At 35.2% G+C, this 144,179-nt stretch overlaps 3 protein-coding genes across 6 annotated transcripts in view; 2 read left to right on the forward strand and 1 right to left on the reverse strand.

The window, feature by feature from the left end:
- The first annotated feature begins 2,234 nt into the window (after positions 1-2,234).
- Positions 2,235-94,154, forward strand: Taf2 (TATA-box binding protein associated factor 2). Of its 2 annotated transcripts, none has more exons than XM_089108248.1 (18): positions 2,235-2,299; positions 12,103-12,157; positions 18,713-18,879; positions 24,047-24,263; positions 27,124-27,362; positions 31,532-31,753; positions 45,851-46,064; positions 50,907-51,152; positions 54,820-55,028; positions 65,898-66,146; positions 76,050-76,302; positions 77,762-77,914; positions 79,036-79,166; positions 81,817-81,939; positions 83,272-83,420; positions 87,172-87,433; positions 89,955-90,204; positions 93,741-94,154. In XM_089108248.1, exons 1-18 carry the CDS (start codon positions 2,265-2,267, stop codon positions 93,999-94,001), a joined length of 3,435 nt encoding a protein of 1,144 aa, XP_088964374.1. In that variant the 5' UTR covers positions 2,235-2,264; the 3' UTR covers positions 94,002-94,154. The 2 variants fall into 2 exon arrangements, with proteins under 2 accessions (XP_088964374.1, XP_088964375.1); XM_089108249.1 differs by having other exon boundaries at positions 27,127-27,362.
- Positions 94,155-122,929: 28,775 nt separating this feature from the next.
- On the reverse strand, positions 122,930-128,154 carry LOC148955558 (UPAR/Ly6 domain-containing protein rtv-like). Its single transcript, XM_089108250.1, has 3 exons — positions 128,019-128,154; positions 125,198-125,359; positions 122,930-123,193 (listed from the first exon to the last, which is right to left on the reverse strand). Exons 1-3 carry the CDS (start codon positions 128,086-128,088, stop codon positions 122,994-122,996), a joined length of 432 nt encoding a protein of 143 aa, XP_088964376.1. The 5' UTR covers positions 128,089-128,154; the 3' UTR covers positions 122,930-122,993.
- A 146-nt stretch (positions 128,155-128,300) lies between these two features.
- Positions 128,301-144,179, forward strand: part of Clk (circadian locomoter output cycles kaput protein Clock) — a 103,226-nt gene continuing 87,347 nt past the window's right edge. For all 3 annotated transcript variants that reach the window (XR_016143120.1, XR_016143119.1, XM_089102788.1), the window contains exons 1-2: positions 128,301-128,401; positions 138,885-139,078. Coding sequence is in view for 1 of the 3 variants with exons in the window: in XM_089102788.1 (XP_088958914.1) it covers positions 128,361-128,401; positions 138,885-139,078 (235 nt within the window). In the remaining 2 variants the exon portion in view is untranslated. The remainder of the gene's footprint in view (positions 128,402-138,884; positions 139,079-144,179) is intronic.

The raw sequence follows: 144,179 nt of genomic DNA on the forward strand, positions 1-144,179 counted from the left end.
GCAATTTTCAGGTGAGGAAGGAACGCACCACTTGCTACCTTCTCATTCATTTTTCACCCATCAACAAATATTTGGAAGTGGTTTTTATAAGTAATTGTATTAATTTCAGCAAATTTTTTCTGGACACAAGCAATGGGGGTTAAATCTTTATTCGACTTTGAGAAATCAGTATTTATTATGGGAATTGACCAATTTCATGGAGGGGATTGAGGGTAGGTGCAATAGACTTTGCCGGTACAGGGAACTTCTTCTAAATATTGGCATACTTATCTGCAATGCTTCTATACATGGCTAGATTTCTTTACCAATTATGTAGGGTGTGTGAGCTATTTGATTCAATTTTTGTAAGATGTTGTGTCAAGAGAAAGCTACGTCTCTCCCTTATTGTTGTTAATCCACTCTCCATAAGCAGAAACTTGGTGCTTGTGGGTTTCCTAAGACCAAATATGAGACGTATTATATATTTTTGTATTGTTTCGACTTTTTGTATCTGGGTCTTTGCACATGCACCATAGACGATGAGCCCATAGTCAATATGGGGTCTTATATGTGATTTATAAAACTGGAGTAAGGTTTTCTCCTTACAGCCCCAGGGTGTGGAAAGAAGTCTTTTTAGTATATTTGTTTTTCTATAGCATTTTTTTATTGTGTTTGAAATGTGGAGGTGGAAATTAAGTTTTTGGTTGAGCATGAGACCTAAGTAATTAATATGATTATCTTCTGGAATAGTTGTTCCATTTAGAGTTAGTCTTGCATTCACATGATTTCGCTTTCGGTGAAATTGGATTATTTTTGACTTGGTAGGTGTAATGGGTAAATCTGAATGTTGAGAGAATTTTTCAAATTGGAAAAGTGACTTTTGCAGCTTTGACTCATCTTATAGGTGGATTATAAGTTGTTGACACTACGTTATTGGTTTTCTTACTTTATCTATTATTCAACTTAATGCCCAAAATTTTGACAAGAAGGATTAAGCCCAAAAATCGGCTTCGAGAACGCTTTCAGAACATTTTACTGAAACCTTCTTCAAAAATACTTTTAGCGGTTTGGGACTGCTATTTTGTTAATCTGAGAAAGTCTATAGAAGTATTCTTCATATGTCAAGCTATGAGGCTGTTACTGCCTTGGGTTTATTTTTCCTGCTCTTGCCCTAGAACTTTTTCTCAGTTTTCAGTGAAATCAATTAAACATAACTACCGGACCGGCTAGCGTCGGAAAGCGACGCGATTGGCAAATTTTTAAAATACTTTTCAGATGGTACAAATTGATCTCTTGTGGTACAGCTTTGGTTAAATTTTTACCAAATCATATTATTGACTTACGAATAAAGTGAATATACCACCTAATGCCTTTTGTATGCTCTTTACGAATATAATAATCTTCTCTGTCGGAAATGAATTTTAGCCCCAACCCCCATACATACCGATTCAGGGTATATATATGCACATTACGGGGTTGGGGGGAAAGTTTAATCTTACCTCTCATTTACATAATAAATAAAATTTACTCCCATCCCCTAATGTCCAAATATATACCCTGAATTGGTATAAATACGGGTGGGGGTAAAATTAATTTCCGACAAAAATCATTATTATATCTGGAAAGAGACCGAGTTCGTTGATTTTAAATTGCAATTATCAAGTATTTTGCAGTAGGTTGCATATGGTTGCGTCAAGACATGGCTAATTGTAGACAGAGAAAAGCCAAGACAGATAGTTCAAGTAATTGAGAGGCAAATGTTTAAATGGCTGGGGCTGTAAGGGTAAATGGCGGGAGTATGCATGACTTTTATTGGGCACATACTTGTCAGGTTAGTTTTTGGAAAGGCATGCCTGCCTAGAGTCTCAGGCCGAATATAATAATCATTTTCGTCGGAAATGAATTTTAGCCCCCATCCCCATATATAACAATTCAGGGTATATATTTGCACATTAGGGAGGTGGGGGGAAAGTTTAATCTTACCTCTCATTTTCATCAGAAATAAAATTTACCCCCACCCCCTAATGCGCAAATATATACCCTGAATTGGTATAAATAGGGGTGGGTGTAAAATTCATTTCTGACAAAATCCTTATTGTATTTGGAAAGAGCATAAAAAAAGCCATCAAGTGGTATGTTTACTTTATTTGTAAGTCAATAATATGATTTGGTAAAAATTTACCCAGCTTTGGTCGGAAAGCTGGTACAATTTATCTTAATGCATCGGGAACGCTGCTGGCTATTAGCAGAAAATCCAAATACTTGCCACATGTTCATAATAAAATATGAAAAATGAAAAATCAACCCGACCCTATAAATTGTAAGTTAATCTCCTCTAGAAACAGCCGTTTCTTTTAAAGAAAGGTTGAAATTTTAGACAAGGGGCTTTTGATATTTTCCACAGTAGTTGAGTCAAGACAATGTGACTTAGCAATGGCTCCAGAACCTCATAGCCTAATTAGGGTTCTCCTATTCTTCAGGTGTGTAATTTGTTTTTGGAAAAGAGGTAGCAATTGCCTCCTAAACCCATCAGTTGAAATTTAGGTCTTAAAACAGCATGTCTAAATTAAGATAGGTCTAGTTCAGTAAATATAGCCTATAGGCCTACCAAATCATATTATTGAGTTAGGAATAAAGTGAATACAAAATTAGAGTAAAAGTCAAATAGAAATCCTCACAACAAAACGAGTTGGTTAGTCCAAAAGCATTTAGAATGCCACACATTTTACATTTTATATTTTAGGCAGTATATGGTAGGTCAATTTTTGGTCAATTTATTTTACTAAAAAGTTTTTTAAAAGTTCTAAGATAGAAAAATAGAAATATGCTGTTCAATGTTCTTTCCAAATATAATAATCACTACTGTTAAGATTGCATTCCCAACCCTGCCCCTTAAATAAGGTGAGACATAACCCTAGGTCATATAAACATGTTTGCTGATTTTGTGGGCTTGTATTGTTTTTTGTCAATATTTTTATCAACAGGTGATCCCCAAAGAAATGAAAACTTTTGCATATAACTTAGGGCTATATTCTGACCCCTTGGAAGGGGGCTCTTTTGCAGTTGCAGGAGTAGTAGTTGTTATAGCCTACTTTGGAAAAAAAACTGAAGGGTAATTTTTTTTTTCTATCTGATTTCTGTCTTATATAGTGAACTTACTCACAAAGTTACCTTTGTTGCATGAAAGTCATGATTAATCATTATTCAAGAAAATAATTATTTATTATCAAATTAAAAAAAGATTCATTTCTTTAGTTTCAACTTTTTTTAAAAGTCAATTTTGTAATTTGAAAGCACTGCAGAATGTGGCACATTTTTGGTCAATTTATTTTTCTAAAATATGCAGCTTGTCTCATTTGGGCTTCAACCCATTAACAATTGAAAAAGTTGACAAATAGCAAAATCAAAATAATTATATATTGTGACGTTTATTGTGTTTGATCACTAAAATACATTCATTTGTAATAGATGGCTTGTGATATCAACCAAGCATTTGATTTTTAGTTATATGGTGTGTTTTCATTGCTTTTATTAGCCAAAAAAAGGAACAAGGTGTAGCTTTAAGGGTCTTGTCTGGTTTAGGTTAAAAAGTTGAATTCAGAATGGTATCAATTTAAATATTTGGAAAGAACCTTAAAAAGTATATTGAGGGGTATGTTCATATTTTAGCTAACAAGTTAATCAAAACATTCCCAAGCTCACCAAAATATACCTGAAATTTATAAAAATCCTAATATAGCATAAAATCCTGTGTAAACCACAGTAATTATACTTTCATAATGTGAAGTCAAATAAAAGCAGACTTGAACCAAAATTAAGGAAAAATGTTTTTCTTTGGGTTAAAAGCTAAGACAGGTAAGACTATCTTCTAATTTTAGAAATAGGTAAGGAAAAGAGACTGGAGCTTTCAAGCACATTTGCTTTGTAATTAGTATGTTTGACTGTTGAGTGAACTAGCTCATTTATTGTATGTTTTGCTTTCTTGATCTTTACATGGAGTAGCTGTAGTGTATATATATTTTTTGTTCAGCTTTACTCTCTTTTGATTTTATATTCTTTCCTTTTAAAACTTTTATGGTTTGAACTTCTCCCCTTTGTCAACACTGTGGATGCCTTGTTGCATACTGATGGAATATTTGTTTTATTGTTCTTGTTCCTTTTTTTGCTTTTTACCTGCCATAGACATATTTTCAAGAGTTACTCCTTTGGTTATAGCATAATCTAGGCTCTTGATCCATCTCCAAAAGTCCCATTCATTGCCTCTCAAAACAGCACAAGGTCCCTCATCTATAAATTTAATAAAAGAAAGGGCCATTGAATAGGGCCTTACATAAAGATACATGAATAATACCGAATAATATCATAATAATGTGAATAATAGGGAGGGAAAAGTTACAGCTTACAGCTTTAATGCAACTTTTACTTAAATTTATGAAGGAATAATCCATAAAAATCTTCTAGAAATCTATCAAACAAAGAAAAGAAAGTGACAAAGTTTGTCAAAATTTTATCTTACAAACATGTCTGACAAATAGAAAGTGTATACAAGAAAAACTAAACTAGGGTCCAGAAAATGTTTTAAATATCCAATCTTAGCCCCCTCCATGGCACTGAATTTTCACTAGCTTAGACATATTTTGTGCCAGGTCAATAACATCTTTGCAAATAGACTTGAAGGTTGAATATAGGTGTAGAAAGATATTTTCATCCTCATATCATCACTTTTTTCCCTAAACTGAAGTTTCACCCTGCAGTCACTTTTTAAAACAAAGCAATATACCTGTTACAAGCAGGCTGCTATTTCACCAGTACTACCTTATTGGTATTCTTACTATAAGCTAATTATCAGTTATCAGCAGTTTTTTTGTAGTCATTAGTGGTATTTAGTAGGTGGTTCACTGAAAAGATCTGCCTCGGAATTATTAGAAATTAAGAAATTAATGGACATTACTATAATGATAAGACATTATTAGCATTGCTTGTATAGAACTTGTAAATTTTGGAAATCTCCAGCATGTGTAATTTAAAATAGTTTATCTCTCTTCAACTTTAGTGAACTGTAAGTCAAAACATGCTTTTAATAGTTGCATTGCAAAGAAGTTTCTCTTCTTCTTGGTAATCCTGAAAGAGATGGAGATAGTCAATCTAAAAAAAGATGGAATGCTGTTCCAGACATATTCTAGAATATATTGCATTAAAGTATGGGTTCTAAGTGAGGAGACCAATTAATTGCTTTTCTCCCTAACTTTTATATGGTTAAACACATGCCCAATGGGTTATCTAAAAGATCATTCTAAAGTTTGGGTTTGGGTTCAGCAGACATGAAAGCCATCATCACTGCACAATGTGTTTGACTACCTAGTAAACTGTTAAAACCCATTAATCTAGGTCCCCCTTCATCATTTGGAAAGTTTGTACTCTGAAAACGCATTTTCTTCCATTTTAAACATTTAGTTATGCTATCTTTAAAGGTTAGATCTTGCACTTCAGCTGTATTGTGTGTAAGGTTACATTCTTAAGTATAAAATAGATAAGGATCTATTACTGTGGTTGTTGCGTTTTGACTCTATTTTTGTATTTTTATAGAAATTGTTTTAGCCCCCCCTCACTTCCTGGAAAAATTTAGAAAAAAAAACTAAAGTTGTTTGTGAACTTTATTTTCACTGAATTAATTGTGTTGTGGATGGAACCACATTGCTTTAGTCCTGTTTTTCTTTGCTTATGATGCTGATTTTAGTTAATTGCAAGAAAGTGGTAAGGGTGAAACCTCTGTGGTTTTTATGGAGAGTTTGGACCTCTAGCATGATTGAAAAGTACTATTTAACATTACATTGTGGGAAGCTGCATTGCATTCTTGCCTGGAGCCAGAAAAGATGTTCTTCACTTGTCCTTCAGTCAGACCCTACAGGTTAAGAGCTGAAGTGGAGTTTTATTGTCTTGTCAAAGAGAACAATCTGATGAATAATCCATCAATACTTTTGTTCTTTGAGCCATGATTCTGCTTTTATATTGGAAGCTGTTTTCAAGCTGGCAAGCAAACAGGTACCAAATTCAAATTGGAGTTAGAGTAAAATCTGAAACTGCATAAAATGAGCAATGATTCTTTGACCCCATTGTCCAAATGCTTTCTTAGAGTAGTAAATAGAAAAATTTAGAGATACTAAAAAGAAGCATGTCCTATGTGTCCAAAAGTGATGCCATCTACTTTTACAGGCTATTTCTGTCTTTGATTTCAGCTGAGTTTGTTATTTAATTTTTTCTGTGTAACACAAAAATAGAGGGGGGGGGTATGACATATGCCGTCTAGACTTCAATATCTCTGTTTATTGCTTGAAAGATTGGAGCTTACTCTTTGCTCCTCTCTTAGTGGTGATGTGGCTCTCTGAAGTAAATCAACTTTTGTACCAAGGCTGATACATGTTTTTTTTTTACACTAATCAATAATCCTGTTAAGGCTTCATTACTTTTAAAAAATTTCTTGTGAGATTTGTCATACTAAAAATTTTAAGGGGTTGACAACTTCACAGGAATGAAGTAGAAAGTAAAGGCTATATAAAGCATTAACAACATATTTTGAAATCTCTTTAAGGGGTATGTTGACGTTTTTTAAAAAAAAAACTACTTTTAGGAAGTATTGTTTAAAGAGTGTAGTGTGTTGAATTCATGGCAAAGAAAAAAAACCCTAAGTTTTCCTCCTGCAACACTTGTCTGCAAAATCCACAAGAGGTTGCTGCAGCATGTCATGTTATCGTCTTAGACCTAGTCATCTGACAATTAAAGCATTTTTTAAGTGACAGAATTCCATGCCATTTGGTTGGCTTCAGGTTTAAGGCAGGATAGCAAATACTATCTTAATACTAAACTATTAAATACTAGTATTTTTAAGTCAATACTGACCCTTATAAAGCTCCCTGTTCAGTCACCTAAACAGCCTATGTAGCAAAAAATTAACTTGGGAAATAAAGAGCAGAAAATAAAACAAAAAAGTGATACCTAAATTAGAAGCCAGTTAAACCCAAGGTTTATGATCAAAATGGAATAAAACGGTTAAAGAGAATTTAAACTGCCTTCAATAATCCTTTTATAAATTCCAAATAAATTATTTTTGTTGTATCTAATTTGAAATCATTCCATATCTGAAAAAATAAAATGCGACGAAATGTCAAGGCCTGGGGAAATTCTCCTGATTTTCGGGGAGGGGGGAAAACAGCCCCTAGGGGTCAGGTGATCTCGGTGAAAATCGCGCCGGCGGATTTGGCATATCAGGGAGCCCTACTGCAGGGGTTTTGGGCTCCTGTCTGCAAAATTGTGGAATTTTGTATTTTTGCCAGATGAAAGATCACATATGCATGTTTATTTGTTTGTTTTTTCAGGGGTGATCGTATCGACTCAGTGATCCTAGAATATTGGGAGAGGGCTCATTCAAACGGAAATTGCCCTTTTCAAGTTCTAGTTCTAGTGCCCTTTTCAAGTGATCAAAAAATTGGAGGGTAACTAGGCCCCCCCCCCTTTTTCTCCAAAAATCGTCTGATCAAAATTTTGAGATAGTCATTTTGTTCTTCATAGTTAAAAAGCCCAATAGCAATGCCTTTGGGTATAATATAACCCCCCCCCCCCAGAGCCCTAGGAGATAGGTCTTTAAGTTAGAAAATTTGCCCATTGTTTGTGTATAGTATTTGTTATTGGGATGTAGGCATACATTCTCGGATTGGGGAGGGGGCGAATTTTCTGCTGGGGGGTTTTCCACGGGTGAACTTTCCATGGGGAGGAAAGTTTCCAGGGAGTGAGCTTGCCAGGGGAAATTTGTGTCAACGCCAATTCCTAGAGAATTTGAGAAGTTTCGACAAACTGTCAGAACAAGGTCTTGTTTTTCTTTCTTTCTTTCTTTTTTTTTTAATGATATTTTATATTTCTTTGGCAAATGAGCTTTGCGCTAGTCCCCCAACTCAAAACTATTTATACCCGTTTTTAGAACTGTTCCATAGTATAAAGTTCAATAAAACACCATTTGGAATTGCATAAATGAGATTCGGCATTAAGGTGCCAAGAGAAAACTTTCCACTAGGGCAAGAGGAAGCAAACAGTTTTCAGGAAGGGGGGGGAGGTGTGCAAATTTTTGAAGGTTTTCTGTTTGTGCAAGAATAGCTGCTATATTTTTTTGAAGCCCCTTTACACTTGTCTTTAGCTAAAAATCAATTTCTAGTCATCATCACCAGGGGTAAATCAAGGGGGTGATTTTAAGGGCAATTGTCCCCCAAGTAGGTTGATAATTCGGCTAATTATAAGGTCAGATAAGCAAAATACTGATAAAGAAGCAAAACTTTTATTGGTGCCCCCCCCCCCCCTAGATACTAATTTTGTATTCACTATACATAATATATATGCCAAGACATTGATGTCTAAATAAGCATTCAGGTAAATTAGACTTAAGCTAACAACATTTTCTTTTCGTTGTACTTTTTTGTCTTTTGGGAGGGAGAAGTGAAGTCTTCCTTAACCCTCCCCTGTGGTCAATCACTGCGTCTGCAAAGAAAAAATTATAATTAATGTCTTTGAACATGAAACTATCAATGGAAGAGATTGACTCAGAAGAAGTTTAGGCTTTTTTCCTGCACTCTTGAAGCCTTTCAAAGGCGTCAATTTAACGTGGGAAAGAATTTAAAAGACATAATATTATGTCATAATTTAAAAGATATATATATATATATATATATATATATATATATATATATATATATATATATATATATATATATATATATATATATATATATATATATATATATATATATATATATATATATATATATATATATATATATATATATATATATATATATATATATATATATATATATATATATATATATATATATATATATATATATATATATATATATATATATATATATGGTCTCCTCCAGGCCACTCAGCGTGTCCCCAGGTGGCGATAAAGGAACGCCCTACAGATATGTAGGGTACCTCCATAGGAGACACTAACCAATGGGGGTCCTTGTCCCTGGGGGTCCATAATAGAAACTGGGGCACCCTCACCTGAGGTCAGAAATACAGGCGGAGGAGGAAGAAGGCCCCTCAAATGTACACTCAAAAGGGCCCACTGGTTTGTCCACAAGTCCCATGAGTTACAAACCTTCTCCCCGTAATGGGTTGAATTGCATGGTGATGCAGAACACCATCGCGGGAGGATCCTATATAGGAGGACAACTGCAACAGGGCGTAAGATCCCGGTCTATGGACAATAGTCTCTGCCAAGGGCTGCCTAGACCCTTTGGGGATACCTGCAAGGCTGGGGGCCTTATGGTCAACTCTATTCCCACTTGAGGAGTGGTGCCCCTCGAGGAAATTATAGCCTAGTAAGCGACACAGCATTTGCACAGGATTCTGACTAATGGACAGTTCTTCTGGGCTTGGTATGTTTTGACAGACGTCTTCGGACTGAAAAATCTCTTCCTAGATAATTTATCTATTATGGGTTGCCTCACCGTAGTAGCATAATATTTGTAGGCATGAATATATAATGAGTCGGAAGTAATAGGCTTGAGATTGTCTGTGCAGGATTTCGACTCTTGTTGATAGAAGAGTATCGCCAAGTGCTGAAAACCATGTTGTGACCAAGATGGGCCCAGGATTGCACAAAGCCTCCATTCATGGAGGTCCCAGGGACTTCTTGCTGTCTGGTTCTAAGCCGGCTTAAGCACCTCGGTGTAGACTTGAGAAGATATTTGATCCCTGTCCTGCCCTGGTATCTGGGATCATTGCTTTTCCTGAGGCGAAAATAATTTCAATGATTTAAAGAACATGAAAATTGGAACTTGGAATGTTACGACGTTAAAAAATGACCATCGTATCGACATTTTGACTGACAAATTCAGAAGATTCGCACTGGACTTATAAGACGTTTCAGAAACTTATATCCCAGGGGTAGGAAGCATAAAATTAGGTGATGTAGAATTTGTTTACTTCGGCAGGAAGGATGGGTTACATAGACGGGGAGTAGGGCTCAGGGAGTAGTCTTGTTTAGGCTGGGAAGGTATTAATAATAGAATACTAATTGCTCATTTTATCAAACAGTTCATGGTAACAAACTGTAAGTAAGGAGCGACCCGGCTCAATGGTAACCGAAACTCTAGAAAACGGGTTTTGGATACCAATAGATAAATCAAAAGAATCAGATTTTAATGCTGATTTCGAATATATAAGTTTCATTAACTTTAGTCCTACCCAACAAAAGTTACGCGCCTGAGAAAATTTGAATGATTTTCGAAAAAAGGGGGAAAGACCCCCTAAAAGTTATAGAACCTAAATGAAAATCACACCATCATATTCAGCGTATCAGAGAACCCGACTGTAGAGCTTTCAAGCTCCTATCTACAAAAATGTGGAATTTTGCATTTTTTGCCAGAAGAAAGATCATGGATGCTTGTTTATTTTATTTTTTTTCCCCAGGGGTGATAGTATCGACCCAGTGGTCCTAGAATATCGTGGGAGGGCTCATTGGAACTGAAATTAAAAGTTCTAGGGCCCTTTTTAAGTGACCAAAAAAAACGGAGGGCAACTCGGCCCCCTCCCACGCTCATTTTTTACCTGAAGTCACCCGATCAAAATTGTGAGATAGCCATTTTGTTCAGCATGGTCGAAAATATGATAACTATTTCTTTTAGGCTGACTTAATCCCCCGAAGTCCCTGGGGGGAGGGCTGAAAGTTATGAACTTTACCCAATGTTAACATATAGTATTGGTTATTGGGAAGTATACAAACGTTTTCAGGGGGAATTTTTCTAGTAGTGGTGAGTGGGGGGGTCGGGGGTTATGTGGGAGGTTCTTTCCGTGGAGGAGGTTTTCATAGGGGAAGGGACATTGCTATGAAGGGAGCGCCGGATTTCCCAGCATTATTTAAAAAAGATCAGACATTAAATATAAAAAAAACAAGTTTTTTAACTGAAAGTAAGGAGCAACATCAAAACTTAAAACGAACAGAAAATATTACGTATATGATTGGGTTCGCCCCCTAGTCAATACCTCACTCTTTAAGCCAAAGATTTTTTTGTACTTTCATAAGAGCTATTTATTCTCAATAACTGCCTTTGTGATTAATATTTTTAAAGAGTTGGAACAAAATTCGAAATTTAGCTTAAAGAGCGAGGTATTGACTAGGGGGCGAACCCCCTAATATGTGTATTAAAAATATATGAATATGAAGTTCGTTACGTAAGTTAATTCGTAAGTTACGTATATTTATTACTAATAAAAACGTTCGTAAATAAAATTAAACAAGTTTCGAGAAAGCCATTTAACCAAATAAAAGTAAAATTAATTTGTAAATTTTGTTTTAATTATACATGTACGGTGAGCCAAAATCAAACTCTGCATTAATTCAAAAACGTTCAAAAATCAAATAAAAAAACAAGTTTTTTTTAACTGAAAGCAAGGAACGACGTTAAAACTTAAAACGAACAGAAATTATTCCGTATAGGAAAGGGGCTGTCCCCTCCTCAACGCCTCGCTCTTTACGCTAAAGTTTGACTTTCTCACAACTCTATTTTTTTTTAAACAATAAAAAACACTATTAATTAAAAAACACTGGTTAAAGACACTATTTGATACTAATTGTGGAATTACATTTAGTAGGTACACGAAAATGGGATTTCTAAAAGTTATAGCTTTTTTGCAATTGGCAACTGTGTTAGTATTTATTTATTTGTAACCCACAAATGAACATAGATAATGACACTATGGAGTCATAGAAAAAAAAAATTAACACAACAATATCATAACAAACATATCATACAATATCAAAATCAATCTCATAATCAAACCGTATTAACAATTCATATCAGACCAACAATATCATAATTGACATAACACAAAATAAAATAAAAAGATTGGAGAAATTTATTGGATGTTCTCTTTAGTCCTATACTATATCCATTAATAAATCAGCTAAGACATCCTTGCGTATAGTATTCAGTTCAGATAATCATTGTTTTCATTGTCATGTTCCTAAGTCAGGAGGTACGTATACAAGTAGGCTAGACTAATTGTAGACACCATTTTTTGTATTTGCTCTGTCTTTTGAATTTATATGTTACATTTCATTTTCAGATGTCAGCAGATTCTAAGTCTAACAGGAATAAATTTGCAGCGGCAGACTGTTATTGTAAGTACCTGTAACTGCATTTCTAGTTTGTTTCATGTTAGCTTGGATTCAAAGTGTAGGTATGAGAAAAACAACTAATGGTGTGATGAGGCTGAATTTAGGATATTAGTTCCAGGGGGGGGGGGGTAGGTCACACACACTGAAAACCTAATCGCAGAATTTGGCAAAATATATGATAAACACGGTTTGCTTGTATCAGGGGCAACGCTGTAGGGTTGCATATAGTAAAGGCCATACGGCTCCAATGTTTTATTATTTATTTATTATTTATTTTTTCAGAGGCACTTCATATGGAAGGGGTCGTCGTAGAAACTTCAAAGGGGGCTCATTCGATTAGAAATCGAGAGTTCTAGTGCCATTTTTAATAGTCGAAAATGATTGGAGGGCAACTAGCCCCCCCCCCACCCCCATCATTCCCCCAAACACATCCCATCAAAAGTTTGGGTTAGCCATTTTGTTCAGCGTAGTTGATTTCCAGATAGAAAATATATTTTTGAGGAGGACACTACCCCACAACCCTCAGGGCAAGAGTTTTAAGGTATTGCCTTTGGGCATATAAGGTTTTTATAGAAGGCGTTGTCGTAGAAACTTCAAAACAGGCTCATTCAATTCGAAATTCGAAATAACTAGCCCCCCCCCCCGCCCATCATTTCCCCAAACACATCCAATCAAAATTTTGAGATAGCGATTTTGTTCAGCGTAGTTGATTTCCAGATAGAAAATATGTTTTTGAGGAGGACATTCCCCCACAACCCTCAGGGCAAGGGTGTTAAATTATGCCCAGGGGACATGTAAGGTTTTTATAGAAGGCGTTGTCGTAGAAGCTTCAAAAAGGCTCATTCGATTAGAAATTCAAACGGCTAATGCCATTTTTAATAGTCAAAAGTAATTGGAGGACAACTAGCCCCCCCCCCCCGCCCAAAAATCTTCCACACCCATCCAAGTAAAATTGTGTTATAGCCCATTTGTTCAGTGTAGTTGTTTTCCACATAGCAATTATGTTTTTGAGGTGGACACTCCCCCACATCCCTCAGGGCAAGGGTTTTAAGTTATGCCCTGGGGGTATATTAGATTTTTATAGAAGGGGTTGTCATAGAAACTTCAAAACAGACTCAGTTGATTGAACAATCGAAAGGCTGGTACCCGTTTTGGATTTCGACTGTTGATGGAAGGGAACTAGCCCCCCCCCACGCCGCTGACTCCCCAAAAGACAGCCCATCACAATTTTGGTGTAGCCGTTTTGTTTAACGTAGTTGATTTTTAGACAGAAAAAATATTTTTGAGGAGGACAATCCCCCAAAACCCTCAAGGCAAGGGTTTTAATTCTGTTTATACCTGAAGGCCCAATGAGAGTTAGAATGTTTTGGTATTAACACACACCTATTAGGCATCTCCTCTCCTCCCTAACAAGGAAAGAAACAGAGAGTGTAAGGCAGTGGCGGATCCAGGGGAAGGGAGAGGGGGGCGGGCCCCCCCTAACGTAGTCTAAAGTAATGTAATTTACAACGCAAGATTGCGTTAATTAAACTTGCTCCTAACGCAGGTTTATCGAATAAACCTATTTTGCCCCCCCCCCTAAAAAAATCCTGGATCCGCCCCTGGTGTAAGGGCACTATAACTTTTAATTTGTAATCCAATGAACCCTGTTCCAAAGTTTATGCGACCACCTCTTCTACATAAAGTGCCCCTGGAAAATAAGTATTATTTCATTGAACCCCTATGGCTCTTTACTTAGGTAACGCTATAGCATTGCTTCTGACCTAAAAAGTTGAGTAGAAATTTCAGCTTCCATTTTTATGAATATCTGAAATTATCTGAGGGGAATATGTTTGGGGGAGCATATTCCACGGCTGGGAAGTTTCTGCTGGGGGGACTTTAACGCGGGGGAATTATCAGCAGGAAAAGAAAATATTCTTGGAGGGGGGAGGAATTTCCCAGGGGGTGAGTTTTCCAAATGTGAATTATTCAGGGAGGGGACGAATAAACCCATTCGATAATATTCTAAATTTTACATCTGAAAGTAACGGGAATAAAGAATCAACGGAAATGTCAGAGATAACACTTCAGGTTCCTTTAGACGATTATTTTCGAGTCTTTTGAAAAAAGACATTTTCAAAAGACAGATTATTTTCATTTGTATTACTTTCTCTGTGGCTGCTCAATTATGCATGTGAGTCGAGAACAGAGAAGATAACTGAAGTTCTAGCACGCATTAGTTGAGTTTCCAACGTCACCCTCCCACTCTTCTACTTTCTATGCTAAAGTGTTCTTCTTTTTGCAAACTACGCTGTTCTAGCCCCAGAGGCATTATTAAATTGAAGTTTTGTATGGGAAGAACACATAGTAAATCTATTATAAAATACTTAAAATTACAGCCATACTTAAAATAAGGTTAAAATACATACTTTGCGATAAATGCTAAATTATTGTGGCACAAAAATCTGAAAAATGGTCTATTCAAAACGATCCTGTTCTTTCTGCATCAACAAATGGAATAACCTAGCTACTGTTTTTAGAAGCTTTTATTTCGATCCATTCATTGTTGTGTGAAAAAATCAGGTTTGATTTTTCAGAGGCATGTAATTAAGCTGTCTGTAAGAAATAACATAATGATTGCATGTTTAATTATTATTAATTTAAAAAAACCATAAATAAAAAAAAGTTCCCTAGGAAGACTAACTAAACGTAGTAAACTAGGAACAAGGAGAAATGAGTTTTTATTATAGTTAAAGCTCAAAAATGCTAACAATTGCTGGTCTTTTGTTTAAAGAATAAACAAAACCCTGAATAAACAGCAATTAAAATTAACTATCTTACAAATATATAGATAACCGGTGGAGACATAAATAAATAAATAAATCTTATATAGCTTTAATATTTTTTATTATTTCCCCCTCCCCAGAGCTGCTTTATATGCAAGGGTTAAAAATACCATTTTGTTAAAAATAGTTGAAAGGTTAAGTAACAAAACTCTGGCGTCGACAAAAACCCCCAGGGCCCGGGGGCAGGAAGGGATTCTCGTATAAACTTTAGAGAAGGCTCATTTGATTGGAAATTGGAAATTCTAGTCCAGCTCCTAAGACTCAAAATTGATCGAAGGGCAAATACCCCCCCCACGCCCTTTTTTTCCACCCCTTCCTTTGAAATAATTCTGTTTATACCTGAAGGCCCAATGAGAGTCAGAATGTTTTGGTATTAACACACACCTATTAGGCATCTGCTCTCCTCCCTAACAAGGAAAGAAACAGAGAGTTTAAGGCAGTGGCGGATCCAGGGGAGGGGCGAGGGGGGCGCCCCCCTCCCCTAACGTAGTCTAAAGTAATGTAATTTACTTAATTAACGCAAGATTTCGTTAATTAGAACTGCTATTTTTTAATCCATTCATTGTTGTCAATCTCTGTCCACAAGTTATGCAAGCTGTCTATTGTTCATATAAAAGGTTTTTATCAAAGGGGTAATCGTATAGACTTTGAAATAAGCCTCATTCGATTGCAATTGAAAGTTCTCGATCCGTTTTTTAAAGTCAAGAATAATCGGACAGTAAGCACCCCCCCCCCCACATGCCATAAAAACTTGAAATTTTTTGCCATCAAAAACAAACAAAAAGTAATTAATAAGACTTTCCGAAAAATAAGTTTTTCAAAGAAAAGTAAAGGCCATTTTAAACTTAAGCTCAGTAGATACAAATACCTTTTAAAATTCAAACTCAAAACGACCAGAAATTAATATTAAAGAATAAATGAAACCCAAAAAGAAAATAAATTAAATAAACAATCATATCAAAAAACATACAACAATTAACTAAATAAATTAATAAACATATCTTAAAGTCAGTGATACTTTGACTGAATATGAAAATCAAGCTTAAAACGAAAAAAAAAATAGTTTGCTATTAAAGTATAAATGAAACTTAAAACGAACAGAAATTAAATAAACAATCAATGCGAACATACATACAATATATATTCATGTCAATGAATAAATAAATCCTAAAACAATTGAAACTTAAATTGAATATGCAAATCAAGTTTGAATCGAATAAAAATAACTACAAACAAAAGTTTGGGTATCGCCCCTCTGCAGAAGCCAAAAACCTACTGCGTCATTGGCGCTTTACTGAAAAAGAATTATATTACCAATGTTTTCTTCTGTACTTAATATTGAAGATAAATATTAAAATTACAGTAAAATTTTGAACTGATGAGCTTTCAGCAATTAATATCATTATACATAAAATATTCAGTTTAATTTATTAGTTCTTTCCAAGATTGGTCAAGTCAAATATAGTTTCACTAAAAACAAAATTTGGATACTGCCCCGTTCTTTAACCGTAAGAACCTAAAGCCTTCTGCGTCATTGGCGCTTCACTGAGAACGAATTACTCGTATATTAAAAATTTATTCTTTTCCAGTTCTTACAGCATTCTAAATGAAAATAAAAATTACAGTGAAAAAAAAAATCTTGAACTGATGGATTTGTCAACAATTAATATCATTATATGTCAAATATTCAATTTGATTTTATTTATGCTTTCCATGACTGTTCAAGACACATATAGTCTTCAGTAAAGCACCAATGGACGCAGTAGGTTTAAGACTTTTACAGTGAGAGAAGGAGGCGATACCCAAACTCTTGTTTGTAGTGATTTTTGTTCGTTTCAAGCTTGATTTGCGTGCTCAATTTAAGTTTCACTTGTTTTAAGATTTATTTATTAATTTACCATAGTATCTATTGTATGTTTGTTTGCATTGATTGTTTATTTAATTTCTGTTCGTTTTAAGTTTCTTTTATACTTCAATAGGAAAATATTTTTTTTCGTTTTAAGCTTGATTTTCATATTCAATATAAGCATTACTCGCTTTGAGATATATTTATTCATTTATATTGTTACTTGTTGTATGAATGTGCTATGATTGTTTATTTAATTTCTGTTCGTTTTGGGTTTCATTTATTCTTTAATAGTAATTTCTGGTCGTTTTTAGTTTGAATTTTAAAAGGTATCTTTATCTCCTGAGATTAAGTCTAAAATGGCCTATACTTTTATTTTAAAAAATTATTTTTCGGAAAGTTTTTTTAATTAATTGAAGTAAAAACACAAAAGAGATTTAAATGTCACAAAATCATTGGTTTTTGTTTGTCGTCGATGCTTTGCCATTTTCCCCTCCAATGTAAGAACTCTTGGCTTATATTATCTGGATTACGTCAGAAAATCCTTGTAAAAATAAATAGTCCAACTAGTTTCTGCTTCCAACATATTTAATTCTTTAATATAAGTTTGCAAGTATGAAGCTGCTTAGATTTCGAAAAATTGATTAGTCAGAAACTCTCTTTCAGTTCAGATTTGAATAAGTCAATAAATATAATGGAAAATTTTTGTGCTTCTTTTGGTGAAGGGGTTATTTCAATGGCGAAAAAGTCTTGAAAATTTCAATTCAGTGTCCAAATTCTTTGAAGAGTCTTCAATATTTGCTTACAGCATGGCAAATAAAGAATCAATGTCTTCCTGTGGACCCACCAATAATTGCCATATAGACTCAGTGGGTTTGCATGCCCTTGCTAAGTCACATTTAACGACTTGAAGAACTTTACATAAGAACAACATTAAGCAAACAGTTCTCTTGCTATGACTAAACTTGTTACAGACGGCTGTTCTTCAATTAAGATTGCCAACTGGTTTGGCTTTTTCTTTTAAAAAATTATTTAACCTTTTTCGCATGCTGACCATTGGCCTGCGCTGCAGAGGTACCAATCTCCTGATTCGCTGCCTTCGGCCGAGAGTGCAATGCGTAGTTGGGGGCAAATCATCGGACGCTTGTCGTGTTTTCCCCCCAGATTTTTCCAGGTGTCCATTTAGAGCTGGGTCGACTCTAGCTGAGTTTACAGATTCACACCATTGACCCACGTTCCATACGTGGATGTTGCTTTTTTATTCAAGGCTGTGTACTTCTGACACGCTTGTTCAGCAACGGCTCTAATATATCACTGTCCTTTTTTTGTGCAAGCCTAAATCTTTGTGCAAGCCTCTGCTTGATACATGCCTAATATAGGGGGATCTCTGCACTATGTTTTTAAATCAAAATTTCATCTTCTAGTATCGAATAGCAGATGGTTGTGTTCACCCATTTAATGATATCAACTTGAATCGCAAAAAGATGTCAATAATTATTTAGTTGTGACCCACGAAAAATTGTTGAATGAACAATGACAATAGAAAACCCTTTCATAGTAAAGACAACAATAACACCTTGGCTAAAAGGAGCCTTTGAAACAAGCTAGATACCTCAGACAACTATTATGTTTCTGCGATATATTTTCTAACTGGTGTAATTGTGCTTAAATAGTTTTTTAAACCACATTGCCTTTCTATTTATAAATAAAACAGAATTCAAAATACCATAGCGAGGGTAGTGGTTGGAAGGAGAGACAGAAAACTTTCTGTTATATATAGGCCTATAGGTATTTTTTCTTTTCAAATCTGTAATGCTATTTTAAGCAGTGTGATTTTGTAAGTGTTATTGTTGCTAAAATATCTTCTTTATTCATTTTATTTTACAGGGCTACACAGAGCTTCATTTAGTGCCCACCAGCGACGCTCAGTTTAGGATAATCAGTCTGAATTGCAAGCAATGCAGAGTTTACAAAGTAGTTATCAACGACAATTTTGAAGCCCAATTCCAGTACTTTGACCCTACATTGGAAGTGTGTCAACTTGATTTCAAAAAGTAACCACTTAGTTATCTGTTATCTCGTTGCTCTTAATCAAAGTTCCCGTAAAGTATTTGATAAAATGGATTTTTTCGTGTCTTGTTCAGATAAGAACTTGTGCGCATTTGGATTGTATTCCTTGGAATTATCAAAGGCCTCTGTTTCTTTGCAAATGTAAATAGAGCTGAATAATTTTATTTCAACAAAATATTCATAGGTGAAACCGAGAGCACAAGATGCTTTTGATAATAGCCAAATTAGGGCTACTCATATACATTGTGACTCCAAGACTCGTTGTAGGCGGTTTAGCTATAGCTGATTTCTGACATTAATAGCTAAAGATTACGCTGCCCCCTTTGTCACGCAAGTAAATATAATAAAATACACGTGGTTACTATATTCATGCATAGATTTGACCGTTAGGTTGGTCAGAATCTATTCAAAACAACTTTTTTTTTTCTTTTTTTTCTGGTGTTTATATTCATAGGCTAGAATTTCGAGGATTTTTGTTTTTGTCTTGCTTGATAGATAAATGCAACCATAGCAAAAGAGTGGGAGGTTTCCCCTCAAGAGGTTCGTGAAGTCGTATGAATGTAAACAAAATTAAACAGCACCCAAGCCAAGTGGGTAGGATCACCCCTGGGTCAGTCACTGGCCTTTGAGCTCCCTCCTCAGTAGCAACACGAAGAACGAAGAAGAGACGAGAAGGGCAACTTAAAACACACAATAAAGGAAACATCAAGAGAGATAGCAATATGATAATTTAAATAAAACAAGACGCCATGTATTGTTTTTGAATATTTAAAACTCAAAAGAGTTTTAAAATGTCATGAGTAAAGCAGAACTTAATTTATGTAATTATTTAAAGAATACTGTTATTGTTAAATTTATGAAACTTAACAACTGTATATTAGTATACTTTAATTATTATATTATTTGATTGTATTTTGCTATTGTATACTATCTTTTATTACGTTTACTGCCTTTTTTACGCTAGATTTTCTTAAGGTTTTTTATAAGACTATACTAACGGAGCTTATGACAAAATAATTATTAGCTACCTATGGGATTTCGCTAACTTTTCAGGCAATGTATTTTTTTCTTTGTATGTTTACGGAGTCTATAAATGCCATAGTTCATTTCATAACTGACATGTTTTATGGTTCATTTCTTAATATTCAAAATCTTAATAGTTATTGAGATTTCAAATTGAATATTGGTAATGCCTTGATACTAATTAAGCTCTATTTTGTCCTATCTGAAAGTTTGATCTTTAAATATAAGTAATTTTTTTCTGACAATTTTTAATGAGAATTACTATAAATACTTGAGACCAATTCGGTGATAAAATCAAATTGGAATAATTCTATAAATCCGTAACTGTAAACAAGTTGATGTTTTTTTATTTAAAATAATTGCAGCAGCATGCTTACTTTTTAAAACTGATCTTTCAGTAAATTTGGATTAACTTTTAAGATTTTTGATTGTCAGTAATTCATTACACAAAAAATTAAAATCTTAAAAAATTTAATCAAAGCTTTATGAAAAACAATTTAAAAAGGCGAGGTTGTATTTATTGTAAATAATGAAAATGCCAACTTGTGGAACTTTTCCAAGAAAGTCAGCTAAGTCGTTGTAAAGTCAAAAATTTTATTATAAAATGAAAAAGTTGAAATTCCTGCAGGGTTGGGAGAAACATTATGATATGAACTTTGTGGGAAACTTTGTTAGCCTTATTGGCGTCGTGGGAGCCCCCCATAACTCTAATAAAATTAGCAAATTTAAAACCTAAATTTAAAATAGCGTGTCACTATCCTTGCCTTTTTATCTTCACATGTTTTTATATGTGTTTTTTCAGTCCATATCACTATATTTTTATATCCTACATGTCTCTACTATATCTCTACAATATCCTTCAGAGTTCTGTCGTTGGCTTTCAGTGCACTTATCCCAAGGTGGAATCCATAACTGGAAGCCTTGCTGGAAGATTACTTTGAAAGGATTTTCTGCTGCTTTGTCGTGGCCGTGTTAGCATCAAGTGACCCTCTTAGTATTTATGTCAAAAATATTTCTTTTACCATAATTTTAATTTTTGGGAAGAACCAGAAGAAGCATGATGCTCAATTTGGTGAGTGACTGGATGTAGAGCACTTTTTACAATCGAGATAGGCCTGACACACGACATCCCGTCTGCTCATCCCGCTGGTAACAGATTCTGCACTCACTTACTTCATTTACAAGTCCTGTTCGAAATGCTACCTCCTTTGTTAAGCTTTAAGAAATTACTAACTTGGACATCATCGAATGTTGGCTGTCTCCCATCAACTTGTTTTCGATTTTAAATTAATCATGCCACTTGTAAACAATTTTTATAAATTGCAGCATTATCGTCATGCACCAATTTCAACATTTCATGAGTTTCTAAGACAAGTTTTTCCTTCTTTTTTTGCTAAAAACTGAATTTAGTCTTTACACGTCAAGTTCGATGATCTACGACAGCTTTGGAAAACACAAAGTCATCCTTATGTTAGCCCATTTAAAACTACATATCGGAAAAGAGCCTCGCCCAAAAAACCTTGGATAAGTGTATCACTTTTAAAATCTATCAAGGAAAAAAATCGACTTTATAAGATAAAAATGGAATACCCTTCGGCTCATAATGTACAACGATTCAAAAATTATAAAAAATTGCTGGTTAAAATTCTTAGAACAAGTGAACAAATTTATTATGAAAATTCATTTGAAAAATCTGATTCACCTCGGACTACATGGAATTTAATCAAGGAAAAAATTGGAAATAATACTAAGACACCACACCCTGAAGTGATCATAAATGAAAATGGAGTTGAATTGAAGGGGAAGGATATTGTTCCAGATTATTTTTGTAATTATTTTTCTCATATTAACACTACTGTTGAACCGAATTCCCCGGAATCTCCGTTTTATTCATATAAAGATTATCTCCCGCCATTTGAAAATTCTAGTATGTTCCTGGCCCCTGTTACTTTCGGTGAGTTCCAGAAAGTAATTACGAATTTAAAAAGTGGCAGTTCCCTAGGTCTAGATGGGCTCTCCACAAGTATTCTTAAAGAACTTGTTTGTGTGATACATGTTCCGTAGGATCACATTTTAAATGTATCTATACCATCAGGGATCTTCCCAGAAGTTTGGAAATCTGCACGGGTTATTCCAATTCCTGAGAAATGTGATAAGACAGATATAGGCAACTATCGTCCAATAGTTATTCTTCCTCCAATATTTAAGGTTCTAGAAAAAATTATTCAAAAAAGAATTGTTTCGTATTTTGATAAAAGGAATATTTACTAAAAATCAGTTTGGATTCAGGTCGGGTCATTCTACTGAACTATTGCTGCACTAATTTTAGAGATTAATGATTCACTAAATGATGATAATCATGTGTCTACTCTTTTCTATGATATAAAAAAGGCATTTTATACGCTAAACCACGAAATTATGCTGGAGAAAATTAATAACACAGGTATTAGAGGTAAAGGCCTAGATCAAATAAAATCTTACCTGCATGGTCGAAAAATTCAAGCAGAAATAAATGGGCACATGTCAAGCCATATTGCTATTGATGATATTGGAGTCCCCCAGGGATCAATATTAGGACCATTACTATTTTTTATTTATATAAAGGACCTTCCGAGGTGCTTACCCCAAGATAGTAGCTTAATAGTAATTTTTGCAGATGATACTGCTGTAACAGTAAAAGCTAAAATCCCATCTTTATTGGTTGAGAAAATGGTGATAGCAATTAAATCTTTGAATAAATGGTTTGCTTGTAGCTACCTAGCTCTAAATTTTTCTGAGACAGAATTCATGACTTTTTGGGCGGTTACAGCGGGCAGTAAACAAAATTGCCATAGAAAACTTAATTGTAAATCAAAGCAGAATAAAAAGATTAAAATCATTTCGTTACCTTGGGATTATTCTCGATGAGCTTTTATCCTTCCGTAAACATTCTGATTATCTGAGTTTGAAACTTGCCCATAACTTAGGTTGTCTTCATAGATTGAAACATGTGTTTCCTTTTTTCATCCTTAAAATTTTATACCATTTTCTAATTGAATCATTTCTAAATTATTGCCCTGTAATCTATCTCAACACATTTATGATCCATCAGCAACATCCTCAGATAATTCAAAATAAGGCAATTAGAATTCTGGGTACTTTTGTTCATCGCCCAATGAGGCTTCAAAATCTCTCGGAAACCCAAACTTTATATGTTTTTCTCAATATACTTAATCTTAAACAACTGAAGGACCTGCATACAGCAATGTGGTATTATGATATTCAATCTTCAACAAATTATTTCCATAATTTAGATATAATTGAGACTCCGATTTCTCCTGCCCACCACCTCCGCTCCAAGAAGTATCACCTTCCTCCAAATAAATCAGAAAGAGCTAGATTCTCAATCAGATACCAGATTCCTCATATTGTCAATAAACTTAATTTAGTAGAAATGTTCCCAAGTTTCAAGAGCAGATCTTCTTTGAAAAAACATATTTCAAAAATGGTTCTTTGTCTGGATGTTGGGATTGATGAATAATTGATGATTTGTGTTGTGATGTTCTCGCGCTGGGGTGGCCTCCTCTGTTATCTCCTACCTTGTATGTTTTTTTTTATATCCTGTATTTGTTATTTCGGCATTTTCTTATATTTGTTTATGGCCGACACATCGAGCCCTGCTCTCCGTCGACCAGTTTAGAAATTTATTTGTCATGTGTTTTTGTCAATAAAAGATTACTGATACTGATGTCTTTTGAAGCTCATTGAAGAGTCATCACTTGATCTTAATTAACACTGTCTGTCTCACCAGATGATGCTATCGGACAAAATTACACCAATGTCAACAGTTGCTGCTAATAAAATTCATTCACCTTACTTTTTGATCCTCTCCCCCTCTGCGGAAAAGAATTGGCCTATATTCCCCAAGGAATTTCTTCAAGTCTAGTTCATTGCCAAAACTTTAAAATGGATCAGAATAAATATGGGTTAATAAAAAATCGTTAAAAGCGGAATTATTGGGATTTTCCAAGTTTTGTAATTGCTTGTGAGCGATTTTTAGTGTTTATGTGTGTCTGTGTGTGTGTGTGGGGGGGGGAAAGTCTTTCTTGTGTTGAGAATTTTTTCTAAAGTATATATCGTATTTTACAGGCGAAGTGCGGAAGATTTTAGTGCCTCACATCAAACTGCGCTTAGGCTAGTAGACCCTGATAACAATGCTGGTGAATTAAAGATACGAATACCACCGGAAGCCTCTTACCTCATTATTAAGGATCGACCTTTTCGAGTTGGTATTGAATTTTCTTTAGAGCAGCCAAACGGAGGGATTCATTTTGTTTCACCGAAAGTCGATGGCGCTCCTACTGAGGTAAGTAGTTCAGTAAATTGGTATGGTTAATTCAGAAAAAATTGCTTGGGGATATTTCAATGTAACGAAACTTTCCTATCCTTTTGAAGTTTATTAATTATATTTATTTATTATCTTGAAGATTGGTAAAACGTTGACCATAATCTAAATTTATAAATTTAGCTCTGCAGTTATCTCATTTTTATTACTTACCTCTTTGTTATTGTAATTATTACCTTATCAACGCATTGAAGGAGGGAGGGAGGCGATAGAATGCGAACCCCTGCCAAATGAGGAAATGTTTTTCGTGTTTTCGACAACCCCTCCCCTCTCTCTCAGAAACATCGTAAGATATTTGTAGGGAGGAGTTTTGTTTTCGAGAACATTCTTTCTCCAAGAGTTACATCGTTGTCTACCTACGATTTTTTTCCTTTTCTTTTTGGAAATGTGCTCCAGTATCACTAGAGTCTATTGTTTAACTTATAAATAGAAAGTTAGCCGTTTTTTTTATCGTCTAGACTGTTTAACTCTATCTTGTAAGCTCTAGTATTTAACTGGGAGTGGTTCGAGGACGTATTTACATTGTAGTAACTAATAGTAACACTGGTTTCAAGACCATACAATATAACTTATAGTTTATATCCTGCAAATAGGGATAGATGTTGTCCGAGCTTAGCCCGATTTAGTGTTGGAAAGGAAACTGGTAATGGATTGTTATATTCGTGTAGGCTCAATAACCTAGTTGTAACCAATATGATATTTGAGGATAAAATAACCTAGCCATTAACATGATACTCATAAAATGGCTGGACAACTAACGTTACTGATTGCGCTACTGGGAATTGAAGATTGGTTGAATGAATAGAGGGCAACAAGATATATACCAGGTAGTTTTGATGCTCATAGACTTTTGGATTATAAATTGAAAGTAATGTTCTAAGAGCGGTTGGATATAAGATTGGTCATTTAAAGATTTAACGTTTCATGCTGGTCCGAGTTAAGTTTAGAAACAGCCCCAATAAATAATAAAGGTAATATTAAGGACAAATGGGGCAGAACATTTGGGGAATGTTATACCGAGTCATAGTTTTACGAAATAATATGGAAAACAATGACAAAAGTTCTTTATAATTTAGAAAGGAAGGAAATTTTGTCTATTAAAGAGGGGTAAATGTTGATATTGAAAAGATTGAAAAATAACAAGACTTCGGGTACTGATAGTGTGATACAATGAATTTGTGAAATGTGAGGTTAAGAGTTTTGAGATAGGATATTGAAAATCATGAGAGGGATATTTTAATAGAGGGGAAGTAATTTCTTGCTTTAAGGAAGCTTAAAAAGATATTAAAAAAAGGTAATAAGAGTAAATGTCGTACCTACAAAGGCATTAGCATGATTTTGGTAGCAATTACGCTGCTTAGAATTTGAATCGTTTTATTGATACAAGCTGTCGCAGTCAAGAATAAATTCCAACTAATTGGCGCTCATACTGACAAAAAAACAAAAATTAACAAACACTGGACTAGCACTTATTAAACACTGACGTGTAATGAGGCACAAATTAATTTGAGAAGTGTTTTGTGTGTACGGTAAGCGGTTTTAATTTATCTTTGGCTGTTGATCTTGTATTCACTTTTTTTTGTCATAAGCGATTGTAATATGTTTTTATGTTTGTCACTGCTGAGAAGAAATTGAACAAATCTGCAGTAAGCGTCCCATAGAATAGCTTTGACTGCTCATTTCTATAATGACTCAAGTAGGTCACTCCAGTAACATATATTGTCGACTTGTGGGCCCCAGACAGGACAAGCGTATTCTAAATTTTTGTTTCATGTACGTAAAGTAAGCCATTCTCAGCTATGATACTGAAAAACCAACTTGACGTATTAAGATGAGAGTGCATCTTGCTCAATTTGCCTTTTTAGTATTTCTTTCAATATGAGCATTAAAAGATGAGTAAATGGTAAATATGAGAGCAATAACTGAAATTGCACGTGGGAATGGCGAAGGAAGACACAAAATATCCCTACAGAAGATTAAAGCAAGGAATTTAGGTGTTTTTCCCCTTTGATCTGAAGATTGCAAATTGTGCATTGGTCTTTAAGCTTTTTATACCAGTTAAGTGTGTTAAATAAATTAGGGCTCTATGTACAATAATAACATTACTGTGGTTAAGGTAGGAATTGAGGTATGTAGTTATTTTGGTGTAGAATCAAGATTTAACCAATGTTGTGTCTTATCTCTATTTATGTAGATCGTTTTGATGTACTTTGCCCTAAATAACACAGCAAAGGCTGTTGGTGAACGTAATATCAAAGGGGAACGAAGTAGAACACTTAAAATTCGATTATGTAGATGATTTAAGTGTCTATTTTTAAACATATTTTTTTTCAACTTCCTGCAACAGTCTGTTGTGCCAGACATTAAGAAGAGCTTAAAAAATGAGCGTTCTGTTCGTTCATCAGATCTCAAACTTCTCGGGTTGCATAATTGACAAACTCTATGCTATTTAACTTACAATAAATGTAGAATTGGGAACAACCAATGAACAGGAATTGGAACAAATATCAAATGGCACATTTAAGTGAGTTTGAGAGCAGGGCCTTCGCTATGACAGACATCAGTATGACAGCAGGTAGTGACAAAACTAGAAATGTTTGTAGATTTTATTACAGTTTTGAAAAAGACATATACTGTAATTAACACCGTCTTTACAACTATTCAAATTTGAATGGTAGCCTATCTAAGTTTTTTAGGATGCTCTGTATCAAAATATTTTAGCAGTCTGTAGTACTTTATTATTGTCTTGAGATATAGTACCTTAAATTATGGCACCTGTAATGCCATCTTTTTTTCTGGTAAGTATATTTCACTTTTCTAGAAGCCAAGTCAGATGTTCACCTATGGTTGGCAGAATTCTTCCCGGCTCTGGTTTCCATGCATTGACTCGTTTGCTGAGGTTTGTACTTGGAAACTTGAGTTTACAGTTGACGAGTCTTTAACTGCCGTTTCATGTGGCGATCTTGTTGAAGTTGTGTACACTCCTGATATGAGGCGGAAAACATTCTACTATTCGCAAACAGTCCCAACAGCAGCTCCAAATATTGCATTGGCGGTTGGGTGAGTATATAGAAGTGACTAAGGCCTTACTTGTTTTAATTATGTAAATGAAACGTTGTCAAGGTCTGGTTATAAAAGGCTTACTAAAATAATGAACCTAAACTTAGAGTGAATTGACGTAACTAACACTATTCTTGCTCTCTATTATAGGGCAAGGGTATTGAGGGAAGAGAAAAAGAGAGAGAGGGGGGAATTTATTATAACAAAAGAAATGCATCATTAGTTCAAAGTCCTCCCCGAGAAGTTAAAAACTTGCCTGAGAAGGTGGTAAATTACCTAAACTGCTGCAACGAAACATGGTAACCGAACGGGTCGTATTTCCTGTTCGGCAGTACAAATCTTTTAAATTAAGATCACTTTATTTAAATGATTAATATATTTTAAATATATATATATATATATATATATATATATATATATATATATATATATATATATATATATATATATATATATATATTTACTTTCTTAGTTACTTTCTTAAGCCCAGACAAATCACCAATATTTTTAACTTTGAATAGAACAGTTTTAGCTCCTGGTCCATCTATGAAGGATTGAATACGTTTGCCGTGCTGAAATAATCAGTAGGGTATTAACATCTATAAAGAACCGAGTATAATCGGGAACAGAGGACCTCAAGTACAGAGAGCTATCAGTACATGCAAGGTGCAGGCATTAAAAATGCTCAGGAAATAAGAATAAGAAACAATATTACCGCAAAATCATTCCTAAATGTCAAACAGTTTGTGGTAATGAACTGAAAGCAAGAAGCTACTCGGCACAATAGCAACCGAAACTCTAAAAAAGGAATTTTAATTTGAAAAACGGTCAGAAAAAAAAGCTCAACTTAAGGTAAGGAGCAACATTAAAACTCAAAGCAAACAGAAATTATTCTGTCTGAGGGGGGTTGCCCCTTTCTATACCCTCGCTCTTTACGCTAAAGTTTGACTTTTTATCCCACATTCTTAAGAACGACTCCCAAAACACAAGGGCCGTTGAATTTGAATAAGAAGTATTTTAAAAGAACTTTAATACTTTCGTGTAAAGAGCGAGCAATGAGGAAGGGGTAACCCCCCTCATATACAGAAAAATTTCTATTCCTTTTAATTTTTGCTGTTGCTTCTTACTTTAAGTTGAAATTTTTCTTTTTATTTAATATAGACATAAGAAGAGGTCTGGGGAGTAAGAACCTCCTCTTCAGTATCATGGGAAAAATAATCTATCAACTTTAGCATTTCCTCATAATTTCCTTTTTCACATATTTTATGCTAATTATTAGAAAAAATGTTTCTCAAAAGAAAACAAAGAGCAATTTCAAAACCCAAACAAACAGATATTATCCTCTATATGAGCCCACCCTCGGTGAATCCCTTGCTTTTTACGTGAAAATTTGACCTTTTTTTTCTCTATTGCTTCAAGGACGAAAGAGTAATATGATAGAAATTTCATTTATATTTTCATAATTCTTCGTGTATATGATGAGTTTTTTTTTATTCGTTTTTGCTTTAGACAATAAAATTTTAACTTGGTTTGTTCTGGATTTAAAAAACTTTCAATTACCAACTGTCTGTTTTGTGACCCCTAAAAGGCTTACGGTTAATCACTAATTAAACATTAATATGAAGAGCGGTTGAGTGGGCTGGAATCCACCACATATACTGGATAATTGCTGTTTGTTTTAAGTTTAATGCCACTCTTGAGTTTCGTCTACAAAATTTGTTTTTAATTCAGTTCACTTAAAGAGGCAAAAATTGTGTCTTCATTTAAGGGTGGTGAAGGAAATCAGTATTGTGCCAACACGATAGACCAACATTTCTTTTGCCAAAAATTTTTGCCAGGTTTTCTGTTGCCAGGTTTTGCTGAAAATTTTATGAGCTGAAAGAGTTCGATCGATATACTTTCTAGCTGTCAATCTGATTTGAGATTTTTTTCCTCTAGCGTATTAAGATCCCCTTGGATTAGGGAGGGGGCTTACGGGCATAAGTTTCAAAACGGTTAGACTAAATTGTTTGTTTTTTTTCATTTTTGGGCATGCTTTCAATCTAGAAATCTGTTTCCACATTAGAGTCCCCGTGGCCCAGGAACAAATGGATTTAGTTTCCATGACGTTTTATTTTTCGGTCCGCATTACTTCTGAATTCTGTTGGATCTGTTGGATAATTCAAATAAGCCTTGCCCTGGAGTCAGATTTATCATCTTCAAGGGGATGTCAGCGTTTCAGAAATTATAAAGAAATTAGAAATTCTAAAGTGATACGATAAAAATTACGATAAGTTTTTGATCCTTCTTTGGGCCACATTTTTGGAGGGAATCGTTATTTTTTACCTTTGAGTTCTCCTTTGCTCAATGTTTTATGGATACGATTTTTCAGTGAATAAAAAAAAGTAGTTTTTGACCCATTTCTAGGGGTTCGTTCCCCGATCTCTTTTTGTACCTAAGGGTCCCCTTGGCCAAAAGACTTGTAGTTGGAATCTTCAAGTTTTTTGAAAAATTTTGCCCACTTACGGTCCTTTTTTTCTGGCAAACTAATAATTTTTAAGTTTGTTTTTGCATTTGGCTTCTCTTCAAATTTCAAGTGCAAGCCAGCAAAAAAAAAGTAAAAAAAATAAATAAATACTGGCCCGGTTTTGTGGTCCATTTTGGGGGCCTTTGCCCCTACCTAAATTGTTTCTTTGATTATTAAGTTTCCCGTGGCCTATATACTTACAGATGAAATTTTTAAACCACTCTGGAAAAACAGTTTTATGGCCCTTTTCAGGCCCCATTTTTGTGGGGACCTATATTTTTCCTTTATTTTTTTCCTCTTACATTGAGGTTTACTTGCGCAGGGGCTTAAAGATATAAGTTTCAAGCTCTGTTGAGCCCAATTTTTGGGGGGGACCTTGGACCCCAAACAATTTTTTTGTATATTAGGGTTCCCTTGGTCCATATACTTACTACTGCAAGTCTTAAACTGATCAGAGACGAAAAGTATTTTGGCCTAGTCTTGCACCTTTTAACACCCACCCTCATAACAAAAAGGTGTGGCACTTTTGGCCTAGGGAAAGACTCCCGAAGGTTTCTAGTTAATAGGACAGCCATGATCAAACATGCCCGTGTTTTCCATAGTGTAAAACTATTCGTATGTATGTTTATTGGACCGTTTAACTATTCTGGAAAAATGGTTAGCACGGAAAAGGCTGCTACCCATCCAATAACTTTAGACCCTTTGAAAGGGCACTGGAATTTTCAATTTTTAGTCGAGTGTGCCCCTCCCAAGTTTCTATGACTAGCCCTTTCCATATGAACTGCCTGGAAAAAAATAGTACATTGGAGGCACTTTGCTCTTTACTAAGTCAACGCCAGTACTCTGTGGCAGTGTTATTGACTCTGTTTCTTTGCATGTACGTGGTAGTTAACTCTTGAAAATTCAGTATTTGAAACCTTCCTCTCTGTGGGTAAGATGCAGAGAGATTGAGAAATAATAAGAGATGGAGTTTTGCATGAAACGAAGCATTCTGGATTTAAAACGTATTAGTATACAGTGTAGTGTTATCAGCAGAAACAGAAACATAAAAAACGAGCTTTATATTTTAATATATCAAAATCTTGATTCCAATTAGGGATCTACGTTTTTGTTGATCTGGCCTAAAATTTCCTGAAAGTTGGCAGATTCTTTTAGTTTTATGTGTTCTGAATGGTTATAAAATAGGGCTTGGTATATATGTAGAATAACCAAAATATAGAAAAGGGGGCTCTTTTTCTTATGTCCGATCTAATAAAAAGTACAAGTAAATAAAAAGAGATACAAAAAAATTACTCAACTAATTATCTTATTTTGGCTTTAATAATTCACTTTATGATGTTCTGGGTAATGTTAGATTCCTTTAGTTGTTTTTCTTTTTCTAAGAAACGAACTTGGTTGCCCTCCTTGATCAGCTCCCACCCTCTTTGGGGGAGTTGTGTTTGTGCATCTTCTGAAGAAGGTTGTTCTTTTTTCTTTCTTTTTTTTATAGATAGGAACATAGGAAGAAAAAACGAGATACTTCGTTTGTCTCTAACTAAAAATCTCATTATTCTATGCATGCGTCACTAGTTGTAAATGTTAATAAGAAGTCATTTTCTTTTGATTTCTTGAAACAAACTTACCAAATGGAGTAAACTAAAGGGGAAAAACTTTCCTGTTCCAGGCCATTTGAAGTGTACGTTGACCCTCAAATGCATGAAGTTACTCACTTTTGTCTGCCACCATTGTTACCACTTTTGAAGCATGTTGCCAAATACTTTCGAGAAGCCCTCCAGTTTTATGAAGAAACACTCGGTTCTCGGTTTGTCTATTCCTCATACAAGGTCGTCTTTGTAGATGAAGCCTATCAAGATATTTCTTCCTTTGCATCGTTAACTATCATGAGGTAAGTTCCTCTCATACCTATAGATCATGTGTTCTAACAGTTGCCGATATTGCCTCTCAAGGGATTTAAAATCTTTTCCGGGTTAAATCATTAATTTAAGGGTCTCAAAGAACATCGATAGATATAAAAAGATTAAAGATGGGCTGCCTCCTTTTTTTTCGTATTTCTCCTATTTTGTAGGACCAACGGTAATAAGGGAAAAGGGAATAAATTTTGTTTTTCAAAAGAGGAGATGGGATAAAACGTCCAGGACCGTGTAACAATAATGTAGATAATTTCGGAGACCACATAGTTTTACTACTGATGACGGTCACTGCATATGTGACCGAAATATCTGGTATTTTTTGTGAATTTCTATCACTGTTATCATCATCATTGTCTATAAAAAGGATTTTATCCCTATTTGAAATTGTATTTACTATAACAATAATGAAGACTCAATTAGTCAAAGAGGAATACCCTGACTACAAAATGTATACAAAAGAGAGAAAAAAATGAGTCAATAATAAAAAAATGTATAATTACTTTCAGAGGTAATAATTTAAACATTATCTAAGTTGTTTTGTGCACTATCACCTGTAAAAAGGCAAGTATACCTATATATAGATGTACCCCTTCTCTTCTATATTAACGTTTACGTTTGGATTCGGGCCCATTCATATTTTTCCGCTATGGTGGCGCTATTTGCAACTTTGATCATGTTCTATAGGTTTCACCCGGTACAGTTTATTGGTCAAAAGTAAGATATAGGGCGAACCCATGCCAACCAATGAAATTTATTCTCGTTAAACATCTAGACTTGACATTTCGCCAAAGTACGAAATTTTAGCGGAGATTTGACTACGATATAAGGAGCCGACGAATTTTGGATAAGGTATATTTTGAAGTAAGATTGAAAAAAAGAAAGAAATGAAGGATCAGGAGTTTCTAGTGCCTGGTATTTTTTACTTGTTTAGCTGTAAATATGAAATGCTTATTTTAAAATCAAATTGCCAGTTTTTCCCCCTCGCGGATGCTTGCGCGATATAGTTGACTCGAGTAGGCTAGCCATCTTCGGGGTGATCAAAAAATTTCTTTCTAAAGAAAGAAAATTATTTCAAGAACAAACCTAGAACCGGTTATTCTTGTGTCTGTATTAAAAGACAATTAGCTTATACTCAATGAAAAAAAAGTGGCGGGTGACAGAATACATGAGAGTTATGTAATTTGGGCTTTATTTTTGAAGATTAGGGGGGGGGGGCAAAAGTCTTTTGATAATGTTAAATTAGAAAGAAAATATTATTTAATAATATTCATAGTAATGTCCGGTAATAAATTTTGCATGCAGACCCTCTATATTTTAACCCCACCCCCTAGTGTGTAAACATATAACCAAATGTTTTTATAAAGCATTCTATTTTCATCCCGTTTTTTTTTGTTTTTTTTTTTATGAACTTCCAAGCTTTAATTGTTGTGTCGGGCTGGTATAACAGACAATTACTAACCTGTTTTTTATATCGCGTGTTTTTTAACGAAGAAAACATTTTTATGCAATTAGAAAATCGTTTCCTTTTGTAACATGATATATTTTATTTATACACGCACCAGAACAAAAGTAATTGAAATTTGAAATGCTATTTTTAAGTCAATAACCACTAGGTTGTTTTCCCCGTCAGTTAAGCTAGTACCATATTGTTGCCTAGCTTTTTTGGGGGTGATAGGTTTCTTATTGCAAAAAAAAGTATTTGTTGAAACATTCGTACCAGAACGCCAGAAACAGATCATTGCTTTTTAGAAATATCTAGATTTAGAAGTGCTGACCTCAAACAATGTGTCAAAGAGGGATTGACCGCATGTTGTTTCAGTGGGAGAATTTTTTATTCATCTCAAATCATTTTCGAAAATGCAAAAATCCCCCTTGTATCGTAAAAACTTGTTTACTTCATAAGAAGACAAGCATAGACGATATTGCGACATGTTATGCCTGGGACGCATCAAAGTCACGTTTGTCAACAAAAAGCCAAATTTCATTAATGACCACGGCCGTATCCAAGCGAGGGAATTTACCGCGTTTGAATCTCTGCCCCCCATTAAATTTTTGTCCAACTCGCAAAAAAGTAACAAAAATTTTATATACTCATTTTTTTGTAACTCCTCCCCCCCCCCGAAAAATACTCTCATCCCCCCCCCCCCAAACAACAAACCTGGATGCACCATTGTAAATCTTAAATAGTTTTTCTTTATTTTAGTATCTAACTCATATTTCAGAAGCAGAAACCTAATATCTAGATTTAAAAGTACTGATCCCAAGCAATGTGGTAAAGAGGGATTGACCACACGTATTTCAGTGGCAGAATATTTTTTTTTCAATCTGAAATTATTTTTGAAAAGGCAAAATCCACCTTTGTAACGTAAAAACTTGTTTACTTCCTAAGGAGACAAGCATAGACGATATTGCGACATTTTATGCCAGGGCTGCATCAAAGTCACGTTTGTTGACTAAAAAGCAAAGTTTTATTAATGATCGAGGCCACATCCAAGTGGGGAGATTTACCTGGTTTTTACCCCTCCTTCGGCCAATTTGTTTTGGCTTACTCGCAAAAATGTAACATCAATTTTTACAAAATCAATTTGAAAGTTTTTGTAACTCCCCTCCTCCAAAAAATATTTCAGCCCCCCAAACAACAATCTTGAATGCGCCCTAGTCAATTATATATGGTTTTGGTACTTGTCTAAAATATAAAGCCCACTCGAGAACTTGTGTTGTGATTACCCGGTTTTTCAAGCTGTCTTTACCAGACAATAACCTTCGGCTTGTTGAGAAACCAAATAATAGCTGTTATTTTAGTTTAGTATTTAGTTGGTATTTTGGTTAGGTTAGGTTTTGTTAGGTTTTGTTACTAAAGCATTGTATTTTCATCATATTTTGTTTTATTTCAAGCAGTCACCAAATTTCAATTCTCGAGTGTGTTTTATATAATAGACAAGTACCGTGGTTTTTTGTAATTTTAGCTTCTAACTAATATTTCAGAAGAAAAAACCTAAAATGATTCCTAACGTTGAGAAGTTTCTCAAAAAGATTACCCCCTTTGGAGACACTAAGTGTAGACAGTAATATTATTTTTAGACCCAATATATCTAGCTTCTCTAATGGAGGGAGAGATAAAGAGAGAGGGGGATTACAAAATTACTTTAAAAAACGTATCAAAATTTGATAATATAATGTGTAAAAATTGTGTCGTAAAGCTATGGGAATCACATAAACTCAACATTTTCAGAACTAAAAACAAAACCTAAATAAATTTAAATTTGAAGTCTGACTCGATTCCGATAGCATTATCAAATAACCTGATACTAGATTGAAGCATAGTATGTAGAGAATTTAAATAGGAGTCAAACTTAAAGATTTTTTTCTAAAAAATCACCCCTTTTCTTTCATTAAGTTCACTGGAATCAGATACACACCTGGGGTCTTGGGAGACGCGGCCTTAGTGGTGTGCAAGGCCTTGTGCCGCCGGCACTACGAGGAGCCTGACGTTATGGTCGTAATATAGCGGGAGCAATAATAATGTAGTCTCTAGCGGGACTCATACCAATGTGATTCCTAGGGTTCAGCAGGAAAGTTGTGGCTTAGGGCCAAAAGGGGGTCTAACGAAGGAGGGTTTTGACAGTTTTAAAACTGCTGGCCCCACTTCATAAAAAGGGGGAGCGCACATTTGGGAACTCAAGTCGTACATTCCACGGTTTTTTCTTTGAGTCCCCCCACGAAGTCACAAAATCACTCATGTGATTGTAATTCATAACATATTTGGCCCTGTTAGCGCGAGGCCCAGTGCGGTAGCACCACTTGCCACCCCCAAAGGACGGCACTGGCTATTAAAGGGGTTGGAATCGAAAGTCCATACTAGATACTTAAGACCAATAATAATCTAGTATAAAAATAAAATTTGAGTTATCAGATTGTCCAGCTGTGATACTAGGTAACTTTATGTTGCTCCTTACTTTCAGTTGAAAAACTTTTTTTTTAAATTTAATTTCTGATTGTTTTTTAAACAATGCTGGAAAATCCAGCGCCCCCGTCATAGCACTGTCCCTTCCCCCATGGAAATATCCTCCCACATAACCCCCGATCCCCCCCACTACCAGCAAAAAAATCCCCCCTGAAAACGTCTTTATATATCCCAATAAAAAACATTATATGTAAAAAATGGGTAAAGTCAATAAATTTAAGCCCACCCCTGGGGACTGTTGCGGATTAAGGTATACTAAAAGACATAGGTACTATATTTTCGAACATGCGGAACAAAATGGCTGTCTCAAAATTTTGATTGGGTGACCATGGGAAAAAATGAGCGTCCGACGGGGCCTAGTTGCCCTCCATTTCTTTTGGTCACTTGAAAAGGGCACTAGAACTTTTAATTTCCGCTTCAATGAGCCCTTCCACGATATTCTAGGACCACTGGGTCGATACGATCACCCACGGGAAAAAGAAAAAGCATATAAACACGCATCCGTGATCTTTCTTCTGGTAAAAAATACAAAATTCTACATTTTTGTAGATAGGAGCTTAAAACCTCTAGCCTACAGTAGGGTTCTCTGATACGCTGAAATTGATGGTGTGATTTTCATTAGGGTTCTATGACCTTTAGGGGGTGTTTCGCCTTTTTTCGAAAATCAGGCAAATTTTCTTAGGCCCGTAACTATTGATGGGTAGGACTGAACTTGATGAAATTTATATATTTGAAATCAGCATTAAAATCTTATTTTTTGATGTATCTATTGGTATCAAAATTCCGTTTTTTAGAGTTTCGGTTACTATTGGGCTGGGCCACTTCTTGCTTACAGTTCGTTACCACGAAATGGTTTACAATATTATCTTCAGTTCGGTGGGAAACTATCGCCCCTGGGAAAAAAAAACATCACCCCTGGGAAAAAAAAAAACAAAAAAATAAACGCATCCGTGATCTTTCTTACTGCAAAAAGTACAAAAGTCCACATTTTAGCAGGTAGGAGCTTCAAACCTCTACACTAGGTTTCTTTGAAACGCTAAATCTGATGGTGGGATTTCCATTAAGGTTCTATAGCTTCCACGGGGTGTTTCTCCCTTTTTTCGAAAACAAGGGAAATTTTCTGAGGTACTTAACTTTTGATGTGTTGGGCTAAACTTGATGCAACTTGTATATTTTAAATCAGCATTGAAATTTTATTGTTTTGATGTACCTATTGGTGTCAAAATTCAGTTTTTCTGAGTTTCGGTTACTTTTTATCCGGGTATCTCCTCACTTACAGTATGTTACTACGAACTGTTTGACAATATTAGCTTCAGCTCGGTGGGAAACGCCAGTGTAGCTATATTTTAATTAAATATTTAGTTGGTATTTTTGTTAATTTAGGTCGTATTTTATGTAATGCGGTCTTGGCGGCCCCCTCCCATAATTTATTGTTGTAGTCTCCATAATTTTGTTACTAACCTTATATTTACACCATATTTTGGTACATTTTATTATGACTAACCCAAATTCACTTCTTGAGTGTGGTGGCTATAAGACACAAGTACCATAGTAACAGAGCAAACATTAGTTTGATATGATTTTTATTTAGCTTTTTTCGCTTTTTTTGAGGCGGGTGGGTGGCTTTAAAAATTTTGTTCCCCGACTTACAACTCCACGGCCATTCTTGTTGATGGAGTGGGGGGGGGGGCTACGGGAAATTGTGTTGATAAAAAAACTTGTAAAACAACTAAAAAAAAAAACTTAGTACTACAAACTGTATTTTTCTACAAAAACGGTTAGCTTTTTTTTAGAAATCCCCCCACCAACCTTGGGTTACCGGTATTGCAATTGGATATACAAAAAAAAAAAAATGTACAACAATAGTTATTGCTTAAAATTTTCAGTAATTTTCTATTAATAAGAGTTTCATGATTCCTTCCTTTGTTAACCACATAGGCTATATTGGAATATATTCAAATAATATTTGGTGCTTACATGTTATAGCGACCACACCAAAGAAGTGAAGTTAGGTTAATCATTTTGAAATATACCAAAATGTTAATGAAAATAATATACTTTAGTAAAAAAAAAAAAATTATGGAAAATACAACACAGAATTATGGGAAGCAGGACGGCCAGAACACATTATATTTAATACTTAGATTAGCCACCTCTATATATTAAATATTTAGTTAAAATATACGCCCAAAATTGTTTCTCTCGCTCAGGCTAAGCTGATTATCTCCGAGTGAAGACAGAGAACTGATTTCATTACAGATCAAGAATACAGTGTGGTCGCTATAACACGCAAGTACCTAATATACTAATCTAGTAATTATATTGAAATTTTAGCGGAAATTGTTTCATCAGGTCAAGAATGTGATAATATTTTATTTATTTCACTTTTGTTGCTTTGACATTACGAACAAACTGTTGATGAGAAATAAGTGGAAAAAATATCAAACAAACACTATCTACAAAGTTAGTTTCTCAACTAGGACTGTAGCCAGTCTAGGCATTAGATCCAATTTTAACAGTAGTTATTATTATACTTTAAAAAGCTTGAATGTCAAATGTATAAGTATATTTATTTTTTTTGCAAGCTAACTTTCAAAAGATCGGCCGTGATTCGGTATAATTTTAAAATATATGAATTAAGAAGATTATATCGTTTCCATGCTGCATTTTCATTACTTTTCTTTTGGATTGGTAATATATTCATATAGATAAATTAATGAAACGTATATAAATAAATTATATTCGGATTTGTTAAACAACTTTGAACAAAACGATATCCAAAGACATAATTTCCATTTTACTGTAACCAAATAAAACAAATGGGACATCCAAAATTAGATACTTTTAGAATTGTCTTGAGGTTCGCTTTATTTTCTTATTCCGTTTTTATTTCGCATGATGAAATTGTTTAAATCGCTGAGTACCTTAACTTAAGTAGAAGAATATTAGAAAATAGTCTAGTCAAGAACTTTGCCTTGTCTTTTTGTCAGACCGTAACTGTAAGGCAAAACTGCATTTTGTTAAACCACCCATAACCACCTACTCTAAAGGCATTACATTCACCCTTCATGACGGAACTGCCTTTATTTCTTTGAATGAGAAATAGCGAAGTAGAGTCCATCTAGCGGTAACAATTAATGCTTTTTCAAGCAAGTTTACATTATTTTGTACAGAAAATTCAAAGCAATTTTAAAAATCTGGCACGGCGAATAAATAGATCTGAAGCTAATGAACAATATGGTATAAAAATCTTTTCATTTCGTTTGAAATATTAGCTTCAGCTTATTAGCAAAATTCCATATTTAAAAAAAAAAATTTTCTTAAAAAAAAAACTTAAGCAAATTTAAAAAAAGTAATGCGGTGAATTTATAAAGTTAAATATCAGCTATGGAATAATACCAAAATTTTTAACTTTAGTTGAAACTTTAAGACGGTACGCGATCTATTTAAAATCGGCCAAAAACATGCATGGTAAGCATAAACCTTAAGTATAAATATGTTTCCGAAATATTCCTCAATATTATTCTCCTTCTTGTGAAGTGTCTAGCCTCAGTTGGGTGCAAAGTTCATGTATATATAGGCTTGCATTGAAAGACCCCACTTCCCTTTAAAGCAGTATTAGGAATTAAGTAAATAATCTGAGTACTTGTATTCTACTTAAGTAAAAGATTCCGAGGGTAAAAACTAGAAGTTCTTGGGAGTACTCAAGTAATTTTTGATTAGTGTTCAATTTCAATACCAACTTTATTGGGATTCTACTTTTCTGAAATAGCGCCCAGTAGCTGAAATTTTAGATAAGGAAACCATGGAGTATGTTGAATTACCTTTAGTTTTAATGGACAGTTCTTTTTTAAATTTACAGACAAATATCTACAGATGAGACCATTTCAGCTGCGAAGTACAGATGGCTATGATTCGTGAGTTCAAACTGACCTTCACCGCAGACATATGGCCATCACTGCAGACATTTGGTCTGCTAGTAAAACAAGCTACTTGGGAATGACTGCCCATTTGCTTGACGAAGATCTTAAGTGGAAATAATTTGCTCTTGTAATCTCACGTTTTAAAGGCTCACAAACTTACGACAAAATCGCTTAGCAACTGAATGGTGTCTTTGCAAGATATAGAATTGCGGTTGAAATGCAGGTACACAGAGTATTAACTGACAATACTTCAATGTTCAGTAAAGAATTTAGAGTATTTCTGACAATCTCCAGTGATTAGGGTCAAGTAAGTGGCGATGACAATGGAGGTGAAGCACGTCAAAATTACTTATTCGCGTTTTTAAATATGAGATAGATTCTTAGTAATCGTAGTCAGCAAGAAAGATTTGAGTATTTCGAACATCCTCTTCATTTGAGATGCGTTAGCCAATCACTCAATTTGCTTGCATCCATGAATTTTGATTAAGCATTAAATGGTGCTGCATATAAGTGGCAGAACTATGCCGATTTTGCCTAGTATACTCCTCTCTGTGACGCCGTTAACAAGAGCACAAAAGCTCCCGATGCTGTCAAAAAGGTATAGGGTAGGTAGCTCATCAGACCTGTGATAACTCGATGGAATTCGAAATATGACTCTGTCAAACGTTTCATGGATTGTCACAAAAAGAGAGGCTTTGTGACGGCTCTGATGCTTTACAGAAACCTAGTTTTGGTTCTCGTGACGAATTTTTCTTTTTGAATTAAAATCAAGTTGGTGGACTGTGATGGAAAAGTTGAGAGCCATGGCTAATTGGAGTAAAACCAAGAGAGATATCCTGAGTGAGAGGCAAATCTGGCATAACCCTTTTTCAGAATTGTATAAAAATGATGTCATTTCGCTTGTTGATAGATAGTTTATCATCCATCCATCCTGAGGCATAAGTAGAATTTTGTAGGAATACTTGATACTTATACTTAAGTAAAAATATTCCTGGAGTACTTGGCACGTGTACTTAAGTAAAAAGTGAAAGTACTTGGCAAAACACTGCTTTCAAGATAAGCTTTCAAGATGTTAAGTTAGTGGATGCATTAATGGTTTGTAACGCCCTTTTTAATGAGCTCAAATAAAATCATTAATTCGAAAATAAGATACAAACTTTTATAGGCAAGGCCCAAACATGGTGCCTTTAACTCAAAAATAAATAAATAATATAAAAAGGTCACAACTAGGTTTAGTCAAAACAATAAAAGATACTACAATAATTTAAATTGGTCAACACATGAAGCATTATCAAAAGCTACGAATTGTGAAAAACACGAACAAAACTGGGCACAAAGCTTCGCGAATAGCGCTGTGACCTGGAGTAAACCGGTGTCAATTTTGCAACTTTCACAGTCGCTTCTCTGGGGAGTCTGAATCTAAGAGGGACAAAGGAAGGCAGGAGGAATTTCTTGTAGATGGGATGAAGGAGGGGGGGGGGGTTGAACCAAGTTTTACAGTCTGTCGCGATGGATAAAGAGGGTCAAGTTTAAATGCTTCTAGATAAAAAGAGCAAGACAACGGGAATCCTCCGTAAATGATTTGTAGTGATCTCTTCTGAACCTGTTCAATTTCTTTACTTTCTTGTTTTGTTAAAGTGAAATGTCAAACAGGACATGAATATATAAAGGTATGCAGAAACTAATTTTAGTATATCGTTTGGCACCTGGAATTAGGAAGGTTTGGCTTGGAAGCACCACTTGTGACCTAAGTAACACCACGAAAGGTTGAATAGCATTTGAACCTCTTTAAGAAGCCTTTCAAACACCAGCCTCTCTTAAGATTGCCCCTCTGAACCATAGCCTCTCCAACAACTAAACATGTTGTTTCTAGAATAGGCTTATTCTGGTAAGTTTAGCTCTACTGTCATAGAGTGATGATAGAAGATTTGTAACCTATTTAACTTTGTTTTGCAGATAACTCAGCGCCATCTACTTAATTTAAAGTTTATGACTCATCCATTGGAAACACAAATCAATTTTTTTTTTAGCAATGTTTAACAATGTTATGTCAAAGTTCATCCACAGTAATAGACGATAACGGAAGGAGGGGCAGCCAGGGCATTGTAATGTCAAAGAACTAAAACAAATATTTTGTTGTGTCTTTTTTCTGCACATTGTACACAGAAGTGGGTGGGATCAGCAATGTATGAATCAAACAGTAGCCAAGAAAAATATTGCCCAATGGATATATAAAGTCCTTATTCCGTTTGACAAAAAGTGCTGATTTCTGGATTAGAATATCTAGCTTCATCAAACGATATTGATTTATTGTTAAACTATAGTTTCGATGAATTAAAAGAAGTTGTGCTGCTTTTTTCTGTACAATCTAAACACAAACGAGTTTATCAGGAATGTTAAGAAGAGAAGAAAAGAAAAGTAAATGTATCCGTTGCGTCCTTTTTTATCGATGAGCGATTTTTTTATCTATTAAGGAATTCTTAATCTAGGTTTCGAAAACAAGAAAAACTCAAATATGCGTGTGATTATGTGCTATTTTGCGTAATCACAATCGTAGGTCTGACTTTTATTTCTCTTGTGAGGAATTAACTATGAGATTTTATGGCCGTCGATTGAGTACGGTCCTTAGATGGTAGTAACTTGTTTTGAATGCCATTAAAGTACCAAGGAAAATGAAATTTGATTATTTGAATTGATTTCAAAGTAGAGATGTACACAACCATGTATTTCTTTAAAAAAAAAACTAAAATCCGGAATTCAATTTTTAATGGAAAAGAATTTCATATGCAGTTTTTGGCAGCAGCAGGTCTCAACCCTAATAAAAAAGAAATATGGCTGGGAAATCAACAAAGAATAATCTATAAAGGTATGGCACAAATAAGCTTAGTATAATTCTCCCTCGAAGATGTAATTGTCGTTAAAAAAGCCAGAAAAAAAAACAACAAAAGCTGTAAAGAAAACATGGAACGGAAGCAGTGGATTCTGTCCTGTTTGGATCTATTGTAAGCTAATTCTTTCTCTTTTTAAATCCATCATGGTTTTAATTTAAATCGCTTATATCGTATCAATAGTGAAAATAAGACTAATTGGGGTATGAGAACTAGAAGGGTTCTCATAATTAAGATATTTCATAGGTGACTTACGAAACTATTCTTGAGAACTGCTGTTTAAAACTACTAATTTAGGATGAAATTGCAAATGTAATGATTCTGCTAGAATCGAACTAACTGGGAAAGGAGACTTTGCCATTCAAGGTCATAACAGTTTATATACAAAAAAATGGTTTGGACAGTTGCAGATTAAAGCTATTAAGTTAAGTGGAGAATAATTTTTCCATATTGGCTTTTGAATTGGAATAGGATCAGAAAGGGGGTTTTAGTGGGGCCTCATACTTTACCAGTCGACACAGATCGCTGGTTATCATAATCGTTTATCCAACTTAAAGGCCTGAAAAATGCACTTAATATATGTTGCACAGCCAATCTTAGTGTAGTCCTTGCCCGAGATGAAAGGGAAAATCCGTTTTTTTAAACGAATTTGAAAGTGAAAAAGATTTCTTATCAGATATTTGTCTCTTATTCACATTTTCGGTGGCTACTTTACTTCATAGGAGGAGGGCGAATCCTATCGGATCACTTGCATAAAAAAGAAAAGTAACGTAGCATCTGCTGTTTTGTGAGGATTATTTTGTCCCGTAAGACAAAAATGAAAGTCACATTGCCCCTCCCTTCACCAACAAAACTCTCTCTCTTATAGTTTCAATCGGATCCCCCAGATATAAGACAAAACATGGTTGATTTACCAGGACTATGAATTTGGAACAGTTCTTTTAAGAAGAGAACTGACCCCCCCTACCTTCCACTTTAATCGAATTTCTTATCCCTCTGCACGTGTAAAATAGTCTAATATCTATTTTCAACTGAACAAATGCAACTTTTACTCATAAAGAGGTATATTCTCGCGATCCCGAGAGCTCTAATTCGCGATCCCAAGAATAGATGCCTGATATATGTTCTCTAATGGGCTTCCTATAATGTTTTAGAATTTCCATATGCTAATAAAATGTTTTGGAATTTAGGTTAAGGTATCTGATAGAAAATGAGGAAATACTTAGCCCGGTGCAAGCGGGATTCAGATCGACGTTTAGCACTGTTGACCATATTTTATTTTGGAGGTATTGAGAAGGAAATATACTAGAGGGAGGAACTGTCGGTTATTCGTAACATTTTTAGGCCTGAACTAAGCTTTTGACTCGACAAATAGGAAGTTGTTGATTGAAAGTCTGTTAGAAATATGCCTGCCATCTTGTTTTGTAGCGATAATAGAAAAGATCTATAAAAGGGCGAAGTGTTGTGAAGGTTATGGGAAAATTTTCTAGGCTGGTTACGCCTCGTGCGGGAATGAAACGAGGACGCCTTTATCTCCTAAGTTACTCTCCCTGTTTTTAATGATTTAGATAGTTTTGAAAAAAATAATGGAGCCCCTAGTATATCTTTGGATTGGTTAGGCTGTTGTTTATGTTATTCGGGAACGACATAGCTCCATTGGCGGATAGTAGAGATAATCTTTATAAGCTATAAGGTATAATTAAGGATTATTTAGAAAAGAAAGATTTAGTCTTAAATTTTAAGAAGTCAGTAGTATTTGTATTTAGGAGCAAAGGAGGGGTTGAATCTTTAAAAGAGGAATTTGTTTATTTGGGTGCTAAGTTTAGTATGCTAAAGGGGATGTCTAGGCATGTAGAGGATTGTTATTCAAGGAGTAATAGGCTAATAAATATGCTATTGAGAAGCGTAGCTTCTAGTCTACATTATGGATCAGAGGTTCTGGGTTTAGCTAAGGCAGCTAAGTTGGAGGAAGTTCAGCTAAGATATTTTAAGAAATTTTTTTATACCTCAAGGATTCATTTAGTTCAGTGGCAGTGAAAGGTTATTTGGGGCTTTTTCCATTAAAGGGTGCTGGATCGGTTAGAATGGTGAAATTTTGAGAGAAAAGAATTAGGTTACCTAGAGTTCAGCTTGTTCAGTCGGCTTATTTTTAGAGTTTGAGGAATGGTAGACGTGATTCGTGGCCAAATCAGGCGAAGGAAATACCGGGCCGCTGTAGACTGTCGGAGATGTAGAATGAAGGAAAAGGCTCAATGCATAGGATCGTGTCAGTATGGAAGGAAGTGCAGCAAAACCTAAGCGACCAAGAAATCCGAGAGTGGCAAGCCCAAAAGGACCAACTTATGTCTTTAAGGTTTTACTCCTGACTTAAAGAGTGTTGGGGGGAGAGGGTTTATTTTAAATTTGGGTCGGAAAAAGCGGATTTGAAGAGAATATTGTTGGTGAGGGGATAATTTGGATTTAGAAGAGAGAAGGGAATTTTTGGGAAAATTTAGGTTGGTGGCCGGCCCCTAATTTTGCCCCGATGTGTGGATGTGTGAATAGAAATTATTTCATTTTGTATGTGAGTGTGAAGAGCTGTCTGAGTCGCGGAATGAATGTTTTGGAAGAGTAATTGTTGGTTTATTGAGCGGATGTCTGAGAAGAATGCGTATGCTACTAAACAGTTGTGTAAGTTTAAACGTATAGGGTCTCAACATAAATAATGATGTTTGAGGGGATGCTTTGTTGAGCTGTGTAGGCGTTGAAATTCATTATGGTTGTTGTTGTTGGTTAGAAATGCTCACCTTGTTGTGTGTTTTTTTAGGGGTGGGGGGTTGCAATATTTCAAGTTGTGTCTTGTTTTTTTTTTTTTTTTTTTTTTTTTTTGGTTTGTGTGTTGCTACGGCCCATGGGCTTTTGCAATAGAATATTGTCTTATAAATTCGTTTTCTCTAGAGTTACGGAGATTAACAAATTATTAAGTAATATATGCGCAGAAATAAACATACACGTTTCAAAAAAGGGAAGAAAAAAAATGTCATGGAATTATCTAAAATGCTGGGTCCAAGTACTGTATATTTGATTTTTGGTTAAGATTTATTCTTACGTCCAGCCGATGTAGATTTTTTATTCTACGCTGTCTAAAAAAACAAAACATTGTATACAAAATAAGGGAAATGTAGGCCAAAATGCAGACGAACAAAGCAGTTTTAACACCCTTTCTCTTCCCAAACAGCCAAGTTTTCCCATTATACGAATTCTGCAATTACGTGTAACGTAAAGCATAAAGCGTAAATTTGCTTTTTTCTGTTACAGCGTCAACTTTCTGCATAGTTACGTACAAATAGATCAAACATACATTACCCGACAAGCACTCGCTAATGCCATATCGCAGCAATACTTTTCGTCGTTTATAAGTCGTCAAAACTGGAACGATGCCTGGCTGACCTTTGGCATTGCTGACTATTTGGGAGGATTGTATGTGAAAAAGTTTTTTGGAAATAATGAATATCGGTACCATATAATGAAGGTAGGTTTTTGGTCCCGCTAAAAGTCAGCAGTTAATTTACTCTATTCCAAAGAATCCATATTAATCCCATTTCTATTCATATAATGAAGGTAGGTTTTTTTACATGCTAAAAGTCAGGGGGCTATTTTACCTTGCCCCAGAGAATCCATATTAATCTCATTTCTATTTATATAATCAGGGTTGGATTTAGAGTTTTGACGCTTCTAGGCCCAAGCGTTTTTGCCGCTCCGTTTTTGGGATATTTTTGTGGAAATCCCCGAAAATTTGGGAATAGTGGAAGCACCTAACAGAGCGCAGCTGATGAGCCAAAAGTAATGAAAGAGAGAGGTGATACCGAAATCTCAGCTGCCATTCTTGGGAGACATCTGACAGTTTATAAGTGGCCACGGAATTCCTGCGTTGTTGTAAAATCACCTTTCTGTGAATAGGCAGCGCGGTGGTGAAGTGCTTCTGGTACTTTGACGATAAATCACATCAGTCCAGCTTTTGTTCAGAAAAAATCACTCAGTGATAATTTATTGCGCCCCCTGGCATTGTTTGCCCCTAGGTCCGGGCCTAGTGGGCCTATTGGTAAATCCAGGCCTACATATAATGATGGCAAATTTCGTCATGATGAAAGTCAGGAGCTGTGTTTCTTGTTTGTTTCCCAGGAATGAAAATGTTGTATCCTCGTGCTGTAATGGTATTATATAATTTCCCAATTGTTAAAATGTTATAATTTATTGAAGTTGATTAAACCACAAAAGAAAGAAAAATTGTTTCCGATAAATAATGAACATAATGTATTATTATATTGAATTTAAGACATGTTACTTGGGAAGTCGGAGGGCAATCTGAAAAAATATCAAAGTTTGGGAGGTTTTTAATTTTTATTATTATTTTTATTTTTTGAAGCTAAGAAAAAGAAGATTAAACACAACTAAAAGCGACTCCTTCTCATAAATAGTGAATACAGTGTATTACTATTGAATTTATGACATCTTACTTGGAAAGTTGGAGAGGAATCTGAAAATTTCTTAAAGTTTGGGAGGTTTTTATTTTTATTTTTTTTAAGTTAAGTAAAAGAAGATTAAACAAAAAAAAACTCCTTCTCATAAATATTCAATATGGTGCATTATTATTGAATTTATGACTCTTAGTTGTTGAATCTCTGAAAATTTATTAAAGTTTGGGAAGTTTTTAATTTTTTTTTTAAGTTAAGTAAAAGAAGATTAAACAAAAACTAAAAAAGACTCCTTCTCATAAATAGTGAATATGGTGTATTACTATTGAATTTATGGCGTCTTGCTTGGAAAGTTGGAGAGGAATCTCTGAAAATTTATTAAAGTTTGGGAGGTTTTTATTTATTTTTTTAAAGTTAAGTAAAGGAAGATTAAACAAAAACTAAAAAAGACTCCTTCTAATAAATAATAAATATGGTGTATTACTATTGAATTTATAATTTCTTACTTGGAAAGATGGAGAGGAATCTCTGAAAGTTTATTAAAGTTTGGGAGGTTCTTTTTTTTAAGTTAAAGAAATATTAAACAAAAACTAAAAAAAGACTCCTTCTGGTAAATAATGACTAAATTGTATTACTATTAAGTTTGTGACATCTTACTTGGAAACTCGGAGAGGAATCTCTGAAAAAAGATTCAAGTTTGGAATGTTTTTGAAACTAGAAATTAGCCCTCTTGATCAGCAATCTACACAGGGATTTTTGAATTTAATCATAATAGATCAGTTGGAGATGCCAGAAGACTAGGCAAACGGTGAACTACCACACCATTTTCCAAGCAACAGCTTAGACAGAAAGCACCAAGGAAGTGATCCTTGGGTGACTGTCGTCATTGACAAAGGCTTATTAGAGTATCACATCTCGGATCTTGGAACCAACGTCAAAGGTTCCAAGTTACTGGTACTGCTTTCAGCAAAATAGAGTCATAGCTACAATGAAACTTTTGAGTTCAAAGCTTAGAAATTAAAGACGTTTGAAGACTTGCAACGGAGTCCAAGGTCACTGGGGTGAGAAATTACCTTTCTCTTTTACTTTTCAGCCATTTGGAATAAAAAGTTTGTCAGTAAGCAACAAAATGGAAAGAGCTAAAGAACCATATTTGGGACAAAAATGGCAACACTGACAGCAGTATTGACTTTAAGTGCGAAAAATTTGCTACAAAGAGCCACTGCTTGCTAAAGCTAATAAAGTCAAAATTTAGAAAGGATATTTTTGAAATCCAATTAAGGAAAGGAGGTTTTTAGCCAAAATTTAAATTAAAGACTAGAAACTTTAACTTTCCTCTGATATACACTATTGTTTTCATAAATTTAAGCAGGAGGCTACTTCAGACCCACCTAAAATTTATCTTATATTTACTTGTATCCTCACCTTACATTTAATTATAGTGCTACTTTCTATTTTTATGTCAAATTTTATCCATAGTCACAAGTGTCGTATTCTGTGTACTTGACTGCATATTTAAAACGCTCTCTGTAACTTTGTTGAATGCTTAGTGTCGAAGAATTTTCAATGCAACTTGCTGGGAAAGGGGTGATTTAAATGGCATTTAAAGACTTATTACTTGGAATCGGTTCACTTATAAAGACCTCTAGGTTTTTGACAAGTATCCACAAGATAATTTTATGTTAGCACTATGAGAATTCAGCTATAAGTCTCTGTTTAACGTAATTAAAATAATAATAGTAATAACTTGTTTGTTACCCGCTATGAAATACAAATAAAAGTAAAAAAAAGGAAGAAATGTAAAAACAGTGAAGAAATATCAAAAAGGGAAATCAAAGCAAAAACAGTACAATCGACTAGCTCAAAAACCTGATGAAAATATGACACGGATGAAATTTCAAAATTTCTGCCCCTCTTGTTGAAAAACTGACTTTGCCCAGTATTTGGAGTATAAGAATTATACAGTTTTTCTTTTCTTTTTTCTTTTTACCACGGTGGCAAATACAGGAACAATCTAGCACTAGTTTACCTATATAGTATAAAGTATCCTTTTCCATAAAGGGATAGAGCCTTCTCCACGGCTCTTTTATATAAAAAAAAAAATCTTTATCAAATCAAACGAATACTTGGTACGTTCTTAAACCGCATAAAGCCTTTGAATTTGGGCTGTTTCTATTATAACATAATACATTTTGCACTATTAAAAACACAAATTGATTTGGGTTTGGCAAAAAAATTGATTTTGCGCTTGGCAATCATTTATTTTGCATGATATAAGTATGGAAATTGATTTGCATTTGGCAAGCTTCGTTTGGCAAGCAAATTGATTTGCCTTTGGTAATAATAGTTTATTTTGTGTGAATAAGAACGAAATTTCATTTACGTTTCTCAAGCTTCTAGAGCGTTCGGTATTTTTTTTATTTTTTGTTATTGTAACTTCTTTTGTTAAAAGGCTTCATTCGATGATTAGTAATTTAAGTTTTTTCTTCTTTTTTTTTATCTAAATCTGTTGCAACATTTTGAGTTTTCAATGCACGTTGACTTAGCATTAAAATTATCAATCATTAAGTTTATCTATTTCTATAAAAAAAAAAAAAAATGCAAACTATGAGTGGACAAAAATGATCTTCGGTTTCTTAATACTTAATTATATATATATATATATATATATATATATATATATATATATATATATATATATATATATATATATATATATATATATATATATATATATATATATATATATATATATATATATATATATATATATATATATATATATATATATATATATATATATATATATATATATATATATATATATATATAATTTTGAATTTGTAGATGGTTTTCCAACTTGCTTGAGGATCTTGAAAATTGTAATTGGTTCCAGATACCAATAAAAGAAACATCTGGAACAGTTCATTTGTTCCAGAATTGTCTCTACGAAGCGACCTCTGGGATTCTATCAAAGAAACATTGAAATACTTTTTGTAGTTAACTTTTAATAGCTTGACTAGTATGCATGTATTTCACAGGTTTTACCTGACATATGGATATCATATAGATCTTATGGTAGAGGCTCCACTGTGCCGAGTAAAGAAAGTAAAGCCTCGAAACCCGTTAAGGCAGGTGGTATTTCTTCTGATGAGCCCTAAACGGAATGTTCTACTTAGAAATATTTTGCTGGATTAAGGTGCTTTTGCATGTAAATTTACCACGACTTATATTTATTGATGACGACTTTGCATGGATTTGGACATTTCTATTTGGTTGATGGTTCGGGTTTACTGTTTGATCCTAGGTAGTTGGATAGATGGGTAAGGTTAAAGCCTCATTGAAGTGCACATTTGTCTCAATTGCTGGATTAGGACGACATTTTTTTTTTTTTTTTTTTTTTTTTTTTTTTTTTTTCTTCGCCAAGTAATTACCTCTTAAACATAATATATATATATATATATATATATATATATATATATATATATATATATATATATATATATATATATGTCATATGTACATAAGAGGTAGATATATACAGCCAAAATGTAAGAGAGGAGGAGTGTATCAGTTTTTCGGGTTAGAGTAGTCAGGCCCGAAACTTAAAAGACTTTTTGTCACCATTTTTACGAGGAAAAGAAACCTTTTAGATCATGTCAAGGGAATCTCCTCAATCTACCGTTAGCACAAGTGTAAGATTTGATCTCGAGGTAAAGTATTCTTTCTAGCAAGCCTTTCAAAGATTTTGATATTTATTTTTTATTTTAAACGAAAACATGAACAAAAATTCTGTGGCCATAAAAAATGTGTGTACTTTCGAATTCATCATAAAAGCCTACTAGAATTTAATACTGTATTTATCTAGGCGCAAAAGACCAACTTTCTGTCATTTTTAGGAAATGGAGGCAGTTGTTGAGTATGAGCAGAAGCATGGAGGCATAATACTTGACCCAAGTCAAAGTCCATCCCCCACTGTGTTCCCTGGCTCTGTTCCACCCCCAAAAGCAATAGAGAACCAATTTCATTTCCCTCTAGATTCGGTACATACTGTCTCACCAGAATACGTTGAGGTAATGAGAAAGAAAGCTCATTTAATTATTCGTATGTTGGAATTACGGATTGGCTACCAAATGTTAATGCAGGTTAGTTTTTAAGTTCGTTTCTATAGCCTCTATTCACGGTTCCTGGCAGGTGGGGGGGGGGGAGTTTACCTAATATATTTAAAGCATGGATTTTTTTCTTAATCTTTTTTTTTTTTTATTACAGCTTTTATATATGTATATTTATTAGTTTATCTGTAAATTATTTCTCGGAAGTGAAAATAATGATTTATTCTGGGAATTGGTACCTTCATTTTCTGGCGTGAGGAAACGATCTAGATAGGTCACGACTTAGGGAAGATTCGTTTAGGGCCTTGATTCTGGAATAGACAGTTTTAATATGAACGGCGTCACAAATGCTTGGAACAGTTATAATAAAATTTGCTGAATATGATGTTCTGTGCTTAATAAAAAAAACCCATCTCAGTTTAATTTGAATGCTGATAGTAAAGAAATATTTCGTCGGTATGAATACGCAGAAAGTTTTACCGAATAAAACAAAATTAAAGTTGGTAATGATATTAAAATAAATAAAATTGGAGCTGGGAATTTCTTTTCACTGAGAAAAGTTCGATCCCCTTTTACCAGTGTGGACTTAGTCCACAGTGATCTAATACACTCTTAATTTGTTACGGCCATTGTTACGGTAGTGTTAATTTTTTTTTCCCAGTTAACGGGCCTCTGGGCTCTTTAGGATTTTTTCGTGTTGTAAGTTATGCCCTGGGGGCATACACTCTACAACTCTAAGAGCTGTAGGGGGGGGGGGAGGGGGAGGGGTTTCCTCACATACCTAATTTCCAGGCCCTTCAACTAGGATGAACTAAATTGTTGTCTCCAAATTTTGATTGGAGGTGTTAAACGAAAAGATGAGCTTGGAGAGGAGGGGATGGGGCTGGTTATGCCTTGGGGGCATATGATATTTTTTATAGAAAGCGTTGTCGTATAAACTTGAAGGGGGGCTAATTCAGTTAGAAATTGGGAGGACTAGTGCCCTTTTTAACAGTCAAAAGGTATCAGAGGGCAAAATGCCCCCCCCCCCACGCCCATCATTTTTCCAATATATTGAATTAATATATTGAAGTCAGATGAAAGCATTTGATCTTACTTCATATATGTTCTGTCAAGTTATAAATTCCTTATTGTTAAAGGAATTAACGGTTTTCCTTGGACGCTCCGAAAAGCGGATGAAGGTTTGCTTGATGTTTTCCAGAGAAATTGCTTAAGGATTGTTCTGGGTACCCGGCTGACTGACTGTATTTCAAACAATAGGCTATACGAAACTCTAGGGCTATAATTAAAGAAAGGTTGAGGTGGCTAGGGCACGTTGTTCGGATGACAGATTGCCGAAGATTGTTCTTTTTGGCCAACCGTCTAGGGCTAAACGGAAAGCAGATCGTCCCCGTCTGGGGTGGGAGGACGTCATAAAGAAAGAAAGATTTAAAGGAAATGGGAACTTCGGGGGCTGTGTAAAAAGGGAGGCTTTGAATAGATTGGGGTGGAGGAGGAGCGTGCTTAGCTGTGTTGGCCTCAGGCGGCTTGGTGCTGCGGTGAGTTGTTAGTATTAATAGTAGTAGTAGGTATAGCAACTTGACTTAACACGCGCTGGTTTTGGCATTAGTTTATTAATTTAACACAGAGGTGATTTGGCTTAGCATGGGGAAGGCATGGGACATTCATTCGGAATTGTACAGCAATTGTACGTATGAAACCAAGAGAGGAAAGGATATAATAGATGAAAAATAAAATCAAATAGGTGAGAAAACGAGGATTTTTTGCCATTGACTGACAAAATCCTTATTTTCTTACCTATTTGATTTTATTTTCGTTTATTGTATCCTCTTCTATCTTGCTTTCATACGTCATGTATAGCTATTGTAGTCTTAGAATGTATTTATACAAATTTTATAGGTATACCCCACCAACGCCATCTCATAGTTTCTTTTAATAAAGATTCAGCAGTTATACCCAGCATAGGCTTAAAACTATGCAAGGAATTAGCGACATATCGGGTGCTTTTGATGTATCTGGTGCAGTGAATCCTGCTAAAAGTGATTTTTAAGTTTTTCCTAAAAATTATGTAATTGTGCTAATCTCATCAGTGCTATGATTGGAAAAGTCCCACCCTAAGGGTCCTACCCACTCTGGGCTACCAATCGATCTAGGTTTGTATAACTTTAAGTTTTATTTTTGAAATAAGTGCAAAAACCATCTGAGTCGAAGCGGTTGACTTACTTGTGGGGCACGTTGTATCTTGTTTGAACCGGAATCACGCAAAGATTCCAATCACGCGTCCTTTGAAATTCGACAAGAGTTTACCGCAAGCCTGGAAGCTTATTTATGCTGGCTTGGAAGTTTAGAACTGTATGGCGATACCGGGGGAGCAGAGCAAAATAGAAAATGAGCCATCAGCGTCCTACCAAATACTATTGAGTCTAACCTCTTGCCCGGTAAAATATCAGTGAGTTAAAAGTCAGCTGAATACTACTCTAGACTTGATTAGGTTTATCTTAAAAATTCTCTTGGTTTTTTGTGTGAATTAAAACCTATTGGATTCTGTGGCTGTTCAAAAGTTTAAATTATACTTTAAACTATAATAACCGGTTACTAGCTAAACTGTGTAACGTTTGCAAGTTTTGAAATTTGCTGTTCTTTGCACTGTGGTAAAGCTTTCTAATTTATTTAATTATTAATTGAGTAAAAAATATTTTAAGACGCAAAAACAAAGTTTCAAAATACCACTTTTTATTAAGATAAAGATACAAATCGTGGAATGTGTGGGCTTGGAGGGAACTTGCTCAATAACCAATTTCCTGGCTAAATGCGTCAATGTACCGAAAGGACGTGGATAGTTTTCCATATATATACCCCGATTTTTGGGACTGAGGTTAGACTTTTTGACTTGCTGGGTGAACTTCTGCCCATCTATTATCTCATTAAAGATACCTTGGGATTCTGTCTGGTCATTGTAAGTGTATATATATTATTATATAGCATTGTAGTTTTTGAGACTGGTGGTCTACTTGGGACAGCCAGTCCCAGTATAAAGTGTGTATCTGATTATTATTATATGTTAAATGAATAAAAGTATTGTATTTTAGACAACCTCTCTACAATCTACCTTTATCACTCAACCATACCCAGTTGGTACGCCTCATTAGTTCGGTTACAGCCTAAGGCACGCTACCAAAGTTTAATTACCTTAGGGCCAGAGTTTATCTCCCCTATAAAGGGAGAATAAAGGCATCTACGACTACAACCCCCAAATACCATAGAATAACACGTCACAACAGCACCTGTTTGTTGTATTTTCTCGGCAACGGATATACAATAACTCTGGTGATTTTATATGCAACTCTGGTGACTAGTATGCAAAGTATGTCCTCCGCCTCCTTCCCTGGGTTAGCAATTCATGGGCCACTAGGAGATATAGCATCATAAATTCTAAACTTGCCATTGGCAGATGAATTGAAGCATACAATAACCGAATCAATAGACATCCCTGTTCGTCCACCCTAGGGCAGTAAATGTATGGTGTTTCCTGTATTATTATTATGCTTTTGTTATGTTATGAATTTTTTCTTTGTTTTACTTTTAGTTTTCTACTTTTCTCTTTTCTGTTTTTTCTCTTTTTAGGCTATACTCCGTTGGGCATTTGTATTTACAACGGGTCATAAATAATTCCAATTCAATTTAATATTTAATTATTTAGGTCTTTAACAAGCAGTTGTCATTGGCAACTGCAGCTGCAAAGAAGGACTTTGCACAGGACCAATGGTCGTCAATGTTGATATCCACTGAGGGATTCACAAAAGCTATTCACACTGTTACTGGTAAAGATATGGCGGCTTTTATAGATCAGTGGGTTCATGTTGCTGGCCACGCCAAATTCACTATGAAGTTTGTCTTCAACAGAAAAAGGTAAATTTGACCGTGATTTACTGATATGTAGCTGCAATTTTTTGCGTTTTCGATCTTATATGTGACAAAAACAATATTTCGTAATAACAATACAATAAAATACGTGAAAATAATATAACCGAAATAAATTTGTTCCGTGATGCACCATGCAAACAATGAACACGTTATAGATTAGTACTGTGATTACTAATAGATGCTGTGTACTGCTGCTAATTGTTGATGGGCTTATGTGTAACAAAAACAATAATTCGTAATAACAATACAATAAAATACGTGAAAATAATATAACCGAAATAAATTTGTTCCGTGACGCACCATGAAAACAATGAAAACGTTATAGATTAGTTCTGTGATTACTAATAGGTGCCGTGTACTGCTGCTAATTGTTGATGGGCTTATGTGTAACAAAAACTTCGTAATAACAATACAATAAAATACATGAAAATAATATAACCGAAATAAATTTGTTCCGTGATGCACCATGAAAACAATGAACACGTTATAGATTAGTACTGTGATTGCTAATAGATGCTGTATACTGCTGCTAATTGTTGATGGGCTTATGTGTAACAAAAACAATAATTCGTAATAACAATACAATAAAATACGTGAAAATAATATAACCGAAATAAGTTTGTTCCGTGATGCACCATGAAAACAATAAAAACGTTATAGATTAGTTCTGTGATTGCTAATAGATGCTGTGTACTGCTGATAATTGTTGATGGGCTTATGTGTAACAAAAACAATAATTCTTAATAACGATACAATAAAATACGTGAAAATAATATAACCGAAATAAATTTGTTCCGTGATGCACCATGAAAACAATGAACACGTTATAGATTAGTACTGTGATTGCTAATAGATGCTGTGTACTGCTGCTAATTGTTGATGGGCTTATGTGTAACAAAACCAATAATTCGTAATAGCAATAAAATAAAATACGTGAAAATAATATAACCGAAATAAGTTTGTTCCGTGATGCACCATGCATACAATAAACACGTTATAGATTAGTTCTGTGATTACTAATAGATGCTGTGTACTGCTGCTAATTGTTGATGGGCTTATGTGTAACAAAAACAATAATTCTTAATAACGATACAATAAAATACGTGAAAATAATATAACCGAAATAAATTTGTTCCGTGATGCACCATGAAAACAATGAACACGTTATAGATTAGTACTGTGATTGCTAATAGATGCTGTGTACTGCTGCTAATTGTTGATGGGCTTATGTGTAACAAAACCAATAATTCGTAAAAGCAATAAAATAAAATACGTGAAAATAATATAACCGAAATAAATTTGTTCCGTGATGCACCATGCAAACAATGAACACGTTATAGATTAGTACTGTGATTACTAATAGATGCTGTGTACTGCTGCTAATTGTTGATGGGCTTATGTGTAACAAAAACAATAATTCGTAATAACAATACAATAAAATACGTGAAAATAATATAACCGAAATAAATTTGTTCCGTGATGCACCATGCAAACAATGAACACGTTATAGATTAGTACTGTGATTACTAATAGATGCTGTGTACTGCTGCTAATTGTTGATGGGCTTATGTGTAACAAAAATAACAATTCGTAATAACAATACAATAAAATACGTGAAAATAATATAACCGAAATAAATTTGTTCCGTGATGCACCATGAAGACAATAAAAACGTTATAGATTAGTTCTGTGATTGCTAATAGATGCTGTGTACTGCTGCTAATTGTTGATGGGCTTATGTGTAACAAAAACAATAATTCTTAATAACAATACAATAAAATACGTGAAAATAATATAACCGAAATAAATTTGTTCCGTGATGCACCATGAAAACAATGAACACGTTATAGATTAGTTCTGTGATTACTAATAGGTGCTGTGTACTGCTGCTAATTGTTGATGGGCTTATGTGTAACAAAACAATAATTCGTAATAACAATACAATAAAATACGTGAAAATAATATAACCGAAATAAATTTGTTCCGTGATGCACCATGAAAACAATGAACACGTTATAGATTAGTACTGTGATTACTAATAGGTGCTATGTACTACTGTTAAATGTTAATGTACTGCGTAAGGAGCGGCCCGGCTCAATGGTAACCGAAACTCTAAAAAACGGAATTTTGGTACCAATAGATACATCAAAAGAATCAGATTTTAATTCTGATTTCAAATATATAAGTTTCATCAAGTTTAATCTTACCCATCAAAAGTTACGCTTCTGAGAAAATTTGGCTCAGCCCTCAGGGCAAGGGTTGTAAGTAATGCCCTGGGGGCATATAAGGTTTTTTGTAAAAAGTGTTGTCGTAGAGCCTTCAAAAAGGGCTCATTCGATTGAAAATTCAAATGGCTAGTTCCCTTTTTAATAGTCGAAAGTGATTGGAGGGCAACTAACATAAAATACGTGAAAATAATATAACCGAAATAAGTTTGTTCCGTGATGCACCATGAAGACAATGAAAACGTTATAGATTAGTTCTGTGATTGCTAATAGATGCTGTGTACTGCTGCTAATTGTTGATGGGCTTATGTTTAACAAAAATAATAATTCGTAATAAAAAAACAATAAAATACGTGAAAATAATATAACCGAAATAAATTTGTTCCGTGATGCACCATGCAAACAATGAACACGTTATAGATTAGTACTGTGATTACTAATAGATGCTGTGTACTGCTGCTAATTGTTGATGGGCTTATGTGTAACAAAAACAATAATTCGTAATAACAATACAATAAAATACGTGAAAATAATATAACCGAAATAAGTTTGTTCCGTGACGCACCATGAAAACAATGAAAACGTTATAGATTAGTTCTGTGATTACTAATAGGTGCTGTGTACTGCTGCTAATTGTTGATGGGCTTATGTGTAAAAAAACAATAATTCGTAATAACAATACAATAAAATACGTGAAAATAATATAACCGAAATAAATTTGTTCCGTGATGCACCATGAAAACAATGAACACGTTATAGATTAGTACTGTGATTACTAATAGGTGCTATGTACTACTGTTAAATGTTAATGTACTGCGTAAGGAGCGGCCCGGCTCAATGGTAACCGAAACTCTAAAAAACGGAATTTTGGTACCAATAGATACATCAAAAGAATCAGATTTTAATTCTGATTTCAAATATATAAGTTTCATCAAGTTTAATCTTACCCATCAAAAGTTACGCTTCTGAGAAAATTTGGCTCAGCCCTCAGGGCAAGGGTTGTAAGTAATGCCCTGGGGGCATATAAGGTTTTTTGTAAAAAGTGTTGTCGTAGAGCCTTCAAAAAGGGCTCATTCGATTGAAAATTCAAATGGCTAGTTCCCTTTTTAATAGTCGAAAGTGATTGGAGGGCAACTAACATAAAATACGTGAAAATAATATAACCGAAATAAGTTTGTTCCGTGATGCACCATGAAAACAATGAACACGTTATAGATTAGTACTGTGATTGCTAATAGATGCTGTGTACTGCTGCTAATTGTTGATGGGCTTATGTGTAACAAAAACAATAATTCGTAATAACAATACAATAAAATACGTGAAAATAATATAACCGAAATAAATTTGTTCCGTGATGCACCATGAAAACAATGAACACGTTATAGATTAGTACTGTGATTACTAATAGGTGCTATGTACTGCTGCTAGACTGCGTAAGGAGCGAACCGGCTCAATGGTAACCGAAACTTAAAAAAACGGAATTTTGGTACCAATAGATACATCAAAAGAATCAGATTTTAATTCTGATTTCAAATATTCAAGTTTCATCAAGTTTAATGTCAGTTTCATCAAGTTTCATCAAATTTAAAAAACTTTTAGGGGGAAAGACCCTCTAAAAGTTATAGAACCTTAATGAAATTCACACCATCATATCCAGCGTATCAGAGAACCCTACTGTAGAGGTTTCAAGCTCCTATCTACAAAAATGTGGAATTTTGCATTTTTTGCCAGAAGAAAGATCACGGGTGCGTGTTTATTTGTTTGTTTGTTTTTTTTTTCTTTTCCCCGAGGGTAATCGTATTAACCCAGTGGTTCTAGAATATTTTAGAATGGCTTATTGGAACAGAAATTAAAATTCTTAGTTTTACTTTTAATTTAACAAAAAATGAAAGGCAACTAGGCTCACTCCCAAGCTCATTCTTTTCTCAAAGTCACACAATTAAAATTTTGAGATAGCCATTTTGTTCAGCATAGTCGAAAATCTAATAAATATTTCTTTTACGATGACTTAATCCCCCACAGTTCCCAGGGGAAGGGCTGCACGTTATGAACTTTGCCCATTGCTTACCTATTGTATTGGTTATTGGGAAGTATACAGACATTTTCAGGAAGAATTTTTTTCTGGTGGGGGGGGATGGAGGAGGGGGTTACTCTGAAGAATATTTCTGTGGAGGATTTTTCTTTGGGGTAAGGGAAAGTTCTATGAAGGGGGTACCGGATTTCCAAGCATTATTTAAAAAACAATGAGAAATTGAATTTAAAAAAAAAAAGTGTTTTCAACTGAGAGTAAGAAGCAACATTAGAAATTATAACGAACCGAAAATATTATTTCTATGAGGGGGGTCTCCCCCAAGTCAATACCTCTCTCTTTAAGCTACAGTTTTTTTTATTGCTTTCAAAAGAGCTATCTATTATAATTAAAAGGCCTTTGTGATTCAGGGGTTTGTGAATTAAATTTTTTTTTAACTTTTAACGTAAAGAGCATGGTATTGACTAAGGGCAGAAACCCATCATATACGTAATAACATATACGTAATAAAAAAAAACAATAAAAAAAAAGCGATACGGCTCAATAGTAATCGAAAATTTTAAAAACGGAACTTTGATGTCAATAAATGAATCAAAAGAATGGGCTTATAATGCTGATTCTAAATATATGAATTTTATTAAGTTTAGTATTACTCATCAAAGGCTACGAGCCTGAGAAAATTTACCTGATTTTTTACGGAGGGGGGAAACATCCCCTAAAAGTGAAAGAATTTTAATGAAAATCAAACCGTCAGATTCATCGTATCAGAAAACCCTATAACATAGGTTTCAAGCTCATATCTGCAAAAATCTGCAACTTTGTATTTTTTGCCAGAAGCAAAATATACGAATATAGAAGTTCGTTACGTAAGTTAATTTGTAAATTACGTCAGAACCAAATTTAGAGACAGTCATTTAGCAAAAGAAAAGTAAAATTTTTATGCAAATTTTGTTTACTTATTCAATGACGGTGAGCCAAAATAAAAGCTGCATTAACTAAAAAACGATCAGAAATTAAATAAAAAAAACAAGTTTTTTAAACTGAAAGTAAGGAGCGACATTAAAACTTAAAACGAACAGAAATTATTCTGTATATGAAAGGGGCTGTCCCCTCCTCAACGCCTCGCTCTTTACGATAAAGTTTGACTCTGTCTCACAACTTCATTTTTTAAAATAATAAAAAACTTTAGCGTAAAGAGCGAGGCGCTGAGGAGGGGACAGCCCCTTTCATATACGGAATAATTTCTGTTCGTTTTAAGTTTTAATGTCGCTCCTTACTTTCAGTTTAAAAAACTTGTTTTTTTTATTTAATGTTTTAAAATTAGCAGCAGTACATTTAGCTGCTAATTGTTGATAGGCTTATGTGTAACAAAAGCAATAATTCGTAATAACAATACAATAAAATTACGTGAAAATAACATAACCAAAATAAATTTGTTCCGTGATACACCGTGAAAACAATGAAAACGTTATAGATTAGTACTGTGGTTACTAATAGATTCTTTGTACTGTTGCTAATTGTATATAGGCTTATGTGTAACAAGAACAATAATTCACAGAACACTGAAAAATGAAAAAAAGAAATATATTCCGAAGTTAATAGTGCAAAAATGGGAGATTTGAAGTTTTTACATTAGGATACACATTGGCTGTTTAGTCATGACGAAAGATTAATATTTGTGTTATCTTGAACATAAGGATGCGTATAATCATAGGCAGCGCAATAGCGCTGCCTAAGTAAAGAACGATGTTGGCACAATTTATTATTTATAATTTTCTTTTTTTTTTTTGGGGGGGGGGGTTAGACCAGGGCACTTCTTATCGAAGGAGTTGTCTTAGAAACTTCGAAAAGGGCTCATTCGATTGGAAATTGGAGTGGCTTGTGCCCTTTTTAATATTCGAAAGTGATTGGAAGACAACTAACACCCCATGCCCACCATTTCCCCAAACACGTTCAATCAAAATTTTGAGATAGCCATTTTGTTCAATGTAGTTGAAAGTTCTGGCAAGTAGGTCTTTGAGGATGACAACCCCCCCCCACAGCCCTCCGGGCAAGGGTTGTAAGTAATGCCCTGGGGGCATATAAGGTTTTTTTTTATAGAAAGTGTTGTCGTAGCCTTCAAAAAGGGCTCATTCGATTGAAAATTCAAATGGCTAGTTCCCTTTTTAATAGTCGAGAGTGATTGGAGGGCAGCTAACACCCCTTCCACGCCCACCATTTCCCCAAACAACATCCAGTCAAATTTTTGAGATAGCCATTTTGGTCAACGCAGTTTAAGGGCCCGGAAATTATATCTTTGAGCAGGACACTTCCCCCACAGTCTTCAGGGCAAGGGTTTTTAGATAGATATTTTGTTCAAAGTAGTTGAAAGGTCCGGAAATTGTGTCTTTGAGGACGACACTCCCCCTACAGCCCTCAGGGCAAGGGTTGTAAGTTATTCCCTGGGGGCACATAAGGTTTTTATAGAGAGCGTTGTCATCGAAACTTTGAAATGGGCTTATTCAATTGGAAATTGAAAGGGCTAGTGCCCTTTTTAATAATCAAAAGTGATTGGAGGAAAACTAACACCCCTCCCGCAGCCACCATTACCCCAAACACATCCAATAAAAATTTTGAGATAGCCATTTTGTTAGACGTAGTTGAAAAGTCTGGAAACTATGTCCTTGAGGGTTACACTCCCTCCTCACCCCTTAGCATAAGGGTTGTAAGTTATGCCCTGGGGGCATATAAGGTTTGCATAGAAAGCATTATCGTAGAAATTTCAAAAAGGGCTCAACCGATTGTAAATTGAAAGGGCTAGTGCCCTTTTCAATAGTCGAAAGTGATTGGAGGGCAAATAGCCCCCCTCTCACGCCCACCATTTTCCCAAACATATCCAATCAAAATTTTGAGATAGCCATATATTTATGGCTATCTCAAGAGGTTTAAAAAAACCTCTTTTCCATACCATCCAAGAGATAAAGATCTTGGTACTTTTTTTTTAGAGGTTTCGGCAGTTTCTTTTTTTCGTCAAGATTAGTCAAATATTACTTGTAAATTGTACAAGCAAGGCAGAAACTAGTAGCGAACTTATCAATTGTCTACTGTAGCCATTAATCCTGTCCTTGATTTTTATCAATTATATTTACTCAAGTTCAATATATATATTGAAAAGTACTGAGTATCTTCCGCTAAGTTTTGCAGAGCCCAAGTTTTCCCATATGAAGTAACTGTAAGAAGCATGTTTATTTTTTAATATAATTTAAATAAAAAACACCCTATAGTCAGCATAACTAAATAATACATTCCAGTGTTCGGACCTTTTTAATAGTCGAAAGTGATTGGAGGGCGACTAACGCCCCTCTCACGCTGACTATTTCCCCAAACATATCCAATCAAAATTTTGAGATAGGTATTTTGTTCAACGTAATTGAAAGTTATGGAAATTAGGTCTTTGCCAGTGTCGTCGTAGAAACTTCAAAAAAGACTCATTCAATTGGGAATCGAGAGGGCTAGTGCCCTTGTTAATAGTCAAAGGCGATCGGAGAGCAAATCCCCCCCTGCCCCCACGTCCATCATTTCCCCAAACACTTCCGATCAACATTTTGAATAAATGAAACCCAAAACAAACAGAAATTAAAATAAGTCAAACTCAAAACGAGCAGAAACTAATCTGAGTAGGGTTCTAAACCCTATGCTTTCTAAAAGCCAGAATATAATTTGTACTTTACTGAAAAAAATTCTTTTAAATTTAAATGTTTTCACTTTTATAGCTTTAAGAAATCAAAAATTAATTAAGATTTTAAGGAATAAATATCAGCATATGTATATCAAACTGATAATGCACATTTTTTCAGTAAATTCATTTGAACTTTTTTCAGCAAAGTACAAATTATATTCTGGCTTTTAGAAAGCACAGTGTTTAGAACCCTACTCAGATTAATTTCTGCTCGTTTTGAGTTTGACTTATTTTAATTTCCGTTTGTTTTGGGTGTCATTTATTTATTGATACTGATTTGTGGTAGTTGTATTTCTGTTTGTTTTGGGTTTCATTTATTCATTGATACTGGTTTGTGGTAGTTGTATGCTTGGTAGATTATTTGATTCTATTTTTGTTCGTTTTTGGTTTAATGGAGTTCTTTTTTTATAAACATATGTTGCGCAAAAAGTTTTTTTTGACTAATCGACGAAAAAAGTCAGTAATAGCAGCAGCAGAAATTGAATGTAAAAAAATATATAGGGCATCAAGATGGCTTGAACTTGTGACCTTCAGACTGCTGGCCCAGTGTCTCTCCTGCTTGGCCAGAGTTGGCCAGAAAATTTAACCGCCTTGGTCTCTCATATACTTTCGGTATTTTTGCTTGTTCGGCTTCAAAATTTTAGAAGGCCTAAAATCATTTGACAAAAATAAGAAAAAACTAACAAAATAATTAAGGAAATAAGTTAAGATCCGATAATTGCTAGCTACAATTTAAGGCCTTAATTCATGAGCGGGAAAGTGAAGTCCAAAGAAGATGTTAAGCTTTCTTATCTTCGAGCTGCGAGTCAATTCATATTTTTACCATAACGGAGTCTATGGGTGTGTTGAACCAGAGATAAAGAAGAGGAGATAATAGCGAATCCTCAAGGTAAAGGTATCTTCGAGGGATTTCAGGCTCTTTTTTGAAATCTCTTTTTCGTAATAAACTTTTACTATTAAGATTAATCGAAATAATGTTTACCATTTCTGAATCAGCTCCAAAACGGCAATTTTTCCCAATAGACTTATTTTTTCTAAACGTGTTTTTAACTTTCCGATTACAATGGGCTCTGCTTGGTCTTTACTAGGTTGCTAAAGGGGCTGACAGGGGTAGCGCTAAATAGGAAAGTGTGACTATTAGTTTTCGACCATGTAGATTTGTACGGTACCCATTTCATGCTTCCCAGCATTTCTAATCTGGAAATAACACCAACAACTGCCATTTTTAGTGTTATATGGCACTTTTTGGTGGAATTATCTAAACGACTCTACAAAGAGCACACTAAATATGATCACGAGCTTTAAAATGAGCCATTAAACATCTTTTATGATGCTTCAGTGGGCTGTTACTTCTACTGGTCAGCCAATGATTTATGAAACTTTTTAGGGAAATGGGAGGGAGAGTATACAAGAGGGAGGGTAGTAAAAATCATGTTTAAGGTTTCTGACCATAGAGATTATACGTTATCGCTTTCATTAGAACTAATATTTCCACTCCAATTATGACACTAAACAGTGCTCTTTTTGGTGCCATTTGGCACTTTATGACGGTGTTATTAAGGCGAATTTATAAAAATCATGTAATGGTAAAAACTATCCTTTAAACGATACCTTAAATTTTTCTCTATGATAAAGTACCCTGCTAGCTCTGTTAGTAAGTAGACGATTTATTAAAAACATGGGGGGGGGGGGAAGAATTGGAAACATAGAAGAGGGGATTGTAAGCCACAGGCTAAGGGTTTTCAACCATGGAGGTTATAATAGTCACCTTTTCAATCTTTTCAGCCTTTCCATTCCAGATATTGCACCCAGAGTGCACTTTTTTGGGAGTCATATGGCAGTTTATGATGGCATTATTAAGATGAACTTGTAAAAGCTGTTAGACATAAAGTTCAGCTTTCAAATGAGCCTTTAAAGAGCTTTCTATGATGTTCCCGTCCCTCACCCAGCCTTTCCATTCGAGAAATGGCACCCAAATAACTGTTATAAAAGATCTTTTTCTCGAATTTATTGAAGATGGATTTAAAGCTTTGACGCTTCTAGGCTCAAGGTTTTGCCGCTCCGTTTTTGCGAGATTTTTGGGGAAATTCCCGAAAATTCGGGGATAGCGGAAGCACTGAACAGGACGTAACTGACGTGCCAAAACTAATGAAAGAGGATAAAGAACTCTTATCTGCCGTTCCTGTGAGATATCTGACAGTTTATAAGTGGCCACAGAATTTCTATGTTATTCTAAAATTACTTTTCTGTGAATAGACTGCGCGGCAGCGGAGTGCACATGGCCTTTGGCAATAAATCACATCAGTCCGGTTTTTGTTCAGAAAAAATCACTCTGTGATAATTTATTGCGGACCTAGTGGGCCTGTTGTTAAATTCGAGAGTATAACTTAGAAAGCACCATTCAATGTTGCCCAGCAGAACAAGAAACATTCAAGATAAGCCAAGTTTATTTGATCCAACTGTGACCTAGTTTAAATTTAATATAAAATAGGTAGAGCTAGGTTAGTATGCAGGACAACCTGCATACGTGTGTAGAAATACAGTAATTGTATTCTTTTGACTAGGGGATCATTTCTGGGAAAATGCGAAGTAAAAAAAAGGACGTAAAATTGAGCGCAACAAATATTTTATTTCGGTTTTTATAGAACTATTTTGCTGGGTGCTGGATGGCGTTAGTCGTAATTTTTTTTAGAGGTCAACTTTTTTTACCTTTCTCATCCCTTTCCCATAGCCTACTCGTTGATTTCGGTCAAAGCGAGAGTTGCTTAATAACGCTTACGATTTTCTCTCTGGGGGATTAACTTCAGTTTAATCTTGTAAGTTTCCAGTTTATCTACCTCTATCTATTATATAAACCAGCTAATCTATCTTTTCCTTTTAAGGAACACAGTTGAATTGGAGCTACATCAGGATGTAGGACTAAGCAATTCAGCTCTCGGCACAAAAAGGTATATGGGCCCTTTGGTTGTGGCACTGCAGGAGTTAGATGGTACATTTAGACATACACTTCAGATTGAGAGTAATCCTGCTAAAGCAGACTTAACCTGCCATTCTAAGTCGAGGAAGAACAAGAAGAAGAAAATTCCTTTGTTTACGGGAGAAGAAGTTGATATGGACTTAAGTGCCATGGAGTCAGTATTTGGTTCTATTTTTTCTCTCGGTTTGGATATAATATTACTATTGCTACTACTACTAGCACCTCATTTCAGTACCAAGCCGCTCCTCCTCTGTTCACTCTGTTCAGAGCTTCATTCTCCCCCTCCAAGAAGTTGCAATTTCCTTCAAATCATTCCTTATATCCTCATGCGACCTCATTTGTTGACCACCTGCATTTATTTTGGCTCTAAAGCGATGACCACAATCACAATTTTTGGGAAGCTGTCATTTTTCATCTGAGTCATTTTAACATTTCTTCCATTACAGCCCTCAAAAACAAGATTCAACCATATTTTTTTACAGCTTCTTGTTTGATATACGGTTAGTCAAACGGGTAACTAAGACTAGCCTTAGATAATTACTATGAGAAAAAAATTAACAAATCTTTCTCGGTCTTTAGAAGCGCCCACGCTTCAGCATCACACTTGAAACTCATAGTTGAATTGCCCTAATTGGTCCTTGCCATGGGCGCCCATAAGGGGGGGGGGCAGGAGGGGTTGTCATCCCCCTCCTGGGTGAATGATGCTGCCTTATTTTTTATGTTTTGTTTTGAGATTTCTATTATATAGCATTAAAAGTGCTAAATAGACCAGGCAAGCTCCCCCCCTAAAATTCAGCCTATGGGCGCTCATGGTCCTTGCTCTTAATAGTTATTTCGCTTATTTTAGAAACTTTGCTATTGCAAGCTCTTAACGGTAAAACTTTACTCTGAATAAGGTAAAAGCTCATCCACGCTTTATTTCAAATAGAGTTACCACGAATATGAAATTTGTAACACATTTGGATGTAGATATTAATGCACTTTTGCTAGAAATGGGGGCAGATACGGAAACGGATATTAAAACAAAACATCTGAAAACTTAGAGGAATATAAGATGTAAAGCAGTTTTCTAGTTAAAATAAATGTAAAAACTGCAAACGTTAATTCAGAATTTAGGTTGATGAAGAAAAACAGAAGATAATCTAGCATTTAAAATTTAGTAAATGTGCATTAAATTTTGAAAATAATAGCTTTGCAGCTTCAAAGTGTTCGGCTAATTTATCAGGTGGCTCATATAATCAGACTTGTACTTCAGTTTAAAATATCTTTCGCTGAGTATCTTAACTAGCGGTGATAAGTGATATTGAAGAGTTGCTTGATATACCAAACCAATGGGGTATACTGTTAACCCATCAAATGAGTCATCAGGCTACCAGGCATTTCCAGTAATTTCCAGCGATTTCCAGCGATTTCCAGCAATTTCTCCAGCCCCTTCCTTTGAATATGATTTTCACCGCGTCTTTATTATTTTATTATTCAATTATAGCGCCTCTCGCAGCTTCCTTTTTTTATTTTGAAGATATCTTGCCTGGTGTTCATGCCTAGGCTGTATGTATAATCAGCTAAAAGTAAAATATAGAGTTAATGATAAGAAGAATATAGCTAGACATTCGAATAATGAACGAATCAGTTTTGTTTCCCGCTAAACAAGACGTGATGTCACTACTGGAGTAACAAATATGAAGCAAATGCCAACAAATAAGCAAACACAGAACAAACGAGAGGCGTATTGGTATAAACGTACCAAGACTAAACAAGCAAGATAAAAACAAATTCAATTACGGACAAGGGAGACATATACATATAAACAAACAAAACAACTGCTAGATCACTAATGCAGGAAAGCGTCGGCCGTGTTTGTCACCCTTTGCACTTTTACGGAATTGCGAGTTTCCGAAAAAGATAAGAAACTAACAAGACAAATAAGTTGTTGGGATAAAATTTGTTAAGCACTGATTTTCAAAAGAGCAGAAGCCCTACCTTCATAGAACCCCCCCCCCTTCCCCGCACACACACACACACAGGAATTTAAATATTTATTAGTCGATACCAAAACTGGATTGGAAGGTGTAAGAATTTTCAAAACGAATCATGTAACATTAACTTAAAAAAATTGCAACCGGAATTCGGTGAAAAGTAATAGAAGCACTTGACACCAGGGCTTCATATCCAGAATTTCACTCTGTCACGATGGCAGAAAGAAACTACTGATACTTATTTCAATTTTTGAAGCATGACGGAAACCAGAAAAGCTAACTATTTAGATAAGTGAACTTATTTGTGGTAGATGGGAAGCTTTAGCTCAATTTATGAACTCCCATTATACGCTCAAAATATATTTACCTATCTATCATTGTTTTTATTTTCTTATTATTATTATATTAGGTTATTTTAACATTATTGTTATTATTACTATGATTATTATTATTCCGTTATGGAATAGCCCAAAGCCAATAGCAGCAAAAAAATAGATGCCTAATAATGTTTAATTAATGTCTAATTTATGAACTCCCCCAGAAGCGTCATGAAAATAACAGCAAAGACAATAAGGATTGATGAGGATATAGAGTCTGGTTAAGAAGATTTAAAGGAAGGTATTTGATTTGAAAGATGATTTATTCTGATAATATCTCTAAAAATGGACACTATATATAAAAAAAAAGTATGATTTGTTTAAAACATAATTAATTCTGACACTCCCAAAAAATAGAGATAGTCTAAAGAAACTGGATAGTTTATTTATAAAGAAAAATGTGTACAACTTAACTTTTTTTTTCTGTAAAATAACTGAGCCTATTTAGATCGTGTCTTCGGTCTAGTGGTCCCTCTGGAATCTCAACATGTTCATAACTTTCCTTATTCGCCTAAATTTTTTGTATAGTTCCCTTTTTTTGAATTTTTCTTTAATTCCCGCTTCGAAATTGTGTACCCTCCTCCAGAAAATTCTCTTCTGCAAAAATATCACAATTCAACTCAATTATGAACTTAATTTATGCGTTCAAAATATATTTACTTTATATATGTATTGTCATCGGATCGAGTCAGACTTTTTGGCAAGATTGAAGTATATTTTTGAATGGGGTCTTGCATCGAAGAATCTTTCTAGGTAAGAGTGAGTAATATTTGGGGGTAGAATTTTCACGTAATTACTCTAAATGATATTCATTTTATCAATTGACCTCACATCCCTGGTTTTAAAACCAAAGTCGTTATTATGTATATAACACCTTTAAAAGTATGGTAAACTCCCGATTATCCACTAAACTGGGTAGTCTACCATCCGCGGGTAAGCGAATTCTACGAATCCAAGATAGTACAAAGCAGGCAAAACATTTACGCCATAATATTTCAAAATGACATGTTCCTTGAACACGATTGGAAAATATGCCGAATCTTAAACCTAACTTTATTCTCTATTTTCTGACTCTCAATCAAAGTTGCTAGTTTTATATGCACCATGAATATCAGCTAGTACTTAATTAAATTACCTTCGACCCAAGCTAAAACCTTACGTAATCAACGATGATAATTCTAAATTTGAAGCATGTACAAACCAAGGCTATGTTACATTGCCTAAAATACAGCTCCCATTTATTGTTTCTTGTGTATTCGATGATAAAAACATTTTGATTCAATACTGCCTCAAAAACACTTTACTAATAATTACAAAACTACATCATTGCCTTGCATTATTATTTGTAATGTTTGGGCAACCACTTGCATGAAGACAAACTTTCCTACCCTGAAATGTGCCAGAAACAAATACAAGACAGTTAAATTGGCCCAATTCCTCGTCCCTGAAGATTAACAATCTTTACGATTCTTGCTTCCAAACTACTCTGGGATAAGGCAGAAATACTCACACAGCATATACTTGAATTGATCGGTTGAAATGGTTAAAGCCAAACAGCTACCATTTTTTTCTCTTTCTTTATTTTTACTAAAATCGAGGGACTGACATAATTCAAGCATCCAGACTGCCCTGATGAACAGTATAAATGCCTCACCAGTAAACAAATTTACTGTTTGACGATCCAGTTACGTCTCTGCCTTGAATAGTTTAGCTACAATTTCAGCGAACAGAAAGAAAGATAGAGAGACAATCGATTTTTTATAGACACAAAATAAAAGTAGGCTACTATGTTTTTAGATTGGGAAATAGGCTAGTAAAATCTTAGAGAATTTCGCTTTCAATTAGGCATACCGATTCGATTTCATGTTTACACGTCGCTTGCACGTTTTTGCTTGGAAAAATCTAAAGTCCTTAGTCAGATCTCACAGTGCGTCTGAGCACGCCTTACCCAACATATTGGCATAACACAAACTTCTCTACATGTAATCTATAAAAGATAACCAAAATGCTTGTCAAGCCACTTATTAACTAAAATGCTATGGACAACTAGGCAAATAACAACATTAATTAATTATATTATAGTTAATTTATTTGTTAATTTATTATATAATTTATTTCAAAAAATCACTATCACAAGTCCCAAAGGTCCGAATTTGGACTTATGAGTCAAAATATCATAAAAAAAAAACAAGATTACTGGCAAAAAGAATGTCAAAACGACAACGAAAATGAAAAATCTGAATAAATCATCATTCGTAAGTCAATTATTTAACCATAAAGTGTCAATTAATACTTAAAAAGATAAAAACTGGTCAAATTAAACTAAAAAAAATACATGTTATATATTTTAATTCGTAATTACCCCATAATTTATATCATTAGCATTGTCGTTAATAGAAGGAAATCAGAGGAAGGATTTCCTTCCTCTGATTTCCTTCCCCCCTAATTTTCCAAATTAGGGGGGGGGGGGGGGTTAATGAACACCCAAAAAAAAACACCAAAAAAGCTATTTTTCAGTGAAAATAACTAATTGAATAGGTGAATAGGTATTCAAGCTTGAATAGGTATCAAGCTGTTTGCGTACCTATTTCAAATAGCGTGGGCACAGTTTATATAATATACCAGTAAGTTTACCGCAGATGATTTCTGGCTCTTCATTCTCGGTGCGAACAAAAAGCTCCTCCCACTTATTTCTGCACTTATTGTCCGCTTATTGGTTGAGCCGGCCAAGTGGTTTTGTCAGTACTTGTTCCGTAGATGATTATTCTTTGTCCACCAGTGAAAAGATATAATGCCGCTTATGTTTATATCTGCAAAAACGTTCTCTGGAGCACTCGCACCTCAGTCCGGGTTTTTATAATGGGTGGGATAGGGAAAGATCATACTGGATAATTATATAAACTGTGAGCGTGGGAGTCTGTGCCACATTTGATTCAGCAATCCATCCAAAAGATATTTCGATTTTTGTGGATCAAGGTGTTAACACTTGCTACAGTATTATGGTTTTGGTATTCTATTGCTCTGTTTGTGTTAAACTCTCTGACAGTTTACTTTCATCGGTGGATGTGCTGTATCATGGCCCGTGGCAAGGTTCAGTTCTTAGCCCGATACTGTTCGACTCGTGAGAGTCTAGCGTAGCTCGATATTTATCTGGTGGTTTTTCCTTGGACGGTATGAACTTGAGTCTGTTGTGGTTTTCCAACGATGTGGTCTTGATTAGAACATTTCTCATTAAATTAAAGGCTAATATTGATCATCTACTCAAGGGCTATGCAAATATCGGCGTTATGTATATTTATAAGTAGTAGGTTAAATATGTCACTGAGTTATGGCCTTTGCAAAACAAAAGTGATCCGTTTATCTGGCCTTCCCCAGGCCATTCAGCGTGTCCCCAGGTGGCGATAGGGGAACGCTCTACAGATATGTAGGGTACTTCCATAGGAGGCACGGACCAAGGGGGGACCTTGTCCCTGGGAGTCCATAATGGAATCTGGGGCACCCTTGCCCGAGGTCATAAATACAGGCGGAGGAGGAAGAAGGCCCCTCAAATGTACACTCAAAAGGGCCCACTGGTTTGTCCACAAGTTCCATGAGTTGCAAATCTTCTCCCAGCAATGGGGTAAATTGCATGGTGATGCAGAACACCATCGCGGGAGGATCCTGTATAGGAGGACAACTGTGGCAGGGCGTAAGATCCAGATCTATGGACAACGGCCTCTGCAAAGAGTTGCCTCGACATTTTCGGGGTACCTGCAAGACTGGGGACCTTGCGGTCAACTCTATTCCCACTTGAGGATTGGCGCCCCTCGAGGAAATTATAGCCTAGTAAACGACACAGCATTCGCACGGGATTCTGACTAATGGACAATTCTTCTGGGATTGGTATGTTTTGATGGGCGTCTTTGGGCTGAAAAACCTCTTCCTAGCTAATTTATCTATTATGGGTTGCCTCCCCGTAGTAGCATAATATGTGTAGGCATGAATATATAATGAGTCGGGGATAATAGGCTTTAGATGGTCTTTGCAGGATTTCAATTTTTGTTGACAGAAGAACATTGCCAAGTGCTGAAAACCATGTTGTGACCAAGATAGGCCAAGGATTGCACAAAGCCTCCATTGATGGAGGTCCCAGGGACTTCTTGCTGTCCGATTCTAAGCCTGCTTAAGCGCGTTGGTGTAGACTGGAGAAGATATGTGATCCCCGTCCTGCACTGGTATCCGGGATCATTGCTTTTCCTGAGGCGAAAAAAATTTCAGTGATTTAAAGAACATGAAAATTGGAACTTGGAATTTTACGAAATTAAAAAATGACTATCGTATCGACGTTTTGATTGACGAATTCAGATGATTCGAATTGGATTTTTTAGGAGTTTCAGAAACTCATATCCCAGGGGTAGGAAGTATGAAATTAGGTGATATAGAATTTGTTTACTCAGGCAGGAAGGATGGGGTACATAGACAGGGAGTAGGGCTCATGATGAATAAGGAAGCTGCTAAGTCTTGTTTAGGCTGGGAAGGTATTAATAATAGAATAATAATTGCTTATTTTATGACTAAAAAGTTCAGGGTATCAGTTATAGTAGTATACACCCCTGTAGAACCGACTGATGGAGATACTACTGACTCAGATGAATTTTACTTACAGTTACAGGAGCAAATAGACAAGGTCCCAGGTAGAAATATGATGTTATTGCTGGGAGATTTTAACGCCCAGGTTGGTAGAAATAAGGATAGATAGTATCCCAGCTTAGGTAAATTTGGTGTAGGAAAAGAAAACATTAATGGATACAGAATTTTGCAATTTTGTAGGTATAACAATCTAGTTATAACCAATACGGTGTTTGGTCATAAAATGGCTCATAAGCTAACATGGTATTCACGTGATGGTAAGACAGCAGATCTTATTGAATATGCTATTGTAAATTGAAGACTGACAGGATCAATACAAGATACTAGGGTATATAGAAGTGCCATTACTGATGCTAAAAGTAAAAATCACCATCTAGTAGTGTCAAGGGTTAATTTAAAGCTGAAATATCGGAAGGGTAATTACCTCCCGGGAAGTTATGATGTTAGTAGACTCCAGGATGAGAATTTGAGAGAAACTTTCCAGGAACAATTGAATACTAAACTTCAGAGTTTAAAATATGATAATGTGGAAGATGGTTGGAATAACTTTAGAAAAATAACTTGTGAAGTTACTGAATGTGTCCTAGGGAAAAAAGCTAGAACTGCAGCTAAGAATATTAGTGAAAAGCTTTATGTTTAATAGAAAGGAGAAAGGACTTGTACAAGAATTATATGAGTGATAGATCTCATGAAAACAAAAGAAATGTAAAGAAAGTGGAGAAAGCATTGAAATATGAACTAAGGAGGTGTGAAGTGGAGGCCATGTATAAAATTGCCGAGGATTTAGAAGATGCAGCTAGACGGCATAATAGTAAAATATTGTACTGGCACGTTAACAAATTGAGAGGTAGTAGTCAATCCAAACTTGTCCCAGTTAAAGATAGGAATGGGGTGGCAATTAGCGATAAGGAAAAAGCTAAAGCGAGATGGGCCGAACATTTTGAGAACTTGCTTAACCGAGATAGAGTTACAGGAAAAAATATAGAGGAAAATGAAAAAGTTTGTGATACCTTGGATGTGAAGGAAGATTTGTTTTCTGAGGAGGAATTAGCAACAGTACTAAAAGTATTAAAAAATAATAAGGCTCCAGGTGTTGATAGGGTGATAAATGAGTTTCTTAAATATGGTGGCTCTGAGGTTAGAAATAAGTTATTGAAGATTATGAATATGATTTTTGAAAAAGGGGAAGTACCTAACGATTTTAGGAAAACCTTAATTAAGCCACTTTATAAGAAAGGTGATAAAAGTGAGTGTAGTAATTATCGAGGCACTAGTCTGGTCTCTGTAGGTAGCAAATTGCTTAGTAATATGATACTTTTTAGACTGAGAGATGCCGTAGACAAAGTTTTAAGAGAAGAGCAGTGCGGTTTTAGAAAAGGTAGAGGATGTGTTGACCAAATTTTCAATCTTAGGTTAATAATTGAGAAGTGCCTAAGTTTTCAAACACCTTTGGTCCTCAGTTTTATAGATTATGAGCAAGCCTTCGATTCTGTTGATAGAGGAGCTTTAGTAAAGGTTTTATCCTTGTATGGTATACCAGACAAATACATTAAAGTGATTAGTGCTATGTACGAGAATAACACTGCTGCGGTTAAGGTAGGAAATGAGGTTAGCAGCTGGTTTTGTATTAAATCAGGAGTTAAGCAGGGTTGTGTTCTATCCCCCTTTATATGGATTATTTTGATGGACTTTGTCTTGAGGAGCACAGGAAAGGCAATGGGAAACCACGGAATCAAATGGGGAGGAAAAAGTCTCCTGGACTTGGATTATGCTGATGATTTAAGCATCCTAGATGAAAGTGTGAGCAAATGAATGAAGTTTTAGAGGTTTTGCGAGTTCAGGGTGCTAGTATTGGTTTGAAAATTAATGTTAGAAAGACTAAGTCACTAAGGCTAAGAATAAGTGAAGAAGAAAACGTGACGTTGAGTAATGAAAAGATTGATCAGGTGGGCAGCTTCACTTACCTTGGTAGTATTATTAGTAAAGATAGTGGGAGCAGTGAAGATGTTAAAAGTAGAATAGCCAAGGCTCGGGGTGTTTTTTCACAGTTAAAAAAAGTCTGGAAGAATAGGAAGATAAGTCTGCAAACCAAGATTAGAATCTTAGAAGCTACAGTGATGACAGTGGTCAAATATGGCTCTGAAGCATGGACGCTCCGAAAAGCGGATGAAGATTTGCTAGATGTTTTCCAGAGAAATTGCTTAAGGATTGTTCTGGGTACCCGGCTGACTGACCGTATTTCAAACAATAGGCTATGCGAAAAATGTGGTTCAGTACCGCTTTCTAGGTCTATAATGAAAGAAAGGTTGAGGTGGTTAGGGCATGTTGTGCGGATGAAGGATGACAGATTGCCGAAGATTGTTCTTTTCGGCCAACCATCTAGGGCTAAACGGAAAGCAGGTCGTCCCCGTCTGGGGTGGGAGGACGTCATAAAGAAAGATTTAAAGGAAATGGGAACTTCGTGGGCGGGTGTAAAAAGGGAGGCTTTGAATAGATTGGGGTGGAGGAGGAGCGTGCGTAGCTGTGTTGGCCTCAGGCGGCTTGGTGCTGCGATGAGTTGTTAGTAGTAGTAGTAGTAGATCAAATAAAGAAAGCAGCATAGCCATAATGACGGAAAGATTTTTGAGAGTCATTGGTGGTGCATAGGGCGTCGAATTAGTGTTTCTGTTGCTGTTTTTTTTTTTTTTTTTTTTTTTTTTTTTTTTTTTTTTTTGTTCTGGGACAAGTAGTCAACCCTTGTCGCTTTATTGCCTGTCGCTCAGCCTTGCAGCAGCAGGGATCGATCCCTGGCCTTGCATTGCCAATCGGAGCATTCGCTGTGCTATCACAGGGTTAATATAATGAAATTTTTGACATGTAGGTGTCGTTGTCGGAAATTTAAAGTGAAAGAAATATATTGTCAAGTTTAAACTTGAACTGCTTTCATTGTCTTAAATTTAAGGGCTATTATTTAATTAAGGGCAGATATTTAAGGGCTATTCCAAACTCATCTGATAAGTTTACTGTTTTATATAGTTTAGAGGAATAAAAATCGCTAACTGAAAAACCAAAGTTAAAAATGCTTCTTTATTTTAGTCCTGATTCTCCTGTGCTATGGATCCGAATGGACCCAGATATGTCGTTGATACGTTCTTGTGAAGTTCATCAGCCGGATTTTCAGTGGCAGTATCAGCTGAAACATGAGCGTGATATTGTGGCCCAAATAGAAGCTTGTCGAGCCCTTGAAAGGTTTCCTACAAAACAAACTCGTTGTGCCATTTCAGAAGTTTTGATCAACGAACAAGCTTTTTATCGAGTCAGAACGGAGTGTTGTTTTGGACTAGCCAAGGTATGCATTATCTTTTTTTCTCATCTAGTCTTTTCCATTCGAAGGCCCACGTTCAGCATCTTATATTGAGGCTCCAATTTATGTTAACTGTTCCCAATTGGCTTCACATTGGATGTAATACTTCCCTTTCAATACCAGTAAATTTTGATTGTTAAATTTAATTTTTTCAAGGTTAATCATTAAAACATAAAGAAATAAAAACGAGCAAAAATGGGGCTTTTAAAGGCCAAATGAAAATACTGAAAAAACACAACAAAGCGAATATTTCGAGGGACAACGCCTCTCTTCTTCAGCGCGAAACAAAAAATATAATCAATGTGAGTGCCGAAGAATATTATATTTTTTGTTTCGCGCTGAAGAAGAAAGAAGTTTGTCTCCTCGGAATATTCGCTTTGTTGTGTTTTTTCAGTATTTTCATTTGGCCTTTGAAAACCCCATTTTTGCTCGTTTTTATTTCTTTATGTTATGTCAAGCCAATGTGGTTTAAGAAATTATCTTAATTATTAAAACAATTTTGGGCATCTTTTTTTTTCAAAAATCCAAAAATGCTAATATCCATAGGGACTACTATTGGACTACTACTCAGATTTGAGATAATCTATAAATTATCTTCTGTGCTTCCTCAAACGGGAACAAAAATCTCCTTTAATTAATTCCTTCTACTTCGTCCAATGCTAGTCTTTGTGAATATGTTCCGAGACACGCAAAGACAATTAAAGCAAAATCAAGAAAAATCTTATGTTTTCAAGTTCAATATGGGCTTTAATTTCGAACAAAAAACATAAAGATACACTTAACCCAATTCCTTGTGCATTGATGCACGTTTCGGTCTGTAATAATTGCATACTTTAGATACAGTGTGGCCTCCTCTTCTCACCAATTTTCACCCCGAACCGCCATCAATAACCAATAAATTTAACACAACTTCTCCTCCGCTCACATCCCTTGAATCGTTCTTGCTTGTTCCAGCTCTAGGGATCAAGTGCTACTTGCGACTGGTGGCTAGCGATTGCTGGGTTACTCCCCTTTCTTTTGAAGGGCGAATGTTACCTTCTCAAGCCGGTCTGAAGTTCGAGCTCTGAGGATGATGGAAAACAATGGTGGACACTTTGACACTACCAATGAAGGCTATTTTATGAAGCGGAAAAAGAGATGCACCAGCTCTGTCCCAAATACCACACCCAAAGGGGCACTAATAGCCTAGCTGTTGTTGGTGCTATACATATTTATATATTTTTTTTTATGGTTTGGAGGTAATTGGGCCTAGACTCAGTTTTCTGAGTCCACCTCATTATCATTAACAATAATAATACCGCATAGTTAATAGATGTTTCGCAATGTCAAGATAAATTGGTTACCATTTGGATTTGAGCTTGAGAAAAGTAAGAACAATTATTGATTTGATTTGAAAGATCTACGCCTATACATGACTTATATATTCATAAAAAATAATTTTTAGGTTACCAACATGCTGGTGATGTCAGGTCTGGCCCTTGGTCCAATAGGCGTGTCTCTTACTTCGTATTTTCAAAGCTTGTTTGGTTCGATCACCTGTAAGCATATAATCAAGCAGAACAACTTCGATAATCTCCAGCATTATTTTCTGCAAAAGGTAAGAACAGTTTGAATAAAGTTAGTCCAGAAACTGTTTGCTACCGATAGTATTAGTTCAGATATGTTGAATATGTCATGAATAAGTGTGCCTGGGATCATTTTTAGGAGAGGGGACTTCAACGCTGTTTTACACTCCCCCCACATCCCCTGAGGCCACTTGACTGTGCCTATGAATCGTATGTCAAGCTTCTTCAAAAATTAGGTTTTAGTATTTTCCTGTTCATACTCCTGGGTTTACTAGTAATAATAAGATGTCAATATACGCTGAGTTTAGTTGAACGGTAAATTTTTTATATATTTTTCTATCGTTTAGAAAAGTTCTCTTCAGTCCTGTTTTTGACGTCCTCGCACTGGTTTAGGGATATTTTCTATTGGTCTCTGGCAAATTTTGTCGGAATCATGTAGCTTCTCCTAAAGTCTTTCAATTTTTTAGTAGTACACAAACGAAGGCCATCGTTCCTTCAAAAACGTTCTAAAGCTATAATCGGTGCAGTTGTATTGTATTAGATTCGATTTCGGATTTATCGTGCTAGTAATGCCAAATAGGGAGCAATGTTTGCCTTTTCCCCATTTTAGTTCCTTAACTGTTTACGCCTAACTGTTTTATTTGATTAATTCAACATAACAAGAAACATATAGCCCCAACAGAGAGCAGAGCTCCTGAAATTGGGTATTAATAATAATAAAAAACACAAACCTGGAAACACTAAGTCGCTAAAGTGTTATTCTCTAAAAGTAATTTACCCCTTTGGAGTATTTCCGATTAACGATAAAATATTTTCTGCTTTAAGATATTTTTCATCAATATCTAAGACTGCTTATTCTAACACAAATCTTCTCTGGGAAACTATAGTCCCATCCCATTCTAGTGCCCTTTTGATCACATTCTACTTATTTAATCAGCTAATGTCCATAATCTCAGCTGAAAAAACAATCCTATGTCGATTATACAAATGGATCCTAAGTCAATCTATCAAACAAGTATTTACCATTATACAGTCAGTAGATTTTTTATCCTTACAAAAGAGTGTGTGGTGTGTTTTTTTCTTACAAGTGTCGTCGGAAATGGTCTGTTGCTAGTAAACTGTGTAATATAACGCATTTTGTTTGTCATTACAGGCCCTACCAGTTGCTATAGCAACTCAACGAACACAGTATAACGTTGCTCCTACTGAGGTCATGAACTTCCTTATAAACCTGTTCAAATATAATGACAACAGCAAAAATAGATTCACCGATGCTTATTATAGGTATGTTTTCACTCTTTTTTCTCAGCCACTGCACACGATTTATAAAATAGAATTTTAGTTTAGTTTGGGAACTCGGTCCATTCGAGTGATCCTAGCTAACCTATGAGGCCTATAACCATTATTGTCCTATTGAAACCATTACTATAATTACGATTAGTAACGGAGAGATATTAAAGGAAAGTTACATTGGTAAGAAGCTGAGTTGGAAACTCATAGGGAAAAAATGTGAGATTAGTTAATGGAAAAAGTAAAAGTGTTAGCAATGAAATTGTATAGGTCAGCAAGATCGATTTAGTTTGTAGAATCACTTCGAAATAATATATCTTCTTTTTTCAAGTAGTTTGTTAATAATTGGAAAGTCTGCTTATAATCTCGTCAAGGTTTTGACTTGCCAAAAAACAGGATGGAAAGAAGACTGATGTGGCCGCATTTATCAATTTCTCTTAAAGATAAAATTTTCATTGGCAGTATGAAGAAGGATGAATAAAAAAAATTGTGTCAGACTCAACGTAATAGCGTTCACAAAGTCAAGAACAAAATTTCTCACATATATGATTTACTTGTCTTTTTTCCCAGCTAAATCCTATTTAAGGGGTTGTCGTAGAAACTAGAGGAAACACTTGTTCGTTTGAAAATTAGAAAGTTTATTGTCCATTTAAGAAGCAGTGATTTGAGGATAACCAACGCCATCCCATTTTTGTGTCTTTTGACACTTCTGTCCTCATTCTCTCATGACATTGGGTCAAATTTTAATATCTGAAAATGATAAATAGAAAAAAATGAAAGGTCCAAACTGCAGCAGAACTTCATTTATTAGCCATTTCTGTTCGTAATTTATGATAAGTTTGTGATATAGTTTTCTGCGTTTCGGTCCAATGTAGATAAACGGTATCACAAGTGCCTCCTAAACTTTTATAGCTCTCCCATTGCTAAAGAACTTGAAGGTTCCCTTTGCTACTTTCTTAGTAGTGATATTAGAAAATTGGTATACGGTAAGAAAATTAATTCCTACTTAAGAGAGATTACATTTTTCTTTTTAACTCTGATCAAAACTCCTTGAAGACCTGACGAATATGCATTACACGCAAAAATCTGTACAGATACAAAACATCTTTACTGAGGTACGCACCGGAAAAAATTGTATGTAATGAATCTGCCCGAAAACTAACTATGACTTGACTCAGTACAAAACAAGCTGCAGGAAAAATTAGGCCTGCAACACCTCTGTCACCCCTGCCTCCTCTCCACCTGCCATTCCATTCCAACTTTTGGCGTGTTGAGATGCTAATCTTCTCTTCCAATTTTTTGGTAAGTATGCTGAGAATCACGTAAAGATTTTCAATCTGTATGATTGAAGAGTCAAAGTGACCCAGAAGTCCCTCTACCTCTTTGTTAGCAGAAAGGAAGGCATGTTTTACGTTGCCTTAAATATAATTATGCAAGGAGTACTCCCTGTGCTTCCCATCTTCAGCTTGTAAGCAGAAAGTCGTCATAGTTCCACCTTTTAAATCAAAAACATGCAATGTTTTTCAGTCTCAATAGTTTGAGCCACAAAGTGGGCGCATGACCCCTCCAAGACTGTCGCTTCACCAAGTTTCCAGAAAAAAATTTGGCTCGGCAATTTTTTTCGTTGATCGAATTGAAATTTCAGAGACAAGCCCACTGGGCCAAGGGGATGTGAGAATGATGATTTCCTGAAACGTGTTCCCGTTTCCCTAACTCAAATTCACCTGAAATTTATGAAACAGATAATTTTCACCAAGGAAACAGAGCGGATGGATTTTCAGAAGTCTCAACAACTCCAGAGAGTATCTGAATTTACTTGAAATTCGGTAAGAGTATACCCACATCCAAAGAAATGTTATCAAGAAATTTCAGTCTATTTAGCTTTACAGTCTAGGAGCTAGCAGGCTTCAAAATTTAATTGTCCCAAGATTGCTTCTCTATCATAAAGAGGAAATTGTTAGTAAGAGTCGATGTTATTAGCATAATTGTGCCAATTGATCCATCTTTTATTCGTTTCTGCTACGTTTTGGGGCAAGAAAATGTGTCTTCATGCAAGTGGCTATGCAACGATTTCAAACAATAATCGACGCAATGACGAAATTTTGTAATAATTAGTAAAGTGTTTATGTGGAATGTGGAAATCATCCAGTGATAGTTATGGTATCAATTTTTTGCCTTCGTTTTGAAGTGAAGATTTATGGCAAAGTAACAAAGGATTAGCTTGTATGCATAATGTATTTTGGAATTAACAACATTGAATGGGTGACAGGGAATACAGGATGAAGCTGGTTTTAAGAAAGACAGCTGTGTTTTGACGATTATCTTTAACGATTATACTTTACGCTGGCCTAGCAGCGTAAATCTAGTTTACATTTATTTTGGTCCGTGTTTTGCGTATTTGTTTATTTATTCGTTTATTATTCTTTATTTGGACCGTTCTTTTAGGTGAAGCCGACCAAAGGTTGCTACAAGACTTCTCATTGCCATAGCAGTGTAAATCTAGCTTACTTTGAATTTAGCTACTTTTTTCCTTATTTAATTCTCTTAGTTTCTTTAATTGTTTGTTATTTTTTATTCAAGCTTTTCTCTTTACGTTGATAAGTATTTGTATCAATAATATTTTACGTAAAGTTTTTTTTTCTAGGGCGAGTCTTTTAGAGGCGTTGGGTGAGACAGTGAGTCCTGTTGCAACAGCAATGATTGGCGCTCAAACTAGCTCAGACTCACTTTCACGAGAAACTAGGGAAATCCTAGAAGAAATTTCAAGGTTAGTGTATTCGTCGGTAAAAAAAAAGTTTGGTTTAGATCTTGCTATCTTGCTCTAGATGTACCATATGTGACTACTGGTATTACTGCAAGACTGGAGTCTGAAAATTGCTATTTGAGAACTGAAACCTAAAAATTAAAACCTGAAACTGAAAGCGGAAAATTGATAGGAATGTCCTTTTGATTTTTTTTTCTATTCGATTACAAGGTGGCATAACCAACATGATACACCACATCCTTTACTTTTTAAAAATTAGTTGGAAGTAAGAAACATCCTTTGTAAATGGAGCTTTATCCACCCGTTATAGTTGTTGGGGCATGCATTTCCGTAATAGGATGTAGGAAGGATTAGCCGTTTTAACCACTATTACTACTAGTTCGAATTCGTTGAAGGCTTCCTTAAATTAAAAAAAAAAGTACAAGGCTGCCTGAGGCCGACGCGCTGTGCATTCTCCTCTTCTATCCCAATCTATTCACTGCTTCTCTCTTTACCCCCTGTCAAGTGAAGCTATTTAATGCGGATTCAAGTTTCGAGCCAAGTTTGGGCCAGTAGACTAGATTTGGTTTCTGCTAGCTTGTAGAGGTCGTCATATCCCTAGTAGCCTAATAATATGCTTTTCAAATGGGATATTTAGAAAAATACATAACAAATCTTTAAAATCTCAATATGTAGGGGGGGGGGGGGGCGGGGGTTGAACCTAAAGACGCTTACGTCCCCCTGTGCTCATTTTCGTGGGTAAGTGACCTGAAATAGGGCATTTTTATTGGAAATCTAGAACATTGCTTTCAACCAATTGAGACCCGACAAATGTCCAGACAAGGATAGTTCGTATGTAAAAGGCTGGAGCTTTTGCCGTGTTGTGACATGGTTCGGGGTCTCCACTCTCATACTCCTTCATCCATCCGTATCCCTGAAAGGGAAGCCCTTCCTGCGTAGGCTCGCATTGGTATTAAGTTAAACCTTCCGTGAATATGAATAACCAAATTTTTTTCACCTCTTTGCGATCATTCAGTTCTATACCTCTCTAGGTTTTATCCCGTAAGTGAGGAAGGTCACAAGAAGTCGTTAAAAGATCAAAATAAATCCTGAATTCAGAATTCAGCACCCTGCTGTGTCTTCAAAATTAAAACGCATGGGACTTTAAATGAAAGGAAAAGTTGTACACAAATCCTTGAAAACAAAGAGAATTCACTTTATTCTGCATGAAGTGTCTCAGCTTTATTTAAAATATACAATCTATATTAATGAAATAGAATTTTTTTCGGGTAAACAAGCATCGCTAAAAGGGTATCGAATTTATTTCAACTCTTCTAATTCATGCATTATTTTCAGGGCATTGAATTTGGAGAAGCTAATGCCTTGTTATAAATACGTCATCACTGTTGCAGCGCTGAAAACAGTCAGAAGGCTCCAAAAGAATGGTCACCTACCAAGCAAATCAGATCTATTCTATTCGTATGCTGAGCACGGCCAGTTTCTAGGTAGTAATTTCGTAATTTATAAGGGAATTTAGCTTAGAAGTTTGTAGGTCTTTGGGTAAATTGGTCTCAATGATTGACGGACCAGTAACATTTCGCTTCACAGTATGATCTTCCACCCCAAAAACTAGGGTGTCCGACTTGAGAACATAATTATTGCTAGTATGATTGCTGTCACTCTACGTCCCAAAAAGATTCAAAACTTTTTTGAATTCTCAAGTTTATGCCCTTCTGTCCTAAGAAACTCCCAGAATGTCCAAGATTTTATGACTGAAGTAGTATTTATTTTGATCTTAAAAACGATTCAAAAAGCATAAAATCTGATTAAAAATCAGTTTATGATTGGAGAACACAGAGAATTTTATGATTGGATGAGGAAATTATGAAATTACACGGGGCGTAAGTCAAGCCTCTCTACCTGGGCTACTTCTCTTCTCTATTTATATTAATGAATTGGTGTTCCTGACGTAACGAAGAAACTTGCCAGGGTGTAAGGGGGCTAAAAAAATCCCTTGTTATGTAACTCACACGTGTTTTCACTCACGTGTAAGATCTGTTGGCTGGCTGAAACAAGTTATAGTCCATTATTTAGTTTTAAAATCTTGAACTTCGAATCTATAGTAGAAAGTTCTGCCAATCAATTGGCTTCTTCTGTCACCATCTTATTATCTGCGCTTAAAAGTGGCGTCCATGTGCATGCCTGCCTAGAATCACATGCCTAAACATGTGCTCTACCAGAAATCTGTATTTAAGCTTTTAGGTTTAGTTAGATGTACATGGAAACAATGCTTTAACCAAATCTGTTATATTAAACAAAAAAAAACACACATATAAACCAAAAACAACACATACAAAACAAAACTACAAAAGCGGGGACACACCGAAACTTTCTTTTCTTCGTCGCAATTCTTTGTGTACAGAGAACAATAGGACAAGAAACGAAATCTAATCTAACTCTACATTACAAAATGTTTTTAAAATATTTATTGATTCTCTTCTGTCATTCATGTGACTTTCTAAGTACAAAAGCCCAATTTGGTGTCTATGAAAACGAAATTACGCGTGGCTTTCAAGTACAAAGGTCGGATTTGGGGTCTATGAAAAAGAAATTACACCTGGTGCCTCTGAAAAAGAAATTCAGGTGGCTAGAACCATTTTCTTTTGAATTTATAACCTTCCGGTACAGCGCCATGCCAACACTGAATTTAGCTAGAAATTCATTCAAACAAATTGATGCCATGGCTATTGCGTGTACCCTTGTTGATAGAAATCAAAAATACACAGTAGGTAATAAAACTGGCTCGTTTCCAACTTAAATTTAGCACAAAAATAAGACTTGTTTATCGTTTAAATATGGAAATGTTAAGTATGGCGCATTACAATTAGAAAGAGTGGCATGCAAATTCCCTCGATTACGTGTAAAAAATATTTTCAGTATAAACGAAAAAATTAATTAAGAAGATATAGACAAGTTGTGTAGCATCCAGTCGCGATAAAAAAGATATGTTTTTGGAGGCTTCAATAAAAGAGTTGCGAATTTTTAAAATCCATTCTAAAAAATCTATTAAAATTGGGATTTACTTTTAGGGTGAAGATAAGAAACTAGTACCCCTAGTCAATGGAGCATTTTTAAATCCTAAAAAGGAAAAATTAAAGAATTACGATTAATTAGTAATTTGGAGATGTGTAATGCTTATTGAGCGTTGAACCAATTTAAAACCCCACAGATTAAGCAGGTTAAATAAGAGGCATTATTTGGTTTTAGAGAAAGGCCCCTTAGTTTAGAAACGCCATTAAGTAGTTTGTGTTTTATTATTTACAATCAAAACTGTTTGAGTTACTTCTTTTTTTCTTACCCCTCTCTGTCAGAAGTTGTGAAGTTTTTATGGCTTGCTTTCATTTGGAATTGCCATGCTAAGCATAAGCTAACCCGTTCACTTTTTTTATATCTCAATAGGTATTACCTTTATATTTGGCTTGTTTATAATTTTTCTTATTTTTCATTTTTTAATATGTTCTGACTCCTTAAAAAAGAAACTCTTATCCTTTTCTTAATCTCTCTTTCGATTTTTCTTAAACAGAAAATTGAACAAATCGAACAATAACACTCAATACATTGAAATTATATCTTCCGTGCCTCAAAAACTTTCTACCGCAATTATTAGGTCCCTAGAGAAAGTCTCCAAAATATCTGGGAGCAGTGGTGTACCCCCACGAAAAAGAAAACTTTTCCTTAAATTCTCCAAACTTTGGCAATTACTTAGGAAATGTTTCAGATAATCCCCACACTCCCCCACAAAGGTGGCAAGCACTTCTTACTCCCGAGCCATCTTCGTCATATAAATCCCAGTGTCCCCTACGCAGTGGTACACAATTTGCTTGCAACTGCAACCAACACTTAAGCACCCTCTACGGAAGGTTCAGCCTCAAGTAAAACTCCTCTACATACACAACTTTAATCTGCTTATAAAATTTTAGGGTGCTAGAATTCTCAGCACCAGAAAGCCAAACCTGAATCTCCTGGTCCCGAAGGCGCGATTCCAACATATTAGGGTGCTAGATTTCTCAGCACCAGTAAGCCAAACCTGAATCTCCTGGTCCCAAAGGTGCGATTCCAACATATTAGGGTTCTACACTTCTCAGCACCAGTAAGCCAAACCTGAATCTCCTGGTCCCGAAGGCGCGATTCCAACATATTAGGGTGCTAGACTTCTCAGCACCAGTAAGCCAAACCTGAATCTCCTGGTCCCGAAGGCGCGATTCCAACATATTAGGGTGCCAGACTTCTCAGCACCAGTAAGCCAAACCGGAATCTTCTGGTCCCGAAGGCGCGATTCCAACATATTAGGGTTCTACACTTCTCAGCACCAGTAAGCCAAACCTGAATCTCCTGGTCCCGAAGGCGCGATTCCAACATATTAGGGTGCTAGACTTCTCAGCACCAGTAAGCCAAATCGGAATCTCCTGGTCCCGAAGGCGCGATTCCAACATATTAGGGTGCTAGATTTCTCAGCACCAGTAAGCCAAACCTGAATCTCCTGGTCCCAAAGGTGCGATTCCAACATATTAGGGTTCTACACTTCTCAGCACCAGTAAGCCAAACCTGAATCTCCTGGTCCCGAAGGCGCGATTCCAACATACCAAGGAAATCATCAGCTTTACATTGGGCACCCTGGCCCTCATTCCATATCCACGAAAAGCATTATCCGGCAGGGCTTTAATCTGTTTTGGCCATGTTGTCTTTTTAGAAGAATTCAACATCTCATTGTAAGCTGATAATATTCGACGACAATTCAGTATGGCTTTTTTAGTGTAAATTTGGTTCTATCTGGTCCCTATCAACCAACCTCTTGCAAGTATAATGAACCTGGTTATCAGCCTTATATTTAATATATGTGTTTTTTTTTGTTTTTGTTTTTTGTCGTAGCGAACAAATATATAGAAGAAAAAGCAGCAGACTTATTGTAGTAGTTGTAGTAATTAATTATCAAAAAATCAGAGACAAAATCAATTGTTTGCACACCAAAAGCGTCGCGTCGCTTGCGAGGGTGTGCTATTAAAAAAAAAAAAAAAAAAAAAAAAAAAATATATATATTCATATTCTATAAGAAGTAGGAGGGTGAAACCGTGTACCGAAAAAATACTTACATATATATTTCATACGTAATAAAACTACATAATATCATGATCACGAAGCAAAAATATTTATACATTTATTATCATGTAAGGATCTCGTTTAATTTTTTGTTTTCAGATGTCAGGTTAGCTGCATTAGAATGTATTGTTCAGATTATACAATCAGATAAAAAACGCGAAGATTTGGAATTTCTTCTGCGAATCGTTGAAACAGATCCAGAGGCATATGTGCGTCATTGTCTGGTAAGGATGATGGTCCGTCAACCTCCATTCAAAAGCGATGCTGGCCGACCCAGTTATAATCAATTAGACACTGAAGCCCTTGTAAATCGGCTGTGGGGATTGATGAACAGTCAAATTTGTAACGATGCTAGGCTTCGGTATGTATTCATAGTAAATATAATAATTAAGCATTAAGTGGCTTTCACACTACATACATAGTTTCTTATGCTAAGTGGTTAAGTTACGTTATGTGTAACCCATCACACTTAAAAAAGCCTTTCTACACCCTGATGACGTAAAAGTTTATGAGACCATCGCAATCAGTGTCTAGAATCACCATAATCATCATAAATAAACTACTCCAAAATTGATAATGTACAATGGACATGGTCATATCCAGGTTTTTTTCGGGGTTACAAAAAAAACTTTAAAAAACACTTCAAAACTTTGTTTAAGTTCATTTTTTACGTTTTTACGAGTCGGGCAAACATTTCGGGATGGGGATTAAAGCTCTCCTAACCCCCCCCCCCCTCTTGGATACGGCCTTGACATTGGAGATAGAGGTTAAAGCTCTGATCAAGCGTGAAATGCTTTTTATGAATAGTTTATCTTTTTTTTTTACAAAAGTATTGGTTGCTTACCCAGAAATTTTAATTTGTTGACTTTTCATAACGTGACATAAACTTACGCAACGTAAAATTGTAAGTGGAGCTCGTGCCTACGTTACAGAAAACTACGTTAAGAAGTTTTGTGACATTAAGCACTTAACGTGTCTACGATCAGGAGAACACTGCTTACGTTACAGAAGAAATTTACTCCGGGAGATTACACAACAAAATAAAGAGGCCTAAGTCGGCAATTTAATGTTGCATTAAATTGCAATAAGCTATTTATTAGCATGACTGATGTCGACTCTCATATTGACCTGGGCCGTAAAGAAATATTTTCGAAGAGTATTCCAAAGGAAATTGAAGTCACTTGAAATTAAAGATTCACGCAAAGCGTTGCGCTTTACGACTAAAAAAAACCGTTACGACTAAAAAATGAAAAGAAATAAAAAAAAACGTAGTTTGATATGACACTGGGAAATCTGATATCTTCAAACTGCGCAGACGTGCAAGTTTCATTTGTCGAATACTGAAGTTTGTGAAAGTAACAAGGATAGTAAAAATGAAATCTTATTGTCACCGCTCTAGAAAGTATAGCTTTTCTTTGAAGATGTAGTTGTCTTTGAAAAAGTTTTGAAAAAAAAACTATCTAGTGAGAAAAAATTACCATGTGTAGCTGATTTCGGAATGGTAACTATTAATTCGGATAATCTTAATATTAGAACTTAATTGCAAAAAAAAAAAATGATTGGAAAAGAACTTTTGGAATCAACAAATTCTCAACGTTTGAAATCATACGAATAAAAGTATTGTCAGATTTAACTAATTAGTTTTACTTGTTTATTTTCACAGTTCAACGTGGCAAAACTGATAAAAATATGGCACTGCCGCTAGGAAATCTAAACTACACGGATTTTTGCAGATAATAATTCAAGTAATGGTTATTTAAGGTCACAGCATTTGTTTTGGTTTTAATTCATATAAACTGTTTTTTGTTTCTTATGCAATGAATGTGGCAATTTAAACTGTCTGTAAAGTAAGAAAAAGATTTTCAACATAATCGTATACTTTAATTTGAATAATTAAAAAAAAATGAAACAGATATATGGACAGATATATGTTGGTCCTATTGGTCCCATGGGACCAATTCAAAGCAGTATTAGGGGACTCGCCTCTTATAAGTTTCAACTTTATGAAGTTGCTTTTACAAAGGGATAAAACTTTTTAAAAATGGCAAAAGCAAATCTTTTCTGCATTTTTGGCCCTACGTTTGAGGAAATTATTGGCTCTTGCTCCCCATGACTCCCAAAAGAAAACCGAAGGAGCGTATCACCCATACCAGCAAACGTATTGAATGTTGAGGATCTGTTACGCTTCGAATTTGTTTCCAGTTTCTCATGTTTGTTTTTTTCTTAACGAAGTCTTTTCAGTGGTGGCGCAAGGTAAAAATCGGATTTTTTCAAGAGAGCAAGAAATTTTTTTTGGAAAATATGATACTTAATTATAATCATGGATAACGCTCATATTAGTTAGTCTTCATTACTCTACCTTACAAAACTAGGTGGGTTTGATTAAAATCTTAAACATTTCTATCTTAAAATTTGAACTTTGAGGTATATTCTGCTTAATTGACATAACTATAATACGACACTTATGCTTAATGCTTATCCAAAATGGCGACAATACTATATCCTTTTTGACAAATTGAGATATATTTCTCCAATGACTAAGCTTGAATAACTTGAATCTCTTTTATTAATATGTCACATTCGAAACGTGTGCGATATGCGCTGAATTTTAATCCTCTTTTAAAATGGTAATGGAATGATGAAATCCTGTTTTTCGTTGAGCAAGCGAAGAATTTTTTTTATTTGAACCCAAAAATATGGAACACAAAACTGTATTAGCTGCTTAAAAAAACTAACTGTACAAGGTGTCCACGCAGCAGCTGCGATCTCAATACGCTTTCAAGTTCTATAGAGCAATTAAATATTATACACTAATAGGATTTACTCTTAGAAACCTAATTCATCATAACATGGGCTTTTAATCTTAAATTCGATCATATTAGCTGTGACATCCACGACCTCTACGTAACACTATATGGACGCCGAAGACCATCTTGTTTACACAATGCACCGGTATTTAGCCCCTTGTTTGCAAATATGCCTAGCATGAAGCGACCTGCATCCAGTACCTTTGGAAGCCGGCTGGATTTCGAGAGGAGTATTAAGAGTGAACCCCCTCAAATGATAATGGAGGAAACTCTTCCCGAGTCGACAGATATTTTGGATGTACATAGTATCCAGCAAATTAAACAAGTAAGTTTTTCCATTTCCAAGCTTGGATTTGACACGTTAATGAAGTTCTAGTAAAGAGCTACCCTGGTTGGACAATAACTTATATTTGAGACTTCAAGATTGAGACAAGGGAAATATGCAAAAAAGAAATAAAGGTTTTTCCATCCTCTTCTGCTTATTCGAGCTGGATAATCCTTCTTCTGGGCGTGGCCTTGGTTAATTACTTTTTTTTCATTATTATTAAAACATCGCTGGATTAATCTTCAAATAACTTTCTGATATTTTCTGCTTTGCAAATAATCTTATGCTGACTCCAAATATTTAACTTTCTTCGAGTTTGAATTCGCCAATGAAAAAAATAAAAATGCAAAAGTAAAACTCGAACGATTTTGCAAAAGAGGTAAGACCCTCAATAAATCGATTTGATCTAAATAAAAATCTTGCCAGTTAACTAAGCACGCCGAAACCCATTTCTTCTATGCTTTCAGTAAAAGCTGAATCCAATCCTGATATGCATGGCGAGGGGAGGGGGAGTTGAAGTGGTGGGTAGCCTTGTGGAATATGTTGCTCCTATTGCTCGTTTTAAGTTTTAATTATTCACTACTCCCCCTGATTTGAAAAAGTTGTTTTTAATTCATTACGGGATATACATTTGATACTATTGCCACTTTACCAAAATGTAAGGCTGCAGTAAATTCAGCTTTTTTCAAATTTGTTCTTCAGCTGCATATAGAGGGGCTAATAAACGCCATATTGCTTGTATTTAACCCTTATACATCAGGTGTACAATATGGGTGCTGAGGGGATGACAGCTCCCTGTGAAAACAATTTGAGAATAATGTAATGGATTACATTCACATGTTTAGCTGCTCTATTGATCAGTTAACGAGGCTATTGACATATTAAGGAGCTCCTTCCTCTTCTATTTAAACAATTCTCTTTCTAATAATGGTTGTCAGCCTTTGTAGGTTTTTAGCCTTCAAAGTGTAGAGATGTTTTTCTCTAGAGTAGAAGTATTTACAACAACCCATTATTTAGTATTCTAATTTAACAATACACACCCAAGGAAGTGGAATTCAAAACCAAGGTAAAATCTGGAGTAAGCACACATGCTCTCTGGTATCGAGCCGCTGAAGGCTAAATCCAAGACGTTTAACGAGGAATTATAATAACGAAAATAGAAATAAAAATTAAACTAAGTAGACATTGCCAAATGCGTAGCAAAAGTAGACTTAATTTTACCATGAATTATGACAAAAAGCAACATACAAATTCATTTTGAAGTTTTGCAATCCAAGGGTATATCCAACCCGGTGATATATAGTCAAATAGACTGAACCTCCAAGTTGCGTCAGCCTATTTTCAAACAGAAATTGAAGAACAAACTATCAATGCATAAATATTTTGCCAAATAAAGTACTTAGTGCGATTTTTGGTAATTGCGAATGTTTGCCTGAACAATTTAATTCTCTGTAATTTTTAGCTTTTCTTTGGGATTAAAAACTGAAAGGTTGTAAACCGTATTTAATCTACTTATTTCATCTATAAACCTCTTAAATATTTTAGGCTATGTTCAATCAATTAACTTGGTTACTAGCAACTCAAGAACGATACCCATCTGTGAGTTACTTCAATACCATCCCGTGTAAGGCTGGTAGTGATTTGTTTCCCATTCTCCAGTCTAGGAAGTTCTATTCGTTTTATCGCATGTGTGTATGACCCAGCCACATGCGAAGCACATATCCTCGATTATTGTACTGCGCGACAGACAAAATAGAGTCAAGTGTTCATATTATATAGTATATTCAACACTAGGGCCACATCGGCTGTGATTACAAAGAAAGAAAAAACAAAAAAAGCACATAACAAAACTACCCCCCCCCCCTCGCTCAGAATCGTCAGTTTCGTTCAATGTTTTTTTTTCAAAATCATCTTCTGTCATTCCGTCGATCCTCCATTCTTTAAAAGCTTCTCTGTAATACATGCCCCATGGGCATACTGTCCCGTATTCCTGCAGATATTCCCCACAATACGCAGTTAACAATTACTCCAGAATTTTAAAATTCTGTTGCTTCCCTCTTACCCTAATCCTAAAAATTCTTTTCCTCAGATCCTAGAATTTCTCCAAGAATTTTAGATCCTAGAATATATTGAACGTACTCAACGCATTCTTTGAGAGATGTCTGGTCAGGTAGAAGTATATTTAAAAGAAATCTTAATTCATGAAGTGGAAAAGCCTCTTATTTATTCTCCTTCAATAAAGCTAAATTTAAAATTCAGGAGTTAAGACCTTGACCTTTACATTTAGCCTTAACGTGGCGCAACATCCATCTGCCGTTGCCCCGATTGCAGGGCTCTATATTTAGATACAAAAAAACATGAATATTCTATATTGCATAAAAAATTTAACATAAAAATATATAAAAATATAAATATATATATATATATATATATATATATATATATATATATATATATAATATATATATATATATATATATATATATATATATATAAATATACATATATATATATATATATATATATATATATATATATATATATATATATATATATATATATATATATATATATATATATATATATATATATATATATATATATATATAATATATATATATATATATATATATATATAATTGGAGGGAAAGGGATGAGTAAAATGAAATGGTCAAACTTAAGATTTCAGCATCGCTGTGACCCTTAAACGTCAAATACTGTAAAACACAAGTTGAGGAAGTGATAAATTATCTGCTTTTTATTTATTTTATTTTCTACTTAAAAAAGCGAATTTGTCGTACTTCGACTTTTTAGGATTTGGCTTCTTCGTTCAAACGGCTTCCTGGTATGCAGTTATGGTCTTAGGCTCTTATATTTATCTTAGCAATTTTCGTTCAGTTAAGTTTAATAAAACTGATTATATTGTTGAGCGATTTTTTTGTTGAGTAAGAACTGTTGAATCTGGTTTTGGACAAAAACTCACAAAAATTGGTTTTGGAGACTTGTCATAGTTTGGATGCTTAGAAATTATTTGAAAATAGTTTTTTTCTACGCTGTTTACAGTCACCAATTGATATGCTGCGAATTTTAAATAAGAATTGGGTAATTCCCTATTTTTCTTCGGAAGGGAAATCGACGAATCTTTCGAGCAAAAGATCCGAAAATTGGTTTTGGAGACATAGCGTTTAGAAGTTATTCGAAAGTGACTTTTCTTATTCGAAATGACGTTTTGAGAGTTTTTAATTTTGAAAATGGCTTTTAATACTGAAATTGAACTTAAAACTGCAAACTGATACTTTTGGAGTTAAAGAAAAATAAGCTGCATCAATCGATCTGCGTGGAATTTTAAACAAGAATGTACAATTCGCAGTTTCTGTTTTGAGGAGAATCTGGGAAATCTTGTTTGAGTGAAAAATCAAAGAAATTAATTTGATAATTTGAAAATTGCTCGAAAGTGACTTTCAGCTTTGAGTAGTCGAAGTCCTCGATTTTTGTTGACGTTATTATTGATTCAGCAAATAACTATATATTTTTAGGATAACATAAGTAATCCGAATTCTCCTGCTGTAAGTGGAATGCTTGATGGAAGGCATAGTGGACTTGAAGGAATGTATCGCTCTCAGAAAATCAAGAAAAAGAAGGAAAAGAAAAAGAAAAGCAAGAAACACAAGCATAAAAAAGAAAGAGCAGATAGTTTAGAAAGGCCCACCACGGCTACTGATGGTGGGCTTAGCTCAGATAGCTCTGGCCCACTGACTCCTGGAAAAGGCTCAATTGATATCGATGATTCGTTCTAATTACTCTTATAAACAGAGCTTGGCTCAAAAACCAAAATTTTCAATCCCTATGGAATTTTTTTTACGGTAGATTGAATATTGTAATTAAAATTTATTTATCTCTCACAGTTTTATATAGTGTTTCTATTTCTTTTTTAATTTAATAATTTTAGTAATAAACTTTAATAATTTATGAAAATATTGGATGGATTTCGTATTGTTGAATTTTGACTTCACTTTAAGAAAAAAAGTTCATTTTTGTATAACTCTTCGGGTTTTTCTTTTGAGGAAGGTCTTGTGAACCCATCTCCAGGGAGTATTTCACCTCCCTTGTTTTACATACTGACATACATCACATATTCACCAAGACAAAAGGCGACTAATTCATGTCTTAACTTATATTAGATACTGATCTGTTTAGGTGTCACGCAGCTTGTGTTTACAGAAAAGTTAATATTTGAAAAGCTAAAGCTATTTTTGACTAGGTACTTGTATGATATACCCCCTACCGCTTAAGAAGTGAAGTTAGGTTAATCCTAACAAAATATACCTAAGTATGACAAAAATATAATACTTTAGAAATAAATTTGGGCTATATGTATTTGCACATTAGGGGGGTGGAGGCAAAGTACAGCGGGTCTGCATGCAAAATATGTTTAGCTGCAATTATTCTGATATTATGAAGTAACGATTGTTTTCTGACTTCACACTGTCCAAATACTTTACTCCCACTCCCTCTAATATACAAATATACAGCCCAAATTATATATTTCCCATCTATTCTGTCACTTATCTTTGTCTTTTCTCACTGTAAGTTGAAAGAATCTAGCGAGAGAAACCAGTTTACAGTGCGTCAATGCATGAACAACTTAGCGGTAGGGGATATATCATACAAGTACCATTCACTATATTACTTGATAGTACTATAGATTAGAATTATAATCATGGTTGCGGCGTCAGACGCAACCTAGTAAAGAACGAACTTAAGCCAATAATAAACTGAATAATAATAATAATAATAATAATAAGAATAATAATAAAGCCAATAATAACTGAAAATTTTGAAACGCATTTTGAAAAAAAATTCAAGTTTGGAAGAATCGTCATTTGATGCTGATTCAGGAATGGTAACTGTTGTTTTGGCTCATTAAATGGCAAAAACTTCTTGCGAAAACAAATTTATGGAAAATTTGAAAAATATCTCGAAACCCCTTGAAAATAGTGTCGGATCGAAATGAAAAATACATCACTGGAATCACCGTCGCCGAAAATCCCTTATAGGAAAAATACAGGTCTTCCATTTTGAGCAACAAGGAACATCACTTTTGCATGGGAAGCGCCCCCGTTTTTTCCATTAAAGATGTGACCCATACAACAAAAATGAGTGACACATCAAAAGTAGAGACCGGAAGGTGCGCATGGAGAGAGATCGCTTAAAATAATGTTATTTATTGCCCATAGTGTTCTAAAGTCTTTGATATCACTTCAGGTGAACCAAGGCAAGCCGAAGAGCAATTTGATTCTTTTTTTTGTGAACTGAATCACCATCTATAAAACGAAACTTTAAATGTGCAACAGAAAGACACATTTTCTTACAGCCAAGTTAGAATAGTAAATATGTCGGGGAAAATAGAATGTTTCACGGTTTTATGGGGGAGTGAATTGGAAAAACCTATTACACCTACTGTTGTTATATAATAGTCGGCTTTGACATAAGGATTACTATTTCCATTTTTTTAGGAGTTCCAAGAAAGAAGTTTTGAATATTTTTCTGAATGGAGTTTCGATTTTTTTTTTTTTTTAATCAAGCATTTAAAAAGTAAGGAAATATAAGTATTTGCGCGTTATTTGCAGACAATTTTGAATTCCTCCTGTTTTTTACTCCCCTTTACTTCCTCTATTAGTTTTTTTACTTTTTACTTAGTTTTTTACTTCCTCTATTAGTTTCTTGTCCTATATTTAAACCAAAAGAAAAAAATCATTCGCTTACTGTGAATAAATTTTATCAAAAATCGTCCAGGGGCAAAATTGATTAAATCTATAAAAAGAACCATGGAGAAAATCAGAAAAATAGATGCTATTTTCCTTTTTAAATCGTCTCGTATGAAACGTCCGGTGTAAACGACTTTCAAGATCTTTGGTGTCTCCTTACATTTCAGAGTAATAAAAAAAAAACTTCCTGGAAAAGAAATTTTTCAAAGAAAAGTAAAGGTAATATCAAACTTAAGATCAGCATAAATAAATCCCTATAATAATTCAAACTGAAAACGAACAGAAATAAATAAACAATCACAGCAAACAAACTTACAACAGTACTAACATAAATCAAAAAATAAATCTTAAAAAGAGTAAAACTTAAATAGAATATGTAAATCAAGCTTAAAATTAATAGAAATCACTACAAGCAGAGTGTGACTACTGCCTACCTAACTGTAAAAGTCTAAAACCTACTGCGTAATTTGCGCTTTACTGCAAACGAACTACATTAAGAATATTTTCTTTTGTATTTATTATAGCATTAAAATTAAAATTACAGTGAAATAAAATCTTGAACTGCTGAACTTTCAGCGATTAATGTCCTTATATATGAAATATTCCGTTTAATTTTATTAGTTCTTTCAAAGGACTGTTTAAGACACATATAGTATTCAGTAAAGCGCAAATGACGCAGTAGGCTTTAGGCTTTTACAGTTTAGGGAAGGGGACAGAAGCCAAGTTCTTGTTTGTTGTGATTTTTGTTCGTTTTAAGCTTAATTTATATGTTCAATTCAAGTTTTACTCGTTTTGAGATTTATTTATTCGTTTATATTAGTATCTATTGTATGTTTGTTTTCTATGATTGTTCATTTAATTTCTGTTCGTTTTGGTTTTGAATTATTATAGGAATTTATTTCTGCTGATGTTAAGTTTAATATGACCTTTACTTTTCTTTGAAAAACTTTTTTTTTTCAGGAAGTTCAAAGCCTACTGTGTCATTGGCGCTTTACTGAAAACGAATTATACTACAAGTATTTCCTTTTTGCACTTATTGCAACATCGAAAATAAGACTGCAAATTACAATGAAAGAAAAATCTTGAACTGATGAGCTTTCCGCAATAAATATGTTTGTATATCAAATATTCACTCTAATTTTATTAGTCTTTTTTTCCAAGACTGTTCAAGACTTGCATAACTTGCATAACTTACAGCCCCTGCCCGGGGGGGGGGGGGTCTGGAGAGGGCTTGGTTCAACCCCGAAGCATAGTCGTTTGGCCTTTGGACTATTTTGAACAAAATGGCTATCTCAAAACTGACCGGATGCATTTGGGGAAAGAGGGATGGGGAGGGTGGCTGGTTGGCCTTCGATCACTTTAAATCTTTAAATGAACTAGAACTTTCGATTTCCAATCGAATGAGCCCCCTCCAAAGTCCGTGCGACCACCCCTTCCACAAAAACCTAAGATGTTAACAATGGGCAACTTGCATAAGTTACAGTCTTTGACCTGGGGGTTGTAGTGGATTTGCCAAACCCTTAGTTACAGTTTATTTAACTTCTGGACTATTTTGAATAAAATTCCTATTTCAAAATTTTTATCGAATGTATCTGGGGAAAAAGGGTACGAGGGGGGGAGGCTAGTTACCCTCCGATTACTTTTGACTCTTAAAAAGGGCCCTAGAACTTCCGATTTCCAATTGAAAGGGCCCCATTCGAAGTTTATACGACCACTCCTTTTAGCTGCTTTTGGTGGCTATTGGTCGTTTGGTAGGAGAGGTAGATGTATCACAAACTGACTTACTGCGTTTATTTTGAAAATTTAACTGTGTCTTGACATGTCCTTTAATAATTTTCAAATGTATACGAAAAAAAAAGAAAAGTGGAATTGGGAAGGGTGTAAACTATTTGTGAGATTGGCGAATTAGTAAAATAAAAATATTGAAAAATAACTTTCTGTAAACACTTCTTTTCTCTAAATGCACTAAAAAGTAAGAAGATAACTGTTTATCCCTGTTACCCAGAAAAATTTATTTCTTTCAAGACTAAAAATCAAAGCTGTGAGTTATGGGCCATGTCATAAAAACTCCGTCTTAAGAATTTCTAATTTTTTTTCAGGTTGCAGGAAATATATATATATATATATATATATATATATATATATATATATATATATATATATATATATATATATATATATATATATATATATATATATATATATATATATATATATATATATATATATATATATATGTATGTATAGGTATATGTATAAAATCGGCTTCGTCAATTTGGTACCAGGGAGGCCAAACTCGCGCTTTATTAACAAAACCTTTACGAACTCCATATAGCCTATTTTCTATTGTTTACCATGGTAAGTGACTTTCGTTTGAATGATTCAAACATTCAGCAAACATTCAGCAGTTTGCAAAGTCAGCAAACATTGACAAAAATTAATTTCATTCAGCCACTTATTGCAATATTGTAAAGTTGTTGGAAAAAAATAATAATAAGCGAATCTAAATATAACGAACTAAAATTGAAATTGTAAAAATTATCATGGAAAAAAAATGTTGCTATATTAGCGTTGGCTCTATAACAGCCAACACATAACATGCATAACATCCGATAATAGCTGCAAATAACATCATAACATCCCAAAAACAGCTGCACCTTCTAAGGAAAGCTGCTCTTTCTTAAACTGTCTGGTGCCTTATGTTTTTAGCTAATTTTTGTCTGGTGTTTGCCCCCGTTTAAATTTGGCACCCACTACTTTGTGGGTGCCATATCTTTAAATTTTGCACCCACTACTACCAAAAACTGCGTAACTGCACATGGAGTTCTTTTGTCATTAAAAATTTCATTCCTGATTTTTCCTAATTTTGAAGATGTATGGTTGTTACAGTTTCCACCTAAACAATTCAAACAATCAGATTTCCTATATGGCTGTTATATGTATGACGCTGAGTCAGCGTTGGCTAGAGAAAGAAGGTACCGAAAGCACGATCCGTTTCACATATTAAGACTACAAACATTAGTACTTATATGAAAAATATGTTTTCAAGAAAAAGGATTCGAATTTTACATCACAGTTAAGCGTAAGCTAATAATAAAAATCACCAATTACAATCAAAGACAAGAAAAAACTTTTGGTATTTATAGCTAAATAATTTTGAAGCTAACCAGACTGTAAAGGGCCTATTCGAAAACTGAGCGAGTTCGGGTGTTTAATATTATATTTGCAGCAACATAAACAACTTTAGCATAGTCTCCTCCATACGGCTCTATGGCCAGGAAGGAATAAGGAAAAAAACCAAACATATCAACGAAGAAATATGAACAAAATCCAATCTCCCACCTCAAAAATCACAGGTAGGGGAATAACAAATGATCTCAAATCATGAGCTCAATCTCAAATGACTCATCCTCAGATAAACATCCAAAATCAATCCAGAGACATCAACTCCAGGGGAAACCGTAAAAAAACTTTCAACAAAATAAGTTTTTTTTAAAAAGTAAAGAAATCCATTAAACCAAAATGAACAAAAATAGAATCAAATAATCTTTAATATACCAAGAATACAGCTTCCACAAAACAGCATCAATGGATAAATGAAACACAAAACAAACAGAAATTAACATAAATAAGAGTCAAACACAAAACTAGCAGACATTAATACGAGTAGGGTTGTAAGCCCCATGCCTTCTAAGATCCAGGATGCAATTTGAACTTTAATGAAAAAAATTCAAACGAATTTTCTGAAAAATATGTGAATTATACATCTAAGGTACATATGCTGAAAATTATTCCTTAGAATCTTATTTAAATTTTGATGTCTTACAGTTATAAAAGTGAAAACATTTAAAACAGTTTTTTCTTTTAATGTTAATGTTGAGAAAAGAATTTTGATCCAATCAAAATTTTTCAGATATCCATTTTGTTCAACGTATTTGAAAGTTCTATAAATTGGGTCTTTGAGAATGACACTCCCCCCAGAGCCCTCGGGGCTAAGGTTGTAAGTTATGCCCTGGGGGCATATAAGGTATTTATAGAATGCTATGTCGTTGAAACGAGAAAAGGCGCTCCGTCGATTGGAAATTGAAAGGGCTAGTGCCTTATTTAATAGTTGAAAGTGATTGGAGAGCAACTAACGCCCCTCTCAAACCCACAAAATTTTGAGATAGCCAGTTTGTTTCCCGTAGTTGAAAGTTCTGGAAATTAGGTCTTTGAGGATGACAACCCTCTCAAAGCCCTCAGGGCAAGGGCTGTAATTTATGCCCTGGGGGCATATAAGGTATTTATAGAAAGCGTTGTCGTAGAAACTCAAAAAGGGCTCATTCGATTGAAAATAAAAGGGCTAGTGCCCTTTTTAATAGTCGAAAGTGATTGGAGGGTAACTAACCCCGCTCTCACGTCCAACTTTTACCCAAACACATCAAATCAAAATTGTAACCCTTGCCCTGAAGACTGTGTGGGTTTTAATTGGATGTGTCTTGGGAAATTGTGGGCTTGGAAAGGGTGTTAGTTGCCTTCCAATCACTTTCGACTACTAAAACAGGTGGGGAAAAGGTGGGCGTGAGTCCAATCACTTTTGACTATTAATAAGGGCACTAGCCCTTAGAATTTTCATTTGAAACATATTTTCCATTTGAAAATCAACTACGTTGAACAAAATGGCTATCTCAAAATTTTGATTGGATGTGTTTGAGGAAATGGTGGGCGTGGAAGGGGTGTTAGTTGCCTTCCAATCACTTTTGTTTATTAAAAAGGGCGCTAGCCATTCCAATTTCCAGACGAATGAGCCCTTTTCGAAGTTTCTAAGACAGCTCCTTTGATACGAAGTGCCCTGGTCTAAAGGGAAAAAAATAAATAAATAAGCAGTACATTGTACCAACATCGTTCTTTACTTAGGCAGCGCTATTGCGCTGCCTATGATACCAAACAAGTAGTAGCTACGTGCAGACCCCGGGGGCGTGTTCCAGATCATATTACAAACTATCAGAGATTTGATGTGGGATAGCAACGATGACTGAATCGTCTCAGATTCAGTCTAGATTCTACTTACTTGTACTTGCGGAAAGACCAAGCGTTTTCCCGCCTCACCTGGCACCGTAATTTAGATATTGCGTGCGGATTGTTTAACGATAAGCTCCCCAGACTCACGGCCTTAGTCTAGAATAAAGTATAACTACAAATTTATCCCCTAAAATCTTTGTAACTCCTAAAGGGGGCTAAGACTGTTGTCCGTCCTGCGCTTATAGTGAAACAGATTTCTTATATTTTTTTTTGCTATTTGTTTTTCTAGAACTAATAACAGATAGCTATGACCTGGAGAAACTTCATACTCTAGCTCAGAGGTCGGCACCATATGACGGGTAACCAAGAGACCCATTTACTAATTTCGAATGGCCCAGTTTAGTTAAAAAATATAATATATAAAAAAGGACTATAAATGACTTGATGAATGATATGGATGACGTCACTAGCATTGCAGTTATTGAGAATACACTAAATGGGTGTTTGAAATTTATTTTTGTACTTTGGCTGATTTTGACCCGCAACCGAAAAAGATAGCCAACCCTTGATCTAGCTCAAGCAAACGCCAAGCGATCTCGAACTTTTAACTATTGAAGGCTAAAAACCAAATCTGAGAATAACTTTTTGATTTTGGTCCACTGTCTTGTTTATTTATTTATTGAAAAACCCGTCAAATCAACATACAACAAGACGGAGCACTTAAAAGAAAAAAGAAAAAAAAAGAGACAAACTATAACAAACTGAACCAACAAGGAAAACGAATCACTGAATGAGCAGATGGGATCATTCGTGTAGATTTCGGCGTGGTTTTCTATTATGCTTCGCTATTCGTCTAGCGACGGCGACGTCAGGGTCTGCGACTTTAAAATTTTCAATTACATGCGAATTCCTATACCACGGAGGTAGACGAAGCAAATACTTCGCAAAACGAAAATACATCACTCTGATTATATTCTGGTCAGTTTTAGTGAGAAGTTTCAAGAAGGGCGTGGCATATAAAACGTGAGGAATAGCGATGGCGTTATACAAGCTTGCTAGAAGCAGCCGGTTGAATCGGAGTTTGCACGATACAACTGAAGCGTAATACGCTGAAATTCGTCCTTTAAGCTGTTCAAGGAGAAGTTTTCGGGTGTGACGGATAGACAAACCTATGGGTAAACCTAGATAAATGAGGTGATCCACTGGCTGGACAGAGCTAGAACCAATGGCAATGGTAGGAACACAAAAATCAGTTAACATCCTTCTAATGTACCCTTGAGTCTTCCCAGGGTCCTTATCAACGATGTATCTAACCCCTTTGGAGTTTCAGCTAGCTTTAGAACTGTCACGAAGGTGGTTAAAGGCAAAAAATCAAGGATTCCAGTGATCAGTAAAATGCGATGGTAAAACTTAAAAATGATATAGAAAAGGTGAATTGATACGATGTTCTAGGCGAAGTTCAGGACGCAAATTCAAAGTTTGTTTTATTTTATGAAAAGTTGCAGAGTTTGATAAGTTAAGCAGTCATGTTGAAACTTTTTAATAGAAAGCCCACAAGTAAAAAACCTTGGATTTGTCCTGTGATTTTAAACCAAATAAAAGTAAGAGACAAATTGTTTAGCGCTCAAATAATTAACCCGACACAAGAAAGTAAGTAATTATATAAAATTCATTAAAATAGGTTGAATACAATTTAAGAAATGAAAAAAAGAAATATTTTGAGAAAAAGTTTAAGGAGGTCGAAGGATGCCCTAAGAAAACCTGGGGACTAATAAAAGAAGTGATTGGATTAAAAATAAATAGTGTACCTGATTAATTAGTTAGTGTAATGGGAAAGATTTTGAATTCTGAAAAGGACGTATGCAATGAATTTCAGAGTTATTTTTCGAATATTGGTCTGAATTTAGCTATGTCAGTTGTACCTGATAGTGGTGATCCAACGTTCGAGTCCTTACTGAGGGACCCAATTGATGTATCTCTTCACCTTAGACTTCCAACAGTTGATGAAATTAAAAAAATTATTTATGGGTTGCGTAGTAATTCATCTTTTAGCGATCATATTACTCTAAAAACACTTAAATGTATTTTTCCTGTCATAGCTGAAGTTTTATGTGGGTTAATTAATGAGTGTTTTCGTCAAGGAAAATTCCCAGACTGTTTTAAAGTTGCCCGTATAACCCCAATTCATAAGGGTGTTATTCAAAATGACCCAGGAAACTATAGACCGATATCTGTTTTACCCATCATTTCTTGTGTTTTAGAGAAGAGTTTTAGCATTAGAATGATGAGTTTTTTGGAGAATCATAAGTTACTGGTAGAGACACAATTTGGGTTCCGTAGAAAAAGGACAACGGAACAGGCGATGATTTATTTGACAACTATTATTAATGAGGTATTAGATAAAGGTTTTAAAATAGGTGCTATATTTTTAGATCTGATGAAAGCTTTCGACACTGTGGATCATGAACTTCTACTTAAGAAGTGTGAGGTGTATGGTTTGCGGGGTAAATCATTAAATTTTTTAAGAAGTTTTTTAAGTAACCGTCATCAGTATGTCCAACTAAATGATTCTTCATCCGAAAAAAAGTGTATTGAAGTAGGTGTTCCGCAAGGATCAGTTCTCTGTCCTATATTATTCTTGATATTTATTAATGATTTACCAAATTGTCTGAATAATTTTTGCTATAGAATAAATGAACTAACGGTAAACCCGACTAATGAAACAGTTTCACTTTTTGCTGATGACACAACAGTCATTAGCACAGCTAAGACAGCGGAGCTGCTGCAGATTTCCATGAAGGAATCAGTTAATAGAATTATAACATGGCTGAGGGTAAATAAATTAAGGATTAACATGGCTAAGTCTAACTTTATTATTTTCTCGCGATCATCAAACTTTTACCCATGGATCAAGGAATTAGATATGCCCAATGGCGTTATAAAACGGACTACGTCTTTTAAATACCTTGGGATTGTAATAGATGAAACTCTATCTTTTAAGGAACATGTAATTTTAACTAGCAAAATTTTGGCAAGAAATCTCGGTATAATGAAGAAATTCCAACATTGTTTTCCCAAGTCTGTCCTTCGACATCTTTATTTTTCTTTAATACACCTGTATATACTTTATTGCTGGAGTATTTGGCTCTCTATTTTTTCCTCTATCCTAAAACCAATAAGAGTTCTACAAAATCATGCAGTAGAAATTTTAGCCGGCATATCTCCACGTATGTCTGTTTGAGAAATTTACCCCACTTCAAAAATTTTGCCGGCTGTAGGCCTTCGTGAGTTCTATGTATTGTGGTTTATTTTTGGACTGCAGCAGGATGTTCAGCCTCGTTGGTTTGAGGATTTATTGTCCATTAGGTCTACTGTTCATTCTCATGATACAAGGGGTAGCGCGGACTTCTGTGTACCTAGAGGTATATCTTCCCGTTCATGTTTTTCTGTTTTTTATAGAGTTACACGGAAATGGTATAGTTTGAATGGTGATATTAAGACTATTGGTGACCCCAATATTTTTAGATAAATCATTAAGGAACTGCTTTTTGCTGAATATGAGTTTTGATTGATTTATTGATGGTGGGGGTTTTGTTGATATTATGTCCCCAGAGGAAGTATAATATATGATATTATTTTGTATTTATTGTTTAGTGTGATGGTATTAGTGGTATCGGTGGCCAAGTGTTCTTTGTTTTAAGGATCTTGTTTTCTCTACCTCCCCCACGGACAAGCTTTGCTTTTTAGGGGAGGAAGTAATAATTTTTTGTTGATATGTTTTTCTTACAATTAATATTTCTTTCTTTCTTTAATACGCTGAAATTCATCCTTTAAGCTGTTCGAGGAGAAGTTTTCGGGTGTGACGGATAGACAAACCTATGGGTAAACCTAGATAAATGAGGTGATCCACTGGCTGGACAGAGCTAGAACCAAGGACAATGGTAGGAACACAAAAATCAGTTTTGCAATTGAATAGGACGATTTCCGATTTTGAAGAGTTGAACTGAAGTCCAACTGTAAGATATTCGGCTTCAAGAATTTCGAAGATATCAATTGCCCGCTGAAGGGTTCGGCTAAGATTCAGGATGTCGTCCGCGTAACATACCAAAAACAAGTTAGCAGATGACAAAATCAGCGAAGATGGACATTGATCTTGTGCATCAAGGACATAGTTATTGGAAAGGTCAGGAGAGGTGACTGCTCCTTGACGCGCTTCTTTCTTGACTGAAACTAGTCAGGTGTGCGGAATGAGGGTCAAACCCTTGTCAGGAGGTAGCTTCAGTCGGATCCGTAATCTAGAATACAGATTCCTGAGAGAACGAATGACAGCTAGATTAAACCCACGTTTACCAGCCTTCAAAAGCATCGCAGCATGGATTAGAGAGTGGAATGCACGTCTAATGTCGTGTCCTGCCAAAGAAAGGCTCTCTCCAGAAGATTCGGCATCTATCAAGACATTAGCAACGACTGTTAAGGCATCAGCATATCCAGTTCCTCCCTTTAAGCCAAACTGATGCGGAGGAGTGTAGCATACTTTTTCGAGTTCCTGTATAAACAGCAACTCGAAGAGCTTGCACATTGATGTAGCTACAGTTATTGGACGGAATGCTGCACATTGAGTTTCAGATTTTCCCTTTTTTGAAATGGGAGTCAGATCTCCGATGCAGAAAGAGGCAGGAACAATCCCTTGAGAGAAAATCATCTGCATAAGCAGAGAGACATGGGCCGTGAGAAGTTTGCCTCCGTGTTTCAGGTGGATCGCACTGACTTCGTCAATGCCCAATGAGCCTTTCTATCTGAGTTTACGGATGTTACCTTCAACAGAGCGGGTACTGACGATAAAATCTTCATCGGGAGGAGAAGATAGAAATTGATCTAAGGCTTCCTCGTAAGATTGTTCTATGGATGGGTCAGGAGCTGAGAACTCCGATCCGTAATGGCCATACCATTCATCTTCAGGGATGTCGGCTGGGGATGGTGAAGAAGAATTTTTTGCAGAACGAGAGACAAACTTGAAGATCATATTTCTATCTTGTTTGGCACGGGCAGAATAATGATTGACTAAATTTTTCCGATGCCGAGCCAGGGCCTTAGAAAACTTTCGCTTCGTGAAAATCCGTATACTGTTCACAAGACCCATATTCGGACGTCCACACTATTTCCATACTGAAAACCAAAATTTTGCTTGACTACATGAAATGACGAGATCTGGATTTGACGACCAACCGGGAATGATTCCTTTACGAATTCGTTGCAAAGGAAAAGCTTGTTTTTCTGCGAAGCGGAGAGCATGCCAGATATCTGCGCAATATATATCTAGACAAATCGAAACCTCTTTTTGAGGTAACTGGAGTGACTTCTGAAGTAGATGAAATTGGACGCTGATTTTATTCAGGACTGAATCTACCAACTCGACGAATAAGGCTTGATCAATTTTCGACCAGTTATGAGGGTGTCGAGGTGCTGAAGGAGAAAGAGGTGTGGTTTGGTGACCAGAAGATGGCATACCGACAGAGCAAGTTATGGGAAGATGATCAGACAACTGATAATCAAACACAACCTTTACTATATCCGCTCGCAGATCTGACGATACTACAATGTGGTCCAGGTTGGAAGTTCGCGAGGACGTGTGAACATACGTAAAATCGGACGATTTATCTAAAACACATAAGAAATCACTAAATAAGCCCTTAACTAGTGTTGTACGCGGTGAAGCTTGAGAATTCGGCTCGGACAGATCACAATTAAAGTCACCGGCTATAATGCAAGGTAAACCTAAGTGTCGAATTTTGTCTATACATGACAAAGGTATGTTTTTCCCAAGATAGCGCAAATTTACACCCAGACTGGTCATTATTGTAGTCTGTGGGAAGATACACACTAATATACACAGAACAATCCACTCTCTCAGCTAGATAATAATCATTTGCTTCGAATATACTAGAAAAAAGAGCTGATTTCACAAACGTGATAAGTTTACCCGAGGGTCGGCTTATATTGTTCAGCTGTCTAGCGGGTACACACTAAGTTGTCATATCCTAAAGCTCAAGTATGTTCAGATCATGTTTAGTAACAAAATGTTTCTGGAAATAAATCACACTAAACTCAGAACGGAGGCTTTCCAGAACCGGAAGTTTATTAATAAAAGAGCCGTTTATATTCCACGATAAAAGAGTTAGTGACGAGGTCACTAGTTCGAGGGTTTACGGTTTTTCGGGCACTTCACACTATAGCAAGTATGACCCTGCTTCTTGCAACCAACGCAAAAGACTGCCTTCTGACACGGGGTATCGGACGTAGATTTGTGATCGGCGGAGCCGCATTTGGAACATATTGAACCGTTCTTACAATCTGCGGCTAGGTGACCGATTGCGTGGCAATTAAAGCAGCGCCGAGGCAAGAACACGAACTCTTCGACTGGGAGGCGTTCATATACATATTTCAACCCCAAAAGTGGTAGATTCTCCACAATTGACCTACAAATTGTGTCTTTAAATATTTTGAATAAAATTTATATAAATAAAATTGACAGTCTATGTACTGACCACTTTGCTATAGTTTGCTCCCTAAATGAACCTGCTGAAACTCTATCACATACCTCCAAATATATCAACACTAAAGCAAATTGGTCTATGATCCAAAACAAGCTAAATGATGAAATTATAAGTTTCACCCAAAATTCATGCATTTCAAACACAACAGTTGACACACATGCTGAAGCCTTGACATCTTTACTAATAAATACAGCTAATCATGCTATCCCCAGGACAACACCTAAGAAAACATTCCCTGAACACATTCCTAAAGCATGGTGGGCAAATGAAAGCCTAAATAAATGGAGAATAAAAAAGGCAGCTAGGATAGAATTCCTAAAAAAACCATCACCTACTACATATTTAAAAAATTACAAGCAGAATCTTATGTAAAAAGGACTATAATAGATGCTAAATATAAATACTGGAGTAATTTTGCAAATAATCTCTTCATAGAAACACATGAGCCAATTATACATAAAGTCATAAGCCACATCTGTGTGAAAAAGACTTCCCCCAACCCACTCTATATGAGCTGTATGAGCTTATACATAATAATACCCATTATGACAATGATAATGAAAAAGCTAAGCTATTTGCAACTCGTTTTGTTAATAAGCTAACATAAAATAATCAAAGCTAAATGTCCCCAATTCCTAGGAACCCGAGTTACCAACCATGCCCAGGATCCGAGTATACAACTAGCCCATTTTCAATCCAGGAAATGAATAATGCAATACATCATATTAGGACCAAAACTAGCGGCAGCTATGACAATATACACCCTGCATGGATAAAGAATCTCACCCCTTCATACAAACAAGAACTGCTAAATTGTGTAGCGATAAAAGGAATTTGTGGCGATAAAAGAAAGGACTGAGCTTAATTGCGGTCATAAATATTGACCGCGTCAAATCTAATGTCGTACTTTAAAGCTGCGATCCTACACCTTATTAGTTCTTCAATGGTGCCGCTTACAGCGCTAAAGATTGTGCCATAAAGGCTTGTGCCACCCTCAATTACTGAGAGAAAATAAAATCTATACCCATATAAATGTGAACTCTTATCCACGAGCTATCTGGATTTCAGATTCCCTGGGAACGTATCTTGGAGACACGTGAACTAATTACCTGTTATTAGACTAGATGCAGACATATAAAATGAAATAAACACAGTTAAAAAGCAATAGATTGATTGAGACTTACATATTTAGGTGAACAGTAGTGGGTCACTTCAAATGACAACAACGGTGACTGAGATACAACAATGAAAGAATTGCAAAGCTTGAACGCCGAAATAATTCTATCGATATAATAATAATAATGATCATGAGCGCGAAAAACACTTTTCTTCACTATATATTCTAAGTCCTGATCATGTGCCATGGGAGCTACCCCACGATTGGCCTAAGTCCTGAGGTGGGCCAACCCTCCGTCCAATAATCTGTCTTAATTATTTCTGATGATTCAAACGTTCCCACGGCTCTTATAGTTTAAACTTCCTTAGAAATATCGTGCGTAGCATCTTTTTTATTGCCCACTATCTTAGCGAAATCCAAAGCTTGGATAGCGCCGTTCTTTGTCTGAGGCTAACTGCAATTTTTCTCTTTGCTGATTAAGGACTTTTATTTCTTTTTGATACTATATTTAAACTTAATTAGAGGAAGTCGGAATTATCTTTAGAAAGAAGGAACTTTATTTTGGTATTTTAAATATATCGCATTTTACTCACGGTACATATTACCCTTCTCGTTAATTAATGACGTCCCGTCATTAGGATTTGCTTGCCTTTGGGCTTTTGAAATGTTCGCAATTTATTAACTATTTATTCTACATAATTTTGATTGACATTGTATTATTTCATGTTTATATTTTGGCTTACTCAAGAGTGCTAAAAAAATTTTCTATTACTCTTCTTATTTTATTCTACGTCCCTATCTAAAATTCATCTACCGGACCAAGATTATTCATGGTTCTAGGCTAGCTACTATACTAAAGATTTTTTTTCTACATCTAACACTGATTACCTTTACCTTTCCAACAAGGATGGGGCTATTCTACCTTCACATAAGATTTTTTTGAATTCAATTTTTACAAGGCTTTTTTGGATTTTGCTGTCTATATAGCACACTGCTTTCTATGTACGATACATTAAATGAATAGCTCGACAACGCTACACATAAATCTATCTGGACATCTAACACTACATACAAGAACGATTTAAAACACACAATATTGGGTTCACCATGTTCACTGGTAACATTAAAACACTTTCACTGGGGATGTTTGCTACGCAACGTTAATGATAGGATATTGCGATTTTTGAGTATCAAAGTTATTAAGAAGTAACATATGTAAATTCTCATTTATTCCATCACTATTTGAGTCTCTTTAGCGTACTCAATCCTTCTGTTGTAAACTATTGTCCTTCACTCTTTTCGTCTTGGCAAAAATTTTTAAAGCACTTACAATATAGTTTCCTCATGGAACTGTGCGAGCCTAATTATGTTCAAACGAAAAACCTTCTCTAATCGTCAACTGAGAAATGATGCTTCCAACTACATGTGTGGGAATATGCTATCAGAGCTCATTCTCACCTTATTTTTGATAGTTCATATGGTGCCTTATCATTAAGGGGTCGAACACTGGGAGTGCGTTTATTTTCTTCTCGGCATATCGTTTTCGGGACATTTTTAGGCACATAGAGAATGTATTCTCGTATAAAATTGTTAGTTTGTGTCTCTTATTAAATTGATAGCTAAAGGCTTCCGTCTATTAAACTTTGCGGTGATTCCTAGGTTAATCACGGGGGAATTGAAGTTTGGTTTTGGGCCAGGTCGACATCCAACTAAAGTGACTCCTTCGACATATTGTTTTTAGCTTGCGGGAGGGGTATATTGTCACTGAGGGGTTGGTCACTGGGGATAATTTTGGTTAAGAGGTCTATTTTTCAGCAATAATCTCGTCACATTTATGGGATAACACAGATATGAACTTTCCACACAAAGGAGATAGGATGAATTCTGAGAGATGGTCGAAAGAGATTCGACGCGTGAGTCTGTGATACATAAATAGTTTTTGGGGTTATCAAATTTCATAGCTATACGGTCATATGGTATATGGGTCCATAATGATTATCAAAGTTGATATTTATATACTTATATCTTGTACTGGTCGATGGGGTTCTCAGAATTTATCTGATTATATAGTTCGATAATCCACTGGATACTGAGATTCAAATCTAATTTTACCTGATACGTAGTATGGTTCATGGTCGAGGAAACAATGATCAAAAGTAACTGTTGTTTTCGTAGACGAAGCTGGGATGAAAATTGGCTGGAGTTTGGTGAGTACCCTTTGTTGGTTGAGGTATGATGAAAATAGATGCTACTAGGTTGTATCTGCACTGGACAACTCATTGTAATGATCGATATCCAATATGTCAATCCACTTCCTGTAATAAAAATAAAGAGGCAGAATCACACGTTCTTTAAAATCAAGTAGTCTTAATATATAGTAAACAATACGATTGGGTGCGTATTAGGGTGAATATTACCCTAAAAGATAATATAAAAATATAGACTTATATTAATACATAACCTTGTTTATACTAAAACCACATAATTCCCGTTGGGAAATCTAAAACAGAGATGTCTTCAAATTTGTTTTGAGAAAGGAAATGACGATAAAAGGTTTGTTTAAGTCTTCAATACTTTTTAAGTGAATATAATTTACTCTACATTATTAAATTTGAGGTCTAATTTTACAACATGTTTCATGCCTGCATTGTTCACGCACGTCCATGCTGTTTAAGAAACACATGTTGCAGCGTCATAGCCACACGGTTGTACGCAAACAACCTTACAATGAGGTAACAAGATATAGCAAGGACGAGTGAAGACCTCTATACCCACGTGTTTTCTAATGGATTTCCTTTTTCTTGGCTTAGATGTTCTCATGGGGTTCCGGGTTTAACCTCTGCATTTCAGCTGTTTCCCCGTGTTCTTCTTTTGGTTTTCGCTTTCTTAGTCTCAGGATTTTTCTATAATCAAAAGTCAGTAAGGTTCTCATGGTCAGGGATATCACGAATACGAAACATACGGTCAGTGGTATGTTCTACCAGAAATTGGATGAGAATAATCCGTATCTATCATCCACATACGTTAATCTTTGGTCTTCATTTGTAAATAGGGCAATCTGGGAGTCTAATGCTTCTCTTATTTTTGTAAGCCTCAATGTCCCTTTATTCTTTTCTATTTTGGACCATATCGAGGTTTTCATTTCCTCGTTTTCTATGTTGGGAATAGTGTTCGACAGGTTAATTGCCTTGGAGTTGGTTATTTTGGGACTTATTATCTTTGTGCTCGTGGTAATTAACGGCGTTCGAACAGTTGCCTCTTTAGTTACAAGTCGACACCCTTGTGTTATGGTTATCGTACCCACCTCCTGTAATAGTAATTCTGTTTTGTAACTCGGGTTTATTCTTTCTGTATTATTGTAACAAGACAAAGTTCCAACAGTTTCTTTTGTAATATAAAATAACCAAAAATCATTTCTAAGGTGTATGGATATTTCTCGCTTAGTACTTCCTATCACGGCTTCTTTCAGTTAGACTGGATGCATCGTACTGGAATGGTACGGGTAGATTTTTTATATTAAAGGAAATTATTCGAATTAATTATATGCAACTTTTTAATTATAATTTATTTTCGGGAATTGATATATGTTGAAGAGAATTTCTGTACAGCATTTTTATAATAGTATGATTTTTACTCATAAATCAAAAGTTTTTAAATTATTGTTCTTTATAATACTTTTCCATTAAAATTTTTTAATCCTGTGCCGACTGAATATGGTTTTATCAGTCGGGTTTTTTAACTGGAATATCCTGTTGTATCGCTTCTTTCACATTTACGTTTTGTGGTTTTTTCCGTTTCGGTTTTCTAGTAAAATAATATCATATTTTTTGAATTGTTTTTTCAAAATTCTTCCCCTTTTAATTTTGTTTCTTTCGCGTGTGCAGCAGCTGAAGTCGGTCTTGATTTCCCTATTTCTTTAACTACCATATGGTCTGGTTCGTCGTCAGACTCTTCGGAACTGGTTTCCGACGATTCTGTATCATAAGTTTTAGAAGTTGCACCTTGCATTTTTGAGGTATCACCTCCCCTTCCTTCATAAATTTAGACTACCCTAGAAGACAAAGGTTTATTCCCTAAGTCTTCGTCTTGAGTTTTAAACTCAGTAGAGTTGAAAGATTCTTGAGAGCCTTCGGAGGAATCAAGGGGTTTTTGCGGGGTTCCTCCACTGCTTGAATGCCATGTCTTCAGGGGGGTGGGGCATTTTTTGCACTAGTGTTTCCCTCCATGAAGTCCACTGTTTAGGCTTGACCTTGGACACAGTTATATCATGATATTGTCCTTGCTGGTCATCCTTGGGAGTTTTATTCTCGGGCAATGTACTTTGACTCGTTTTTATGGGGAAATTTATTAAATCCATAGCTTCTCGCAGATTTGTTTTAGTTGAATCTTTGGGGAGAGTCTTCTTTGCATTAACAACGTGTGTTTCCAGAGCTCCGTATAATTTCCCCTGTAAAGACAGGGGCCTTTCTATCAGTGTTGCAGGGGAAACCATTTCATCAGGAAATCTTTTTGGGGGACAAGGGGTTGAAATTCTATCGGGGGAAAATTGGGTTTTTGGAGATATTGTATAATCTAGTTCTCCTGCGCTCGCCGATGAATAACTTTTTGGATCTTTTGTTGTTTTTATTTCAGTAAAAAATCCTGGTATTAGGGATTTTTTCTTAGGAATAACTAGATTTTTCATTGCTAAAAATTCTTCAAAATTTTTCTCATTGCTCTCATCCTCGAAATAGTCTTGCTTGAAATTCAAGGGTTTTAGATCAGCAAATCTTGATTTAGGGGGCTTATTTTCTGCATCTGACGAATCTGTAGAGGAGGGATGTGATACCCATCTCTCTGGAAATTTGGCTCTTTTTATTCGGCTAACATGCGCCTCGTAAGTTCTTCCACTACCAGGGTTTTTCATTTTAAAATTATAGTCGTTATCGCACTTTTTGATTATTCTGTACGGTCCAGAATATATTTGGAAAGTTTTTTTTCCTTCTATTTTTACCTCGTTCAGGTAGAATCAGTCTTCTACTTTGAAATCAGTACTCTTCTTGACTTTAGGTTGGTTTCTTAGCTCTTGGTTTATTTTACATTTTTCCAACTCTTGCCTAACTATTTTATAAGTTTTCCTCATCCCATTTATGAATTCTTGTTTGTAATCCTCCGAGTTATTATAATACTGCCGAGATTCAATAATCTCCCCATAGGGGATTCTAAAATCACGACCAAAAAGTAAATAAAATGGATTATCTTTAGTTGTTTCAGAATAAGCAGTATTGATTACCTTAGTTAAATAAGGTAAGAATTGATCCTAATCATTCCTATTGTCTTTTGTATAAATGCTTAATACGTTCGAAAATATGTTATGCCTATTTTCTATTTTACCATTAGCTTGTGGGTGGTACGGAGTTGTCACCATTTTATCTATATTAAGAAAACTCATTAAATCTTGTGTTATTTTTGAAACAAAATTGCTTCCGTTGTCACTCAAAACCTTATTTGGAACGCCAAATTTTAAAATTAATTTCACTAACGCCTTACTAGTGGTGTAAGCACCTTGATTTTTTAATACTTTTGCAAAATTAAATCCTGAAAAGTTAGCTATAACCAAAAAAATACAAGTATGGCCTCTGCTAGAAACAGATAAGTCTCCACTCGTTCCGTATAAGTCAAATGAGATAATACCGAAGGGGTATTATGCTACCGGGACTCTTTTAATTGGAGGATTAGGAGAAGCTTGGGGGATTTTTTTTAAGTTTCATGCTTGGCTTATATTTACAAATTGTTTAAGTTTTGTCATTGCCGACGGCAAGTAAAAATATTGTTTTAATTTATGGAAAGTTTTCGTTACTCCTAAGTGTCCTCCTGTATCTGAATGGAAATATTCAAATGCAGGTATTATTAAGTTTTGTGGTAATACAGGTATTATTGAGGTTTGGTTTCTATTTGTCTCAGCAGTCACGACTCTACATTGTATTTCTTCATCATAATCATAGTAAAAATTGTCCATCTCTTCTAAGAGTTTTGAATTTATCCGGTAACACATCGACATTCACAAAATAATTAATAAGCGATGAACACATTTCGTCCTTTTTTTGCTTTCTTTTTGTATTTTCTAAAGACAAGGGACAATAGTTAATCTTATTCTCTTTTACCGTGTGCTTGACTTTGTTTTTCTTACATTCATGTTTGCTCTTAGCATTGATAGCGTTAACTTCATTTTCTTCAGTTTCCGACGGAATATTTTCTGGGTATCTACTCAAAAAGTCGCAAGCTGCATTTTGTTTACCTTTTAAATATTCAATTTCGTAATCTAGATCTTGGATTTTCATAATCCATCTAGCTAGAATTCCCGTGGGGTTTTTGAATGTGCGCAGGTACTGCAAGCTTTTATGGTCTGTTCGTAGTATAAATTTTCTACCAATTAAATAGTGTCTAAATTTATCCAAATATTGGATTATAGATAATCATTCTAAGTTCGTGGTGGAATAACTACTTTCGCCTTTTGATAAGGTTCTACTAGAATAGCATATAACTTGTTCTATTTTTTTTGTTTAGACATTCCCTCTAGTGGATTAAGGTTTTCTACAGGGATTTTTTGCGAAAGAATAGCACCAATGCCCTTTGAACTAGCATCGGTTGTGACCAAAAATTGTCCGTTTTCGAAATCAGGAAGTGATAATATTGGTTCAGAAGTGAGTGCCTTTTTGAGACGGTCTAGGGAAGTTTGAGCTTCCTGGAACCAGGTAACATTTTGGGAGTTCCCTTTAGTTAATTCCGTGAGGGGTTTTGCAATTTGGGCGTAATTGCGCACGAATTATCTAAAGTAGCCAGTAAGACCTAAAATTCCCCTTAATTCTTTCATAGTTCTGGGGGGATTGAGGTTTTCAACACATTTTATTTTATCAGGGTCTGGGGATATCTCTCCTTGTGTTACTACTACTCCTAAAAATTTAATTTTAGGTTGAAATAAATTTACTTTCTCAGGCCAGCATTTTAAATTGCCTTGTCTGAACTTCTCGAACACCTTAGCTAATGTTGCTAAGTGTTGTTCAGTGTTTTATCCCACGCATATGACATCATCAACAAAATAAGTTATTTTATTCAATCCTTTTAACAGGTGTAAGAGGAGTCTACAGCGCACGCTTGAAATTGCATCAAGTTCTACTGCTACTCGTAGGTATTCATATGCACCATAGCTATCAACTTAAAATACAGTTTTATGAACATTTGTTTTAACCATTCTCCTTGGGTGATAGCCTCTTTTGAGATCCAAAGAAGTAAAAAATTAGCTTTTCCTTAATATAGAGTCAAGGTTTTCATCTCTTCTTGGTAAAGGAAATTTATCGCTAACTACTTGTTTGTTAATGGCTCTATAGTCTACTACAAGTCTAAGGTCACCATTCTTCTTTGGTACCAAGATCACTGGTGCAGAATACGGGCTTATACTGGGGCGTATAATTTCATTTTTTTCTAATTCATGAATTTTATTTTTTAACCACTCTTTGTGCTTATAAGGCACACGATATGACTGTTTCGCTATAGGATTATTAGTCGTTAAAATTAAGTGTTCATAAAATGGTATCAATCCGATGTCATCTTCGGATGTGGAAAATACATCTTTAAAATTCCATAGTAATTAGCATAATTCTTTCTTAAGTTCTAAGTCCGTAATATTATCCGTATTAAATTTGTTTAACTAGGTTTCTTTTAGAATTTTCCCATGTATTTAAATCATTCTCTGATAAAACTTGGATTTGAACTAAACACGTCCCTTTTTTATTGTAATTGTATCATTTTCATTGTTATTAGTTACTCATATAAAACCTACTCCTTTGTCGTAAGATATAATCTGTTCCTCGCACAGCGGGTTTTCCGTAATTTCATTTGACGGTGTGGCAAGCCATATCCCGGATATGCTAATTATTGGCCTCATTCTTAATGATATTTGAATTTTTTGAATCATGTTGGTACTGACACTCGTTCTTATTATCATTAATCCATAATATATCTTTTTTTTTTCATCGTTCATTAGGTAAATACTTTCGAAATGTTGTTCCATTTTGGAATCTTTTGGCGTCATGTTGGATTTCACTATGTTTTTCCATAATTCCACTATTTTCTTGATTTCGTTTGACCTGTACTGCCGCATATCTCCTATTTTTATTTTCGCAGAGTCAATGCTTTTATTTTTTAAATTTATTTTATCCTTGAAATGCCTCTCAGAATAATAGAACAAATTTCTAACTATGCTATGTCCTTTTTGCGAGACATGAGATTCAAAAATATTGCGACATTATACCACCAGAAATTTTGTTTACTGTTACGTTCTCTTCGTAACCTCTGTTGCAATTTCTTAAGGTAGAAATTTCTTCCCCTACCTGAGCCGGGTAGGCAAGCTTTTCATTAGCCACGTCTAATAGTACTCTATTAGACCTTAAAAAATTTGTGCCTATAATTGCCTCATACGGAAAGTTATCGCATATTATAAAATTTGTCGGTAAGATCCTAGTGTCCCTTTTTACGTTTAGGCTAATTGAACCTTTTGTATCCAATTTATGCCCTGTCACACTAGTTAAATTGGGATTTTTAGGGTTCCTCTGTCGCTTAATATGCAGAGGCAACATATTAAATATGCATGAGCTTATGATATTACTGTAGCTCCGCTGTCAACTAAAGCCTTAAAGTAAACGTTTGCTACACAAAAATCATTAAATATAGGTGACTTGTTAATACTGTCACTACAAGACAGAACCACTATCAGTTTGGACCGATTAAAAATTCTGGGCACCCTCCGGGCCCAATTTATATTTTCGAGGGGCCTGAAACGTTTCCCTGGTGATTTTTTTTATGTGTCGGTGCCTGCAACGGATATTCAGACATATGAGGTTCCGTATGCATATTTAATTGATTTACGTCTGTCTGCCTTCGCCATATATTATTATTGTAACTTGGATGTCTTGCGTCAGTGCCACTTGCTGGCGCTGACAGCCAATGCCGTTGGCTTGCAAAATTTTCATTTCCCGTCGGCAAATTTTCGTGAATTCTATATAGCATTCTCGCATTATATTGGCTTTGGCGAGTATTTGGGTTTTCAAATCGGTAATCAATTTGTCTATTAGGAGGAGGGGTATACAAATTTTGTTGGTACGCGTTGTGAGGTACTGATTGGCGCAATCTTCCCTGGCTATAGCCTAGTGCACCACCGACGCTAAAATTTGTTCTTCCGAACAAATGGTTGCCGCAAATTTGCGTACTACCGACAGTAATTCTTGGTATGCGATTGGGGACATAACGGCACTCCCTCGAGATACGCCCAACACGATTACAAATATAGTACCTTATTATTGTAGGGTTATTTTCGTAACTGGATTGTTTGACAGGCTGAAAACGTACTGTTTTCTGCCTAGCGGGTTCTTGCGATTTATTTCTTTGTTGTACTGGGGAGTTATCCCTTGAAAAGAAATTGGGAGATGCTTGATCGCCCTTGAAGATTATGTTCGTGTTTGAATCGCCTAGGCTATTTATTTTTGCTTTACTGTGATTAGCTACCATCGTATCAACTTCGATCAATCGCTCTAGCTCCTGAACTGCAAGATCCAACGTCTGAATATTTTTGGATATTACCATTCTATATAGTGTTGCGAGTAGTCCTTGCGAAAGGGTATTTAGTATGAATTTTTCATACAGTTGTCCTTAAGGTCTTCCGTATTTTTCCTGTAACGAGATGCGTATATGATCAAGATATTCCCTTATGTTTTGTGAATAGTCAAAGTACACTATTTCGTATTTTAATTTATTTATGAAACTGGTTTTGATAAATCTGTCTTCATATGCTTTTAAGAATTTGTCCACCGTATTTATTAGCAAATTGGCGTCGTCACCTATAGTATGTTCAATATGCTTCAGAAAGGTTAAGGCCTGGCCTTTTAATCGTAGTAGAAGCATGTCGACTAAAGTTCCTAGCTCTGTTTTTGTTAGTTCTACAAACTGGGCCAATTGGATATTAAATTCGTCAATATCTGATTGACCATTGTACTCCGGGATAGACTTTGCTATTTCTATATTTTTCGCGACCAACTTTTGTGCCATTAATTTTTCTTCTAAATCCTCTGCCATTTTTTTTGCGTTTGAATAATTCGAAATAATTTTTTTTTCACTTAACCTATTTTGGGGGAGGCTATTATCTCCTATGAGATATTTTAAAGGGTTTCCTGTAGTAACTTAGCGGTTATAGGCTTAATCACTTTACTTATATGTCCGTATCTCTCCAATAATTAAATTTAAAGTACAAAGTTTTATAGCCGAATTAGTTCGCAAGTTTTCCTCCAATTTCCGACTGTGCTATTTGTAGCGATAAAAGGGAATTGTGGCTATAAAAGAAATTATTAGCTATAAAAGAAATGACTGAGGCAATTGTGGTCATAAATATTGACCGCGTCAAATGTAATATTATGCTCAAAAGCCGTGAACTTACACCTTATAAGGTCTCCGATAGCACTACTTATAGCGCTAAAGATTGTGCCGATAAGGCTTGCGTCAGCCTCATTTAATGAGAGAAAATGAAATGTGTAGCTATATAAATGTGACCTCTTATCTTCGAGCTATCTGGAGATCAGATTCCCTGGGTACGTACCTTGGAGATATGTGAACTAATTACCTGTTATTAGAATGGATGCAGACATATAAAATGAAATAAACACAGATAAAAAGCAATAGATTTACTTACATATTTAGGTGAACAGTAGTGGGTCACTTCAAATGACAACAACGGTGACTGAGATACAACAATGAAAGAATTGCAAAGCTTGAACGCCGAAATAGTTCTATCGATAATAATAATGAGCGCGAAAAACACTTTTCTTCACTATATATTCTAAGTCCTGATCATGTGCCATGGGAGCTACCCCACGATTGGCCTAAGTCCTGAGGTGGGCCAACCCTCCGTCCAATAATCTGTCTTAATTATTTGTGATGATTCAAACGTTCACACGGCTCTTATAATTTAAACTTCCTTAGAAATATTGTGCGTAGCATCATTTTTTATTGCCCACTATCTTAGCGAAATCCAAAACTTGGACAGCGCCGTTCTTTGTCTGAGGCTAACGCAATTTTTCTCTTTGCTGATTAAGGACTTTTCTTTCTTTTTGACACTAGATTTAAACTTAATTAGAGGAAGTCGGAATTATCCATAGAAAGAAGGAACTTTATTTTTGTATTTTAAATATATCGCATTTTACTCACGGTACAATTGTTATAATCATGCTTGGGCATCTTCTATGTTCCCCAATATATGGAAATGTTCGTCCCTCCTACCAATCCTAAAGAAAAATAAACCCAAAGATAACCCTGAGTCTTATAGGCCCATAATGATTACTCCTGTGATGGGGAAAATAATGGAGAAAATGATATATTACAGACTCCTCTGGTTTGTTGAAAAAAATAATATGATCCTTCACACTCAAACTGGATTCAGGAAACAACACTCCTCAACAGATGCTTTCATTGTGCTAACAAATGCAATCAAAGAATCTTTCTAAAAAAAATAATGTCCTAGTTCCAGCTTTCCTAGATTTTGAAGGGGCATATGACAATGTGAACCACCAAATCCTTTTAAACAAACTTGCAAACCTTGGAGTACCCCTAAGCTAGTATCTTTTATTAAATCCTTCATAGAAGTGCGAAGTTTCATTATTTGTGTTGGTTCAGCCATTTCACCCCAAAAGAAAATAACCAAAGGCCTACCTCTGGGAGCAGTTCTCAGTTACCTCCTGTTCGCCCTACATCTCTTGGACATGAACCCTCCCCACACATATCTACACTATGCTGAAGATCTGGTGCTATGGTCATCAGGCAACACCTTTGAGATAGCACCATCAAATCTGCAAAAGTCACTTTTCCAATTTGAAAAATTCTCTCAACATTCAGATTTACCCATTACACCTACCAAGTCAAAAATAATCCAATTTCACCGAAAGCGAAACCATGTTAATGCAAATCTAACTCAATATAAAACAACTATTCCAGAAGATAACTATATTAACTACCATGATCTCATGCTTGACCAAAAACTTAATTTCCACCTCCAGATGTCAAACACAATAAAAAAATGCTATAAAAAAACAAATATACTTAAAAGACTTCTTTCTACACCCTGGGGCTGTAAGGAGATAACCTTACTCCAGTTCTATAAATCACATACAAGACCCCATATTGACTATGGGCTCATCGTATATGATGCATGTGCAAAGACACAGATGCAAAAAATTTAAACAACACAAAATGATATAATACGTCTCATATTTGGTCTTAGGAAACCCACAAGCACCAAGTTTCTGCTTATGGAGAGTGGATTAACAACAATAAGGGAGAGACGTAGCTTTCTCTTGACAAAACATCTTTCAAAAAATGAATCAAATAGCTCACACACACTACATAATCTGTTAAGAAATCCAGCCATGTATAGAGGCATTGCAGATGAGTATGCCAATATTCAGAAGAAGTTCCCCATACCAGCAAAGTCTATTGCACCCACGTTCCCCCAATCCCTTCCATGGAATTGGTCAAGCCCCATAATAAATACTGACTTCTCAAAGTGGAATAAAGACTTAACCCCCATTGCTTTTGTCCAGAAATAATTTGCAGAACTTAATACACTTACCTATAAAAATCACTTCCAAATATTTGTTGATGGGTCAAAAATGAATGAGAAGGTTGCAAGTGGTGCTTTCCTTCCTCACCTGAAAATTGCAATGGGCGAGAGATTATATAATAATTTATCTATAATGACTGCTGAGTTAAATGCCATAATCATGGCATTAGAACACATTAAGGAAAACCAACCTTTGATTGCAAATTCAAATAATATTATCATATATTCCGACTCTCTATCAAGCCTTGAGTTGCTGGCCTCAGCTCCTCAGTATAAGTTGGACATTGACACTTATCATTGTCTTAGTCTTATAGATAATCTTGCTTCAAGTGGCATAAAAACTTATTTTCATATATTCCTAGCCACTCTGGCATAATTGGTAATCATCAGGTTGATGAAATAGCAAAAAGTGCTATAAATATTGACCAGCCAAGTGGGAGACCAATCCCAATTAGAGATATTTACCGATGCAGGCTATCAGATATTAATTTTAATAAGATTAATCCTATCCTTTCCCCCTTTCCCAATAAGTATCTTTCTAAAAATTTATCATAGAATTCGTTCTGGAACAAATGGACTAAATTTTCTTGCATTCTCATATAAGTTTTCTAATTCAAGTGGTTCAATTCCCCTGTCCCCTCTTTGCAGGCATTGTAATATGAATAATGAAACAATTGACCATTGCCTATTTGAATGTAATATGCTGACGTCTGCACAACATACCTTGCTTTGTAAAGTGTTAAAATGCTTCAAACACCACAACATCTCACTATCAGCAAAGAGCCAAGCCAACTATACCTGCACAAAGAGCACATAAATTAATATCTATCATCTTATATTTGAACTCCTTTAGGCGAAAGATCTACTGAAAGATATCTGAGAATATCTAATAAATAAGAGACAACCAAGCCAGTAGCTCTGTTGCCCACAGAGTGAAGCAAAAAGAAAAGGGCTAAATAGTATCAACTGAATAGCCCGCCTGCTGTGAATTAGAAGAAGGAGATATCCGATTTTCGCTGAGACTTTGAGAAAGGTATTTGTCGACCTTTAGACGCCGGAAGTCAAGTGTCTGTTTATCAAAATAGGTGACTGCTTGTCTGTCTCTTTGAGAGACAGACAAGCAAAAATTGTAAATTGTCATATATTTACGATAATGTTTTTCCATGAATTCATTGAAAATAAAAAAAAGTTTTGTTTACTATAAATCATGACTTTTTACTAGTTTTTACTAGATTTTTTTTTACTAGATCTAGTAAAATCCTACTGACGGTGGCAACCCTGAGTCAGACTCAGTCAACTTGGACCCGAATACTCAAACGTGTGGTCTAGTTCTAGTAGGTGGTTAACTCATTGTTTGCTTATAGCAATATTTTAGGCCTCTTCATTATCTTAGCAGTTTTTTCTTTTTCGTTTTACCTGTGTACTCTTTGAAAAATTTGTAAGATCGAGCAAAGCGGAGCGGTGCAAAGCGGTGTTTTCTCTAAGCGGAGAAAGGTTTCGTGTCTTTCCAGAATTGGAGTTGTAGTTGAACATCTTACCATAATCTCAGAAATCTCTATTCTACCATTCTATAATCTAAGTGTTATTAATGCTATGACTAATTTTAAGCCAAATAGTTTTACATTAAAAAGTACGTAATAGAAAATTTATTAAAAAATATATATTTATTTACCAGACAAGAAAACATACTATTTTTATTTCGTGAAAACTTAGTGGACTACCATTCCTCCTATGATTAAAAAACCTACAATAAAAACACTAAAATTTAAGCGGATTGAAGCGTTACATAAATCTCCTGTACATGAACAGAGTGTTAGCTTTTTATCTTTGCGAATTGCTTCAGTACAGCGTTCCTGATGATCACTTGGTGCAGAAACTAGGCATATTCGTTCAACAGCAGTTCCATAATCTAAAAGGGAGAGAAATCAAGCATTTGTTGTTACTCCTAAAGAATTTAATTAAAACAACACAACCTCAGTTGGACGGGCGGGGGGGGGGGCTAAGCCCCTTGACTACGAAAGTAAAACAAAAAGCATGTTTGGTTTAACGAAAACCACCAATTTGGAGCATAGCCTCTCCGCCTGCCGAGTTTCCTGGATCTGATCAGGGAAACTAATTTTTGTATTTTATTGCATTATGAAGATTGTATGTAAATATTCAGTATTCAGTATAAGTAGAATATTTTTACTTGCCTCAAAATTTTCTTAGTGACTCTGATTACCCTAGAAAAGCTGTGTCTGATTTTCTTGGGTGTGATGAAAGGGCCGATATGAATCTCTTATTTTTTACGTTATTTTGAGGACACATGCCATTTTGACATGTACCTTTTCCTTTTCAGGACCTGGTGCTCTTATTGATTGGTGTTTTTTTTTTACTTAAGAAGGGATCTGCCCCCTGCCCCCACCCCTCATTCGTATTTTTGTATTGCTTAACAGTACAATAAAGATACCGATATAATGGGATGAACCAAAAACAAATTGTACCAAAAATGTTTTATTACCAATCGATAGGAAAGACGAGCTTATAAGCTTATCCTATGCAGCCGTCACCACCCCGAGGGCAAATGAGCTAAGCTCGCCCTTGAGACGAGGAGGAGGGCTAAAAAGTGTATTTTTGAGGTTACATTGAAAGGATTTCTTCACAGTTCTTGGGGGCACTGAAAATGATGATAAAAAAAGGTCCGCATTCCGAATATAAGGCATATTTTTGGAGACCCTCCTTTATTGTTCGAGGTGGGAGGGGCAGTTAAGTCTGAAAACAACGAAATTTTGTGGGGATTACTTTATGGTAGATGATTAAAAAGGAGAAAAGGGGGCTTTGAGCTAATGAAAAATTGACGTCTACACTAAGGAAGGGAAAAAACGAAAAAAAGGACATAAATTGTAACAATAATTACAGTTATCTCTGCAATTACTATGGTCAGTAACAGGTAGTAGATCTTGCTGCCAAACTCCTTAAAGTGCAAGGAAAAGGGGGAGGGGTGAAAAAACGTAAATTGTAATAATTTGTGAAAAGAAATAGCTTTTACAAGTTTAACGGGGTCATAAAAAAAAGGGAACTTGGACATATACTCAAGGACATAATACCCAAGAATCAATTTAAGATATGTCATGGGCTTCATGTTCCTAAATATCAGTAATCCACTGAAATCTTGTAGCTAGTCCTTCGTCTTCGACTATCGACAACACCTAATTTTACCCACTTCTATTTACTCGCATCCAAAACATACTAACACAATGCCGTCTGTAAGAGAGGTATATACGTAATACAATTATGCTGATCATACCTCGTCTGAAATTTCGAACGTGCTTGATTTTAAGCTTAAACCAAGGTGGTAGCAAGTAGTTAGCATATGAACATTGTGTGGTAATCATCTCTGGCAAAGAGTCATTAGGCATCTTGATGTCTTACTGGGACTGTCAAGGCAAAAAGAGACCACGGAGATACATTGCTGAGTTAATGCTTCAAAAATGGGATAAGGGCTCCATCAGAATTAAAGGCAGGAAGAGCAATTTTTTATGATAATTAATCCATTTATTATTAATCCATTTCTGATTAATAATAAAAGAAAACCCTAGAAGGACACATACTCACTAAAAAGGGCATTTCAATATTTTTATAACTTTCCCCTCTCACCTTAAACACTTGAGGTTTATTTGTAGAAGTATGCCTAATACCCTGCTTTCGGACCTTTTTTACGCTCATGTTCGCTCAGAATTACTATCACTCCTATGCCATATTTTCATTTGGCGGTTTACGGACATAACAGAAAGTTAATCAACCACTGAAGATATGAGATAATTTTATCACTCCATCGCAACAACGGGTTTAAGATTGACTGATTCTTTTTTTGCTTTGTCCATAAAACGCCAAATTCAAACGCGGAGTTAAACATATTTTGCCAGGGACTTACCATCACTTTTGAAGTTCTGTCCTTCGATAATTTTAGCGCACCATCCGGATGCACAGGGAATGGTTTGAGTTGATCCATCTGGACTCTTGTCAGGGCTGAATGGATCTTTACAATCACCTAACGGACCTCTTGACCGGCATTGATAGCATCTTTTAACAGCAGCTGTAATTGACAGGAAACGTTGCCATTATTTTTAGTAAAAAAAAGTCAAAGATTTATTTTCAAAATTCTTGAATAATAAAAAAAATGATATGAACACAACATGTTTCAAAAGTTTCGCCAGTTTAAGTTCTTCAAGTAGTGTCTATGCTTTGCAATTACAACAAATATTATTTTTTTTCTTTCGAGTTTACGCAATAAGATTTTTATTTTGCTTTTAAAATTTCCTTTTTTAATTCTCATGAGATTTGTGTTTTCTTGCTATTTTTTGTATACCCCACCACCTGTAAGTTATGCAAATGCACCAGAATTCTATTAGCCAGAAAAGAAAAATGGCTTTCTTAGTTTTGCGTGGCACACTTTGCATAACTTATTTGGGAAAAATATGATTTTCGTAAAGTAATTAAAGTTTGCTAAAGTTAGAAAGGACGTTTTCTAAGATTTTCAGGCCGGAAACAATCATATCCAGGGCCGTAATCTCGTCAAAATCCTGGGAAAGCAAGGCGAAGGGGCAAATTTGGAGCCAATTTTCGCGAGTCAAGTGAAATGGCCCAAAAGAAAATAAAAATGAACCATATAGTATCATAAAGGCAGAGGTATAAAAGCTAGAGAAAACTGTTCTGTTTCTGTGGGCGCTTAAGTTTTGAAAGGATTTTGAAGATGCTAATCTGGGGGGACTGGAGTCCGGGGTGCAGTCGCCCCCTCCCCCCATGCCCCATAGCAATTTACGCCACAATGACGAAGTAAGATACATATACATTCAACATTGTCCACCATTAGCGCCCATAAGCTGAATTTTAGGGGGGGCTTAGCTGGTCTAATCGGCACTTCCAATGCTGTATAAAAGACATCTCAAAAAAAAAGTATAAAATAAAAGGCAACATCATTCAGCCAGGGGGGCTGGAGTCCCCCTCTGCCCCCCCCAATATGGGCACCCATTTTGTCTACAGTAAGAGGGCCAAGCCGGCATCAGTCCCATAGAAAACCCGAGATCATGTAGATAGCCTGGAATGTACAAAGAAGTTTCCTCATTAAGTGGATTCCTATTATTATTATTTTTTGCTTATTTTTATGAACAGTGACTCATAGAGTCAAATAAAACCAATAAAAAAAACAGGCAACTTTTGTAAAAATAGTGTAGGGTTGTATCTGGTCCTCTTTGTGGGAGCCGTCCTAGCCAAGTGGATTGGTGTGCTGGATTTAGGATTCTTTGACCGAGAGGGCAAGGATTCAAATCCTAGTGTACCCAATTATTTGGTTTGGGACGGGGGTCATTGGCGTGACTCTGTAAGCTCAACCAGAGTCGACCCAGCTCTAAATGGGTACCTCGAGAATTCTGAGGAAGGTAAACAGGAAGGGTGTGTGAAAACAAAGGATGGTTGGCCTCCAACTTCCCATTGCACTTCCTGGCTGAAGGGCCAAGAAACAGAGATCAGCACCACCAGTAGGGACTGTAAAGTCCAATGCCATAGTCTTTACCTCTTTACCTTACCCTTTGGGAGAGGGGAACTTAGATGCAATAACAACAGCAGTGATTATCATATCTAGGAAGTCTTTAATGGGGAATCAATTTATTTATTCTTTTTTTTACAATTTCTGTCCTATGCTCTAAATGTACCCCATATAAAATTGATTGGTGAAATATTTTTCTTTTATTTATTTTTAACTTATTAATTTGTCATTATTTTTAAATTAAATGCTTAAGTAAAAGCTTTTCACTGGGTTAAGGATTCGAGAAAACTGGTTAACAAAGAAGAAATGACATAAATAGATGTTAAACAATGGAAAAATATATTCTAGAACAATTATTAGAGCTTTATCTGGGACTATCAGGGGTAGTGTTGCATTGTCAGAAAAGTAACCCTGATATTTTGAAACAGCATAAAATCAGGAATCTAATGACACCACTTTTATTTCATTACTATGTTTCCTTTAGATATGGTCAACCAAGGCTGTACCCAGGGGGTTGGGGGGTATGACCCCCCCCCCCAAAAAAAATGTCTGACTTGTAAAAACAAAACAAAATGGATATAAACAAATTTTTTATGCGTCTTTTTTGTGTAGAGCTCCTCCCCCCCCCCCCCGAAAAAATCCTTAAGTAACCTCCCCCCGAAAAAAACCTGGGTACGGCCAGGGTAAAAATCCTGGGTAAGTTATTTAGTCTATAATTATTTCGAGCTTGTCTTATTTAACTTCATTTCTGCTCGTCTTAGGTTTTAATATTGCTGTTTACTTATTTTGAATTTTCCTTTGAATAGTCTTTAAACTTGGGTGATAGGCCTAACAGAAATAATTTGGCGAAAGTGAAAGCCAAAGAAAATTAAAATTGAAAGCTGTATTGCTTTCCAAATGCCCAGCCCATTCCCTTTTTCGTTAGAGCACCTGTTATCATGGGCTTAGGTTGGGGGGCAGCGGCCCCCCCCCCCTAGACCTTCAAATTTACATTAGATATGGCCGAAAAAGCAGTTGATAAAAGGCCCTCCATCACACAATCTACTGCCCCCCCTAGACAATATGCTGCTACGCCCATGCCTGTTATAATTATTCTTCATAGATTTGCGTAGCTACTTTAAGACTTTAGTCCCCTGAAAACACGAAGCTTTTATTATATAGGCTACATCACTTCTCCTTAGATTCTTGCAACGGTAACAAAAATGCTTACCTTCCGACTTGTCACCTTGTAAAATAAAAAGAACTAGCAGAAAAGCCGAGCCAAAATGTTTAGTTTTCATTAAAAACAAAAATTAATTGAATAATAACTGAACATCCAATAACCACTGCATCCGGGTTTAGAATCGTCTCTGTTTACTATTTAAATCTAGGTTAAGCTGCTGGAACTAACTTACATACCCAAAGGGATAATTCGAAGCATTGATTAGTATACCATCTATTAATTTTTTAATCATTCAGAATAGATGTCTTTTCTTCACCATCATCAAAAATTATAAAAAATACCAGAAAAATCAAACCATTCAAGATTGGTTTTATAATACCCGTCTCCTCCATGTCCGATTATAAGGATTCTAGATCAATGAAGAAAGAAAAGTTAGTATTTTATTTTCAAATGAAAGGTCAGGCTAGTTGGAAGTTTTTTTTTATGTTTATAGGCCAGCCTAGTGTAAAAACTGGATTATAGAATCCAGTTTTTTAATTTCTATCCCTCTATAAAAATTTAAAAAATTAAACTCAAATAAAATTCTCAAATTTGGAAAGTGTTCTTTTCTATGGGGAGGGGGGAAGAGGGGTGAAGTATTTGGACAGTTTGATGTTAGAAAATAATTCTTTCTAGGTAGGCTATATAGCCTAGCCACTAAAAAATTACAGAAGAATAGCAAGGTATCTGGAAATTTTGGTAAAATTCTACTTTAGGCCTAGCTACTTTTGGCTATCTTGGAAAGGGGTTAGCCTAGGTTAGATTAATGAAACTTTCAGGGATGGGTCTACATGCTAAAGTATGTCCTGGGAAGGTATTTTGAAATCCTACCTCCACTCCTTCTCTCTCTAGAGGGTCCTGACCTTTAAAAATCTATGTGTTATAAATTTGAAATCTTGCAAAATAGATCTTCTGCTTAAATGAAGTACAACAAAATTGTTTTCAGCCTCACAACTTTGCTCAATCCCAATTTATAAGACTTTAAAGATATGCAAATACATTTCCAAAATTTTGAAGAAAAAAGACATTGATATGGCTTAAAATTCTACTCAAATAACAGGAATTGTATTTTCAGAACTAAAACCTGAGAAAAAGAAACTGATAATTAGAAATTAAGGTAAAATGTTGTTTTGTCAAAATTTCAACCTGTCATATAGGCAAATTTTGAACCCTCTAGAGGGAGAAGGAGTGGAGGTAGGCAGGCCTACTTCAAAATTCCTTCCCAGGACATACTTTAGCCAATATATACAAAATCATATTATTGAGTTAGGAATAAAGTGAATACACCATTCGATGCCTTTTTTTATGCTGATTACGAATATAATAAGCATTTCTATTGGAAATGAATTTCAGCCCCCCCCCCCCCTATATCGGCAATACCTAACCTAACCCGGAATTGGCATATATAGGGGGGGGGGCTGAAATTCTTTTCTGATAGAAATGCTTATTATATTTGTATTCAGCATAAAAAAGGCATCGAATGGTGTATTCACTTTAGTCCTAACTCAATAATATGATTTCGTATATATTGACCCATACTTTAGCCTGTACACCCGTCTCTGAAAGTTTTATTTTCCTAGCTTAACCCCTTACCAAGATAGCCAAAAGTAGCTAAAGTAGAATTTTACCATTTTGTTAACTAAAAAAAAATCAAAAAATCCAGTAGGCTATAAAGTAAATGTAGGGAAGAGTGATCCATACTGAGCCAGATTTTGGAAAAGTGGATTTTCTTGCTACCTGTTGGGTGTTCTGTTACTTCTCTTGCATCATAACATAGTACATAACAAGTAGTTTTTTTTTGTAACTTTTGCAGATTTTATTACTGGCTCCATCTAGTGAGAAATATCAGTGGATCACTATGTACCACCTGCACCTGGCCCAGTATAGACCAGGGGTGGTGCATAGTGAGCCATCCTATGATACATACTGGGCTGCTTGAAGACTTTCACATAAAAAATCATTCATTTATTGTGTTAAAATGGTACAAAGGTAAACAAAACTTCTCAAAAATGAAACAGATGACAGTAATTTGTTTATAATGTTAAAGTGCTAGAAAAGTAAGAAAATTAAAATGGTATGCTAAAAAAAAAACATTTGGCTAGAAATGGAAACTACAGATGTTTACCAATCCTTGGAAATAAAGAATGAAGATGCCCCTGAAGCTGTTCCTTTTGCTGGGATCAGGTTTGAAATTTTCTTCAGAATATCTTCATGGGGATTCACAATGGTATCTTCTTTTTTGGGCCACTTCCACCTATTCACTCCCACCATGCTTAGCACACTAACTTGGGCAGTCTTTATTCTTTACCTCAACCACTTCAGGGAAGTATTTGCCTTCATAAAAAGTTTTCACAAAATTGCCAACTATAATAGTGTCAAACAGTCTGTCCTCTGGACATAGCTTGTCTTCTTCCTCCTGTCCAATGTAAAGTGACAAATCATCACTGTCATCATGGAGTGAAAGGCTTATATCACTGTCCTTGTCAAACTGTAAAACCTGCTTTGCTGCTTTCTTTTGCACTCCTCTTGGCTTTGGCTTTGCAGCTTTCCCCTTTCTGCTGGCTCTTGCTACTTCCTCTCCTTTGATTTGTTGCTTTGCAGGTGTATCAGTCAAGATTTTGGATGAACCTTGCTTCCTACCTCTGAGAGACTGCTTTTTAGTAGTAGCTTTAGCAAAAGGCCTCACCTGTTCTGGACTGAAGATGAGAATATGTGTGCCTGTCTTATATTGTCATTCATGCTTGCTCTTCCAAGTTAAGGGCTGGAACTCACATCTGTGCTGTTAGCCTCTGGGCAAGAGTCCACAGCTTCTGTGTCATGATTTATGGTACTGCTTGATCTGTTCTCCTCACTTTTGGGTCTGTCTATAACATTGAGCACAGGAAATCTTGTTTTTATAAATACACCTGGGTTGTAAGGCCAAATGCTTGATCTAGCAAACCCACTGTGGTTGTTGGAAAGGGTAAATGTGAGTGGAAGGGCTAAACCAATTAGTCCAGCAATATTGTAGATTGAGATGGTTTTTCCTGGATTGCTCAACATCCAATTATCCATTGCCCTGTTATACTGGACCTTGAATGAGAAATAGGCACTGACATCACTGGGTTGTAGCCTGTGGCTGCAGTGTGGTGGAATAGTCTGTAGGACTATGCTATTCTTCTTGCCAAATTCCAGTGCATTTAACCCAGATATGGGATTTGTGATTGTCTAGTATGAGCAGCTTTTTCTGCACAGTTGAAACATGTGAATGTTTGACAATATGTTGCAAGTAGTCACAAAAACATTTCTTGGGATACCCATCCAGATGGGTTTGCTCCTCCTGCCAATTCAGCAGGGCTTCCATTCAGCATATGTGGATGAAATTTCTTTCTGGGAAAGATCAAGTATGGAGGCAAGAAATGCCCAGTTGCAGCAACTGTTCTGATCACTGTCACTAGAGTTCCTCTTTCTGCTGAAGTGACTTTACCTACTATTGTTCTTCCTTTCTTGGCAAGGACCTTTGGAGGCTTGTTAACTGTTGTCACACCTGTTTTGTCTGTGTTGTATATATCACCTGCATCAAAGCAGTTTTTTCAAGCACAGTGCACAGGTTGTTGAAAAACTGCATCACATTGCAAGGATTGAAGCTGGTGGCCTGACTGATGCTGGTTGCTTCTGGTTTCCTCAGTGATAAAGTAGGATTCCAAGATTAGATACCACACATCCATTCTTTATCCACTTTTTCATGGTCATTTTTTGTTATTTGCTAATGCAAATTAATATGCCAGTTTCCTGGCCTCTATCTAAGTAAGCCCATAACATATGTTCAAAGCAGTGATTAAGTAAGTGATCAAAGCAGCTTCATTGGGAGAAAACATGGTGACAAATCCATGCTTTCTGGCAAAACTGGCTGAGACCTTCTGGTCATCACTGAAATTCTTGTATTTGTTTTACTGCCGATGAAGTGTTGCTCTGGGAATATCAAACATACTTCCAGCCTTTTGTACACCAAGACCTTCACAGACCTTATTCAAAGCTAGTCTAGTATTCTCTTTGGATTCAGCCTGCCTTTTTACTGCATCCTGTCTGTACTGTTCTATATCGCCCCTTGGGACTCTTGGCGTTTTGAGACTTCTTTCTGGTTGTAGATCAGTTCCTAGAACAAAAGTACTTTGATTAGCAAATCAGTTTCTAGAAGAAACTTGAGCAAAAACTCCTATGCTACATAGTGAGCCACTGACCCAGTATATACTGTTTCTGAGTGGCTCAGTATGTACCACAGGCCGTCTGTTCTTTAAAAGTGAAACTGCCTGAAGTTGATTGTAAGAATAGGTAAAAGATGACACTGCTTATGCTCTCTGATAAATATGGATTCAAACAAGGTAAAAAAAACCTTCTAGGATAAACCATAGTAGAGAAAGATGAAGAAGTGCATACAAGAAATATTTTTCCTAGGGTATAACAAAAAGGTTAAAGAGAGCTGGTGAAAAACGAAGATAGAAACATACCTTCAAAAGTGGACAAAAAAGTTGGCCATCTTGTAAACTATATCTCATGGCTTGGGGGTCCTTTTTCAACTCAGTAGATGGCAGTTAAGCTTAGTGGCTCACTATGCACCTATGCTCAGTATGTACCACTTACCCCTAATGTTTCATTTAAGTGTTTTTTTTTTTCAATTACCATTTTTCCAAGTATTAAGTACTATTATTAGATTAATGTTAGTGTTTCATTTAAGGGTTTTATGATGATTGTTGATCAAAGTTAATGTTATTTGTGCCTTTCATTTATGTTATTTTACTGTGTTCATGGCTGTATATTTTGCTTTAAAGTACACTTTTCTATCGAATATGCAGAATAATTGTACCAAACACATTTTGCATGCAGACCTGCTATACTATATCCCCCCCCCCCCCTAATTTGCAAATTTATTGCCCAAATTTATTTCTAAAGTAACAAAGAAAATAATGAAATAAAACTGGTGTGTTCTTGAATTTTACACAGTTTAAACTTGAGTGAGTGGTGCATAATACACAAGTACCAAAATTCCTTCCCCCTACAGAAATAAAAAAATAAAAAATAAAACTCAAATAAAATTCTCAAACTTGGAAAGCCTTATTTTCCACAGGGGGTATTTTCTGGAGGGGGGGGTAAATGCCTTGAACCCTCTAGAAGTTATGAGAGCATACCTAGTCTGAACTTCATTATTAAATTATGACACAACATACATAATTCATCAATTGATGTATTGATTTTTATTCTAGCTAAATTATGTCGTCAACTACAAATTTGTCTATAATCCTTGATAAGCTCCCCATCACAAGGGCGTCCTGAGGCTAATTTTATTGGAGGGGGGGGTGATCTTCGTAAATTTTACCGAATTGTTACCTGATTTATGCTGAGTTTTCTGCAGAAATCAAGAATTTTGCTAAATTTTGGCCGATTTTGCAAAATTTTACCGAATTGCTACCTGATTTACGCCAAATTTTCTGCAGAACTCAGAATTTTGCTAAATTTCGGCCGATTTTGCAAAATTTCGGCCAAAATTTGCGCCTTCAACAAAAATTTTACCGAATTCCAACAAAGTTAGGGGGGCCCCCTCATGACGCCCCTGCCCCATCAAGACAAAACTTGGCAAAATTCACAATCTAATTTATCCCCCTTTCTGATCCTCTTTAAAAATTTCAGCTGGGTCCCTTAAACTATTAATTTATCCCCATAGCTGTTCCTTGAGATACACCCTTTTGACAACCTGAATACAATTAGTTTTTTTTTGTTCAAGATCCCCCCTAACATTCTCTGAAAGTTTTACTTTAATTTCCTTAGTCCTTCCTAATATACCACATGCCATTTTGACCAACTTGATTTGCAGATGTCTTCTCCCTGGCTTGTGCTGGTAGGTTGTCATAACAACCAAGAGTTCTGTGTTGAGAACAACAGGCTTATTTTCTTTGAGATCAATTTAAGAAACTTTTTCCACAAAATACGTTTTTAAAAAAAAGTGAAGAACTCCATTAAACCAAAAAAGAACAAAATTTAATCAAATAATCTACCAAGCATACAACTACCACAAATTAGTTATATGGATTTGCAACAGTGGGATTTAGTTTTTCAAAACATAGATAACAAATCAAAATAAATCACTACAATGATCAAAATGACCGGAAAGAATTAATGAAAATTAATTGAATATTCAGTATATTAAGATATTAATTCCTGAAAATTCAGGAATTCAAGATTTTATATCACTGTAATTGTTCTGTTTTTTTTGAACATTATAGATAAAAAATGTTTTAGTGGATTTTGTTTTTAGTAAAGTGCAATGACAAAATAGGTTTCAGAACCATTGCAGTTCCCACTAACCAGCCATGTATATAAACAATAGGCAACTTGCACAACTTACAATACTTTTCCCAGTGGCTGTGGGGGTTATGTTATTGCTGGAGGCGTTGTTATTTGACCTTTTGACTATTTTGAATAAAACAACATTCTTAAGATTTTGATTGCATTGTATTTGGAGGAAAAGGGCATGGGAGGGGCATGGTTGCTCTCTGATCATTTTTGAATTTTAAAAAGGGCACTGGGACTTTCAGTTTCCAATTGAATGAGTCCCCTCTTAAGTTTATATGCCCATTCCCTCCATATGAACTGGCTATGGGGAAAAAATAATAGGTAATAAGAATACATTTAAGCCTTAGAGCTCTTTGCTATAGGCAATGCTAGAGCATTGTCTCTGATGTCTAATTTTTATCTATTATTTTTTTTTTGAGATCAGGGTGTGTTTTTTGATAAAAGTTTATACATTTGATCATGACAAAAAATTGTTTGACTAATTTAAAAAAAGTCTTTTTTCATCTGAATTGAGGTTGAAAACATGACTTCCTCCTTTTTGCTTCAGTGTGTATAGGGGGAGAGTGTTGTACCTTTGACCATTTAAAAAAAAAATTTTTTTTACAGCAACAGTATTTCAATATGAAATGATTTATTGTATTCATGACAAACTTTAGTTCTTGATACGCACATATAATCTGTGGAACCTATATTGCATTAATTTTTTTGGAGTAAGTGTAGGTCACAAAAATATATGTTAACTGGTCAAAGGTACAACATAGGTCATGTACCTTTGACCACTATGTTGTACCCTTGACCACTTACATGAATAAGCACAAGAACTAAAAGGAACTTGTTTACTACTTATTTTTTAGCAAGTATCAACTATTCTAAAATAAATATTGACAAATCAATTTCGAACCGCAGATGTCCTGTTTGATAAGCAGTCCCACAGGTTTTTACTGGAACTGAAAGTTTCAATAAAATATCTGATTCATCAATGTGGTACTTCTTTTGATTAGTCTTTACAAATCTAAAAGAGTTTGTATCACCTAATTTCTTTAGATATTTAATTTGTAATTCACTTTCATATAAATCTGTTACTTCTGCAACAAAATGTTTCACACTCCTTTTTCCAGCCATCTTCACAACAACAAAATCGCCTTTAGAAATTTTATTTCTTTTAAAATTTTTCCTGATCTTCCAAATCGTTGAATCAACCTGAAATAACTGTTTTGTTGCTTTCTTCTTTTGGCTCACTTGACCCACTTTTTTCTTTTTCATCTTCTGTTTCTCAATTTCTTCCTTTTCTGGAGTGTCAGTCAATATTCTTGACTTGCCTCTCTTCCTTCCTTTGGTAGCTTCTTTCCTGGGCCCTGCCTTTGGATGAGGTCTAATCATCTCTGGTGAAATGATTCCAGTGGCATTTATTGATGATAAATCAGAGGGTTCCAAGGTTTCCTCATCATTCTGATTCAAACTTTCAGCTACAGGAAGTGGTCTGTCTGTTACAGTTGAAGATGAAAATTCATCTTCTGTGAAAATATTTTCATTTAGTGACACTAATCCAGCTACCTTAAAGCCATTTACAATGTTGGTCGGGCAGAAGGCCTTCGGATATGCAAATCCAACTAAAGAAGCAACATCGTATATTGTGATAGGCTTGCCAGAATTACCAGGTGTCAATATCCAATCATTTGCTGCCATGTTATAAAAGGTTTTGAAAGGTCCAAAAACAGACCTGTCTAGGGGCTGCATTTTGTGACTGGTGTGGGGATGAAATGTTAATAAATGTATACCAGAAGATTTTGCCAAAGTGATCACTGGTATGGTCACATGACTCTCGTGGTTGTCCATCAGAAGAATCACTGGTGTAGCAGCAGTTGGCTTGACATGCTTAATAAAGTGTTTCAGAAACTCCAGGAATAAATTTTCATTGGACCACCCTGACTGATTTGCTGCTCCAATAGTACCTGGTGGTGCACCTATCAGCATAAAGTCTTTAAAATTGACCCTGGGAAATATTAACATAGGTGGAATGCTTATATCAGCAGCATTTATGGCGGCTATCATCGTAATATTAGCGCCTCTTTCACCAGACGTAATGTTTCCAATTTGTTTTACCACCTTAGGGGACAATATCTTGGGTGGTGTGTGAACCATTGACAAACCCATCTCATCAACATTCCAAATATCAGATGGCTGAAAATTATAGAGGTTCAAAACATTCTTGTAATTATTAAAGACAAGCTTCATAGTTTCTTTGTTGAAAGCTGTTGACCTGGCAAGACTAATTGGCTCTGGTTTTCTTAATGAGAGTTCTTCGGAGAATTTTTCTCTGAAATCCCTTAACCATTGTTTACCAGCCATTTTATTGTCATTCCATGATGGGGGATAATTTTTAGTATTGGCGACCGTATACTGGTAAGCTAACTGCCTGACAATTTTCAAAGAAAGACCATACTGCATCATGGCTGCTTCCTTGACATAACTCACAAGAAACTTTTCTTCTTCATGACTGAAAACTTGTTTTACATTAAGGTTTTCTTCATAAGCAAATTTGGTCTCACCAGCTGTTTGAAACCTTTTCAAATGAAATATCAGTGTGGGCTTTTTCAAGTTGAAATGTCTTGCAGCTTCACCAATGCTCATTTTTTTCCCCAAAATTTGTTGGACAGCTCTCTCCATGTCTTCCTTGTTGAGGGCAGGTCGTGTTTTCCCTGTTTTACTCCTCGGCATATTCCCGAGGAGTATTCCCGAATTGTGATTTGAACAAAATTCGAGTTCAGTGTAAAGAGCAAGGTATCGACTAGGGGCAAACTCACTAATATACGTAATAAAACATACGAATATAGAAGTTCGTTACGTAAGTTAATTCATAAGTTACGTCAGAACAAAATTTTGAGAAAGCCATTTAGCCGAAAAAGTAAAATAAATATGCAAATTTCGTTTTAATTATTCATGTAGGGTGAGCCAAAATCGAAGCTGCATTAATTCAAAAACGCTCAGTAATCAAATAAAAAAACCAAGTTTTTAACTGAAAGTAAGGAGCGACATTAAAACTTAAAACGAATAGAAATTATTCCGTATATGAAAGGGCCTGTCCCTCCTCATTACCTTGCTCTTTACGCTAAAGTTTGAATCTGTCACACAACTTTATTTTTTAAAACAATAAAAAACTTCAGCGTAAAGAGCGAGGCGTTGAGGAGGGGACAGCCCCTTTCATATACGGAATAATTTATGAATATAGAAGTTCGTTACGTAAGTTAATTCGTAAGTTGCGTATATTTATTACTAATAATAACGTTCGTAAATAAAATTAAACAAGTTTCGAGAAAGCCATTTAACCAAATAAAAGTAAAATTAATATTCAAATTTTGTTTTAATTATTCATGTATGGTGAGCCAAAATCAAAACCTGCATTAATTCAAAAGCGTTCAAAAATTAAATAAAAAAAACTAGTTTTTCTTAACTGAAAGTAAGGAACGACGCTAAAACTTTAAACGAACAGAAATTGTTCCGTATATGAAAGGGGCTGCCCCCTCCTCAACGCCTCGCTCTTTACACTAAAGTTTTTTATTGTTTAAAAAAATAGAGTTGTGAGAAAGTCAAACTTTAGCGTAAAGAGCGAGGCGCTGAGGAGGGGACAGCCCTTTCATATACGGAATAATTTCTGTTCGTTTTAAGTTTTAACGTCGTTCCTTACTTTCAGTTAAAAAAACTTGTTTTTTTATTTAATATAAGAAAAATCCAAAGAAGGGCGAACAAAACCTGCAAGTTTCTCAATTTAAGTCTCAGTGAATATAAATCATGTAAATGATGCTAAATAATCGGTCATTTTTATTTACTTACTAATGAATGAAAATATTTTATAAATAATGGCGAGCATGTTGTACCTTTGACCGGTCAAAGGTACAATTTATTGTGGTCACACGTACAACATACCCGCCATTAATTATAAAATATTTTCATTCAGTTATAGGTTATGAATTTCAGATTGAAATATTATGCTATTTATTTACTCCAAAGATGTAACTGCAATATAAAACAATGAAAAGTGAATCAATATTAATATAAAAAGAGTATAATAAAAAAATCTGTACACGAAAATACTTACATTTAGAGATTGAAATGGATAAAAATTTCTTGAAAAATCTGCAAGCACGTGTTGACTTTCATAACATATATCAGAGCTTCCTAGGGGCTGATACATGTAACGGTAAGTTTAACTGCCAAAATATGTGTAAGATGGCAGTGCAACACAAGGTGGTCAAAGGCACATGCCATGTCAAAGCTACTACACTTTCTCCCTATTTTATTTTTCTAGGTGAAGAGGGCTTCTGATTTTTCTCCGTCCCCCCTGCAAGAGGTTACATATCTGTAATATTGCTAAAATGTTTGGGACAAGCAATGTATAGTGACATTTAACAGATTATTTTCTTTCCATGGTACATCACTTTTAGAAAGGTTTTATGAAAGCTGAAACAAAAATAAAAGAAACTAAAAAGCATGTTTGAAATGGACAGTTTTTTCTTTTTTCACATGGTTTAAAGTTTTAATTTGTTTCAGTGATAGTGAGGAGGATCCCATGGATGAGAAAGGAGTTGTAAAGAGGAAAAGCCGTAACCTGTCCGAAAAGAAAAGAAGGGATCAATTTAATGTCTTAATAGGGGAGCTCTGCACAATGGTCTGCTCAGGGAAAAGAAAAATGGACAAATCCACTGTTCTTAAAACTGCCATTGCTTTTATTAGGAACCACAATCGTAAGTTCCATCATCTTTAAATGTTCCATTTTGTTTTGAAACTGGTTACTTATTTTTAAGATTGCATGCAGTTGATATAGTTAGTAATGACACCAGACATAAGCCTGCATTGTCTGGATCTTCAGGGTGTTAGATACTTCAAAACATGTTGTTTAGGTTTTTACTATTTCTTCTTTTTTCCTCAAGAATTTTATTTTGAGATGACCCATAGCTGAAGTTTAGGAAAACCCTTCTCTCTCTTTCTCTCTCACTCGTTCTTTCTCCTCGCCAATCAAACTGTACAATCATGACGCCTCTTTTTCGTAATTCTTGAAAAGAATTGGAGCTCTAAGCTCCAATCTGTTTTGAAACTGCTACTTTATTCATAGGAATCAAACCTTTATAGAGTTATGGTTCTATCATGCCGCATCGCGAAAACTTTCACGCTAGCATAATTTAGAGCTTTATGTTATGGTATGTTGTCTCACGGAGTGAATTTTTTAGTAATGTAAATAGTGCTGTGTAAACTCGAGCTCTGTTTAGAATTTTATATTACCTAAGTTTATATTACGTTGCAGAAAAGATCAAATAGCAGCAATAAAATGGAATTTTTGGCTGAGCAATTAATAAATTTTGAAAACAAATGAATAAACTTTTCTTAGAAAGGCTTTCATGCTTAATCAGAGATTGAGTGTCCTTTGCCATTCCATTTTTTTATTTTTCAGAAGTTTGCTAATGATGATTGTAATAGGGTTAGTCGATTATTATGATGATTTTATGGATTTTTACATCAGCCTAGTCTGAAACGGCTTTTTAAAGTGGAAAATGTTTTAGGCTACTTATCATTCCGTAACCTAGCTATTTAGGATAGAAAATCGTGTACATAATGTGAATGGCACTTTTGCATTTTTAGGTAATTGCACCAAACTTAAGACCACAGAGTCAAGAGTTTCCGGGAGTTTGGTGATTAAAAAACATATCAGTGGGTCAAAATATTTATATTGCCATGTATTTTAAAAAAATTTCCAACATGTTTTGTTTCTGGAATGGTTTACTGGACTTATGTTTAGAACAATCGCCCTTGCTCTATTTCTTTCTGGCTCCTTTCCAGTTTTAAACTGTTTAGTCATATTTCCTCTCTCTTTCTCTCCATTGTCGAAGCTGCGAGTTTCTACATCCAACTTTGGCTTGAAGGCTTAGATTTAACTTGTGGAGAATCCGGGCATATCTATGTATGTTGTCATAGGTGCATCCGGGATTGACCTGTATCAATGGGGTGAATAGCTTTCTAATTCCCGAGTTTATTCCTATCCGAAATATGAAGATGAAAATAAGGGGCAAACGGTAAAAATCTGGATATCCTAAAGGAATTTGAATATATAAGAAGATAGATTATTCAGAAGTTTTCTATTTCTGTCAGCCTAATAACTGGCAAAATAATTATGAACACTGCAAGCTTAGGATATAGTCTGCCTTTCTGAGGTTTACAGTTCTTAATTTTACTCCAAAATCAAAATTTTCATTCTTACCTCTTTCTTTGTATAGTGGAAATTATATCACTTCAAGATTGGTTTTAAATATGTTATGAGTTATGTACTAAAACAAGAGGTACATTTAAAAAAATACTTGCTGTGAAATTCCTTTTTTAAATGATATATTTTCTTATGAAAATACATGTTTTGTTATATTGATTGTTGTGACTATTTTTCTCTTTATCTGGGAACCATCAGATCTATAAAGACCTGGGTAAATAAAGAAAAGAAATCAAGGTAGGGCAATATCGCTTGTACCCGCTAAAAAAAATTGCATGCCAAGCTAATATCATTAATTTTTGTAAAACCTAAGTTTAGTTTAAACCTCTCAATTAGAAAATAGTTTTTTTTTTCAATGGTATTTCCCATAAAAATGTTCATTACACATGTTTTCCAGTTGATAAGTCCAAAATAACAATGTCAAGTTTGAATGGTGTTAAAACTTAGCTTACGTTCGTATTATTATACGTTATGTTACGTTCGCCAAAGTTAATCTGGGGAGCCTAAGTTTGAAATAAAAGTTCTTATTAGTTGACGCTACGGTGAAATATGCCAATTCACGATTACATTTGTCTAAAACACCTTATCTATAAAAGATTAGAAGGTTCTTCAATTTTTATTGATTTAATAAATTCAAACATAGCTGATTTAATAAATTCAAACGTAGCCAGTTAATAATTCAAATAGCCAATTAATTCATCTAATTTTTAGGCTAACTCATTTAGGCTAATTTTAGGCTCAGAACTAATTTAGGCTAACTATGATAGTCATAATAGACATATAGATTGCTTGTCCATTAAGCCGAAGAAGCTATGCAGAAAAGTTATTTTCATGATGAAATAAATTGCAAATATCATTAAAAATAAAATAAAAATGAAAAGAGAACATCATTTAGAACGAAATTAGTGATGTTAACAACCGTTCCCAATCTTCCACAATCTCAGTGCAGTATTCTATACTTGTAATCCGTTTTTTGCAAGTTGTATTCAGAATTCCTGGAAATCACGGAAATCCTACTATTTCCAAACAGTGAATTTCTAAAGAGATAGCTTTCAAGGATTTCTTTTCTACGCTGCATGTATTATGCATCCAGGATCATTTTTTTCTTTTTATTCTTTTATGTAATTGAAATAGAATATATCCAGACTAACCGGATTTTGAATCCTATATTGGTTAAATTCAGTTTGAACTGATATTTTAGAGGTTTTGAATTAAAAATACCATAGTCCAATAAAAAAAGACCAATAAATGCCAAAATTTGTAATTTTTGTGGATCATGCAACGTCATTCGTTTTAATGCAGGGTTTCTCAACCGTTATTTCGTGGAACTCAAAGGTTGCCGGGAATGGTCTCTAGAAGCTTCGCAACAAAGAGTGAGCCACAACGAGCTACAATGAAATCACGCAAATTACATTGAGCAAGTGATGTGTGCAAGTATTCTTTAAAAATGAAAATATTATTATGGGTTCTGTAAGAATAAGAAGTTTGAGAAACCCTGGTTTAATACAGGCAATAAAAAATGTCCGGATATGAAAAAAAAGAATGGACATGTTTTTGCAGTATTGAGAATCCTAAAATTAGGCATATTACCGTTTAATCGTCACATAAATTATTTTTGAAGGTTTCTCTTCTGTTTATGTTAAATTTACCCAATGTGTAGCTTGACCATTCAAAACGATCCTTTCTTTGCTGTAAAGAAAGTAAAAAAAAAAATTATAGTAGGAGAATGACGAATCAAATGATTTGGTGCTAATGCCATATATTCAGTGTCCAATTAAAAAAGAGTAAAGTGAGTTAACAGTAACCTGTTAAAAAAAAGAATAACATTTATAGTACGGTTGATTGAACTATGATTCTTTGAATTAAAACGACCGCAATCAGTTACTGTCTGACTAATCATGCTGTATGGCAATAGTGTTTAATTAATTTTTTCCGATCTCGGCTAGAAGCGCTAGACTTTTTTGTTAACATAACATAAATAGAAACATGACAACCCTGTAAATATATGAATTTATTCAAGGGCCATCATACTGCAACTGCCTTTTCTCGATTTGATTGGTCATTATTGTCTGGCTATGATGTTTTTTGATTTTCATAGCATTCATTATTCCATATGTATAATATGCCAAGTTCATGCAGGAAATATTTTTTTTTCAAATAGCAGATGAATAGATTTAGACTTTCAAGTTTTTAATCTAGAAGTGATTGAATTGAATAGGTAGACATAATATGTTGGGAGTAGCTTATTTGATTCGTAGTTTAGAGTTTTATTGTCTTCCTGTAATGAAATAGCCATCATGCGCCTTGTTGGCCCTCGGATTATAATCTTGGTATAAAAAGGTTCTTGACATCTGACAAGAATATAGTGTTAAGGTCCTAACTCAAGAGGCGTCAAATTTTGCATTATGGGTAATTTTTTCTCAGGTCGTTTGACAAAAAGAGGGTTTTTGCGTCGTCGAATGCACTTTTTAAGATTCAGAGCGATCGGAGGGTGGATACCCCCCCCCCCCACACATACACCCTGTATTTTTCCGATATGCAACTTATCGAAATTTTGAGATGGCCATTTTATGTCGTAGAAACTTCAAAAAGAGCTCATTCGATTGGAAATTAAAAGGGTTAGTTCTCTTTAATAATCGAAAGTGATTGGAGGGCAACTACTCCTCCCACCCTCACTGTTTCCTCAAACTTATCCAATCAAAATTTTGAGATAACCATTTTGTTCAACGTAGTTGAAAGGTCCGGAAATTATGTCTTTGAGGATGACAACTCCCCTACAGCCCTCTGGGCAAGGGTTGTAAGTTGTGCCCTGCGGGCATATATGGTATATATAGAAAGGGTGATCGCATAAACTTCTGAGGGAGCTCAATTTATTGGTAATCAGAAGTTATAGTGCACTTTATAAGATTCAGAGTGATCGGAGGGTGGATGCCCCCCATACGTTACCTAATATTTTATCAAAATGCATCTGATACAAATTTTGAGATGGCCATATACTGTCTTAGAAACTTCGAAAAGAGCTTATTCGATTGGAAATTGAAAGGACTAGTGTCCTTTGTAATAGTCGCCCTCCCACGCCCACCATTTCCCCAAAGACAACCAATCAAAATTACCAGATAACCATTTTGTTCAATGTAATTTAAAGGTCTGGAAATTATGTCTTTGAGGATGCCAACCTCCCCCCCCCAGATCCTTCAGGGTAAGGGCTGTAAGTTATACCCTGGGGACATAAAAATACATATAGAAAGGTTGGTCGTATAAATTTTGGAGGGGGATCATTGGATTGGTAATCAGAAGTTCTAGTGCACTTTTTAAGATTGAAATTGATCAGAGGGTGGATGCCCCCCTACGCCTCGTATTTCACCGAAATTTGTCTGATAGAAATTTTGAGATGGCCATTTGTTGTCGAAGAAACTTCGGAAACAGCTTATTCGATTGGAAATTGAAAGGACCAATGCCCTTTTTAATAGTCAAAAGTGATTGAAGGGTAACTAACCCCCGTCCCACGCCCACCATTTCCCCAAAAATATCCAACAAAAATCTGAGATATCCATTTTGTTCAGCGTAATTGAAAGGTCTGGAAATTATGT

The sequence above is a fragment of the Artemia sp. Qi Xiang Cuo genome, chromosome 2 (assembly GCF_049724085.1).
Source record: "Artemia sp. Qi Xiang Cuo chromosome 2, ASM4972408v1, whole genome shotgun sequence".
In the NCBI taxonomy this organism is placed as follows: domain Eukaryota; kingdom Metazoa; phylum Arthropoda; class Branchiopoda; order Anostraca; family Artemiidae; genus Artemia; species Artemia sp. Qi Xiang Cuo.

Bases quoted from the DNA above. Each gene is read 5' to 3' on its own strand.
- Taf2 (XM_089108248.1), top strand. From the start codon at position 2,265: ATGAAAAATGAAAAATCAACCCGACCCTATAAATT. The intron at 12,158-18,712 runs GTAAGTACCTGT...TTTATTTTACAG, and splicing joins TGCAGCGGCAGACTGTTATT to GGCTACACAGAGCTTCATTT. The intron at 79,167-81,816 runs GTATGTTTTCAC...TTTTTTTTCTAG, and splicing joins TTCACCGATGCTTATTATAG to GGCGAGTCTTTTAGAGGCGT.
- LOC148955558 (XM_089108250.1), bottom strand. From the start codon at position 128,088: ATGAAAACTAAACATTTTGGCTCGGCTTTTCTGCTAGTTCTTTTTATT. The intron at 125,360-128,018 runs GTAAGCATTTTT...TGTCAATTACAG, and splicing joins ACAAGGTGACAAGTCGGAAG to CTGCTGTTAAAAGATGCTAT. The intron at 123,194-125,197 runs GTAAGTCCCTGG...TCTCCCTTTTAG, and splicing joins ACAGAACTTCAAAAGTGATG to ATTATGGAACTGCTGTTGAA.